This window comes from Pantherophis guttatus, chromosome 4 (genome assembly GCF_059756535.1).
Source record: "Pantherophis guttatus breed Tessera chromosome 4, ASM5975653v1, whole genome shotgun sequence".
In the NCBI taxonomy this organism is placed as follows: Eukaryota; Metazoa; Chordata; class Lepidosauria; order Squamata; family Colubridae; genus Pantherophis; species Pantherophis guttatus.
Window position 1 is genome coordinate 49,835,777 of NC_142066.1, and position 144,179 is coordinate 49,979,955.

The window sequence follows — 144,179 nt, forward strand, 5'->3', positions numbered from 1 at the left end:
TGCCTTCACCATCAGGATGCTGGCATCTTAAGGGGGGGAAATAGTATCTACCAATAAAAACACTGTTGCTGGTTTGCCTTTTTCTACTTGTAAAAAACTGCATAAAAAGCAATAAACGCTGTGAAGATAGAGAGACATCTTCTCACTTTGCAAATGACTGGACCCTGATTTCTACACACAGCCCTAGTACAAGCCCAAGAAAAAGTGTGACTTCTTTAAGGAATGCTGAGAGATAGAGCAAGCACACTCACACCAGATCTGAAACACCTTTTTCCATCAAAGATGTCTGCAGAGAAGTTAACTGTTTCAAAATGGTACGTAGAATTGGACAATTGAATCCTTGTCACTTTTTAATGTGTATCTCACATGTGGCACACACATAATGAGCAGGGTTTCAAGTGTGTCAATTATTTTGATGTCAGTGACTGCCTCTGTAAATGCCTATGTCTCATTTTGAATACTATACCCTTGGCTGATGCAAATTGGGGATGTTCTTACAGCTATCAGTCATTAAATGCACTAGTGATCTCTATTCCCAGAAGTATCTTTAATAGCTGGTTGATACTCCAACTGTGTCCTTTCAAAGACACAGGTGATAACCTAACTTTTGTGGTTCATACTGGTACAATGGTTTCTAGACTGGAATGCATTCTGTGTGGGGATAGTCACTCTGTGTAAAGATAGCCTGTTTAGGCTGGATACTGTTGGTGATGCTACATCAGGTAGCCTAGGTTACAGCAGAGCACCTGAACTTTTATATGTTCTGCCTTTGAGCAATGGTACTATCTCCAAATTAGTTATCAAGGCAGGTTCATGGTTCTGCTTAGGACATTTGTGTATGGGGGTATGAGTCAGTATTGACTCTTGGCAACTGCCTGAACATGTGCCTGCTGCAGTTTTCTTGGCAAGATTTCAGAAGTGGTTTGCCATTGCCTCCTCCCTAAAGTTGGAGGCGGGGGGAGAGGGAGGGAGAGACAGAGACTGAAACTGAGACTGACTTAGGCAAGACTATTGACTCTCCTGGTTTCTGGCCAGGGTCTTAACCATTATCCCACTACTCCAACCATTACACAAAACTGGCTCTCATTTAGGACATATAATTCTCTAGCAGTTAGCAAGGGTACTTGTGTAACCTGGTCAATCACTTGAGCTCATCGGAAGAGGACTTGTAAGAATAGCACAGTACAAATAGGATATAAGAAGCTTGAGATTGGATTGTGGAGTTCTTGGTGCCTCCTGAGTTTGTTTGTTTACAGACATTTTATTACCTGACCAGGTAGCTTCAGCAGCGCTGATGATAGCACAGTGCCATCTGGTGGTTACTGATACACAAACCCGCTCTATGGTAAGGTTAGAACTTTGTGATTGCTCTTCCCAATTTTTTTTCCTTCAGATTTTTCAGAAAGCTAGGTGAATAGATAATGTTTTTATTTTTGTTTTCCTTCACCTTTTTATTGAGTATACTTTTACATTGTTTTAACTTGCTGATTTTATTATTGCATTTTATACTTTAGAAATCAAGATGGGTTGTACAGGAAGTGGTATAACAATTTAAAATGATAAATTATTATTTATTCTCATGAACAACAACAAATGCATGTATGATAAAAAAATGTGCTCAAATGTTATCATAAAATGACCAAAAATGCAAATCTAGTATAGGCAAATATATGAGCCAATCGAAATGCCTGTCTGTATAAACAAATGCTGAAATAAGTATCTTAAGATCAGCAGCAATACATCAGGAGAATTAGGAGAAGAATACAGAAAGGGAATGCTACAATCAAAAAGCTTTCTCCTTTATTGCTACATAATCTTAAGACATTTAAAGAAGAAGCATCTTAAACCACGAGTCAGCTGATACTAAGTTATATGTAACATTACACAATTAAGTTTTTATATATATCTGCAGTGCAGTGGTGGGTTGACCCGGTTCGGACCGGTTCGCAAGAACTGGTAGTAAAACCGGCGGGAGGCTCTGCTCACCACCCCGGATGTCGTCATCGGCGATCTGCGCATGTGCAGAAGCTTCGTGCGATCCCGTTGCAAACCGGTAGTAAAGGTAAGTAGAACCCACCCCTGCCGCAGTGGTTCAGTAACTGGGCTGCACTATACTTTGGATTCAATTCCCCAAAGATGTATAGAGTTATATAGGACTGACAAACTGGCACCTATCAAGAACTTTTTTTAAAGGGCCATGTCCTTTCCTGAGAAATCCAGGAGCAGCTACATGAACTTGGGAAATGGTGGGGCTGCTTTAAGGAATTGCAGGAAAACGTTGCATCTGTATTTTCACATGCTCTGAAGCATGTTTGGGGAATACAAAAGGCCACACACACAAAAGGAAGGCTGTCATATCAAAGGAAACATGAATTTTAGTTAAAAGACTATGTTTTGGAAACAATTTATTTTATTTATTTATTTATTGGTTCGATTTATATGCTGCCCTTTCTCCAGAGACTCAGGGCAGGTTACAATGCGTTAAGCAATAACCTTCATACTTTTGTATATACCTCCTTTAAATTACCTTTAAAGGAAAATATTTGTAGCCCAGGGTTGAAATGAGGGGGTCCTTGGTACACTCTGAGGTTGGTTGTTTTCTTGCAGACATTTCATTACCCAAACTAGGCAACATCATCATCATCATCAGTACATTGATAATGTTACCAAAATGGGTAATGAAATATCTGCAAGAAGACAACCAACCTCAGAGAGCACCAAGGACCCCCTCATAGTTGTCTTTCATCATATGTAATATATAATATCCACATATAGTACCAAATCTGAGAGATCTAATTGCATATTTAATATACATTGCTTTGGGTATGGAATACATTTGATATCTTCCTAGTTATTCTCATGCTAATCTAATAGTCTCATGTTAGATATTTCATTACCATTTTGTATAAGATGATGATGATTGGTGGTGATGTGACTGGTGATTTTATTGTACTTCAGGATTTTTCCCTTCTTTGTTAACCTTTTATTAAAATCTCCTGAAAGTATTAACAAGTTAAAATTTACAGATTGAAAACTATTGAAATCTATGTTATGAAGGAAACATTCTACCCAATATACCGTAGTTTTATTTACAAGTAGTGTTCACTTAACAATTATAATTGAACCTGGAATTATAGTCATAAGTCGTTATGGTCATAAGATACATCATTTGACTGGAACCAGTTTGGATTTTTTTGCAGTGGTTGTTAATGTAACAGTCATTACGTGAATCCATTTTGTCCAATGTGGGTAGGAAAAAACCTTGAAACCTGCAATCACATGACTGTGGGATGCTACAAATGGCTGTAAAACTGAGCAGTTGGCAAGCACCCAAAATTCAGTCATGTGACCACAGGGTGGTGATGCATCCATTGCAACTTCTAAATCAAGTTGCTAAATTATGTAACAGGTAAATTAGCTTTGGGGGGAGATTTGTCATAACTTTGAACCATAGCTAAGCAACAATTTGAAAGTTGAGGATTATCTGTAATGCAAATGCAAGAGGTATATGCAGAGGGAATTGGAAAGAAGAAATTACCAATCTCTCAACTTCCCAAAGAAACATATCCAGATACAAATGCATAAAGGATAGGATTTGCATCATGACATCAATCACAATGCCCTATTTTGATGTAATCTGATTTTGCTGCAGACATCTATGAAAAGACCTCAGCTTTATCCTTGGCACTCCTGAAAAAGCTGACTGGGTGTGACACCAGAGCATTGTCAAGTTTTTGCCTTCTCTAAACTGTCATAATTGCAGTTACAGTGAGATGCAAAGGGATGAAAACACAGCTGCCAAAAAAGAATGGCTGTATTTCTACATGCGAATCCATAAACCATGGTTAACAAATCATAGTAGCTACAGTGGGGCAAAAAAGTATTTAGTCAGCCACCAATTGTGCAAGTTCTCCCACTTAAAAAGATGAGAGAGGCCTGTAATTGACATCATAGGTAGACCTCAACTATGAGAGACAAAATGAGAAAACAAATCCAGACAATCACATTGTCTGATTTGGAAAGAATTTATTTGCATATTATGGTGGAAAATAAGTATTTGGTCAATATCAAAAGTTCATCTCAATACTTTGTTATATATCCTTTGTTGGCAATGACAGAGGTCAAACATTTTCTGTAAGTCTTCACAAGGTTGGCACACACTGTTGCTGGTATGTTGGCCCATTCCTCCATGCAGATCTCCTCTAGAGCAGTGATGTTTTGGGGTTGTTGCTGGGCAACATGGACTTTCAACTCCCTCCAAAGGTTTTCTATGGGGTTGAGCTCTGGAGACTGGCTAGGCCACTCCAGGACCTTGAAATGCTTCTTACGAAGCCACTCCTTCGCTGCCTGGGCGGTGTGTTTGGGATCATTGTCATGCTGAAAGATCCAGCCACGTTTCATCTTCAATGCCCTTGCTGATGGAAGGAGGTTTGCACTCAAAATCTCATGATACATGGCCAAATACTTATTTTCTCAAAAATAATAAGACCTCCCTGAAAATAAGGCCAAGTGCTTATTTTGGGGGTCAAAAGAAAATAAGACCCTGAAACATGGTACTCATTAATTTTCATTAATTACTCATTAAGCTGTAAGTGTCGATTTATCAAGCCTGATCACATAGTTTCGTAGCGGAGCCCGGGTATTCAGCTAGTTCTATTTAACTAGAGTCCATTTAAGCTCACACCTACTGCTTCAGTGACTCCATCCAGCCACCTCGTTCTCTGTCGTCCCATTCTTCTTTTGCCCTCTGATCTTTCCCAGCATTAGGCTCTTCTCCATTCCTTCCTTCTCATTAGGTGGCCAAAGTATTTGAGTTTCACCTTCAGGATGTGCGTTGAGGGTAAAACTGCCCTCTGCAAAGTGGTGCAACGGACCAGACAGTGAATAGATACGTTACTTAGCAAAACTCACAGACTCTGAACATTTAAAGAAAAATAAACAGTCTTTACTTGTAGTAAAAAAAACAAACTTGGCTCCTCAAAACAAAGATAACACTTCTTCAAATAATCACGGTTCAACACAAAAACATAGTTTGCTTACAATTCCAGTTTTCTTCAGTAACATAGGCACAGTTCCTTTCAGCAGTTCAACCTTCTAATAGCAGGAGCAGAAGTGAATGAACTTCCTGCCTTCTTTTATGTCTGCTTAGCACAGCCAATTTGTCATCTTGTAGCAGTTAAAGTAACAGAACATAGTTTTCTATATATTGCCTAACCAACCGTAGGATAAGCATCCAGCAATGTGGCCTAAAGAGCAGTTGGGGTTGATCTCCTCTAGGACTGACCGGTTTGATCACTTTGCAGTCCAAGTGACTTGCAGGAGTCTTCAGCACCATAATTCAAAGGCCTCAATTCTTTGGCGCTCAGCCTTTCTTATGGTCCAACTTTCACAGCCATACATTGCAACTGGGAAAACCATAGCCTTGACTATACGCACTTTTGTTGGCAGGGTGATGTCTCTGCTTTTTAGTATGCTACCTAGATTTGCCATAGCTTTCCTCCCCAGGAGCAAGCGTCTTTTAATTTCTTGGCTGCAGTCCCCACCTGCAGTGATCTTGGAGGCCAGGAAAATAAAATCTGTCACTACCTCCATTTCTGAATCTGAATCTGAAATGTTATTTGTTTAATTTTCTTTAGTACAGGTAGTCCTCGACAGTTCACTTAGTGACCATTCAAAGTTACTGAAAAAAGTGACTTATGACCATTTTTCATACTTATGACCATCACAACATCCTCAAGGTCATGTGATCAAAATTCAGATTCTTGGCAATTGACTCATATTTATGACGGTTGCAATGGCCCAGGGTCATGCGAGCCCCTTTTGCAACCTTCTGATTAGCAAAGTTAATGGGAAAGCCAGATTCACTTAATAACCATTTTACTAACTTAACAACTGCAGTGATTCACTTAACAATTGTGACAAGAAATGTCGTAAAATTAGGCAAAACTCATATTTATGACGGTTGCAATGGCCCAGGGTCATGCGAGCCCCTTTTGCAACCTTCTGATTAGCAAAGTTAATGGGAAAGCCAGATTCACTTAACAACCATTTTACTAACTTAACAACTGCAGTGATTCACTTAACAATTGTGACAAGAAATGTCGTAAAATTAGGCAAAATTCACTTAACAACTGTCTCACTTAGCAACAGAAATTTTGGGCTCCATTGTGGTAGTAAATCGAGGACTACTGTATATTGAATAGATCTAATTCTTGTGTTCTAGAAAGCTAGAAAACTAAGGGGCAGTTTTTCTGGGCCAAGTGCTGCAGACGTACTATATTGCAATAGTCACATTCCGGAATATATTGCAAGAGGCTGAAGAAACAGTATACCAAATATAATTTCATTTACAACTAATTAATTATTAAATATAATTAATGTGATTCCTTTGTGGTCATCTCTTAATAATTTCCCTTGATTGTTAGTTCTATCCCCAGTTCAACTTTGCCAGAATCAAATTTATTTTGAGAAGCAGCCTACAAGACATACCTCAAAGATATTGCAGGTTTGATTCCGGACCACTACAGTGAAGCATATACAAGTAGCTTTCTGCTTATGACCACAATTGAGGCCAACATTTCTGTTGTTAAGTGAGACAGTTGTTAAGTGAATTTTGTCCCATTTTATGACCTTTCTTGTTAGAGTTGTTACATGAATCATTGGTTAAGTTAGTGACATGGTTATTAAGTAAATCCGGCTTCCCCGTTGACTTTGCTTGTCAGAAGATTGCAAAAGGTGATCACGTGACCCTGGGACACTGCAACGGTCATAAATATGAGTCAGCTGCCAAGCGTCTGAATGTTGATCATGTGACCATGGAGATGCTGCAGTGGCCATAAGCATAAAAATGGTGATACATCACTTTTTTCAGTGCCGCTGTAACTTTGAACAGTCACCAAATGAATGTTGTAAATTAAGAACTATCTGTAGGGCAAAAAAGTGAGACATACAAATCATTTGTTTTTGCAATGCATATAAAAGTTAGGTTTACACTCTACTGTAGTCTATTAAGTTTGCAATGGCTTTATGTCTAAAAAATGTAGACACCTCAATTAAAAGCATTTTATCGCTAAAAAGGTAATCATAATCTGAGCCGGAATAGAATTAGAATTAGAATTAGAATTAGAATAGAATAGAATAGAATAGAATAGAATAGAATAGAATAGAATAGAATAGAATAGAATAGAATAGAATAGAATAGAATTCTTGCTACTCTTTTTGCTGATGGAAGGTCTTGTGATGTAATGTTATATCTGCAAAGTGCAATAAAGCAAAGTTCAAAAAACAAAGTATGCCCGTAAACTTGTCTATATTGCTTCTAATCCCATTAACCTTTTTTTTTCTTTCAATTACACTACCTGGAAGAAAGTGAGGTAGCATAAATACTCCAGAGGAATATATATATATATATATATATATATGCCTCTGTGCAGGTTGTAGAACTACCACTCCCAGCATTCCTTACCATGTGTCTAGCTTGCTGCGACACTTGGTATTTGTAGTCTATATAACATCGGGGCTATCATAACCTTTTTAGTTTTCAGAAGCACAGAAGGGGAGCGAGGCTTAGAGAAGAAAGAAATCTATCAACCACAAGAGGGCCCTGCTTTGAGGCCGACCGCAAGAAAGGAAGGACTTCTCTCTTTTTTCTCTTTCCTTCTTTTCTCCAGCCAGGATGTGGAACTGAGCTTCCTGGATCTTGCAGCTGGTTTGCCTAAGCCCCCTCTCTTTTATCCTAGCTCCCTGCAAGGGAGAGAGGGGAGCTTTCAAACCATCCAACACCATTCCCGTGCAGGCGCCAGACACTATAGTATGTGCCTAACTGCAGGTAAACCTTGTGAAACAATGTAAGGGGTGAGAGAGAAGCATACAAAAAATCCGGGCTCTTTAGCCCCTACCCAGACTGCCTCCCCTTCCCAGCATAAGATCCGATGCACATGGAGGAAACAATGGAGGCTGTGTGGGATATAGATGGACTTTGGTTTGGAATTGATGTCCCATTTTCTTGCCCGGACTTTCAGATCTGCATGCAAATCTTGGGCTGGGGATGCCCAGAGGAAGGGACAATACTGTAGTACCACGTGAGGATGGGTTACTTTGACGGAGGAAGGGGATTTATATATATATATATATCCACTCCCACATGACAACTTCCATATAATTTAGATCTCCTTCTTGTGCCAAAACATTGTGATTCACCCAAGATCATCTTAAGTAAAGATGGACAGCTATGCAAATCTTTTAAATCAACAACTTAAAAATTCTTGGTGCCACCTGTGATATGCCTATTCATTAGTATACATGTATTATCCCATGCTGTGGAATAGTTTGTTTCCATGGGATGTGTAATAGACCCTGAAGCTTTGCTTTTGGGAGGTGTTTAGTATAGGTCCTTAAAGTAAACTCTGTATATTTGAAAAAGCAAATTTTAATCTGTGAGAGCTTTATGCCAGATAATTGCCTTGACTACAACAGACTAATTCTGTTGTGCCACTGGAATTTGCACAGCTTGCAATCTCTTTATTTTTTCATAAATGCCTACAGCATTATTTTTCTCTGGCAGAAAATTAAAATTTAGCCATTTAGATGTAATAAATGATAGAAATAGTATTAGACGTAAGAACATATTTTTAGTACAGAGAATTTAAGGACTGTCCCAGATCTGGGATAGCCATACCTATGTGATATCATAATTTATAAATATGTCTGCTGCAATTACAATTTGCATTAAAATGTATTTTTGAAAGCATTTATTCTAAAAGTATACATATTATGCTGCTATATTCATGTTTAGGGCTGTCAACTTATTTTCTATAGTTTATATTCAACCGTATCATATTGCTCCTTTTTTTCTTTTCTAAGAACAGGGTCCATAGTTCTCAGAGGACAGGAAAAAACCTTCCCCAAATTACTGTCCCCAAAATGTATTCAGATCACAACTCCAATTAATCCACTGACTAAGAACTTGGGTTTGTATATTCCAGTATAGATGAAGTTCACCAGAATCAAGATGGCTGTTTTAAGCCTAATATGATTGGGAGGAAATCCTTATTTGTGCAACATGTGAAACCAGCATCAGTAGAGTATGTAATATGTGGGCCTGCATATCTGGAGCATGGGTGTGCATCTGATCTCTGTACTCTCACACATGCATATAATTCATTCTTTCAATTTAAAAGGGGAATAGAACTACCTTCTGGGAGAATATAATTTTCAATTTTATGCAAAACCCTCAAGCAGTATTTTCTCTTAGTGTCGTGCTTTTTGCTTTCTATGCTTCCCATGTAAGTCTGCCTGTCTGTGTCTATCCGTCCATTCGTCCATCTTCTATTTATATGTTGCCCATCTCATTCTGAAAAGCAATTCTTGATGTAGGCTTCTAGATTAACGTAGTAATCTAAAATTACTATTGTACATCTGATTGCCAAGATCACTGAAGTGACACTCAAATGATTTCTGTGACAAACAGATTCTTCGATTACTTTTAATTTGATTTAAGTGCTCTCTGCAGCCTCTTGTGAGAGACAGAGGGAAAAGTCTTCAAGAACTTTAAAAAGGAAATTCTTCTGTGGAGCAACATGCAGGAGAGCTATGAAACAGTAATCTCGTTGGGTAAGGGATCATATTTCTTCAAATTTCAATGCTAGACTAGAACTTGACCCTCAGCTGCATGTTCTTATAACAAACTGGGAAAGTATTAATATCATTTCAGTTAATATCATTTCAGTTATAAGTAAAATTGAAGCCAAATAAGACCTATCCATGGAATGTTTCAGAGAATAAGTAGTTAAATCTTGAAAATAAGCATTGATTTGTCTGTGGATCTACCTAGCAATCTGACTAATGGATGCTATGTCTTGTAAGAGCAATTTAACAAATTTTGAAGACAGGCAAGTAAAAAATTGTGTGACGGTACCAAATTGTGGCATGTGACTGAGACTTGCACCCCTCCTGGTTATCCATTGGTTGGCAACTAACAGGAATTGTAGCCCCAGTGCTTATAGAAGGCACCAGACTGTTTACCTCTGTCTTTGAAGATATTCCCCAGATTTCCCAACAGCTGCTTGTTACATGGGGGAGGACAATTAATGAAGGGCAAAAAAGATAATAGGTACAAAGCACAGAGTTGCATTTCCAGCACTAACTTTCAGAGAATCTAAAAGCTTATCAATTAAACGCTAATTGTTCTTACTGAGAAAATCTACATAAGCTACCAGCGCACTTCAGATGTTCTCAGAATACAATATTAAGCCTGCTCAGTAAATGTGTTTTCTTTTTCTTTTTTTTAGCAGAAGAACTTGCCATAAGCTGGCCCCGGATAACTGCATTTACAGAGACTCGAGGACGCCAAGGTTTGGCCCCTGGTAAGACCTTTAAGAAAAGCCACGGGTGGTTTTTGCTGGGTGGATCCTAAAGAGTTCTCCATCTCCAAATTGTGAGGATTGTGACCACGAGTCCACATAAAACACTCAAAAGCCTTGCATGGAATCCTTCCAGAACTTATTGCAACATTATGTATGTTAATGTGGTAGGGAGGGAAGTCATTAAATAAGCTAGAGTAATCATTAAGAGCCATGGTGGCGTAGTGGTTAGAATGTAGCATTGCGGGCTAACTCTGCCTGCAGCCAGAAGTCCGATCCTGACCAACTCAAAGTTGATTTAGTTTTCCATCCTTCCAAAATCAGTAAAATGAGGAGCCAGATTGTTGGGAGCAATATGCTGACATTTGTAAACCACTCAGAAAATGCTATAAAGCACTATATATGTCTAAGTCCTATTGCTATTAATATAAATAGGTTCATGACTGAAATAAATATTTGCCTTCATTTTATATTACATGCAAAATTCCTTTTCAAAATGCTCCAGGGTGTTGATATATGGATTCCATCAATGAAAGGCTAAGGTTAACATTAATAATAGACTGAAGGTCACTGATATTCTCCATTTGTTAAGGATTGTGATCTGGATCATCCTGTATCATTGGCTACACTAGTAAGACTGATGGGAGCTGCAGTCCAGCAATTTGAAGTACTGTAATCAAATTGAGAACAAAAAGAAGAACTTTGCTCAACAACAGGTTATCCAGACTAAGAAGATAGCATATTTTGAGCTTTAGAACAATCAGTGACAAAGATTTAGGTAAATGGAATTTCATAATTCCAGGAACCAAGATGATTCTGATCTGTGATACTACTTTTCCAGCAGTTTACAGATTTTGCTTTTTTGAAGCAACATCCTTGATGGTGCAGCTAATGTCAGTCAGGTAACTGATCTGAATCTTGCTCTACCTAATACAGATATATTCTACAACACCAACTTTTTATCCTTATTTTCTGGAAGCTGGAAAAAATACAGATTAGATCAAAGTAACACACCCATCTCTTTTTCTCCCTCCCTCCTGATTGTTTGTTTTTATATTTTCTGTTGCACTCTGGTCTCCCCTTTTCTGCAGGATTTTTATAGAAATATTATATTGTTTTTCCTTTCCCTTCATAGGCTTAGAAATGGAACCTGAGCAAGGGCAGCTGGCTCCTTTACAGGGTGAGGCAGCAGCAACTACAGATGGATCAAACGGGGAAGGGATCTTTCCAGACTTCCGGAGGCAACTTGGGGTAATTCTGCAAACTATAGGGAAGGCTCAAGTGGAGAAGATGCTCAGGGAGTTGGTGAAGGAGCAGGAGCAGGAGCAGCAGAGAAGAGTCAGGCGGCGGAAAAGAGTGAACAGGAGTCCTCGGCATGGAGGTAGGTATTTTGCTGCAGCACGTGGGACACTGAGTGGCTTTAAAAAGAGGAAAAAAAAAATCCCCAGCAAATTGGATCTGATTTTCTCTCATTTAAATTGGCAATATTAGTGATATCACAGCCATCCTTCCTGCAGCCCTTTGAGGACATACTGTATTATATCTATCCAATGTATCCATCTAATTCTTGGATAAAAATATTGCCTATCCTATTTTAAATATTGAAAGTTTAAAAATAATTTTACATTCTTAAAATCACTGTTGTGTCAGGGTTCCAACTAACACCCCAAACTAATAAACTTTGTTTATGTCGTTTACATTTTTGTTTTCTCTGAGAAGATCTCCTCTAATTGAACCTCTACAGCAGCAAAAATGACCTTGATTAAAGGAGCATAGGGAGAGAGAGATGCCCCTGCCTACACCTGTACCCACACTCTTAGGATGTATAGTCAAGCTCATGTAGACTGGGGCAACAATAGTGTGTGGGGTTTTGGGTTTGTTTGTTTTTTTGCCATTTGGCCTCTGAACCAGGAGTGAAACGCTTCCGCTTGGACCAGATCGCCTGATCCGGTAGCTCTGGCGGTAGACGGTTCAGAGAACCGGTAGCAAAAAAACCTGCCCCCACCCGTGCCCAGCTGAGTCGCACAATCATCAGAGGCTTTTTTATTATTAGTTTTAAAAGCATTTTTTTGGCCAAAGAGGTTATAAAAAAAAGTAAAAAAAAAAGCCTCTGATGATCGCGCAGCTCAGCTGGGATCGTCAGAGGCTTTTAAAAGCATTTTTTCTACAATCTCTTCGACCGAAGAGGTTGTAGAAAAAATGTTTTTAAAAGTAAAAAAAAATCTCTGCCGATCAGGCAACTCAGCTGGGATCGTCAGAGGCTTTTAAAAGCATTTTTTTACAACCTCTTCGGCCGAAGAGGTTGTAGAAAAAATGGTTTTAAAAGTTAAAAAAAAAAGAAGTTGGCCACGCCCACCCAGTCACATTACTCCCCCCCACCAAGCCACGCCCACAGAACTGATAGTAACAAATTTTACATTTCACCACTGCTTTGAACACAACCACACTGAAATTGAAATGAAACACTCAAGATGCAAGCAAAGTGAAAACTTTCAGCTTTAATTCAAGGAGTTTGACAAAATTGTGGCATTAACTACTGAGAATGGTTAAGTGAGTTGGACCTGATTTTACAGCCCTTTTCGCTGTGGTTTTTAAGTGAATTGCTGCAGTTATTAAGTGAATGAGATGGTCATTAAGTGAATCCATTTTTTCTCATTGACTTTGCTTCTTGAAAGCCAACTGGGAAGGTTGAACATGGTGACCACATGACTTCAGGATGTATTGGTTGCAGAGTCTTCCCAAAATGGCATCCTGACTCAGCAGGACATTTTTTTCCCTGCGTACAGACAGCTGGTTTTGCTGCCAAAGCTGGCTCTTTTGGCAGCACACTTTCCGGATTTGAACAGGAGCTGCTAGGAATGACTCAGGATGACTGTGGACCTACCTGAGAAGAGGACCCATAAGGTTGCAGTTCTCATTGGGGAGCATTCGGAGGATGAATCACCATCTTTCCTTCCAGCTATCTGATGTTTTAAGAACATCTATGGTTTTAACGTCATGTTTTGATATTTTTTTTCTTTCTGATTTTTATCTTCAAATGTTAATCAACTGGTTGAATGCTGATTTCATATAACTCCCTGCTGGATTTTAAAGGTTTCTATTGTTTCATTAACTACTGTAAATCACTTTTCTTTTTTTAGCATGGAAGACACAGTAAGCTTTGGGTAGTGCAAGAGATCTGATTTGATTTATTACTTACCCAAATTTTTATTACGAGATTTTGTATTGTATAACCTTTTAAAAAAAACACACACACTAGTCTTAATTTTTTAATTTTTGATAAAAAAATCTTTTTGGAGGGGGGGAATCTTAATGTTTTTTTAGGCTAATCTGCTAAGATGTTTTTCTTGTCTGAGAGGAGTTGTTTATGACCTGCTATGAAAATTCCAGCTATAAAAAGTTTTAACTATTGAAGTATTTTGGACTATATCAAAGGATAGTCAAAATGCAAGCAATATATCAAGCTAAAGCTTATTGGAAAAGCTGGGCAGAAAAAATATTTTTCAATTTACAAGCTTGATAAAGTTTGTAAAATTTGAATAAAAAGCTTGATAAAGTTTTAAACCAATTCGAAGATGGTAACCAAATGCAAATAACAACAGTATAAGATTTACAATCTGATGGATTGGAATGTAATTTGCTGCTGGCATGCCTGTCGGATGAGCTGGACCTGAAAAATGCAAGCTGGCAAAAGGACTTCAAGAAAGATTTGGATTTTAAAGACTCAAAGTTGGTAGAATTGACTAGTTATGAACTCAATTTTTTCAAAAAGATTGAGGAAGATTGGGAAATGAATTTATCATACCCAACTGGAAAACAAATAATAAGAGATGTTAGGTAATTTACAGGAGACTTTTTTGTACAACAAATGCTGTGGAACTTATGATTTTGGGGAATAAAATCCAATTGTTAGGAAAGATCCCGATTAATAGCTTAAAGAAAAGCCTCATTAATAAGAGTCAGTCGAGGATATTTGATCCTGGATGGACCAGAGACAATGACTGTGGTGACTTACGGTAGATCAGAAGCAGTTGTGGACTTTCTGCATGTGAAATACAATAAATAGACTGTTAACAGACAGTTTTGACGTTTAATTTAGTTGTTGGTTTTACCTGTTAACCGCGAAAGAGCCAGGATCAGATCGCTGTGCTCAATAAAGAGAAAAGATCGGCAGTTTGGAAATTCATTTATTTTGAGATAGCATCGAAACCTGACATATATTTTTAGTGCTATTGTAACTTTGAATAAGCACTAATATATATGGTTATAAGTCAGGAACTACCTATACTTATGACGTTGATGATTTTTTAGTGATTTTGTTTTTCATTGAGTTACTGCATATGTTGTATAAGTTATTGTATTCTGTTTTTGTAAACCACTTAGATTTTTTAATGATAAAAGCACTTTTTTATAAATAAGTGGATCAATAAATTCCTGTGGAATAGGCTGATCTGAGAAAAATGGCTAACCTAAAATCACTTAGTGAACTGTATGGTCAAGCAATGACAGAACCCCCAAGTCCATATCTAACACTTTAAATTTTGGCAGTTTAAAAAGATAAAGATAAAAGTTCCCCTCGCAGATATGTGCTAGTTGTTCCCAACTCTAGGGGACGGTGCTCATCTCCATTTCAAAGCCGAAGAGCAGTGCTGTCCGAAGACATCTCTGTGGTCATGTGGCTGCCAATCTTTCGATCGACAAACTCAATGTCTTAGCCACTGTGTCCCTAATACTGTTGTATTATTACAACAATAAAAAAGAAGAAATGAAAAGAGTATAAACAAAATAGAAGTACAACAATAGTACAATAAAATAATGAAAAAGAACACAACGAGAATACATCAATATGATAACAAAAGATGGATGGGTGGAGAGTAGATAACGGGGGAAAGGGAGGAGAAGGAATCTGCCATCAACCCAGCAGCCACCTCTAGCATAGAACTTCCCCATTTGGACCACAGGCCAACAAGCAAAGCCAAGTCTTTAGGCTCCTCTGGAAAGATAGGAGGCAGACCTTACCTTACCAAAGGACGTGTATATGTGTATTCTAAATATATTCATATAAATATTTTTTATATACTCCAAACATATACAATGCTATCTATAATTTGGACCTATTTCTCAAGTCTTATTTTATCTAATCATCTTGGCTTCCATGGTTTGAAGCTTCTTACCCCTACCGTCAGCTATCATTTCTTCCTATTAATAGGAAAACAGGAAAAAAAGTCCACTGCTGATATATGTACTGCATTCTTTCTATCCTTTCTTCAGAGATTTGTTCCTTTAGCCTGCCTTCTGTTCCCTGATTCCTCAATCCCTTTCTTTGAGTAATATAAAATGATGGATATATTTAGATTTACTGGATCCTTGCCAGATACAGACTGCCATATCTTAAAGCAGAATTTATTTATTTATTTATTTATTTATTTATTTATTTATTTATTTATTTATTTAATATAACTTATATGCCGCCCTATCTCCATAGGACTCAGTGCGGCTCACAACAATTAAAACAAACCAATAAAAACATAAAATACATACATAAACAAATATTAAAACCCGTTAAAATAATCGAAAACCCCCTCAGTCCAGGCTAGGTGCCGCGAACAGCCATGTTTTTAATTCGCGGCGGAAGGTGCGGAGGTCAGGAGCCAGCCAGAGTCCCAGGGGGAGTTGATTCCAAAGGGTAGGCGCGCCCACAGAGAAAGCTCTACCCCTGGGGGCCGCCAGCCAACATTGTCTAGCTGACGGTACCTGGAGCAGGTCCTCCCTGTGGGAACGCATTGGGCAATGGGAAGCTGTTGCTGGTTGCAGATGGTCCGCCAAGTATCCTGGGCCTAAGCCATGTAGAGCTTTATAGGTCATTACCAGCACCTTGAATCTCACCTGGAGGGCAACCGGCAACCAATGCTAGCCGCGCAGGAGAGGTGTTACATGGGAGTATCGGGATTATCCCATCACAACCCACGCGACTACATTCTGTACCAGCTGAAGCCTCTGAGTGGTCCTCAAGGGAAGCCCCACGTAGAGAGCATTACAGTAGTCAATACGGGAGGTGACTAGCGCATGAGTAATTGTGTGTAGGGCATCTTGGTCCAAATAGGGGCGCAATTGGTGCAGCAGATGAATCTGGGCATATGCCCCCCTTGTCACGGTTTACTTTTTACTTAAAGCAAAGTCCTAATAATGATAGTAATATAATAATAATAAAAATTGCAATTGTCTGTTTCTGTGGTATGGCGAAGAAGAATGATGGAAAAATCATATAAAGTATCATGAAAATATAACATATATTTAGCAATACTCTATAGATTCGATTGGGCTGGTGAGGAATTCAGACTTCTGAGCTAAAACTGTGATTAAGAAATCTAATTTTTAACTTAAAAATCTTCACCAGTGAACTGAATCTTTTATTCTTAATAAACTATCAGATAGGCCAATTGTAGACTCATTAATGTTTGACAATTTCTGGGCTCTGAACTGAACGTATTTACTGCTTGAGTTATTTTGATTGAAATCTGAGGGATTGAATCTGAATCTTTTGTAATTGAATACAGCAAAATAACTAGTGATATTCTCCTAAAGATGTAAAAGAGGGAACCTCATAGATGGGGAACTATGATGCTCCAAACATTGTTGAACCTCTGCTCCAGTCCATCACAGCCAGAATGACCATTGATTGGGTTAATGAGAACTAATTTTCTACCAGTATCTTGGAGGTCACATGTTTCCACCCATGTTTATTCTCTAGGATGCTGAACTATAACTACATTTCTGTTTCAACAGGTGATGAAACAGTGGAACAAAATAACTTGGAGACTTCAAGGGAACTTCAGATTGGAACCGTGGAAGAACCAGCTGTTCTATCCAGAAAACCATTTGGGAATGAAGTGCAAGGTTTCCTCAAATGTCCGGGACTGGCAGAACCAAAGCAACCCAAGATGATTCGTGGTGATATGAGAGGGTGTAAGAATACTCTTGCCCAGAAAAATCCTCTAGGAACAAGATGGGGAGCAGAACCTAGAGAGAGTGTAAACCGCAGTCCATTCTCAAACGTGAGCCATGGCTCCCAGGAAGCTGGGAGAATCTGCCCATCATTCATTGAAAGACCCCAGTTCTTAGGATGGCAGAAGCCCCATTACACACAAAGGTGTCAGCGTTTACCTGCAGGGGAGAAGCCCCATCACTGTGCATCATGCAGGAGAACTGTTGCGATCCCACCATTAAGACCTAACTCCCCTCATAATTCTGCATTGATTCCTTTCTTGAATTCTGCCTCTGAATTTTCTTCTACCTTGACTCTGAATTCTGTAGGGCCGCTGAATACCCAAGCTCTGCCAGGTAACCCAGCTTCTACCCAGTCTCAAAAACCCCATGCTTGTGAGGAATGTGGCAAACGATTCCGAATCCTAGCAAACTTGGAACGGCATCAGCAGCGTCACGCAGCAGAAAAACCACACCAGTGCAGAGACTGTGGGCGCCGGTTCCGCTGGGGTTGCCACTTAGAGCGCCATAGGCGATCACGCCGCTGTGTGGAATGTGGTGGAGGCCTCGCAACGCCTCCTCCACCCCCAACTCCACCTCCAGAACCTGACCGACCCTATTCCTGTGGGGAGTGTGGGAGGCGGTTTACTCAACGCTCAGCGCTCAGCAAACATAGGCGTCTGCACTCAGGGGAGCGTCCCTATGGGTGTGGAGAGTGTGGGAAACGCTTCCTGCAACGCTCTGACCTCACTATTCACATCCGCTCACATTCTGGTGAGCAACCCTATGCCTGCACAGAGTGTGGACGCCGCTTCAGTGTCAGTTCAAACCTCAGCAAGCACAGACGCATGCATCGGGGGGAGCGTCCTCATGCATGTTCTGTCTGCTCTAAACGCTTCCTCCAGCGCTCAGAACTTCTTATCCACCAGCGTGCTCATACTGGGGAACGCCCTTATCCATGCACAGCTTGTGGAAAGCGCTTTGCTCGCCGGGCTCATCTCAAACGCCACCAGCGAACCCATGGGGGAATGCCTGCCACAACTACTGCATCTCGGCACCAGAATGCTCATCTTTTCACTGCTCCCTCCCCAGATGCTATGTCCTTCGTGAATATCAACAGCATGAATCTTGGGTGACTGATGTCCTTGAATCACATGCTTAAGCCAATGCAGTTGCCACAGGATTGTGTCCACTTGTAGTTGGGCCTCCTTTCTCAACAGCTCGGGATTCTGTGAATGCTCCTTCACTGGGTCTACTCTGGGCTGTGCCCTTTTTAGGATGTCTTCCCTTCTGCTCATAGCATTTTTGCCAGGGACAATCCGAGTTCTGATTAGCCCATGGAAATGGCATCGTATTAGCCCCTTATCCTTGTTTGTTTGGAGGCTTGGCAGGTTTTTTTGCTTGGGCATCCAAGCTTGCCCTTATATTATAGGGTACGGAGCCACTGAAATTATTCATGATCATCTGCTACATTCCCTGACTTGTTGATTTATCTTGCTACTACCACTAGTGTGTCAAGTTTGACAAGTCTGGAGAGGAAAGACACAATAACTTTACTATCCAAAGTTAACTGCAATTCATTGAGGCAAGTAATTATGTCTTGCAAACCACAGTCATAACAGGCATTTATTACAAATTCACAGATGTAGATCTTTTTTCTCTTGAAATGGTCCATTACATGATTCTCCTTGTCTTCCCTATTTTTGTAAATTTAACCAGTCCCCAACATTACCCTGGCCAAAAATCTCATTTTGAGCAGATTTGCCCTTGTTTCTTTTGATGGGAAAGAAATCCAAAGAAGCTTGTCTGAAGGGCTTTGAACTCATTACCTGTAGACAAAAATGACATACTTGTTGTTGAGTCTACAGTATATATTAGAATACACATATTGTAGCAGTCATTGTATAACTGATTGAGTTGGATGCATTTTATGTCTGTGGTCTATGCTTCTACAGCTCCAAAGGACAATCATGCCCAAGCATTGGATGGTCCAGAACTGTCCAGAAACAATGTGGTGTTGTGATTTGCGCCTCACAGCTGTTTGTGGAATTTGGGAAAAGATGAGCCATGCCTTCAAAAGTGTTTTTAGTACTCTTTCACCATCAGCTCCTGAGAGAGCGAAGTAGGGACTGCCTCTTGTTGAGAATTCTGAACTGGAGCATTTTAGAATGGAAAGAGTCTGCTTGCTACATCTGGTGATTCAGCCAGCTTTGAAGAGAATGGTAAAGCTGATGCTGTGTAAGGACAACAATCTTTTGGTACACACTACTGTGACAGGCAATTCCCAGGTATATTATTATTTACCAGGCCTGTGTTAAAGTTCCAGCTTGTATATTCTTGATATATGTAGGGCTGGCATTTTGTTTTCCATCATAAAGTTGGCCATGGCCTCTAGATTGGAGAAGCAATTAATATCTAATTTAAGACTAATGCAGTAGAACTTTATCAATTTTTTTAACCATGTATTTTCTTTTAAACCACATAGTTGAATCCCGGAACGTACATATATATGAACAAAATAGAATATTTTGCAACACTCTTCCGCAGGAGCTGTTTTGCATCTTTCCTATTATAACAAGTGTTTTGGGTTGAGGTCACAGCCACAAAATGGTTTGGAGCCTCCTCCATTTTATAACTCTGAACATCAAGAAGCTCACGACGATATGAAACATGAAAACTTTGCATATGCAGTTTTTTATCATAGTGCGCAATATATCTTACCCAGTGCAGATCTAGTCTTTTTCAGGCCTGCATATTGTTTTAAAACATGCCCGGAGAAATACAATGTTGGAATATACTGACCAAGTTGCATGTTGCAAGAAACAGTCAACAGGTCAGACAGACTAGCTGGGATGGGTGCTAGAATTGGATTCCATTGTCTCAAAAGTGGGCTAATCTGATTTACAAATGAGGGCAAATATACGGTACATGTCCCAGGATAATGATGCAAGATCGAAGTTGGGTCGCTCACCAGGATCAGAGATTTACTCTTCCAAGCTTTCAGACTCGTGTTAGAACCCATCTTCAAATTTAGTCAGACTTAAGACTGACTCTAGATTCTTTAGACTTTAATCTGATTTAGCAGTAGCTATTTTGATAAACATTTTATAAAGACGAGTGATTGATTGCTATTTTATTCAGTTTATTCAAAATGACCAGGAAATGGTTGCTGATTAGCTAGCTGGGCATTACAGAGTCTTAGGGAGAGAATATCAGTTAGATATTGATAGAGAAATAGAAAGGAGAGAATTGTTAATAACTCTTTGGCTCTGTAATTTTTTAATCACTCCTAGTGGGTCACTCTGTCAGTGGATATTGCCTTCCATGGTTATTTTTTGAAACATATTAGAGCATGTTTGATAGATTTTACCTGCTTCCAGGCTATTGAATCAGGCATATTACCAAAACGGCTTTTATATTCAGCTGGACAGTACTTGAAGAGCTCTGATAAGTAATTTAAATGTTCCAGATTTACATACCTTTTGATCTCTACACTACCAGTGGTTAAGTAGACATTTGCTTGGATCCACCATCTGAGCCTTTTCCCTTTCTCTCTTTTTGCATTAGGCATATCACAAAAATTGTTGGCTTAATAATCTTTGGTTTAGTAAATTAAAATTTATACTAGTCAACTTTAATCTTAAGAACTAGATAATATGAAACAAGAATTGGTTCCTCTGCAAAATTTCTATATTGCTAAAACTCGTTCTCATGACCTTTAACTGATCAAAACGGTGCATCATAGAGCAACATTTTTTGAGCCCAGATATCTCAAATGGGTTAATTTACAGAATGTGTCCAAAGTATGAGACCCATGACTTCTATGGGAATTACATTTGGGAAAATTGTGTTTGATTGAGTACTGCTGGGTTATTGCTATGGTCATGGAATGTTGAAAAAGGATATTTTGGCAATTTCTGATGCTCCCTGCCAGATTTCCACAAGGAAACTCAATGCAGAAGTCAGTAGGAAGTCAGAAGTTGTTTCTGTTCTCACTGCTTTTTTGCCTACCCTTGTTTAGGTAAAGAAATATCTCTGAAATGATGACCTAATGGGACATGGGTGGTAATGCAAAGTTTTTGGAATTCCCTGTTTGTAGTTCACTTCTGCTAGGATCTTCTCTAACCTCAAGCTATTAGCAAATGGCTCAATTACTCTCAGGGCCTGAACTTCATTGATGGGAGTATTCACACATGAATGCTCCAAATTACAAGAAAGAGACAGATCTTAATTTTTGAGCAGATTCTTGGATTTTTTATATATAAATTCCAACAAAATTGCTGATGATGCAGGAACTATTTTTATGGGAATTGTGACTCAAGATGCAGAAAATAAAACATTCAAGTGAAGACTTCTGAATGTTAACCCAAATTCTGCAGAAAGCTGTATTCCTGTATTTATAATGAAAATTATCCTATAAATTTCTAATCATAGGAAAAGGTAGTATTTTCTTTTGATTACACACACATACACACACACACACACACACACACATATATATATATATATATATATTCCTATAAAATTGCAAGCAAGGATAAAGGATAGTACTATTCTTTATTAAGAGATACCAAAAGGAATGCATTATTGTCCCACTCCATTTTGGGCTCAAATAGGCTGTCTATGGTGAAAATCAGGTAATATTATCTGGATCATGGAACAAGTAGGTTAGTCATCATCTTGAATGAGTGTCCACCAGGTTTCAGATCTTTGGCATCACCTGCAGCAGATTTAGATGAGGAAAAACATGGGAACAGCTCTACTTTCTCTTACTTACCACCTAAATCTTCATATAGAAGTCAAATAGCTGTCCTAAGGATATTCACTAAGGGAGTTTATATAACGGCAGTGTCCGGCAGTTCTATTTATTCCACAGAATCAGATACATGGTCCTGAATGTGAGATTTGTGCCTTTGCCTTGTATTGGACATTATCTTAATGAACTCATAAGTCGTTTTTAAAAAAGCCTTTTATGTGCACCATGTGAGACGGTATCCCAAGTTTAATCTTGATGTATTTGGTTTTGCTTATTGCTCACCAATTCCAATTGGGGATAATCTGCTAACATTCTTTCTGCAGCACTTGTGATAGATAAAACATCTTCCAAACCAGTAAGCAAATAGAGCAAAAGTCTTCAGGTGTATTAGAAAATGAAATAGGCCATAACATTTTTTTTTTAAATTTTTTGGATGGAACGTTGTGGTTGTAGGCCTTGGAGTTCCCCTTGTTTCAAAGCCACTTGGTTTGCCAAGACTTGCAGTTCCAATTTCACAAAGATTCCCTTCCAATGCAAACAGTTTCTACCATAAAATGTCTGCAAAATGCGGACAAAATCTCTTGGCCTTTCCTAAACCTTAATTTAGGAAAGGCAGTAAAAATTTTCTCCCTAAACTTTGGTTCTCAGAGAGCAGTTGATTGCTTGATGCTGTGGAAACTGACACGAGTTGGGGATGTAGGAATGGACATGGCCCTTGCTACTCGGGCACGGATGGAGTGTTTGTCCTGCCATCGGTGCCATCTCTTTCGTACTGCAGAACGGACCTAAAAAAAAAAAATAACAAAAAATAAACATTATTACTTCCTAATTTCTCCTTTGAAAGGAGTCCCAGATTCAATGAAGACTAAGGCCATTCTAGATGTATTAGATGCAGCCTTGGGTAGTCTCATGACTTTTGGAAGCATTTCAACCCAAAATACCATCACATTGATTGAAGATGATGAAATTTATTTTACGGTTAAATCCCCGAAGGCCAGGGTTTTTAGATCACAATCTGCTTTGTACAAAAATATTAAAGGGTGTGTTGTGAATCCTTACCATTCGTAAGTGCAAAACCACAGTCTATAACCTGTAATGAATGTGTTTATCAAAGAAAAATGTATGAAGTGTCCACATGTGAAAAACTCTTATTTTCTCAGGATACTTAACGCAAATAACTACAGAAATTTTGTTTAATTAATGTTGGCTGACGATTCTGAAAGAAAAAACAATCTTCCAGAGAAAAATTCACTCCCAGAAATCACATTCCTGAGGATACTCTGCAGCAATGGTAAGTTTACTCATTAATTCACCTAAAGTTGGTTATACAACAAGTGGGTACTTTGAGATAAAGTAGATATCATAGCAATATTTTCCAGCTGATGAAAAATGATGATAGAAGTAGGATCCAATTTGGGAGAAAAAAAAATTACTGTATCACAAACAGTGGCTGAAATTGATTTCTCGGTAACTAAGCTGTAGGGAGGCAAGATACAGAAGGAAGAAAAAGTTGTTGCCCTTTAATTTGGATACAGATATTCCTTGTTCAGACAAAAACTATCAGTGTACAGTTTGTCTTACTTGATTCTCTTTAAGCCAACTGTTCTCAAACCCATGTTTCGTACATATTTTAGGAATATAGGTAATCCTTGTCTTAACTTTCATAAACTTTGTATCTGTTCAAAATTAACACTGAAAAATGTGATTTATGACTATTTTTCACACAATTATTGCAGCATCTCCATGGTCACTAATCAGACTGTTCTGAAATCATGTGATCACCTTTTGACAAGCAGTCAGTGGAGAAGCTATTAACATTTAACAATTGTTTTACTAATTTAACAACTGCAGTAATTCACTTAACAATTGTGGCAAGAGGGGACGTTAAATGGGGCACTTAAACTCAACTATTTCATTTAGCAACAGAAATTTAAGATCCAATTGTCATAAGTCAAGGACTACCTGTAGAAAGGCTAGCATTCTGATTTTGCATGCCAATTTACCATTTTGATTGAGAATTCCTACATAAGATTGAGAAGGACTACTCTAGACATTACATCAATTCTCCTTAACAGCTGGAAAAAAATATTTGGAGAGGACCTAAGGAACTCTTCTCATCTTAAAATTGTTCTCAATTTTTTTAAAAGGTTTTCATTTGTAACTTCCCCTTGCAATTGTCTGAAACTGTTTAAAAGTATTAAAAATATACCTTAATGTAATAATGGTGTTATTATTTATCATATTTATACCAACCAGAATGACCTCAGAGATCATTGTCTTCAAGGGGTTACTCCAAAAGAACATTTAAATACTAAAAGACACTTGAATTCAAATTTCAAAAATTAAACCAACATTTGAAACTTCAAAAGCTTAATTTCTTCATACTACCTTTGCTATATTCTGAGTTTTATTGACCTAAAATAGTAGCTCTCAATTCTCCCAAAGAAAGCTTAGACTATTCCTTAGTGGCATGCAAGGTAATAACCAACCTCCTCTTTCCTTCATTTCCAACCCCAACTCACCTCACTGTTCAGGAAACAGTAGAAAACAGAGACAAAAAAGCCCTGGATGGAGAAGAAAAAAGATGATGGAATCAATTACCATTTAGAGAAGAGAAACAAATTGCCATGATCCCCCCACCCACCCAGGCTTTCTACAAAACAGATTAAATGATTAATGTCTTTCAACAGACACATACCCTGTTTCCCCCAAAATAAGACATCCCCTGATAATAAGACCAATCAAGCTTTTGAGTGCATGGCAATGAGGCCAAGCGCTTATTTCAGGGTTCAAAAGGGTATTGTTTTCAGGGAAACACGGTACTAGCATTCATGTCTCTAATCTAAAAATCAGCTCTACAACATGACTTGTCTTCTGTCTATTACAGTGGTGAAATCCAAATTGTTTTACTGCCGGTTCTGTGGGCATGGCTTGGTGGGCATGGCAGGGGAAGGATACTGCAAAATCCCCATTGCCTTCCCACTCCTGGGGGAAGGATATTGGAAAATCTCCATTCCCACCCCATTCTGGGACCAGCCAGAGGTGGTATTTGCCAGTTCTCCAAACTATTCAAAATTTCCGCTACCAGTTCTCCAGAACCTGTCAGAACCTGCTGGATTTAACCCCTGGACTATTATCTAACAGAATAGCAGTCTTTCAAGTGCTGGATTCTCCTTGCTTGCACATTGGCAATCTCTGAATTTTCTACATTTATCAGAAGATTTGGACTAGAGATACAACATATCCCTCCCAGTGTTGTACAAGAAAACGGACTGTGGTTAACTCAAAGAATGGGATTCATTCTTCCCATGTTTAATAACTGAATTTGTAACAAAAATACACACCTGAGGCCTCCAGTGCCTTGAACACAACCTGCAAAGTGGTTTCTCACCATTGAAAATTTCGCTGAATTGAAATTTTAATGTCATAAAGAATATCATTCAATTCTTGGAGAGTTTTCAACTATTCGCATTTTTTAAATGTAGTTACATTTAAATTAAATACAAATTCAAACACGTTTAGCTTTTGGCTCTGTCAACCTTTTAGCAAGTGGCCCTCCTTCAATTATGCTGATGTGCTTTCCCCCCATTTCTTGAAGCAGGAGGAAAGTGTGAAAAACACTGCTACACAACTAGGAAAGGTGGTGGAGCAGCATGTTAAATAACTACATAAAATATCTTTAATATAAGATATTCATATACCTTATATATAACATCACTGAAAAATCAGATCTATATTAATGCCATGTTTCCAACCTCAATTCTAACTCATTTCAGCTCTGAGTTTTGTGAGGTTCTGCCTACCTGGAAGGACTCCAAAAGGGAGTTGAAGTAAATGAAGACTATCCTGGATATTTCATCTTCTCCAGGGTTAACGAAGAAAAGCATGTAGGTTATTCCTAATAATGGAAGGAGCACAAGGGTGGCCTTCACCGCTTTCCTGAAGAAAGAGGATACGTATTACCATCCAGACTATAACGAATAGAATGGAATGGAATGGAATCAGTAGTGGGTTGCCCCCGGTTCACACCGGTTCTATAGAACTGGTAGTAAAACTGGTGCCCACTGACCCTGACATCATCAAAACAGTTCTGTGCCATGTGCAGAAGCTTCTGCGCTTGCGCAGAAGAGTGCACAAGCAAAGCAAGTGTGCACGCATGACCCCGTTGCGAACCTGTAGTAAAGATAAGTAGAACCCACCCCTGAATGGAATGGAATGGAATGGAATGGAATAGAATAGAATAGAATAGAATAGAATAGAATAGAATAGAATAGAATAGAATAGAATAGAATAGAATAGAATAGAATAGAATATTATCACTTTAAATGTACACTAATCAGCATACATTAAAATGAAATTTCATTACATTCAGCTCCCAAAAGATAATCGTTATGCATATACCCACATCAGGGGTGGGCTCTAATTGGCTTTACTACCGGTTCTCTTTGTGTGTGTGCTTCACCGCGCACATGCTCGGTTCGCTCGCAGGTACATCAAACTTGCGCTTTGTGCAAGCACATTGCGAATCTGCCCAGCTGAGGTGCGGCAATCCGCTCTGCCGCACTTCTCAGCTGGGCGAAAAAAGCAGACATATAAGGTCAGAATAAGGCGGGGGGGCGGGAGGGCCCAGCTCCCAAAGACAGAGAAATGGTTCGGTGATGTCATATCGTCACTGCTACCGGCTCTCGCAAACCGGGTCGAACCGGGAGGAACCCACCACTGACCCACATACATACACATATATGACACAGAAACATCAAGAGTCTAGTTCAAATGTATATATGGTGAAAAAAAGAATCCTGTGAGTTTACAAGAATGGCATGTTACAGAATCTGGTAGTCTTACTATAGATACTATATCGAAACCTCCTCTCAGAGAAGAGCAATAGGAAACAGACTGTGAAGTGGGTGTGTAGGGCCTCTAATAATGCTTAGAGCTCTAAGCACATAGCACTTATAAGATTCCCTGAATAACAGGAAGCGAGCTGTCTATAATCTTCTCGGCTGTCCTTACCACTCTCTGTATGGACCTTCTATCTGAGGCACTGCTGCCACAAAATCAAACAATGATGCAATTTGTTAAAACGCTTTCAATCGTGCCTCTGCAACAAGTGGCCAGAACATAAGGAGAAAGATGTGCTCTCCTCATCCGACGCAGGAAATGTAAACGCTGGTTGTATGCTTCACTAAAGATAACACATGAAGAGACCAAATCAGATTGTTATTTATCTGCACCCACAGATACGTGAGTTGGTTTCCACCCAATAAAACTTGAATTGACCTAGTACTGAATCCTACTTCAGTGCTGGCAATGAGCCATTATTCTCTATCCTCTCAGAACAGTAGATTAGTAAGGGTGTTGGTTTGGTATGTTTTCTCCCAAATAACGCTGTTGCCCTCCCATTTACTCTGCTGACTTTCCTCTCCTGCATCCCCTCTTGAAGCAGCTATTTTAGTCATCTTCTTGGTTTTCTTTTTAGGACAGGCCTTCTTACAACTCTCTCTCTACTTTTCCCTCTTGCACTGCTCCTTCCCATCTAGGTTAATACCTGTACTGGATGGTCTCTGAGGTAGTCGAAGCCCGAAGCTTGGTCATCAGGATTCTGACAATATTGAATAAAAAAATAAAATTGATCTGAAACAGAAACAGAAATCAATTTGAAACTGATAAAATAATCGGGGAGGGAGAGTTTTATATCAAGAAGTGTGTAGCATAAATTAAAGTTATCTCCTAAATGAATCCATTATAGAGGCTACAAGAGTTGGAATAGTATCGAAACATCATTATCCTGTTCTTACTTGTACTATATATCATTTTTATGTTGCTTATTAATCCTTGCATTTTTCCCCCAGCAAGCCATTTAGGATTAGGTACAAAATGCTAAAAAAAAAAAAAAAAAAAAAAAAAAGACAATCTCAACATCCCCGTTTTTCAAAATAGCAGCATGTTATTTATAGAAGATGTTCTGAAAATGGGAAGATTTAGAGAAGCTTAGAAAAGTTTTTTTCATTATTGCAGTGCAACCATTTCATCAGATTACATTACTTATTAGCCTCATATAATGGACTCAGATACATCTCAGATTCAAGGTGTAAAGTTCAGGAACAGTCAAATAATAAGTTACTGATTGAATTCTTATTTAAACCATGGGCTTTCTGAACATCTGATACCCAACAATACACATACACACACATCTTCAAGCTGTAATGGCTCCATATCAATCTGCATGGTAACCAATGAGTCTTCTCATAGTATATATTTAATATCCTATGGGGATCCTCACTTGAGCATTCCCATTTGCTCAGTTAATCCTTGTTCCATCCTGTTACTATCATATATTTATACCAGTATATAGATTTAAGAAATGCAGCCTAGTTTCCAACTCTCAGAGAATGTACACAGCATATCTTGAAAATACATTTTTATATATTGTTTTAAAGTTTCCAATGTAGTAGCAAAATGCACTTTTTAATTTTAATTTTTCAGGCTACTTCATTCTCTGCCACTGGGAGGAGCTATTTTCTCAACTATTTAAAGCAAGAAGGAGGTAGATTTTATTTGTCAGGAATTTATCAAAGGTATTCTTCCCTTGGGAGTGTTTTGATATAAAATTCGAAAATTCAGTTTGTTACTTACTGACCAACCAACTGTTACTAACCAATAGAAAACAAGAGGCATCTGTTCAATTCAACATTGCCTCCATTCCCTGGTTATATTGTTAGGCTGGTATTTGTGCTAACGTCAGACAGAATACTATTGTCTATTATTGTATTAACTGTTATTTACTTTCTAACATTATACTGATTTTCATTCATTTATTTTATTATACATCTGCCTTCTCTCCGTCAATGATTCTAGCTTACAACTAGATAAAAACAATATATAATATTAAAATGATAAATATTAACATTAAAATAGATAAGATAACTAAGGAAGGAACCAGTATATAACAGGGTGGAAGTGAAGTTTTTTTAAAAAAAGATCCATTAACCATCTCTGTATGGAATGCCCCCATATGGAGATGGGATATTAAAACTCCAAACCAATCTTAGACTTATCTATATTAATTCAATATTATGCAATAACATTCATATATTTCTTTCTTTTAAGTGCCCCCTCCCCCTGCCTGAGTCTTTAGCACATCATCATTACTGTACTTCTTTGTTGTGCATTTATGAGTATGCAATAGAACAAAAGGTGAACTGACTGTTTTTATTAGTATCAACTTGAGCATAGAACAAAAAGTTTATTGTGTGTGCCTTCAGTCCTTATATAAGAAAATTTTAACTATATCTTTTTAAGCTTTAAGAATTCAATATAAGCAGTAAATAACAAGGCAAGTTTTGGGGTATAGAAAGTTTTAAATAGATTAAGGGCTCAAAGAATGTTTGAATATTTTATTTTGAATATTAAGAGTTTGAAATTAATTTTAAAGAATAAATGCATAAATATTTTCAGTATTGGTGATATAACATAATAAGCAACTTATAACAGCATTCAGAAAATTTGTTGAGGAATGGCAACTGGACTTTGAATCAACATTTTTAGTTAGATTGTATTTTTAATGAACATCCTGTTCCTAGAAAAAGTTGTTACACCAGAAGAGGCTGATTTGGGGGGGGGGGAAAGGGGGGAAGGAAAACAATTATCTGACATGATTATGAAGAACAACATGAACAGGAATTTATCACTGGATATGTAAAAAAAATGGATCGCTAGAAATTAAGAAGAAAATAAAAATATTTTTATTAAAAATAATAAAGGTCCAGAGAATAATTGGAATAATTTGTTCCTGCTTGAATTTACAAAAAGATTTGTTACAGTTTTGAAGAAATTAGAGACAAGGGATAATGATCATTCAAATGGATTAAAGAACAAGATGATTTTATGTAAAAATAAGGTTTATAAAGTTGGCTTATTTGATTAGTGTTAAAATGGGATATGTTGTTACTTGGAGATGTTATTTCTGGAGTTGTTGACATCTGGACTGGAAAAGATGTCCATTCTGATTTTCTTACAGAATTTTATGCTTGTTAACTAATGTGATTACTTTAGAGATCTGTTTTGACTTCTTCTGATACCTGGATTTGCCTATAGTTAACAGCGGAGGTATGGGGTGAAGAGGTTTATATATCTGTTAACTAGGAGGAGATTGTGAAATTGTTTATATTTGTCATGATGAGGGTGGGAAGTTACTTTCTAAGATTCTTTTCTTTTTCTTTTCTGTCTATTTTTTTCTTTCTTGCACCTTTATTTTTCAATCTTTCTTTGTCTTTTTAGTTTGCATTATCTTTTATTATTGTACTTAGACCTCTTAATAAAAATATTATTTTAAAAGAAGCCAACATATTTTACAGAAAACACTCTTTCTCCATAACATGAGCAGTTTATTTTTTTTGTTAAATACCAGCTTCCTCAGAGCAGAAAGCTTATAACAACCAGTGCCAACTGGGGTGACAAAGAGTATCCATATGTTGCCCTATGAGTAATATGAACAACTCTGTGAGCAAGAAGCCAAGCAGACTAAGTGAAGAGTGTTGAATATTGCATGAATGGCACAAGAAGTGAACCATGAATAAATTATTTTATTTAGAAAGAGAGGGATATAAGAAAATTGGTATTTACCAAAGGTTGAACCTATACTCCCTTTTGGATAGTAATGGTACGTTGTTTGTAATATGTTCAATTCAGTGGTAGATGGCCCCCGGTTCGGACCAGTTCACAAGAACCGGTAGCCGGGAGGCTCCACCCACCACCCCAGATGTCATCATAGGTGATCTGCGCATATGCAGAAGCTTGGTGCGCGCACGAGCAAAGTGAGCATGCATGCGCAATCCCGTTGCGAACCAGTAGTAAAGGTAAGTAGAACCCACCCCTGGTTCAATTCCTAATAGAGTCAGAGAGTTAAACAAGTTGAATTTAATTGCACCTGTTCCCCTCTTGTGTTATTGATTTCTATAAACAACAACACATGTATCAGTTGTCGGGGTCTTTTGTCAGGGGTTTTATGCTACCCTGTTGCCCCTAAGGAAGTGGGTCATATCTTATTATTGATCTAACCTTGTTCTGTACAAGAACTGTCTTTTATTCTAGGCAGCAAAATGACATATCTGGTCATAAGTCTAAAAACTGTCAAACAGATTATGAAGATTAGAAAAAGATTACAATCTTATCCCCTATTTCAAACAGCTGACTAAACTTCAGACTAAACTGAGGAAAACCTAGTGATGAGAATGTCTAGTGTCTTTTATCCTCTGCATCATCTATGAATATGATACAAAATTCTTGGCACAGTTTTAGAACTGGTTCTTTATCATTTTGGTCATGTTAAAGAACAATATACAAGTAGCTCCTGGGTCTCTTCTTTATATTACATTGAATGACCTGACCGAAGCAGGATAAAATACCTGGGTCATATGTAGTGCTAAATTCTGGGTTAACGCCATGTATAAAAGCTGAATGGAGAATTGAAATCTTAGGCAATATTCTAACCTATTCCCTTTCTTCTTCCCATGAGAAAGTATTAAATCAGCATTCTCTTGTCTACATAGGAAGCAGAAGATCAGTGCCTAAAGCAATACATTCTCAATTGTTTAGTATATTTTAAACCATACCTTCTGCTTTATATAGAACACCAAACCATTGGGGATTATGGAAGCTATAGGCCCCTATTTAAATAGCTTTCATTTGAGGAAAGTTGCTTTGAAGAATGGAATTAAAACAACTTTGGACTGAAAGACCTTCCTGAGATAGATTGCTGTAATTTCTAGTTGAGGATCTTGTGTCCTCTTGCCTCTATCAATTCAAGTATAATTTAATACTCAGATTCGGAAACAATAATGACCACAGTTCACAGAGAGCACAAACAATTGCAATATCTCTGTATGCTTGGCATCAGCCTCTAACAATACAATCACTTCCCACTTTCTCCCCAGGACTCTGCATTGATCAAGGTTGCAACAGAGATATGGTTAGGTTAATAAGGCAGTGGCTATTATCCTCATCAAAGAACATTATTAGCAGGCTTGCTGGGAATGGGGAATGTGTGTGAAGTATGCTGCGTTCAATTGATACAATGGTGATAGGATGAGAGAAATTGGCAGGGAAGTACAGCAACAGGACAAAAATGGAGTGGAAAGAGGAGGAGTGGGAAGAAAGAAGGAGTAAAAGAAAACTGTAATTCAAGGGACATGTCACTCTTTTGTTGTTACTTTAAGATAGCAAAATGTGACACTGCTTTGGAGGAGTGTAACCCTTACTCCTGCAACCCTTGTCTTATGGAAATGATTACCCACAAGGAAAGAAATCCTTGGACTTTTTCAGTTCTCCTTTTTTCCATGACTGAAAAAATAGTTTGGTATTTTTAGTGAACAAGTGGCTTCCAATAAAAATTTTAGTGCTCACTTTGTTTCTCGCCCAACCTACTGACACTAATAAAATTAGGTCTCTCTGTCATGAGAGCAAAAAGGAAGGAAGAAAAGCAACCTGAGAATAACTCCTTAATGCAAAGCAAGTCAAAATATTATTTTTCCAGTATGAAAGTGTAAAGAATTACATTCAGGACAACCAGAGGCATAGCAGAACAGGGTTAAAACTTTTCAGAGCTGAACAAAAGAGAAAAATTAGTTTGCACATTTTTCTGCTACTAATAATTAATTGATCCTGCCAGATCTCTTTTTTTCATTCATAATTACTGCATTGGGAATGCTCTTCTCTTTTGCCTCTGGTCACCCTGGAAAATCTTGGCGTTATATAGGAGGGGGCTTCCATTCTTACCAGCAGCACCAGTATCATTGGACCTTGATAGATGTAATCAGTGAAAACTCCTGCACGCTTCCCAAACCAGCACCTGCAAGTTAAAACACAAACAGATAAATCAGTGTTTTTAAAACTTGGCACTTTTAAGATATGGGGACTCCAATGGGCAGTTGGTGGGCAGTTCTGGGAATTGAAGTCCACACATGTTAAAGTTGCCAAGTTTTAAAAACATTGAGATAAATAATGTTTGAGGGCTTGACTTTAAATATACATGAAGCAGAGCTAGAGTTCAAGACCCAAATCCATATTTTGTTTCAGCTATTTATTTTATTTATTTGTTTAAATTTCTATACCGCCCTTCTCCAAATAGGACTCAGGGCGGTGCACAGCCTAAGTAAAAACAAAGCATACAAAATTTAAAAAACAGTATTAAAATAATTAAATATTCTGGCCGTAAATTAAAACAACCCAATTTAAAATCAATTTAAAATTTAGCTCAAGCCAGCCCAGCTAGTTGAAATAAATAGGTTTTCAGGGCCCGACGAAAAATCCGGAGGTCTGTTATTATACGTAACTCTGGGGGAAGGTTATTCCAGAGGCTGGGCACCGTCACAGAGAAGGCTCTCCCCCTGGGGGTCGCCAGCCGACATTGTCTGGCGGACGGCACCCTGAGGAGGCCCACTCTGTGCGAGCGTACTGGCCGGTGGGAGGCTATTGGTGGCAGTAGGCGGTCTCGTAAGTACCCCGGCCCTAAGCCATGGAGCGCTTTAAAGGTGGTCACCAACACCTTGAAGCGCACCCGGAAGACCACCGGGAGCCAGTGCAGCTCGCGCAGGAGAGGTATCACATGGGAGCGCCTCGTCGCCCCCATAATCCCCCACGCGGCCACGTTCTGGACCAGCTGGAGCCTCCGGGTGCACCCCAGGGGGAGCCCCATGTAGAGAGCTATGTGAAATAATAATACTTACAACCTGTCCAATAGTATAAAAAGAAAAACTCTCTGTTTGGGGTGCCTTTTGATGTTCAACAATTAGCCCCTCTCCAGAGAAGCAAGGCAAAGAAAAATAACTTTTGATTAATTCATAGTTTACTGACAGCTCTACTCCAAAGTCATAGTTTGCCCTAGGAGAGAATTTCATTATAGTCCAGAATATTTTTTATTTTTAAATCAATAATTTTATTTTTGTAACAAAACAATATTCAATCTTCAAAAAAACTTTAGAAAAATTAAATACAGTCTATTCACCACCTTGATTTATTTATAAACAAGGTTAAAGTGAAAAAGAAATCAAGTAAAATATGAATTAAGGAGCAAAGTCTACCTTATATTTTATGTTTATTAGTAGACACTGGCTTACCAATAAATTCTTATGTGTGATAAAATATTTCTTTTCTTAGTTTATATTAAAAGCTAAGCACTTCCAACTGCTGAACCTTTCAAGCATGGCAACTTCTCCCCCACTAAATCTTTTTGAAATCACAGGAAAACATCCTGTATTGTTGTAAAGTACATGTTGTAAAGTACACAGCAAGAAAAATAATATCTGCTGAGAATAAAGTACATCATTAGCCAAAAAGGACATTTGGAATGCTGAGATGATGTGCTCAGGTAGAGATCAATTTCTGGTTGAAATCTTTTTTTCCTTCTAGTAGATGAGATGTAGCCAGTCAAAAAGCACTCATCTACCAAAAAGTAAACTAGAGAAGTAGTTTCCAAACAGACCTTTCATTCCCCAGGTCATCATTTCTTTTGAAGGTCCCAAAAACATTCGTATCACTTCTATTTTCTAAGAATGCTTTATGGGACCATCTGCTAAATAAAGATGTTTGTTTGGCCTGGATCCAGCAGCACCAAGATAACCTATGGAAATATATTTGCCTTTTTCAATGTATAATATTCTACACTGTCCCATTTTACTTTCACTGGGGGTAGGTTATTCCTACTGAAACGGTTAACGGAACTATCCATCCTATTTTGATAAGCAAAACTTCCAATAAATTCTGTAGAGGTCAAATCACATAATTAAATATGGGTTAAAATACTTTTAGCTGCCAATGCCTGTGTTTTTTCTTTGGACTGTATTATGGAGGAGGGGGAGCAATATTAACTCACCTTTTCCTGTGGCCTCCAATTCTTACATATTAATCAGATCCTTTACGCCTGCAGTTTCTCAAGCACTCACACAAATGAAGTTTGCTAGCCAATGTCTTCAAAGTGCCTATGTTTGCATTTGCTGTGCCTTTGCAGAGAAAGTTGCATACCTTTTATCCCAAAAGAGGACTGCTTTTTAAGAATCTTGCAGCTGATTACAAGACTGTAACCTGGTTTAGCCATGACCTCAGTTAGGACTTAGCATGGAAATGAAAACCAGGGCTGGCAATTAAGGTAAAAGGTGGCAGCCTGAAATCAATCCTGTTTGTCTGCTTGATTAATTATTATGGAATAGGCTTGCCAGGAGGCTGCTAAGTCTGCCATTATCAAATCCTTGGGAATGGAGGGCCAAGGGCACAGGGAAAACACCTTATCTGCTCTTGTTAAATTAGAATATTGTCTAAAATGAACGGAGTCTCCCCTTTTGAGTTTCATTAGAGGTACTTGGTCTGCCTGGTCTGTTATTCTCTTTCTGGATAAATTCTAGTTTGTGATTGAATGATATACTTTTTTTTTTCCAAAAGATTTGTTCAGTTTTCATTAACCATTCCACTTTTGCTAGCCACAGTCACAAAGAACCTCACAGCACCTTGAAACTTGACCAACTGTGCAAGCCCTAATAATAAAGGCTGAATTAGATTGGGATATTGAAGCTCCGGGCTTACATCCTTATAGGTTTTTTAAAAGCAGCAGCAGCAGGGTGTATAATTAACAGCGAAGGAGAAAAGAAGTTAGATTTACGCCATGATATTTGAAGTGAAGAAAAGATTGACCCTTCCTTGCCTGTATCATTTTTGCCCTTCAGGGAAAACACAATACAGTGTCTCAAGCTTATTTGTTTTAATGGGACCAGAATCTTGCTTTGCTACAATAAACGAAGATTTATAAGATTACGGTCCTGAATTTGGAAAGATAAGGAACTACATATTTGAGCTAAAACAACCCCAGAGGCAACAAATCAAGTATCTTTAGAAAATCTGAACTGCAATTTCTATAATCCCCTACTATTAGCAATGCAGGTTGAAGCTGATAAGTTGCAGTTCTAAAGAGTAGATTTCCTATTCCACCACATGGCTTATGCCATAGATCACAGGTGTCACGTTGCCTTTATGAGATATATTGCAACGTTTTTTCTTTTGTGGAGCTGGGTTGGGCATGGCATGTGGGTGACGCATCCGGCCTGTGGGCCGCCAGTTTGACACCCCTGCAAGATGTTGCTATTTCTCCTCTACTGCCATCTTAAAAGAGGCAAAGTACTAAAGAGTACTAGAATATACTAGATACTTATTTGTATCTAATATTTGTGATATATTTGTGATATTCACAGATAGGGTTACAGCTGTGTTATGTATCAGAAAGCTGAAGGAAGTGGAGAAAATATTAGTGGGTTAATATATGTTGTATATTATGATGCATAATTCTTTATTTATACAGCAAATTTGCAATATGGATTGGGGTGAGAAGTAGCAACTTGATTTATTATGTGCCATCAAATCAATATCAACTCAGAGCAACTACATCAAGAGTTTCTCTACAGGATAATCTGTCTGTAACATATTCCTTCAGGTCTTCCATTGATACACCTATTGTCTCTGTAAATTAGTCCATCCACCATGATATTCAACTTTTCCATGAGAGCTACTATAGATCTTTGCATAATGTGTCCAAATGTATAAGAAATTGAGCCTAAATCATGAGTGAAAATCCATTTGTTTGTTTTCTTGGCTGTCTATGGTATTCTCAAAAGTCTTCTTCAACATCAGAGTTCAAAAACATCAATACTTTTCATATTCTGTTTCTTCAATGTAGCAACTGAAAAGACCTATGAAATAGCTTTAATAGAGCAAAATATTTTTTTCAAATAGAGATTATACTCCCTGCTACACCTGAACATAATAATCATACAGTGGAAATTCCTCTTTCTACATAACTTGAAAAAGGAATTCCTTAAATGTTTTTGTATTTACTTTGCATTATTTTAATGTTCAGTTTGTTGTTTTATCTTGTATACTGTAAAATTTTATTGTATGCTGTAAAAATTTATTGTATTTTTAACTGATTAACTGTAAACCAATTATAATTCTTTTAAAAGAAGATGGTGTGGTATAATCGTTAGGACATTGCACTAGAACCAGGGCAATCAAGTTCAAATCCATTCTTATGAATGAAAATTCACTAGGTAAATTGCAGTATGTCCCTTACTGTCAGCTCAGCCTACCTCACAGGGTTGTTCCTATGTGGACAAAATGATGGGAGATCTCTATGTAAGCTACCTTCATCTCTTGGCTCTGCCCTCATTAACTAGAGTTCTATTTGGACATTGCAATCCAAGGCAATTTCTGATTTGCATGCAACCTGAAAATGGAAAAACCTACATTTTGCATAGATAAATTGCTTTGGTCAGATTCATGCATCGACAAAGAGGTGGGAGAAAAGAAGTAACCAGTATGAATAAGAGGAGGCCTGTTAGTAGGGCTACATTTCCCCTCCTACCTAACCTTCTGAAATAATTTCAGACCGTTCTTGATTGCAAAATGATTCATGCTTCTTGGATGCCAGCAGGGCACCCACCCACTGTATGGTAACACAAGCTTGATTTGGAAGTCATTACCATAGTAGCAGAAAAGTGGATGTGAGATTGACTTACTTCTCGTTGTCATAGTAGAGTTTTCCAATAGCCCAGGCAACAATGATGGGGAAAGGGATGCCTGTGAATGGAACAAGTAGTTTTAGTGGTGCCATCAACACACAGGTTGAACATGAAGGGATCCAGCTTCATCCACAAAACCAACCAAAAATCTCACTATTTCCTGAACTAGGACATTTTGCTCCCAGGACTGAAGCAGCATATGAAAACTCAATCCAACACAAGATGTGTTGTGCCAAAAGCCAGTAAAATTATTGTAGCAGTTATGATGGTATATCTCCCCCATCTGAGCAGTAAGCCTGTTTCCTTTTCATGGCATGAAAAGAGGCTTCTTCAAGACTTTCCCGAATGATAGGACTGATCTAGATGTTCTGGGGCAGTTTTCTGGGTGTTCTGAATACAATGAATCTGTGCAAATTGATTATATGCTATCAAGTCAGTGTTGACTCTTGGCGACCACCAAGATTAATTTATGATTCTGAGTTTACTCTCATATTTTGTTTCTAATACCAATGTAGAAAAGCAGTTCCTTGAACATTTAAAAAGCTGCTGTACTTCATCTCAATAGGGACTTATAATTTATTTATTGGTTTATTTATTTCTTCAATTTATAAACCTGTCAACTTGCCACTCTAAGTGGCTTTACAAAACTATTAAAAGCGTCCAAACAAAAACAAAACCCACAGCAATAAAACAACTGTACCCAGGAAACACAAGCTCCCATTACACAGTCTAGAAAATTCACATATCACCCTAGGGTCTGTGGGATAGAAGGGTCAAGACCATATGAATATCAATATCTTATCATGATTCAACCACAGAATCTCCTTTTATTTCTCAGTATCAGCAGTAAAAGTAACATGATAGATTATTTCTGAATTTTTGTAGTGGCAAAATTGGGTCCAGAATTTGTATGATAATAAAGATGAAGTGTTCCAGAGAGTGGGTAAAGCTCTACTAGGCAAACAGAAGCAACTATTTTGGATGGTGGATATTAAAAGGCAGCAGCAAATTGTTTCAGAAGAGTTGCTCTTCACTTCAGGCCACACAATATCTTGGGGCATCCCTTTGCATAAACTTAGAGTAATAAAGATTATAGTATCTTCCCCAACAGGTGCCTTCCAGAATTTTTATCCTCCCTCCTCCTGTTATCCAATTGTTATGCTAGTTCAGGTATGATTAAATTAAAAAAATAATAATATAGTGATGCCCTTGTATATTTCTTTGTTCTACCAGATATCACTTGATGGGTTGAGTTCTCTTCCTATCGGTGCCAATTGGATACATTGAGGGAATTCATTTCAGGAGAGATCTCCTATCCCTCTCCCACCCTTCTCCTTGCCACTCACACCAGCCGAGACAGATGAACATCCACTTCCGCAGCTTGTCTGTTGAATAGGTGAGAACAATAGCAGTGTGCAGATAGCATCCTTCACCAAACATCCAGAAGAAGTTAGTGACATGGAAATAGTTGTAAGCAGCTGTGACAAGGCGGCACCATAGCTACAGTGTGTAAGGACAAGCAGAATTAATGAGAGTTCTAGGAAGCTTCTGGTTAGGCAGCTGATTAAGAACCATTAAGGTGTGGTAAAGGATTAAGGAACTATTATGCTTAAGGTGTGATAAAAGATCAAGATGACCAGTAGCCATGGATGTCCATGGAACAACCAAGCCCATTGTTGTATCTCAGCTCAACCTACCTAGTAGAGTTGTTGTTATTGGGAAAATTAGAGGAGGGAGTGTTCCAGATTTTCTTTTAGTTAACAAATAAGGACAATTTAAGCAAAATCTATCCATAATCAAGTTGTTATACAGTTTCATATACCCTGCCAACATTTGAAATTCATTGAACGTTCTCCTTCTACTGAACTATCATTCTCATCACCATAGGTAGGCATTGCAGGATATGTTATCTAAAATGCACCAAATTAAGGAAGTTTATGTTGGGTATAAAAAGCCCTATCCACTTTGTTTCTAACTATAGCTCTTTCATAATGCTCCAGACTAGTAACAATTTGACTAAACAAACAGTTTTGGAAAGCATCTCTTACAGTATTTTGCCGATCAGACTAATAAAAAGATACCACGTTAGAACTGCCGGAATTTACAATAAAAATATTTCTTTCTCCTCTTCTTTGTTACTTTGAAACTAAGCACTAAAACACTAATAACACAACTTATTATTCTAGTTTTGTTATTATTATTATTCTATTTTTCTGTATAAAAGTTTGACAGGTTTATATTTGTCCTGTGCCAATCATTCTGCTTATATTCAGTAATATGGCTGGAATTTAAATGTGCTGGAGTTGCTTTTTTATAGTTTAAATCGTGCAACTTTCCTAAAATTTGTTTTGTAACAAGATTACTGTAAATCACAAAAACTGCTGAGTGGAATGTCATGTCTAGGAAACAGCAACCTCAGATGAATGAGCCAATCATTTAAAAGGAGTGCAGTGCTACATAAGAAGGAGTTATACTATCTGACCAAAAATTACAGGCCAAGAGGGAAGACAGGCCACAATTCAAATTGGAGATTTTAAGCATGGGGAAAACAGCACTAACACCTAACATAAAGTGTTGGCTTATCTTAGAAGGCAAAAGGCAGGAAAATTAAGTGGGTCTAAAAATAGAAAAGAATCTTCATATATTTTTCAGTCATTTGCAGGAAAAAGTAGGTAGATTCCTACAAAAAGCATGTTTTAAAATTTGTAAAATAAATAAATAAACCATGTTTCCTAGTTTTACTGCAGTGCAAACAGTTTTAAGAATTTGACAGCCAGCAGTGTTTACAGGGGAGCAGTCAAAATTGTCAAGAAGACTGTTGTGGCAGTGCAGCTGAAGTCCTGCCCCTCTGTATGTGTGATTGCTACCACAACTAGCATATTGGCTTTTTTGACTCTATTAGACACTGGTACATAGAGCTAAAGATTAGGTTGTTATTTCAGGTTGATATGTGATCCACAGATTCCTTACTGAGACATTCAGAACAGGAGTAGGGAATATGTAGTCCTCCATTTATTGTTGGACTTTATCTTCAGTTAGGCCAATGATTATGTACACAGGGAAGTGCAACCTATCAAATTTGGAAAAGCCATAGGTTCTTTACCCCCATACAGAGATATCTGATTCAACCATTTATGTTGTCACATTGCAATCCATCAAATTGTGCCTTTAAAAATAAAAATAGGCAGGCAGCCTGTAATGAATTAAGCCATTTGTGTATGGGCTCTACCAGGCTTTCTAAAGAATATCATGGTCCAGACTTTAAAACATAGGCAAAGCCAGAACCAGATTTTCCGTGGGAGATCAGGATCCTAAAGGGTAGAATGTCTATATTGAACTCCTGCAAGGTTAAGGCAGAAGTTTAACCTGATTAAGACCCTCCTCACATGCAAAACAGAAAGAAAGTAACCATAACTGGTAACCAGTTTGCCAAACTGCTCAGAAAGTTAACAACCGGTTCTCCCGAAGTGATGCAAACTGGCTGAATCCCACCACTGCATAGGCCATATTAGTAAACTGCTGGGCTAGCTATACTACACTGTTTCTGTCTCTCCAGAGTTTTTTCCCAGCTAATCCTAAGGATTCAAACTAGAGTTTTGGTATAAGAAATCTGTCCTTTGCCACCAAGCTAATTAGAAGCTTCACTATCAGTAGTATCTTTAAAGTCCATAGTGCTTCCCAGTATAGTATTATGATCTTTTAAAGGTTTGATTTTCACAACAGTCTAAGTAATCAAGACCTCAAAAAAAACCCTGAAGGTTCAGTTTCTCAAATTGTACCTTAAAGTAATTTTGTGCCAAACTCTGCTTGAACCTACCACATTGCTTTCATGCACTTCTGGATTCATGGTGAGTTGTACCACAAACCATGTTGCGTTCCGCAAGATGAAAGCAGTGATCAGGTTCCAGTGGATAATATTTCGTAAGCATCGTATACTCCTGCAGGGGAAAAGAAACCACTCAGTGTGTAGTGTAGGCACAGCGTAGCTAAGACACCAAAAATACACGCATTCCAACTGTCAAGTTTCAAAGGAGAATATTTTCATCTGATGATCCTATACCTTCGTGCATACTCACCGAAGTCGCATGAAGAGGACAAAAGCTGCCAGCAATGCCCCCAAAGAAATGCAGTGCCCAAGGTAATTAATCACAACAGCAATGTGATAATGCAGTTTGCTTCTCTTCTACAACAGGAAAGACACAAGAGGAGTCTATGAGATCAAGAGGATATGTAGGAAATAAGACAAGAATATGATTATAGAATATGGTGATTCTAGAATATGGCGATGACTATATGGTCACCAATCTTTACTTCAAAATTGTTGAGCCCCTGGTTCAGATCCCAAAAAAATGAGCCAGACCTAAAACTAGAACCCTTAAGAATAACTACTGGTAGTAAAGAATTTAGCATCAGTGGGAACAGAGTAGAAAAGATAAATCAAGGCCAACGAATCAGATTTTTATTGAGCTTTCTCTGACCCCCAACACTGATTGCTTGCCAAGGGCTGAGATCAGCAGTGTAATGATTTGGCTACCCAACTGATGATACAAATAATTTTACAGGCAATCTTTTATCAGGAGCAGCATTAGCAACTGCCCTCTAAGCATTATCTGCTTGCTAACTCATTCAATGGCAATTAATTCTATAGCTTAAGTATGCATCGTGGAAAGAAGGATGTTTTTCCTGGATCGTTTCTGGTGAAATTGATTAGCAGAAGCTTCAGGATTAACTATGTGCAATCATACCATTGAAAGAAAACAATGTTTTGCTGAAAGATGCATTGGGAAGTGACAGAAGAGGAGCCACAGACAACAAGAAGAAAGTGCTCAGCAGTCATTTAGAAATGCAGATTGCTGCATGGTGATATTCCATCCTTCTAAAAGGTGGCCTAAATAGACCTCCAAAAATGGAAAAGAAGGTGTGTGTGTGTGTGTGTGTGTGTGTGTGTGTGTAATGCTGGAAGACAGGATTACTTGCAGCAGACTTCTGTTTAAAATGCTAAAGTCTTTTTTGAAAGGGCCAGCTATTTTTCTCCACATTAATTGCTAATTCACACAGTGGATGCCAGTCTCACAACAGGGCAGTTGGCTAATTTAATTACTTAGTCCTCCTCTCCTGTGATTTCTATCCAAACCCCCAAGGACAGCTAAATTTAATTGCTACAGTGGATATATCATGTTTCCAGGAACCTTGGTTAAATTCTAATTAACTAACAGCCTTCTGGGATTTTCCAGATAATGGCCACACAACAAAAAGGCCTTGCATACTTCCTTCACCTCCTGCCCTCATGCAGAACCTGAAAAGGCAGGAAATGTTTGCACTCACCACTAGCTCTTATTCTAGTGAGTGACAAACCACCAAAGGCCAACTTCAGTGCAGGAAAGGCCTGAAATAAAAACCCCACGTCTGCCCAACCTCTCCTTAAAAAGCTACTCAGGTGGTTGCCAATAAGGCTATAACCTTTTGCAAAGTACTAAGTTACCCAAATGATACCTGCCATATCCTAAAGATTCTGCTGCCAGGATGGTCCCAACTATCTGTCCGTACCTTTATTTTTATATTAAGTAAATGGGCATACACTCAATAATGTCTACCATTATTATGCTTTAGGAAACATTATGGAGTATTTGGTTCTCAAAAGAATTTTTGGAAATAAGGAAACTATTGGAGACAGAATGCTTATTCTTTAAAATTATTATTTTTTAAAAATAACCCTAACCCAGTTTGAGATGGAAATGTTTGTGAACATTGCATATAAGCCCATACATTGGGGATCCCAGACCTCTACACTCAATGTTTAAAATCTCAAATTATTTCCATTCCACGTAAAAAGAATTCTGCAAATCCCATTACATTTTTATTTAAAAACACAAATTCTTAGAACCAAAAGATGTAGTTGAAAAGATATCTCCCTGCTCCCAGACTAGCATTGTAGCCGTTGGACTGCACTATCTCCCATTTGTAGCTGTATCAATATCTAATACTGCCTTCTTTGTTTAATTAAACAGAACAAGTTCATCCTTGATTGAACCTTTAGTGTAAAATTTTATGTCTGCATTTACATTTGAGATGTATTCAAGCACACACCCAAATACACATTTGTTGTTTTACCCCTTTTTTTTAGTTTTTTTTCTCTTCTGTTTAATTAAATGAACAGAAACCATGAATTACTCCAATCTGTTCATTGCTAAGACCTATGTACATTCTGAAAATGATTGAGATGAAGTGCTTTGGATCTTGAAAAAGCCCAGAAATCTCAATTGTTCATAGCCTGTCTTTTTCAGACTTCCATATGTAATAGAAAAACAATGCATCTACTTGAAAAGTGGCTTTTAAAACCTCAGTAAATGATCTGATTCATTAAAGCAGCATTTTTCCCCCCAAGTTCATCAAATGTAGCTGCTTTAATAAACAGCAAGATGCTGTGCTGGCATAAGGTGTAAAACAATTTTTCCAAATAACTTTTGAAATGTGCATAACTCCACTGTCCATATTTTTATTAATAAAAGAATATTATAACTCTGGCCCATTTGCTACATATAACAGCAAGAGCAATAGCACTTATACAGATAATCCTCAATTTACAACTGTTTGTTTTAGTGACCATTTGACGTTAACAACAGCACTGAAAAAAGTGATTTATAAGTTTTTCACACTTATGACCATTGTGGCGTCTTCATGGCCATGTGATCAAAATTCAGATGCTTTATGATGGTTACAGTGTCCCAGGTACTTTGTGACCTTCTGACAAGCAAAGTCAATGAGGAAGCCAGATTCACTTAACAACTATGTTGCTAAATTAATAACTGCAGTGATTCATTTAGCAACTGTGGCAAGAAAGGTTAAGGGCAAGACTCCCTTAACAACTCTCTTACTTAGCAACAGAAACTTTGGGCTCAATTGTGGTCGTAAATCAAGGAATATCTATACACCACTCTGTAGAACATTACAGCACCACCTTTATCTGGTTACCATACAGTAGTCCTTACCTCCTCATGGAGAATCTCTTGGCACTGAGAATAATTCACACGGGCTGCCCAGGTTCCATTTGCAAAACATTCTCTGTACACATTGTCTGAAAAAGAAAAACATAGTGGCAATTGAGTGGTACAAACTGCATGAAACAAATGATGAAAAGAATGTCTTATAAAATGAGATATTCTGACTAGGCAAGCAAAATAATCCCTGGCATTCTTAGCTGAATCAGCTGGTCTATAGAAAATAATTTTTTTAAAGTTTTGTTTATACATGGGTTTCTTTATATAAAAATAACAGGAGACCTTATAAGTTTGCAGAACTAGAGCATGTCATTTGTTGCTTTAATAACATATTATTTAATACTACACATGTAGTATTATGCATGAACAGAAAAAGATTTTTTAAATTATTGAGATTATAGGAAAAGTCTGGTCTTGGATTACTGCCAAATTATTCATATACTTTAGATGCAAATTCTTATTTGATATCTGCCAGAGGCTTGAATGCTTTCCCTCATTTAAGACATATGATTAGTTATGGTATGTTACTTGACAAACTTTGGTCACAGAAAAACATGGCTCAAGATCAATATTTGGTCTTTTCAAAAGTGATAAGAATTCACAAGCAAACAAAACTGGATTTAACAGAATGCGTTAACAGAATGAATTAATTTGAATGAGTCAAGCAAGGACTATTGGATCCATTCGTGACTCTTACTCACAGGTTTTCTTCTGACCTTTGAATGATCTCATAAAAGATGGGGTACTTGTGTATACCAATCTTCTGAATTTGATGAACTGCAAATGCATCGATTTATAAATCCCATAATTCATCCATAGCATGAAAGTCCAATAATAAAATGTGGCATAAAAGAAGCCACAAAGCGAATGAAGAGATTTTTTCAGGATGTAGAGACTATATTTAGTATGAAATTCCTGTGATACATAATTTTATTGCATTCTTTGACAAAATCAGTGCACCAGTGAAATGCTGTAAATATAATTTACTTGCACTTCAGTAAGGCATTTGATAAAGTTGACCACAACCTACTACTTGATAAGGTAAAAAAATGTGGATTAGACAACGTAACTACCAGATGATTTCATAACTGGCTGACCAATCACACTCAGTGTGTAATCCTTAATGGAACTGCATCTACATGGAGGGAAGTATGCAGTGAGGCACCCCAAAGTTCTATCTTAGACCCAAAGTTCTTTATCATTGATTTAGACAAGGGGATAGAAGGGGAATTCATCAAATTTGCAGATGACACCAAGCTGGCAGGAAGAACCAATATTCCAGAAGGCAGAGTTGGGCCCTATCTAACAAAATGAAATTCAGTGTAGAAAAAGGTAAGGCTTTACATTTAGGCAAGAAAAACCAAGTGCACAAGTATAGAGTAGGTGGTATCTGGCTGAATAGTAGTAACTACAAGATGGAGTTTGGAGTCCTAGTGGACAATTATTTAAATATGAACCAGCAGTGTCCTGCAGCTGCCAAAAACATGAATGCAGTCCTAGGCTGCATTAATAGAGGGCTAGAATCAAGGACATGTTAAGTTTTATAATATCACTTTATAATGCTTTGATAAGACCACACTTGGAATATTGCATCCAGTTTTGGTTGTCATGATATAAAAAAGATGTTGAGACTCTAGAAAGAGTGCAGAGAAGAGCACTTTGGATCAGATATGTAAATGACACCTTCACTATAATAAAAAAGAACCAATTAAGAGAATACCCACAGAATCATCAATAACATTTTTAAAGGAATTCCATTTACCAGAGGAAGAAGAAAACAACAACTTCCCTTCTTGGACATTCTGATCAGCAGAGATCACAATGGCAAAGTAGAAACATGACTCTACAGAAGCAAAGCAAAAACCCACTACCAAAGCAAAAACTCAACCTCCCACAAGAGAAGCTACGTAAGGACTTTATTTAGACAAGCCCAAACATACTGCAGCAACCTGGAACAGCAGAAAAAGGAAACAGAGCATCTGTACAACATACTGTATTCCAACAAAATAAAATGAATATCCACACAACTTCACAATCAAAAAGTCTCTGACCACTCAACTCAATACAGCACAACCAATACAAACCCTAAAAAGAATTACACTGCCATACATCAAGACTATCTCAGAAACCACCAACAGACTACTAGAACCAAATGGAATCAGCACAACACACAAATCAATAAAGCCTTTTCAAACATCCTGACCAGACCAAAAGACCCAACAACCACAGAAGAAAAAACAGGAGTCATCTACAACATACAATGTAAGGATTGCAACAATCACTATGTAGGATAAACAGGCAGAAGACTGGTAGTAAGCATCCATGAACACCAACTAACAACCAGAAGACATGATGAAAATTCTTTAATTTCACAATATATAGACAGATTTCACCATAGTTTCAATTTGGAAAATGTGACCATCCTAGACCAAACTAAGTCCCAAAATGCCAGGGAATTTCTAGAAGCCTGCCACTCTGACAAATCAGCCATCAATAGACACATAGACATTAACAACATCTATAGATGATGACCCAGCCCCAAAAGGAACAAAAAGACCCAAGCCCCTCTCCACCAGCAATCACCACCCAGATCAGCACAGATTAACTCCAAGGCTAACGTCAGACCAACAATCAAGTAAATAATACCCCAATCAAGAAACTGCTAATGAAGTCAACAGCAAACCGCCCAACCAAAGAATGTCTAAGACCACCTACACTAACTCTGGCAGGATAAACCTCTAGGGCAGGGCAGTGGCAGCAGCAGGAGGCTCCGCCCATCTACCCGGATGCTTCTGTGCATGCGCAGAAGCATTGCGTGCGGCGGGCAAGTGAGCGCCCATGAACAAACCGGTAGTGAAAGGTTTTGAAACCCACCCCTGGAGCAAGAGTGTTAAACTCAAGGCCCGGGGGCCAGATCCAGCCCACGGGGTGCTTATATCTGGCCCACGGAGCTACCTGTAAACAGCGAAGGACTGGCCTGCGGTGCCTCTGCCAGTGAAAATGGAGCTCGGGAGGGCTGTATGCGGCCCTCCCGAGCTCCGTTTTCACTGGCAGAGGGTTGCAGGAGGCAATTGCAGCCGAAAACTGAGTTTGAGAGCCCGTTTTCTCTGGTAGAGGCTTCAGGCCTCCACAGGCACCCCAGACACGAGTGACATTGATCTGGCCACGCCCAGCTGGCCACACCCAAGGTCAAACACAACCTTGATGTGACCCTCAATGAAATTGAGTTTTACACCCCTGCACTAGAGTATAAACTGAGAGCAAACAGCACTTCTGACAAGCAGTGATGATGTTATTTATTTTCAGTAATGAAACATCTGCAAGAAAACAAGCAAGACCAAGGACCCCTCATAGATTAAGATGAAAGGGTGGGGAAATAATATAGTGTCTTCTTTTTAGACGGTAGCACCTACCTGACCTTGATTGATCTTGAAAACTCCTCAGCAGGGTCAGACTAATTAATACATCAAAGGGAGACCACAAGAAACAAGCCAGGGCAGTCACCTTGTTTGAAAATCAGAAGCCTATCCCAGAAGAAAGAAATATCCAACCACTTCCATGTTATAATAAGTTGCTTTTTCACCCTTCAGCATTTTTCTTTTAGCATTAGAAATCTCTTCTGCAGAATAAATTCTTGGTTTACTGAACTTTCTCAAGCACTCCAAAAACAATAATGGCAGAGATGGGAGTGACCTGAAATGCTGAAGCCTAAAGCTGCTTTGTGTGTGTGGGGGGGGGGGAGTGGGACAGGATACCCACAATATAGCTTCATAATAAGAATAGATTCTACTCCCCCACATTTCAATCCAAAGCTGTCAGTCAGAAAGCTAAGTGGGTATAAGCTACAATCATTCCAGAAAAGACTGTTGAAAAGTGGCAAAAATACAGTAAGGCATGTTATGCAAGAGGGGATGTGGAAGTCAAATGTATAAGGGAGAGAGGGAGGGAGGAAGTGTTGGGCAGGGAGGGCTGAAATATATACGTGGATATGGAGTGAAAAGAAGAACATGTGTCTGGAGAGCTGTGGGTAGAGGGCATTAGGAATGGCCTTGAAGGATGGGAAGAATACAAAGAATACCAAGGCAGCGGTCAAATAAGAGGAGCCTGAGCTGACTCAAGAAAGTAACATGAGAATACATCTCATATTGGCCTCTCCCTCATTCACACAGAGATAAAGGGAGAGGAAAACGCTCAAGATTGGCAAGATTACTAAACTCCTACTATAATTATTACAATAAAAGTAGTCCTGACCCAGATGGAATTGATTTCTTAATCTGGTCTACTTTATAGACTGACAGAATGCCACCAATATACAGTAAACACAGCTAGGGCTCAAAGACAAAGCACAATACTCAATATACTTCCCTTCAACCTCATCAAATTGAGCTCCCAATGATCACATGGAAAGTGCGCCAGTGTTCCTAGCTAAATTCTGGCCAAACATCCTCTGGAAAGAAGGAGAGCATATTATTTGCTGGAAATCCATAACTCCCCAGTGCAAAAGCAGAACATGAGTCTAAAGGCTGTTTTTTAGTGTCAACAAGAGGACATGTGCACCTTGTAGTGATTCCTCTCCTCCAGCAAAAGGCATGGGATAGTTTCTGCCTTAACCACTCTCTACTTTCAAGCTTCTGCCTAAATAGGGAACGTAAGCAAAATCCTCCTAATCTTCCTAAACTGAGCAGCAAAGTCTGATTGGATTTCTATTGTGTTTGTTTACATTTATGTAGAATGCTATGCTGTACTTTAAACAGACCCTCAAAGTAAGTGGGGGCCCTGGAGATCTATCCAGAGTACATAATATAGTTTTTTTTTTTAAAAAAAATGTACATTTAAATATTTTGTTTTAGGTAAATATCAGAACATATTAATCTTCAAAATGAGAAGCACTCCGTGCTTCAGTTTGCAGGGATTGATGCTTGATTCAAGCTAGGTTTGCCTTTAGTATTTTCAGTCTAAGGGAGGGTATTCCACTATCATTATCCCTTCTTTTCCAACTGATGTCAGCATTGCTAAAGGTATTTGTTTTTTAGTGGACAGTTTTGTTTAGTTTCATTTTAAAGGGAGAATCTTCTTTGTATATGTGTGTTTTCCCCTTAAAATACTAGAATCCTTCATATATATCTGAACTTCTTGTTTCTCATTGACCCTGTTTCAATTTTATTACAGTGGGGAGTCATCACCAAAACAATGACTGTAACAAATGTGACTTCTCCTCAGATCCAAAACAATGATTGCAGAAGTGTCCTGTGAATAGATCTGTCTGCAAGGATTTCCTTTAATGATTGTTTTTAAGATATTTGGATTTCAGTACAATATTCCTGTTGGGGATAATGCGGGAGCAAAAATTGAAAACATTTATTTATGTTTTATGTTGCGAGCCAAAATTTATCTTGGCTCGCAGCAGTTCCAGGAAACACTCTCTGTAAGTAACATGATCACATAATAAAGAGCCAGGAATCTTCATAACTTTATGTTAAACCAAAAACATGTTACACATGCATCTTCTAATTCATCCCTACCCACTTCTACTCTACCACTGCCCAACTCACAAAAACCACGTTTTTAGATTACTGTGCTTCATTCAGTGACTTTAAATTTTAAATGACCAAGTCTAATCCATCTATAGCCGCATTGGCGAACCTATGGCACACGTGCTACAGGTGGCACGCAGCGCCCTCTCTGTGGGCACACGAACCGTCGCCCCAGTTCAGCTCAACCGCACATTTTTTTATTTTTTTATTTTATTCAATTTATATGCCGCCCCTCTCCAAAGACCCAGGGCGGCTCACAATACACTCATGCACGCGCCTCCCGCCAGCCAAGTCATTGGGTCTACCGTGCATCCGCAGGGAGCAGGGGCGTTCAGGGGGCTGCATGTGCATGCATGGGGGCGCATGCGGTAGGGCCGCATGTGCATTGCATTTTGGGGATTGGGGGCACGCACACACATTTGCGCTCTCATGCACACACACTTTGGGCACTCTGTCTGGAAAAGATTAGCCATTACTGATCTATAGTCTTTTGAGTAGGGTGAATAATAAAATAAAGAAAATGCATGGCATTCCTTTCTTTTTTTCAGAATTCAGGCACCCAGAGATGGAAATGTAAGATACTTCCAAGCCAATGGACACCTGCCAGTTCTCTGCCTTGCTTTGAACCAATAACCTGAGCTAGAAATTTTTGGAATGAGTGCCTTTTCTTGGACAGTCCAAAGATTCAGGATTTTCTTAGTACCATGTAGCACAGTCATATGCAAGAAACTACTGAAAAAAGTATGTCCCATTATAAGAGTAGCTTTGCTCTTCACTACTGAGAATTCATTGCTCTGGCAAGGTTGCAGTTCTTATTGACAAGCTGAGAATCAATCAACCGGAAAGCCAATATAGTCCACATGCAGGAAAGGTACTGATAGCAGAATCACTATGTTCAATCTATGCTATATAAGCCTTTTTGAACTGGTTGACCTGCAGGTATGTTGGATTATAATCTTCATTTTTTGCAGATTTAGCTTTTTACAGAGACACTGGGATTGTTTGGGTATTTAATAGGGCAGAAGGGTAGCTAAACCCACTCTGGAAATTCTGGGGTACATGCTGAAGCAGAATCAGAACAGAGCTGGAAGGGATCTTGGAGGTCTTCTAGTCCAATCCCCTGCTCAAACAGAAGGTCCTATACCATGCTAATGCTTATATGATAATAATTGCTTCATAAAAATACAACCAAACCTAATTCCACCTCAGAAGAAGGCTTTTAACACAGAAAAGGAGGAGGAGGTGGAGGTTATTATCTTTTTCTGAGTTATTGTATTTTAGTTTGTTCCCCTCTCCCCTTCTCCATGCAAGCAAATGCTCTGAATTTTGCTGTAAAATGGAGGAGCATTGTGGAGAACAATCTAAAGTGGAAAAGTAATGGGAGAAGAAGGATTAAGCCCTCTTCCTTCACCACTTCTCCAGAATGAATTTTTAAAGAGGTCATTCAGGCTAAAATTACAAGTATTCTCCCATAGCATGTAATTTAATTTGAGAAACAAATAAACATGGAAAGGATGGTCTTTTGTGCCAGTAAAATGACACAGGGCAAATAACCTTCTTTGTCATTAAATGAATCCTTTACTAGCAATCCTCTTAAGAAATAGTGTATCAAAGTTATAGCTAATTTGATGTCATTAGATAAAATCTTATATCAGAGAATTCAGGAAGAACATTACAAAGTTTCAAAACTTTGTTCTCTGGCTGAATTGTTCTTTGGGGGGAGTAATTCATTATTTGGACATATTTGGGGTCTTTATAAGTGACAACAAAAGATTCAGGTATAAAATTGAGGTCTTCTTTACCATTTATCTGTTCAGCATTGAGCAAAGGACCAGAAGTCTGGCATCTTTTTTTATCTGTTCGTTGTTAGTGACATTTTTCCTGTTCATTATTAGTGACATAAAAAATACTTCAGGAAATAGAAGATGGCATGGGTTTCAAAACCATGAAAGTTTATGCCACAACAAATAACCTCACAACCTTGTTATAACAACAGATACTTAATACAGTTTAAAGTTGTTGAATTCTTACTTTGGAAAGCACTGGATTTTTATAAGCACTAGTTTTTTAAATCTAAATTTAAATCTAGTTCATAAAAAAGGATTTTTAGCTAAAAAATTAGCAATGTTATAAGTGATACAATTCACAAAAGCTGAATCCTTGGGGAATCAATACTGTTTAAAGAGTGATAGAATCCCATTCTTTTTCACTAGTGTTCAAACTATTGTCCTTTCATGAGAACAAATTTTCTGACTCCCTCTCCCATCCCAGATTTGGTATGCTCTGCATAATTTCTAACGTATCCTGAATTTCAGAAATAAATATTTTCCAACATGTACATATTCTGGTTTATACAGAATCAGTTAAACGTATGCCCAAATTCAAACTGCACTATGGTTATTCAACTCAGAATCTCTTGGAACAGTTGGTGGAGCTGAAAATAGATTCAAAGCTTTACTTGCAGTTCCAAGTACAGTGAACAGAAGGGAAAAATTCCTAAATATCTAGCTATTTATCAAGTGTGTTTAATCTAGAAGCTTCATGCTACCTGCCAATCACAGGGTCTGTTGTCAAGGCATGTCATAAGCATCCCTAGATTATGCAAACTGCTGATTTCATTTCTTAATGCAAGTACTGTACACACATTGACATTTCTATGCTTCCTGATATTCTGGTTCCATCTTTCATTAACATTTGCTTCAGTCTTTGCTTCAGTGTGTCCAAGGGAAGAACCTCTCATCCTGCCGTATGCTTCTACTCAACCCATCTGCTGGCTTACTTGAGGTATTATATCGCACTCCAGAGAAATACTCAGGGCAGGGACGCGCTATCAGTTGTCCCACAGGGCTGCGTGGCCAACATGTCCCAATTAGATCCACTAAGGCATTGCACTGAGGACCTGCAGGGAAGGAAGAAGAGGATAATTTAAAAAAAAGAAAGAAAAATATTGACATCACATATTATATACTTGTTTAGAAGTTTGGGACAATTTAGTATAATCCTGCAGAAATAGAGCAAGGGAGGCATGATACAAATTGCTTGGCATACATGATCAAAAGCAGATGCTGTTGGTTTCAGAAAACCATATTCCATTTGTTTTTCAGAAGCATGTATATAAAGACAAGTTCAACAAGACTCTGGTTGAAACCAAATGAGATTATCGTATGATTTATGTTCCTTTGTACACCAAAATGCTTCCTGTGGACAAATATTTCTGGTTTATTGAGTTTCCTTCTTGATATAAGATTGACTGCCATACTTGGAGGAAAAGGTCTTTTAGAATAAGCTCCTGGTTAAATTGACTGGCAGTATCACTGTTGTTTTTCTCAATATATGTGATCTGGTTCTCCTGCTAGAGACATTGGAAGTTATTTGCCTGGAAGGCATCTGTTCTATAGAGCATTCACAAAATATTCTGACTGATTGCTGCAAACAGAAAAGAAGAATGTTAGCTAAAATCTATGCCAATGTTTATCAGCCTTGACTATTTTAAGAGGTATGTTCACTCCCAAAAATGCCCACACCTCTTAAAATGACCAAGATTGAGAAACACCGATCTAGATCATTTTTGTTCAGTTGCAGCTTTTGGTTTATTTTCATGGTTTTTCTATATAATTTCTGCACCTCACACATTTCGTCCTAATTTAATTTAATATCAGAAGCCATGTATTTTGCCAGGCCCAAAAGGCTAAGAAAGAAAGAACGTTAATTAACTTATGGGCTCTGATATTAAATGAGTCATTTCAGAAGATTTTTGGAATTAGCTCCTGCAAAAGATTTGAAACCAGGATGAAATCAACAGAATTTTTCTCCAGCATGGCCTAGAATTGTAATGAACATATACACACTTGCATGCACATGCACATAAATATGCATAATCAGAAAAAAATGTATCTTTTAACTTTACCACTCATAGAACCATTCATTCATCCATAATGGAAAGCAGAATATTACTACTACTACTACTTCTACTTCTACTACTACTACCTACTACTACTATTACTACTACTACTACTATCATGCCACCTCTGCAAAGAAACTAAAGAAACAGTAGCTGCAAGAAGAATGGAGCTCTGGTGGCGCAGCAGACTAAAGCACTGTTATTAGCTGTTATTAACATCAAGCTGCCTGCAATTACTGCAAGTTCAAATCTCACCAGGCTCAAGGTTGACTCAGCCTTCCATCCTTTCTAAGATAGGTAAAATGAGGACCCAGATTGTGGGGGCAATAAGCTGACTTTGTATAAAATATACAAAAGTATGAGGGCTATTGCTTAACGCATTGTAAGCTGCCCTGAGTCTCCGGAGAAGGGCGGCATATAAATCAAAAAATTTTTTTAAAAAATGCACAGACTGACTACAAACAATAGCATGACAAAGTAGCAACAATGGTGCATTTGAAGTTGTGCAAGAAATGCTACCTTCAAGTAAGAACCAGTTTTTAAGTGACTAGTTGTAAATTGAGAATTATTTGTATATTAAACACAAATTCCAATAGAAGAGAAAATATGTAGCACTGAGTTCAACTATGAAGTTCTTGATGCTCTCTGAGTTTGGCTGTATGATTGCAGATATTCATTACCTGATTAGTCCTAGTCAGTGGTGAAATGTAAAATTTGTTACTACCGGTTCTGTGGGCATGGCTTGGTGGGGGGATAATATGACTAGGTGGGCATGGCCAACTTTTTTTTTTTTTTTTACATGTAAAACCATTTTTTCTGCAACCTCTTCGGTCGAAGGCCACTCAGCTGGGATCATCAGAGGCTTTTAAAGGCATTTTTTCTACAACCTCTTCGACCAAATCGATAATCCCAGCTGAGCTGCGCGATCATCAGAGGCTTTTTAAAAAACTTTTAAAAGCATTTTTTTGGCCGAAGAGGTTGTAGAAAAAATACGTTTAAAAATAAAATAAAAAAAGCCTCTGATGATTGTACAGCTCAGCTGGGCATGGGGGGGTGGGGTTGGCAAGGATTTTTGCTACCGCTTCTCCGAACCACCCGCCACCATCACTACCGGATCGGGTGATCCGGTCCGAACCAGGAGCATTTCACCCCTGGTCCTAGTGAATATGGGCTTATTCCCCAGTGAATGTGTGGTTTGCTCCCTCCCTGACAGAGGAAGCTACTGTATATAAACAGGGAGCAAACCTCCTAATCATTAGCAATAATGATGTTATCTAATGAATTGTCTAGAAACACATAACCTGGGTCAGAGAGCACGAAAACGCTACAGTAAACAGAAATTGTCATGAATTCAGTAGACATAGATTCTATTTAAATTTACCTGAGCTCTAAATTGGACTAAGACACATCTATTTCAGGAAAGCCTGAACTAAAATCCTCTGCAATGCATATCAAGCATATTAAACCAAGGTCAATCCAAGTCATTTTGTGGATCTTAAGAACCATTTGGTTGTGATATCTGTCAAACTCTTGACAGCCAATGTTGAGAGTGCAGGCTGACTAGATAGATGTTTCATTCCATCCTTTCCTGTGCATGTTTATCTTTCAATATTTGGTAGTAGAGGGCACCGATCCCGAAAAGAAGAAATTCTGATGAAGCAAGTTATTTCATTACTGCAAAATCCCTATCAGCTGAATTGATTAAAGAGTGTATTGGTATGTGCTGTATTCCAAATACTCAAAGATTCTTTTGGCTCAATCCTTGATATTCAGATACTACTTGTCTCTGAAAAAGTCATGGATCAGTATCTTTTGAGACCTACCATGTAGACCATGCATTTAGAGTCAACTGGCATGATGATGTACAAGTTTCTCAGAAGGAATACCAAATGAAAATAATATGCAGGTGGAGCATATATATAAAAAGAGGGGATTTTTTACATTGTTTAAATTGTGCCTTTATTATTTTTTAACAAATAACTCAAGGCAGTGAATATATCTAATACTCTTTCCTCCTATTTTCCCCATAACTCTGTGATGTGAGTTGGGCTGAGTGAGTTGAGAAAGTGACTGGCCCAAAATCACCCATCCAGCTTTCATGCTTAAAATGGGACTAGCATTCACAACTGTCTTAACAACTTGACCTAACAAGCTCTAATTTGTATTTGTATAGTTATATTTTACAAATGCACACATCTGGTAAATATTTAAAGCTGCCTCATATTGAGATTATAAATCTGAGTAATTATTTAGTTTATGTGAGATCTCTCCCAGTTCTCCTACTTTAGATTAATTTTTTAAATCAAAGATGCTAGCTAGAGACTAAGTGTACTTCAGTGGAGAGTCACATCCTCATCCTTACAGGCAAAAGTAATCATGGCCCTCATTCCCTCATCCCAAAACATTGTCCATTAGCCAAATTATTACTATTCAGATCTTGATGCTCAGCTTCTAAATGAAAAATTACCTTTGACTCTCTCCATGGAAGGTAGATGAGAAGCATATTTGATTTATTTGAAATAGCTTATTGCCCATAATCCCTCATAAAGCCATCACTCTACACATTAAATGAACAAATAAATCTATTTTTTGCATAATGCAATAGTGCATGGCCAAATATGTACATACAGAGAGATACACAAATTCAAAATTCAATCCATATTTTTATACCTATTTCTATTTCTGATTCTATGCATATTTAACTAATTCAGTTGGGATGCTCCTTGATTTTGAGAAATAAATTATTTTTGAGATACATTATTTATAAGGGGGAAAAGAATACAATTATTATGTGATAACATATTTCCTTTTCATTATCATTCTACTGTATTTTCTTCCTTTTCAGAGAGATGGAAATTCCTGTTTCTGCTGTCCCTGATTTGCTTAGAGATAATCCCAGGTTCAGTTCTTTGCATTTCCAGTTAAAAGAAGCTGCTAATAATTGAAAAACCTTCAAAGGTTATGGTAGAATAAGTGGACAAAGTGCCTGATTATAAATAAAGCAGCCCCTTTATGAACACCAGCCTGCCAATTTTGCAGTCCCTTTATTTTATTTATTTACAATAAAACTAAAATGTTAAATGGAAAGAAAGGAAAGATGGCAGGGAGTAAAGGGCAGCAAAAAACAATGGACAATTAAAAGATAATATTATTATCTGATAAAATTTTCTGAATGAAGAAGCATCATTATATATTAGGCATAATCTGCAAACACTACATGTGCAGTTGTGGTTTAAATTGTAATGTGTCCTATCAGCTCACATAAATCATACAAGGCTCATATGGATGACAGAAAAATAGCTCAGATTGTCTCATCCTGTGGATAAATGACAGAGACAGAGTGCAGGTTGTGACATCTATGTGGCTGGCTTGTCATATTTTTTTAAAAGTGAAATTGCATATCAATATATATATGCACGACTTTTGAATAATGCTTCTGTTCTATACAAAGTTTGCTGATTTCATAAGAGGAAAAAAACCCCTTTCTCCTAGAATCTCCTAGTTCTATGCTTCTCTGTTGATTTAAGAATGCAAAAAGAGCAATTTGCAGGCTCAGAATGGATAAAATCCGTTCTTTCTATCCACCCCCCTCAGTGGTGAGTTGCTCCCGGTTCGCACGGTTCACAAGAAATGGTAGTAAAAATTTGTAGTAGTTCGGAGAACCGGTAATATCATTGGCTGGCCATGCCCTCAAACTGATCCCCGGCCCGGTCGCCGCTCGCTTACCCCGCTCATCTGATCAGAGGCTTTTTTTTTTTTTACTTTTAAAAGCATTTTTTCTACCATTTCTTCGGCTGAAAAAATGCTTTTAAAAGTAAAAAAAAAAGCCTCTGAGGATCGCACGGCTCAGCTGGGATTGTTAGAGGCTTTTAAAAGCATTTTTTTCTACAACCTGTTCGGCTGAAGAGGTTGTAGGGAAAAAATGCCTTTAAAAGCCTCTGGTGATCCCAGCTGAGTTGCCTGATTGGCAGAGGCTTTTAAAAGCATTTTTTTCTACAACCTGTTCGGCTGAAGAGGTTGTAGGGAAAAAATGCCTTTAAAAGCCTCTGGTGATCCCAGCTGAGTTGCCTGATTGGCAGAGGCTTTTAAAAGCATTTTTTTCTGCAACCCCTTCAGCTGAAGAGTGATCCCAGCTGAGTTGCCTGATCATCAGAGGCTTCTAAAAGCATTTTTTTCTGCAACCTCTTAAGGTTGTAGAAAAAACGCTTTTAAAAGTAAAAAAAAAAAAAGTTGGCCACACCCACCCAGTCACATTACTTCACCACCAAGCCATGCCCACAAAATAAGCCACGCCCACAGAACCGGTAGTAAAAATATTTAGAACCCACCCCTGACCCCTCTCCCCCATCTAATTTACCAGAATGTCCTTGTGATATGATCACTATGCATTTCTGGTGTCTGGAGATAGATAGATTAAAAGACTTCCTTTAGTAGGTAATTAGCCACTAAATCAACTACAATTGATCAACAACTGACAGTGCAGAAGACTGGAGGACCTCCCTCCTTGTTTTGCATGAAATAAATCCATACTCATTTAAAAAGTATATCTAAATAAAGCAAATAAAATATCTTCCCTCTTTCCTCCTTTCATTCTTTACTTCCCAAATGCATGCATTCACTCTTTATTAATTTATTCTCATTCTTTTGACAAGAATATTGAGGTAACAGGTGAGAATTATTCCATTTCAGTGCAATTCCCAATACACTGCAGGTTCCCACTTATATTGAAGGGAAGCGGGCCAAAGTATTACTATAACTACCCCAAATGAAATAGAATAGTAGATGCCAAGGGACTAAGGGACCAGCAGGATTTTATGTGGCATTAAAATCAACAAACTAGAGCAGTGGTCATTAACTGGTGGTCTGTGGACCACTGGTGGTCCGTGAGAAAATTTTGGTGGTCCGCAGAAAAATTATTTGCATTTTTTATATTGCACTAAATCAGGGGTGCTCAAACTACAGCCCCTGGGCCAGATACATGGAATGAATGTTTGTGTTGCTGCAGAGAGCAAAAGACCCTTGGGGTCTTTTTGTGTGGGTCAGAGGGAGGCAGAAATTCCATTTTAGGGTCTGCTTCAGACCCTAAGACGGGGCTTTGGACGAAGGCTGAGGGAAGTGCAGCTGGTGGCAAAGAACTGGAGAGCCTCATTCCAGTGGGAGTGCATCATGGCCTGGAACTGGTTGACCATCTCAGCCCGCTGAACCTCCAGGCACTGGTACCTGGCCTTGCACTCCCGTGGGTCTTCCCTCTGCTCATAGTCCTCAGTGAGATGCTTCTGCTGAGCCTCCTTCTTGGTCAGATCCAATTTGAAGTGAGCCAGCTGTTTTGCCAACTCTTTCTTGTGGTGGTTGCTTAGCTCCAACAACTGCTTCCTGTTGGGACCCTAAGGATCTGGGTGGGCAGTCAAGGAGTGGCTGGAAGGGGAGGGGCAAGTAGAGGCCAGCGAGGCACCCCTTGACACGAGTAACATCGAGTTGGCCACGCCCAGGAGTCACAAAACTACCTAGCCACACCCACCAGCCGGTCATTAGGGAGATCATATTAGTGGTCCGCGGGATTTAAAATTATGAATTTAGTGGTCCCTAGGTCCAAAAGGTTGGTGACCCCTGAACTAGAGTACCTTCCTTACTTGTATTGGTGTTATGGGTGGATGAGCAGCACTGAGGACTAGGTTAATAACTCCTTTTTCTAATATCATAAAACTATTATCCATAGAAAAAGGCCACATTCTCAATAATCAGCATGCCCCAATCTGGAGAATTAGAATTCCTAATCTACATAATAATGTTGTTTAAAGAATTATATAATCTTTGGGAATTCCAATATAGCCTCACCCAATTCAATAACAATAGAATAATGTACTAACTGGAATTTCAATGTCTGATATGGTGGTTTGTTTTTTTTTTAGTATGCATTTTGTGGGCCAAGAGCTGCATTAAATCATATTCAGAAATGGATTATTTTGAGATAAAATACCTTTAAAACGATTACTCTAAATAGTATTTAGATGTATGTTTCAAAGGCATTCTGTTTAAAAAAACATGGATTAATGTAAAAAAATAAATAGGGAGTGAATTTATGAGTGAAACAAATACAAATTTGTTTTTCATTATATCCGTAGCAGGCATTCTTATTTTTGTTTATCGATTTTATGTTATTTTATATTTTATATGTGTAAAAAACTTTCAAGAGTTTAATGGAAGACTCTTATATTTATACTTAGATGATTGTGGCTGTGTCCAGATAGTTCACTATTTGGCTACACTGCCTACAATGGCACTATAAATCGTGCTTGGAAAATATTTTGCTTTGTAATTTTAAGAATTTACTTGACACAAATGAATGTTGCTAATAAAAGCTAAGAAAGAATCTGAATGAAAATTGCTAGAGAATTTTCAATATATTACAAAAAAACAGTAGCTCTAGCTGAGATATGTTTTTATTTCCCAACTCGCTCTGTTATCAACTTGCTTTCTCCACACAGAATCAAATATTATTTTGACAGGGATGTCCACTCAGAGCTTTCCAAAGATGTATTTTCTTTTTCTCCACACAGCATCCATCATCCAATAAGCCCAGTGTACAATAGTAGTCTGACTTTGAAATCCCAAGGCTGTCTGTGAGCGAAAATACAGAGCCCCAAAAGTCAGCTTAATGGAAGCTGAGGAACAATGAAGTTAAAATGAATTCTTTAAATGTTACTGCATTCAACACCAAAGAGATCACTAGGTAGAGGAAAGCAGTTATCCTGAACAGCTGTTTTTGATTGCATAATCAACTTTAACAAATGATTGATTACTCAGTGCCTTATCATCATGCCTTTTCTGGCCATGTTTCTATGACATACTGAACCATAAACTTGTCAGTTACATTTTTCATGAGTAGTTAGTTGTGCTCTACACATATATTCAGAAAGGTGACATAGAGCTTGATTATGCTTTGGCTGGTCTGTCTTTCCCCGTTTTCCTCTTGCTGTTTTGCCATAGTTATCTCAGCCAGTATGTATCAAATAGCTGTCAAACAGCACATCATTGAAACAGACTTTAAGATATAATCGATGAGAAACCCAAGAAGCCAGTGGTGCTACAAGTTTGGGAAAAAATAAATAACAGAAATAGCACAACCATCCATCCTGGCTGGCACTCAAGGGCACATAGAAGCTGCAAAAACAAAGGAATAAAATCCTTGAAGGCAGAAAATAAATGTGACAAGCCAAGTTGAGGCCCTGCTAAAAAGGAAGCAAGTATTTCATCATATATTTATTGGGCAGAGGCCTCAGAGGTCCTCTTGGGAAACCTGATTCTTAATTCTAGGTATGGCAAAGGGCAGGTAGGATTTGGTTCTGTCTTTTACCAGAAACAGCTGGGTAGATGGCAGCATCGAGACAATGATGACTGGTCTTTAAAAAAGATAGGTAGGTTTGGATCAAGTTAGTGTTGAATGGAAGACTGCTGCAAAATCCCAGGGTGTAATCCAGACTGAGAAGTTGAAAGAAATCCCAGAAGTTGGCAGTGGCTATCCCATCCATCTGAGAAAACTGCATGGACAGGATCCCCACCCCCACTCCAAAATTGTCCATGGTTGAGCTCAACCCAAAGAACCTTTAGTAGAGAAATCCTGCCTTTATGTGGGACAAATAACAAATTCCCCACAGTAAAGAATAGTGCATCTTCTCTCACACAAGGAAAAGACTTTGTAAACAAAAGCACAGCCTGGAGATTCACTGATAACAACCAGACTAAAAAGTTAACAGGGTGCAGTGGTGCAGTTATAATGGTCTTACGCTTATCTTCTTTATCCCTTTTAGCTTGGATGCACTGACAGGGATGATTAAATGCATTGTATTCTTTTCTTCCTCAATGGATTTACACAATTTTGAAATAAAACATTTTATAGAAACTTATTCAAGCTAGGCCTCAGTTCCAGAAACTGATTTCATTACAGACCTCAAATTGTCCATTCTGCCTAATAATAATGTTATCTTTGCCTCAGATCTATTGTTTTTATGGAATGTAATTTATATTTCTTTCTGATTTCAGAAATAATATTTTTAAACTATTTTTTCTGAAATCAGAGTTTTCTGCTTGCTTCTAGATAGTCATAATAACATTGCTTGACTCAAATCATAGAATTCAATTGTATGGGTGTTTCCACAGCAGTTATATCCTAGTGAATTCAGTGGGATTTGTTCTTGGATAGATCTCAGCCCCAGAGTCTGGACCTTTTGAGAAATATAAATGGTCATTAGTAAATATTAATAGATTAATACATTAGTAAAACCACAAGACAGAGTTGAAAGCTATTGCCCAATTGCCCTTTGGAGCTCCTGCTGCAAACTTCTAGCAAGGTTAATTATAAACAGGTTAGGTCCTATAGTAGATGAGCATCTGCCCAAGGAACAAGCTGGCTTCCAACAAGACCAGAGCTGTGTAGACCAGGTGCTAAACCTAAAAGAAGGATTCCAATAAGACCTCAAAACCATGGTCATGTTTGTAGACCTAACTGCAACATATGACATAGATTGGAAGGATGGGGTGTTAAATCTCTGAAAATATCTACAGACATCTCACATCCTGGGCATAAAAATGACACTATAGGACATTGCACACTAAAACAATTAGACACAAAGATGATTCCCCCCATGCCATCACTCTGCTAAACAACTAGTTCTCACAATACTGTCTTATGCCCTAGGATATCAAATCATGTAGTAGGACTATATTACTATTATCCTTCTCATTTTTCCTATTACTTATTCCTTTAGCATCTTATGACTATCACTTTATTGTTTGTATCTTATAATTTATGTTAATTGCTTTTATTTAGTACTTTATGAATATCACTGAGTGCTGTATCATATGATTTATGATGATTGTATTTTTTGATCATGTTCATGATTTATCACTTGTTGCTTATATATGCACTGAGAGCTTATGCACCAGAGACAAATTCCTTGTGTGTCCAATCACACTTAGCCAATAAAAAATTCTATTCTATTCTATTCTATTCTATTCTATTCTATTCTATTCTATTCTATTCTATTCTATTCTATGTCTAGTCTAGTCTACACTCTACATTCTACACTCTACACTAACTCTGCTCTGCTCTACTCTCTGCTCCAGTCTAACTCTACTCTACTCTACAAACTGTGCCATATTATCCCCTGCAAAAACCTCTATCAACTATTGTTTATTTATTGATTAGCCTATAGGCCATATCTATCAACTAATTAATAATATGCTGAATTATAGGTTCTTTCAGATATTAATGGGGGACAACATAATTAAGGTACAAAGATTAAACAACAGCTTCCTGCAAGGCTCTGTAACGGCACCTAAACTATTCAATTTATACATATCAGATATGCCAGGTAACAAGGGGATACAAATTTGGATACGCTAATGATTTGGCCATAGAAGTACAAGAAAAACCCATGGAGTGGCAGACAGCCTCCTGCCCAAAGATCTTAAAATCTTGGGAATTTTTTTTCATAATTTAGGCTTACTCCTAGTACTAGCAAAAGGTAACTACATGTTCTACTTTAATAATAAACTAGCATATGGAGCTCCAAAGGTCTACTTAAACAAGTTACTCCCCTGTAATCCCATCCAAAGTACTTTGGAGTAATATTGGATCTCTCCTATACGATACACCTAGAGAATACAGCAGCAAAAATCAATACTAGGAACAACATGCTCCAGAAATTATGTGGAACTAAATGGGGAGTTTCCTCAGCAGAATGCTATGCCCCTGTATAATACATACATCCACTCATAATCCCCCATGAGGATTATAGATGAGATGTAGTAAAACTACTCCAACTTGCTGCCTTCCTGTTCTGAGCCATATAGCACCCCCAGCTTTCCATAGGCAAGATGCACTATTGATAAAATTCAGAAAAACTATGAACAACTTACTCCTACTGGTGCATGCTGACCTTCCTTATACATCAGCTAGAAGACTCAAATCCAGGAAATCCCCACCGGCATTTGCACAACATCTGCCCAGCAGGTTTAACATTGATTCCCAATGGAAAGCCAAATGACTCGCTGAACACCCAGTTACAGAAAGACATGTAAACGATCCCACAAAAAAGGTATCATGTTTTGAACTACCATGTCAACAATGGACAATCCGGAATTGGATTTGCAGCTCACAGGATGTCTGCTGGGACTCTCTGTATAAATGGAGCATAGTATCCTCCCTTCAGTGTGACTGCAGGGTACCATATCAAACTGTACATCACATTGTGAACAGCTGTGAACTGAGGGCATATATAGATCCAGTATCTGATTTTTTAAAAAAATATAAATGATGTGTGCTTCAGTGGTTAGATGGCCTAGACCCGTGATGGCGAACTATGGCACATGTGTCACAGGTGGCACGTGGAGCCATATTAGTGGGCACGTGAGCTCAACTCCACCAGCTGATTTTCAGGCCTTCTGGGCCCACTGGAAGTTGGGAAATGGGCCATTTCCAGCCTCCAGAGGGCCTCCGGGGAGGGTTGGGAAGGCCATTTTCGCCCTCCCCAGGCTCCTAGAAAGTCTCTGGAGCCTGGGGAGGGCAAAAAACGGGCCTACTGGGCTCACTGTTCCATCTCATGCCAAAAGCGGGGGGGTGTTGTTGGGCGCGCATGTGCGGGGGGCGCATAGAATTATGGGTGTGGGCACACGCGAGGGCAAACCCCCCCATGCTTCCCCCCGCTTTTGGCATGCAATGGCCAAAAGGTTAGCCATCACTGGCCTAGACATTGATATTTCAACATAGATCTTTTTAACATTTATATTTTATTGAGTTTTACTAATCTAGGTGAAAAGTTAATAATATACTGCTGATCCATGTATGATATGCCATATGCTAAATGAATAAATAGTAAATATATTATTGTATCACCTTGCTCTAATACAGTAGAAGACTCTACCTATGTAAGTTTGGTTTTTGTTGCTGATTTGGGCCATCACATCACTGTCAATTCTCAGTAACTGCATAGATAACTTTCTCCATGATGATATTTCTCTAACTTGGTTCTTTAGGTCTTCTTAATGGTGCATTCATTGCAGTGGTGGGTTGCTCCTGGTTCGGCCCAGTTTTGCCGAGCTGGTAGCAGTGACGATGTGACGTCACTGAACCGGTTCTCTGTGACTGGGAGCTGGGCCCTCTTGCCCACCCCCGCTTTATTCCTACCTTTATTTCTTCGTTTTTAGCCCAGCTGATAGGCGTAGCAGAGTGGATTGCCGCACCTCAGCTGGCCAGAAACCTAACGCGCTTGCGCGGAGCGGCGATCACACGCAAAGAGCGTGCACTAAGAAAACCAGTAGTAACACCGGTTGGAACCACCACTGATTCATTGCCACTGTAACTGAGTCCATCCACCTTAAAGTTATCTTCCATTGATTGAGTGCTTGCTACCATTACGGTGCAAACATTGCATGGCTCTTACAATGTGTGGAAGGAACCTAGGAAGCCAAACTTTCATATTTCAAACTTTCACTCTCCTAATGTGTTGGAACTACAGCAGCTCCCAGCATTCTAATTATCAGGCTGGGGAAATTACTTAATACCAAACTCTTGTAGGTTCAACCAGAGACTTCGCTAGTTTCAATAAGTAGAAGGGCTTGTGATTATAACATGGATTTCAATCGATACTTTGCCATAGTTAGAACAGTTTCTTTCTCGAACAAGATAGAATTGTTAATTGGTGGTTCTGACCATATATCACTTTAATCCACAGTGAATAGTAAGATATATAAGAAAGCAAAGGATTTGTAGCCTCATAAAAACAGTTCTCTCTTCCTATTAGAATATTTCTAAATATTTTAATGTAATTTCTTAGGATGTCATCATTTAAAAAATGTTTTTATATTTTCCCTAGAGGGCAAAAATCTTCATTATTCTTAGTAATGATGCAAATCTATCTTATGTTGCCTTTGGACGGAGAAGAGCAAATACATTTTTACTTGCTCCAAATAAATCAAACTAGCCATGGCTATAAAAAAGGAGTCCGGATTTCCAAGTAGTGGGAAGATGAAATGATTTGTTAAAATGGATTAAAGAGTGCCCAAATTGATCCAACTCTATGTGATGTGCTCTGTTTTATGGTGTTACTATTTTTTCATAAGACATATATTCACAGATGAAATTACAATATAGTAGAAACAGATGCTTGCCCACATGCACATACATCCATGCTCCCATGATAAGAATTGTTTTAACAGAGACCTGCTTAAGCAATGCTGAAGACATTATTACAGACTACAATAAACTGTATCAATTAATCTACAGTCTTTTAGTTTGACCTGCATGGATTCAAGAATTAGAAGGTCCTTGTCCTTTTGGTTAAAGCATAATCCACCTCTAACAGTTTATTCACTGTTCAAGTCCTTGCTCATTTTAGCATGTCAGACACAAGGCCTAGGGTATCTGCGCTAATCCTTTTGAGCAAATATTTCCACAGCCCAGGGGCAAAAAGAAGCTGCACCTCTTGGGGTGATAAGAAGTACAAAGGGAAAGAAAGAATCCATGGCAGAGGAAGGGCTGTAGTATAACCTACCAGCTTGCTTCAATCAGCATGCAAATTGAGGAGAGTTTTTTTTTTAAAAAACAACTCTTCTTCACAGTTAGGCATTTATTTATTTGTTTAAGCTCTCAGAGACACTGACTAGAGGGAAAAATGTGCATACTTCTGGCTTGACCTCTTTTCTGGCTCAAATCCAAGGAAAAGAGGCACTTAGGTCAGATCAGAGCTTCTATGATATGAGAGATGGCAGAGGCCATCAATATCTAAACAACTCTAATAGCTGCTTGCCAGCTTCAGGAATCTAGAAGAAGCGTGGAAATGGAGACTTGGTCTTTGAAGGGGTAAATCCAAGAAAATTAGGAGTTGGAGTATTCTTGGAAAGAACATTACGCCATAAGTAAAAGGAGAGGTCCAGCCTTGCTGGTAAAGGCAATTAACCCTTTCCCATTTGTAAATAGGAATAGCTTTGCAGGTTAACTTTTTGATTAGATAATTACATTACATTTAAATGAGTAACCAACATCAGAGTTTTAAACAGAAATAAATTCTTGGAGGGCAGCTTTTCTTATTATGAGAGCTGTACATTAACTCCAATATCTGAGGAAGAATGCCTCTAAATGCCAGCTCCATTTAAGGATATGTGGGGTATGTGAAGAGATGTGTGAAGAGACGGATGGTATTTCCCTTGAGGACTTCTAGCAGTCTTCCTAAATGCTTCTGATTGTTCCCATGGAAAACAAGATGGGCTGGATAGCACATTTTTTATAATTAACTGGAAATTCACATTCAGTCAATAGATCCATTGACAATAATTTGAGATACACCTATTTCAGAAGGTTTATTCTAAGTATGGCTTAGAATCTGGACCCAACAAGATTTCCTTCAGTGTAAAAACAAAAATCTGTCAGGAAGAAGAGAGAGCTATTGGCAGATGAGGAAGAAGTGACTTAGTTTCAGATACAGCTTGGTTCCCCCCCCCCACCACCACCAGAGGCTGACTTCTCACAGTCCATGCCAAATCTTAAGAGCTAAAGCTTTCACTTCTATAAAGCTTCTGTTCAAGCAGATGAAACCTTTTCAATGGTAATTGGCTCTTATCATTTTTTCCTACCCAGAGGTGTTTACTAAAGCCATCCCCTCTGAATGGAATTTACTGGGATTAGTTGAAAGTGCCTTGGCAAACAAATGCCATATTTTTTCCAAGCTTTCTTAAGGTTTTCCTGGTTGATGATCTGGTGTCACAGTAAATGAATATGGCAAGGATATTCAGTTGACAGATGGAATGAGAGCTTACTGTAAAGATCTCACAAGACCATTTCAATTGCCAGCTGGACAGTCAATCTATTCTTTAAAGCTTCTTTTCTATAGGCTATCACTACAATTTGTTTCTTCAAGATTTGACAGAACCTATGCAGCAGACCAGCTAAAGTCGAGGCCTTCATGGCTAATGCCACTCTGCACAGCATTTCATTTTCAGCTAGGATTGTCACTTTAGATGTTGCTATTAAAGGCAAATCTGCTGGCAATCTGCTGGAAGAAATGAAATATAGATTCAAAATAAATTTCTATTTTATATTTTTGGTTCTGCAGAGCGCAAAAATATCTTAGTGTTTTTTCTGGATAAATTCTAAGATTTTTCTGTCTTAAAACAAAGTTTTGGTTTTATCTTCCAAGAAAACAGACGAAGAGAAAATAGTGTCTACACATCTTTACTTTATTGGTCATTACAAATAATTTAACAGACTTTGACTTCAGAGTTTTATCGTGATTCTCTGGGGATCTCTGAACATGTTGGAAACAGACCGCAGTGCTGGAGCTGAGGCAAAATCAGAGCCTTATTGTCTTAATATTTGTTAATGCTAAAAGTTTTACATTTTGGGTGGTGTTTTTTTTTTTCAATTTAAGAGATGCTTTTAGGTTTGGGTGCAATTTTATAAATAGAAAACGTCATATCATGTTGTATGTTGAGTGATTACTTTTAACATTCTCCTGTAGCTGTTTCAATTTGCTTCTGTTTCAACAACAACAACAAAATATTTCATTCCTGGAACTCAGGAAGAATTTAGAAACATGGTGAATTATTGCACATATTATTTTTATTGCCACAAAAAATACAACATTACTTTATCAAGAAGAAAAACTAACAAAATGTGGCACTCCCAGGCAGCTAGTTTGGTACTCAGTTTCCCATTTCAGTGTTACTTTGCTAGAACCATGATAAATTCATTATCCTTGAAATGTTATTGTAACTTGCCAACAACAAAAGATGAATTTACTTGCCAAACTTTACTAGCCAAGTGGTTCACATGCATTTGGGTTCACAGAGGGCAGATTCAGTTTGATCAAATATTGTGTCTGGGATGAAAGCTTTGCTATTTTGCAGACAATAGCTTTGAACCAGGACTGTAAGTATTAATGCTTAGTTTCAACCAACGGTTGCACAAAGCTTGTAAATGAGCAGATTGGCAGATGCTTTGTTTGCAGAATCTGCAGAATGCATCCATTACACAGACAGGCAGACAGATACTCACACACAGCACAGCACAGCCCTAAATAAGCAGTCCAGCATTTCTCATCCAAGTAGAATATTCTATCAGCATTGTGCCATGTTTTCTTTAGCACCGAAGTACACAATTCTTAGTCCCACTTTTTGCAGTCTCACAGCCTTCCTCTTTTATAGGCAGGGCTAAAAATTATCAGTCACTCTGAGCTTTTTAAAGGAGGAAAATGCTTAAGACACCTTTAAAAATTCCAAAAGTTCAGCATTTAAAAATTTATTTCTGAGACTTAAAAAACAAAATGTGTTCTCAGCTTCTGGAGATTTAAGGTACTCATTCAGTCCCTTCAAAATCTTTAAAATAAAGCAAAAGTGTTGGTCCCATTCAATCCAGCCACAGTGATCAGCCATATCTTCCCTGTCTCTCAGACATTGCTTTTTTTTTTTTTAAGTCACAATAGAGTGTTATTCTCCTGTTGTAGAATTTGAGCTTCCAATTGATCAGGGCCAAGTATGTTAAATTCAATATTATCTTTTAAATAAAACTACAGATTTGGGGCAAAAGATATACAAGGGGCAATGGGTGTAAGAGGCTGGAATAACTCAGAAAATGATCTATGGCTGCATTTTCAGCTCTTATAATTTTCAGCAAAACACCTTTAGAGAGCCCCTTTGCTTGGCAATGCTGTAGAGAGCATGTGGGTTAATATAACTGGAGGAGAAAATAAATGTAATATTGGTGGTGGTGCAGCCTCCCAAGGAGAAAATGTGAACCACATTTTATAAAAGCAAACTGCAGATCTTTCAATGAGGCATGAAGTCATGATGAGGAGAGGTTTTAATTGCTTCAACATCTATTGGGAGACAATATCTACAAAACATGGCCCTTTCAGGAAATTTCTTCCTTGTCTTGTTGACAACTTTCTCCCTCAGAGAGTAGAGGAAGGCATAAGAAAGTGAGCTATCCTTGACATGATACTAATCAATAGGGAAGACTTTGTTAAGGAGATAAAAATAGCAGGAACTTTCAGGGAAAGTGACTGAGTAATGATGGAATCTTAATTTTAAAGGAAAGTAAAGCTGAATGTAGTCAAACACATACTTCTGAATGCCCCCAAAATGGGATTTTAATAGACTCAAAGGAAGCCACTGTGGTTGCATAGAAAGCTTAATAAATATCTGAAAGAGGGGGAAAAAAGAAACACATACAGGAAATGGAAAGAGTACCAAATGAGCTACCAAACAGATAGCTCAAAACTATAGAACAGGTGTCAGGAAAGCTGAGATTAGCAAAGAATTTTGACAATAATAAAAAGGACTTGTTGTTCAAAAATAAAAGAAAAGCTCAATAAAAAATAATCAAGGCAAAATGCTAACAGGCAACAGAAAAAAAGGCAGATTGACAACTCCTATTTAGGTTGTCTTTTCCAGCAAAGAACTATATGCTCTACCAGGAAATTATGAAGGCAGAATAAAGAGGCAAAATTGAAGTTTGAGAATAAACAAAAATGGTCAAGGAGCACCTTTTTACTTTGAATTAATTTAAAATTTTAGGATCTGATGAATTTATTCCTAATGACAGGAACTACTGATAGCCTGGCTGAACCCTAATAATTATTTTTGAAAAATCCTGGAGGATTGGATTTCAGATGCCTGGAGGAGAGCAAATGTTGCCCCTACTTTCAAAAACAGAAAAAGGAGGATCTAGCAAATTATCAATCACTTTGATATTGGCACCTGGAAAGATTGTAAGGCAGCGGATCACAAAAATCAATATGTAAGCTTTTTGAAGGCAGTGGTAATTAACACAAATCAGCATGCATGTGTCAAAATTAAATCTGGCCAGATTAATTTGATTTTACTTTTGAAATCAAATAGAGTCTGGGAATGTTACCAACCTATGTAATATACTTTGCCCAATGAAGCTTTTGACAAGTACATCATGCCTAGCTTATTAGAAAGTTGGATAGGTACATAACTGGCTCAAGAAGCCTACTCAAGGACTAGTCCATCAATGGTTCCTCATCCAATTTGACAGAAGTATTGAGTGGAGTGCTATAAGTATTAGTTCTATGTGTTTTATTCATTAATATTTTCATTTAATGATTTGGATGAACTCATGAAGTCATCTGATCAGCTTTGCTAATGACATAAAATTGGATAATGGGTAGTACCTTAAAAGATAAATTATCTACAAAACCAATATTGGGCTGTAATTGATTGCAAATTAAATGAGAAAGCTATAGATAAAGATGCTGGAGTATAAGACATTCCAAGAGGATGATTGCGCACCAGGTTTATTTTGGTATTATGTTTTATAGTTTTATTAGTTTTGGATTGTATTGTTACTGATGTGAGCCATCAGGAGTGGTGTTCTAAAATTGGTGGCCATACAATCTTTAAATATTGTAAGTCATAATAAATAAAATAAGATGTGATGCAGCTGTAAAGAAGGTCATCATGCATTACAAATCACAGAAAGTAATCATTCCATTCTATTCTCTTTTGATGAGACATCAGACATAAGTATTACATCCAGTTCTGAGTATCACATATTACAAAGGTTTCTGAGAAATTGAAATAGATTCAGAAAAGGTCAGCAAAGATAATCAGAGACTATGAAGAAAGACTGAAGGAACTGAGTAAGCCTAGTTTTGAGAGAAGACTGCCATGAAAGCACTCTTTTAACTGCCTGAATGCTGTCATACAGAAGAATATCCTGTTCTCTCTCATTCCATATATTGGGAAATGGATGAAAGGATTTAAGTTATAGGAACATGGGTTCTGATTGAATGATAGATAAAAACTTCCTGCCAGTAAAAGTTTCACAATAAAACCAATTATCAGAGATGTGGTAGACTCTCCTCAATGGATGTTATCAGACAAAGATTATATAGCCATCTGCCTGGTATGTTTTAATCTGAATTCCTTCACTAGGTGAATTCCTACTTAATTCCATGATTTCATAGTAGTAGATCGGGGAACGCTATATTTGTTCTAGTTAGGTTTCTTTCCCCCACCTCACTTTATTCCTGATTCCAGGAGATGGAAAGGTTATCTGATTTACTTGTGGAAGCTCAGCAAGGTTATATTTATTTATTTATTTATTATTTATTACATGTATTTATATGCTGCCATTCTTCCGAAGGACTCAGGGCAGCGAACACAAGTTAAGAAACATGTACAATAAAATCCATACAATAAAATATATCTACCATATTCTAATGACTTTTTATTCTCCAGCACACATGGTAATAATAATAATGGCATCTATGTTTACCTTTTTCAGAGAGCTCAGAGTATATAACTTATATTGGGGTTTCCCTTATTTTATCCTCAAATCCTGTAAGTTATATTGGGTGAGAAGAGAATAAATAACCTTAGGTCTTCTATGAACCCTGAGGATAGGTAGGATATTTCTCCTTTTGTCAATAACTGTGCCTCTCAGGTGGGCCTGCCCTTAGTAGTCCAATTGCCTGTGGAGCCTGCACAGTTCCTAGACTGAACGATTTCCAAATTCAAGAATGGGGGAACTGAGCAGCCTTTGTGGCACACAGTAGATCATGCTGGCAAAGGTAGGACCAGCTGTGATTTACTTGAAAGGGACATACTGATGTTGTTGGTCCATAGGGCCCTCTGCCATTAAATCCCAAAAAATACATGAGTTCCCTCCTCTCTTGAAAACCACATCACATAGAGAGACTGAACACTTCCTCCAAAAATGGGATGTACAAGCTATTAGTCTCAGAATTTTAGCAGATGCTGGCAAAGGAAGCTAATTTTTCTCAAACGAAAAAAAAAATCCCGCCTTTCCGTTACATGCTAACAGGAGCTTCATCTGCTGCCAGATAAGGAAGTGGAACTAAGTGTTAAGCACTCATGCAAAAATAATTTTTAGCATCCATTCATTCCAGTCTAAAGATTTGTATATCTGCAGTGTGACTTGGCTGCATGCTATAGTGAGGATGAATGTTAGCATGCAAACTTGCCAAACAGATGGTTGGCACAGGGCATCTTGGAAGGCAGAGGCTATTGAAAAGTCACCTGAGTTTAAAAAGAAAGTCAATGAAGAAATACTTTATTTAAGATTAAACAAGATAGGGAGCCCAGTTTGCAGTTTGAGGTTAAAGACAAGTTCTAAGCTTACAAAAGGTAAAATAAATGAGGGTTCTGTGTCTTCCTACATTCAACATCTGTCTCCTCATATTAGTTAAGGCTGATGGAAGGTAAGTTAATGTATGGTAGACATATTTAGGCCGCTCCTAAATTATGTGACAGGAAAGAAATCATCCTGGTATATCTTTATTCCAACAACAATGTTTTTTTAAAAGCTTGCAGCTACACAATAATATTCTGATCCATCATCTCTGGTCAGATATTAATATACTTCTGATCTAAAACAACATACCTCAACTGTGCATCCCAAATGTATGTAGTTACAATTCTCATCATGGCTGTGTTGGCTGGGAAAGATGATACAACAATATATCTGGAGGATCCTTGGTTCAAAAAGATGCTTCTTCTATTTTTTATGAATCAAGCTTTCTTTTATTCTAATGATAGGTTTAATTAGTAGTTAGGATAAAAATTATTGGCTGTGTTCATGCCACAGATTAATTTGATTGCCTCTTTTTCAGATTTGAATAATCAGCTAAATAGCACATAGCACTATATACCATTTCACAGTGCTTTACAGCCCTCTGTAAGCGGTTTACGGAGTCAGCATATTGCCTCCAACAATCTGGCTCCTTACTTTACCCACCTCGGAAGGATGGAAGGCTGAGTCAACTTTGAGCCAGTGAGAATCGAACTGCTGACAGTAGGCAGAATTAGCCTGCAATATCGCATTCTAGCCATTGCGCCACCATGGTTCCTGTCCATCCTGTAATGGGCAGGATTCACACAATATACTAAACCACACAAAAGAAAATATTAAAAATCAACCCATTTAGCATGTTGCGTAAACACAACAATTTGATTTATAAATAGCATTTTAAATGCATAAATATGTTGCTGATTTCAGTTGTTGAAGATCTCTCCAACTGCTAATCTAGCACTGATCATTCAATCACTCTACTGACCAATTTCCATCTACTTCTTACTTCCAAGAAGAAGGAAAAAACAGCAGATGCTGGAATGTCCTGGCTAGTCCCGTTTCCCCCCTCCTCCTGGGAAAATAGTATCTTGTTTTAAAAATGCAAAGTAACAAATTGGTTAAGGAATTTAAGGAAACATAAAGCTTACAGAATAATGCAATAAATTGGTTAAAAAAATGTTGGAACTCAACATCAGTCTTCTGAATGTCTATTTTTGGAATTCTGAAATTTGAATGTTGGAATAAAATATTTTTGTGGACTTCGGCCCAACAAGGAAACTAACTGTTAATTACTTTCTTTAAAAGTTCTATTAAGTATAAACCTTGATCAATCCAGTTTTCCACCATATCTTCAGGTCCTTGAAATGTTAATAAAGTTAGGATTTATTCTGTATTTTTAATTTTGACTAGACAAGCCTCTGTGAAATTAAAATAATTTGCTGGATAATGTTTCTTGTCAGGCTCTCTTAGTCACATTTGACAGAAATGACCCAGATATTTGACACAGTACAGTTACTTAGGGACATTTTTTTTCAACAAAGACAACTTAAGGCAATCGATTGTTCTCTGCCAACATGGCTTATATTCAGTTGACTGCTCTTTAAATCCAATGCTTATTTTTCCTGACTTTCCCACTATTTAATGGACCCCTTGCTTTATACGATTCTTGCATGGTGCTAATAGCAGTTTATAAATGGCATAACTGGTCATTCCTGCCCTGAGAAATTATATTGTTCAATGTATTTTCCAGAATATCCCTTTCTATTTCCCCTTCATGTGTCTTATCACTCCCTTCAGATTCAGAATGGTAGGAAAGAGATGCATTTCTCTTCCCTCTTCATCTCCATAGCAAAAGATTCCTCTTTTTCCAAATATATAGGACAGGAATGAGTGATATGCTCTCCATTTCTTTGTGTGGGGCCAGCAAAATACTTGCAGTTTCAGTTCTTTCTTTGGGTGACTCAGTCTCTTTCAGTCTATGAGCCTGTGAGGCAATGGCAGATTTTGTCCTACACCTCACTTCTCAGTCACCCAAACTTTTGCTCACCAAATCTTTCTTTATCCTAAAGTCAGAAGCACAGGCAACTAAAGATACTTCTTCATATAGCCATTCGGGTATGATGGTATGGAAAATGGAAAAGGCAACCTCCCCCACCCTCTCCAAATATAGACGCACATTAATGAAGGTTTCCCAGGAATATTTTATGTTTACATAGCTTTTCCAGGAAAGAAATATTCAAGAGAGCCTTTCCTGTGCCAGAGATTAGGAATACACTCCCTATAAACTCACTGTCCAATTTTCCCAAAGCAGCAGAAATGGAGGAACTAAGGTACGTAAGGGTCAGGGGAAATGAAAGGCCATTAGATTAGATCCATACACTCTCCTACAGAAATGGAAAGGCCTTCTTGTAGGCAGACTTGGCAAGGGCTAGCTGGATTGCATGATGCTCCTGAAGGAGCTGGAAAACTACTGGGATGGGCAAAGACAGGGAGCTTTTCAGAAAAAGTTAGGTTGGTAGCCATAGTTGGCCTCAAAAGGTCACAATAAAAATATGGGCAGAGTTGTAAAAAGCAAACTCTGCCATTGGAAAATAACTGGCCAATTATTTTGTTGGAAGGTAACACAGTAACAAAGCTATTATTTTGAAGTGGCATTTGTGCACTTTATATTCTCATATATCTGTGGATAATAGGTCACAAACAGATGAAGCTTCACATTGATACAGTGGTGGGATTCAATTTTTTTAACAACCAGTTCTGTGGGCGTGGCTTAGTTGGGGGTGTGGCTTGGTGGTCATGCAACTGGCTGGTCATGTGACCGGGTGGGCGTGGCTATCTGCATAGGGACTACTCAGAGGGCTGAAAAAAGTCATTTCTGACTGGTCCTCGTACTTTTGACCGGTCCTCGCACTTATGACCATCCTCACATTTATGCCTGTTGCGGCATTCTTAACAACTGTGTCACTTATTTCTCTTCATCATAGTGACAAGCTAGAGCAAAAACGTAAAATGTGAGGACAGTCGTAAGTTTGAGGACTGGTCAAAAGTGCAAGGACCAATCAAAAATAACTTTTTCAGCCCTCTGAGTAGTCCATATGCACAAAAGGACTACCCAGAGGGCTGAAAAATGTGATTTCTGACAGGTTCTCACACTTTTGACCAGTCTTCGCACTTATGACTGGTCATCATTTATGCCCATTGTAGCATTCTTAACAACCGTGTCACTCATTTCACAACTGCTTCTCTTCATCATGGTGACAAGATAGGGCAAAAACATAAAATGTTAGGACAGTCGTAAGTTCGAGGACTGGTCAAAAGTGCGAGGACCAGTCAAAAATAACTTTTTCAGCCCTCTGAGTAGTCCATATGCATAAAAGGATACAGCAATAGAGAGGGATGAAGGAAGGGAAATTAGAGTAGGAGTGAGGGTAAGAGAGGGAGGAAGAGAGGAGGAGAAGGAGAAAGGAAGAGGAAGTAGGGAGGAGAAGAAGAGGGGGGGAAGAGAAAATAAGAAGGAAAGAAAAGAGAGAGGTGGTAGGTTTGAGGAGAAAGATTGCTGTACAATAAAAAAGATGAAAGGGAAGAAAGCCAACCCCAAACAAATATAAAGATATTAAGATAAAGAATGAATTGTTAAACTTTAAAGAATAAAAGAGAACAAATATGAATAAATAGCAATAATTAGAAACACACATACAAACATATAATGTATTTTCTTTGAACAGAATATTTGGCTGGTTCACAAATTTAAACAGTGTTTAGTCATTTCAATTAAATTTACAATTTCTATATTTCCTTTTTGCCATATTTATTCCTCATCTATTTTTTTAAAAAACCAATATTACCCTTCATCCTCATCTCTAATCTTAATCAAATTCAATTTTTCCCTTCTATTCTATATTATACCCCTTCCCATTGTCATCTATTTTTATATCCATCCTCACATTGGTTAATTATGTAATTATGTAAAATAGTTGTTTAATACAAATTCAACATTTTGATATAAATCAATTAGTTATATAACTATCTTTTTTGTATATTAATCAATATGAACATGAATATTCCAATTATTTTCATGCAATCCAATTTCTTACAAATCAATTAATTATATTTACCAATAATAATAAACCAAATAATTTCCCGTATATATTCCTCCAAACCACAACTTAACCATTTCTGCTTTCAACACAATATACAATTAATAGTATCTCAATTATTACAATTCCCTAGTTAAATAGAACTTTTTTTCTTTTGTCTTTTAAAATCTTGAACTCTCCTCTTTTGCCCTAAATTTCCCATTGTTTGCACCTACCTTTTTTGGTGAGGAGAAAGAAAAAGAAATCTCTCTCCCTGCCTCATTTTGTCATGTTGCAGCAGAGCCTGCTTTACTTTCATTTTCCTTTTAGCTAGGGGGAAAAAAATCTGCTCCAGCACTCTTTGCAGCAAGCAAAGAGCTTGCAAACGAGCTTGCAAAACAGCTGAGAGCGAATCAGCTGAGAGTTGGAGGCCGATCTAATCATGCTAATTAACCTATGCTGAAACTGAAAGAGGCTGTTTTTTTCTTGCTGTTTGCTTGCAAGGAGGTAAGTGCTGCGAGGCACAGGTCAAAGGGGAGGCACCCTCCTTGCCACTTAGCCCCCCTGTCGCCCCCCTTTGCCTCTAGCGTCCCTCTTGCCGCCCGCCTTGCCGTTTACCACCCCCCTAAGGCATCCCACCGCCCCCCAGGGGGCGGTACCACCCACTTTGGCAACCATTGGCTTAACTTAACAACTGGTTCTACCAAAGTAGAATCCCACCACTGGGTCTACCCATTTATATTTGCAGGCGTCGGTCTACTCATTTCTTTTTCTTTCAACACTGATCAGCTGTAAGGTGGCTCTTTAAAGCCCGCGGCAGCTGCGAGGCCAATAAAATTATAAAAAAACACCGAACCGTTTGTTAAATTACTGGCTCGCCCACCCCTCGCCCAGTGGTGTGGAGGGGAGGGGCAAGGGGCGGGGCGAGCCAGCAATTTAACAAACGGTTCGGCCGAATCCCCTAGAACTGGCAGAATCCCACCACTGCATTGATACCAAAATAGGGCCTGCTTATTTCAGAAGTATGCCATGAATTTTGACAAGAAACTGGTCAATTATAAAGGATAAAAGGAAGGGTGGGGGGAAAGGTTTCCTAAGGCTATTTCAGGATGTAGAGGCATTGTTCAAATTGAATGATTTTCAAGGCTGCCATGTCATCAGGTTTGGCAGCATGAGATGTAACTCTTCACATCTTCAACACGAGGCCATCAAAAATAAGAAAATGAATATGGTTCTTTTTAAAGGTTCCCCAGCTTAGAGGAGGTATATCAACATTTATATATGGAAGATTGGGGGAAATTATATTTTCCAGCTTCCATGGTAACTCATCACGCTGTTCGTTGTCATGAGATTGGAATAGAAGACATTCAAATGGTTTTTTTTTGTGATGTCCTCTCTTGACATGACACAGGCTTGTAAGAAATCGAAAACTGTTTCATGTTCTTTTGGTCCATCTCTACTTCTGCAGAGTAGTGTGCTCTATCCAACAAATGTCTCCAGGGTATTTGCCATATTTCAAAGTCTGAAAGGCATCCTTGATGGCCCAAACTCCTTGTTAAATATATTACTCAGCTCTGGAATCTCTGGAGCAGATTCGAGGATCAGAGTTCTCAAAATAAAATCAGATACCTCAGCGTATACAACAAATGAAAGATGAAACTGGGATGCTGGAAGATGGGTTAAGAAAACATATTTGAACCTATTTGGCTTGTTGGTTTTTGTATCTCAGAGAATCAAAGCAATTCAGAGCATTCAGTGATGATGAATGAACATAGCTGTCATGTCTATGGAGAGTCTCAGTCATCCAGGTCATGGTTGTCCCAAAGGTGCTTTTTCAAGAGGCAACTGGACTTTCTTTGAAGATATTTCACTTCTCATCCAAGAAGCTTCTCTAAAAACTGAAGAAAAACAAGAAAGTCCAGTTGCCTCTTGAAAAAGCACCTTTGGGAGAACATAGCTGTCAATCATCCATTGTTTCAACTATAATAGGAAGATAGACAGATTAAATAGGAAGAGTATATTTGTGTGCAATGGAAGACTCAGTGAAATTGTCTCTGACATCAGAGTCTATTAGAGCTCGTAGCCACATTTGTAGTTAATTATATTTGCAAGGTAACTTGAATAGCTAGAAGTCATTAAGTAGCTCCACAAAAAATCTGAAAGAGTTATAAAAAAGAATATTTTTAATTATTTTTAATTTAATAATTTTTAAGATAAACTAATTGTATTACTATTTTGCGATTATTACTGATATGTTTATTATGATTATTATAATTAATGTTGATTAATATGGCATTTCTACTTAAAATTGTGTCCAGACAACACACTGTTCAGATAGATATGGAATTTTTATGTGATATAAAAAATATAATAATAAAACATATATTAACATTAATTTTTAAAAAATATGGACTCTACTTAATTTCTTCTGGCCCCCAGCTTGTGGCTAGGATAACATTATTTTCTGATATGCCTGCGGAGGTAAAGTATTAGGTGGCAAAATGCCATATACCCCAACATCAGTTTGCTGATATTTGAATGGGGTTGATGTAGCCAGATTTTCATGAGAAATGGTCAACCTCTCCACCATATAAGCATAATCTTTGTGTGTGAGAGTGCAACTTCTGGACAGTGAGATCACTTCTTGTGTTCCTAAGTGCATAGATTCAACCTATGAAGTCTCCAATGTGCAGATAGATATAGAAGGAGAAGGGAATAGAAATGAATAGTGGCATCTTCCTCTCCCATTTGCAGTTGTCCACTTGTCCTTGATCTTCCCATCTATGCTCAGATAGACTTGCATTAAAATAGTTGCCATATTAAGGCCCCTTGAAGTATTAGTTCATCTGAGATTTCATTAGACAGGCCTCCTTTAATTGATCAGTTAAGCCTCTTTCATTCCAGTTCACATTCTGTACTCATGAATGAATCTCTGGGCCTACACCAGAAGGAATGGATCTGATTGGCAATCACGTGCCTGACAGAATCCCAAAGATTTATCTCAGATATGTCACAGGTTAGCATAGTCCAGATTACTTTAGATCAATAAGTGGATTGCCTATTTTGAATGTGCATTCAAAATAGGCAATGCATGTCATTGAGACTTATTAAGAAACCTACTTTTGCTTGATCAGCAAGAAACTTATGTGACCTTAGAGACATATACAGTTTGATTTGAACAAAGAAAGCAGTAACCTGACTTGGGTTTCTGTCCCATTTGTCTGGCAAAAAAGCAGGCATCTGTCATAAAAATGCTACTGCAGTGCTGCTACAATTTGTGGCAGAATCTGCTGGGGTAGCTATTGGGAGGGGATTCTTTCCCACCTGCTGGGCTAACAGTTCCATGGTTAGGACTAGCCAATATATCTGGGTAGCTGTCTAGTGTAGATATATAAGGAAGGGGTTGGCCAAGTGATTGATGGTTAGCAGAATCACCTGGAGTTTGTAACTGGAAGGAGGCTGGAAGGATTAGGGTTAGGATTATCTAAACTGAATGTCCTTCCCTATAATTTCAACCCTTGGGGGCTGGTTCTACCCTCTGGGAAAGAGAGAATAAGTCCATTCCTGGATGTGATCACTCTTTAGGTGTCTGAACAGGTTTCTTTTCTACTGAGTAAATACTGTATATCTCATTCCTGATAGAACTGAATTCCAATCTCTTCAAAATCTTGCTTCAGTTTGCCAGTTCTTTTTAGATTTTGGTGTCCAGAATTAAATAAAGCTTTTGATGTGGAGTCTGACCACTCCAAAATAGAGTGAGAATTACTTTCTATGCTCCTATTAATACATCCCCAAGTAGTATTTGCCTTTTTAATAACTGCATTATAGTATTAGTTTATGTTGAATTTGTGAACTACTAAAACACCTGGATCCTTTCCATATATACAACTGCCAAGCCATGCACACACACAGAGAGAGGGGGGGGGAGGGAGGGAGAGAGAGAGAGAGAGAGAGAGGGAGGGAGAGAGAGAGGGAGAGGGAGCTCCTCACCATATCTTACATAAATCCCCTTTATTATTTTTTTCTCCCTAGGCTTTACATTTCTCTCTGTTAAATTACTTCAGCTCACAGATCAAGCCTGTCTAAATCTTTTTATATTCTTCCTTTTCACTTCTAAATTTTTTCCTAGTTTTGTATCATCTCTGCTTTTGATAATCATCCCCACAATCTTATTCTAAAGCATTAATAAAATCCTGACCAAAATTTGGACAAAGACAGATATATTTAGCATTGTACTCTGTATTATTTTCCAAGTTGATGTGGAGACATTTATAGGGATCTTACATGGTCATTCACAAATTTTAAATCTATCTAGTGGTTGTATAATCTAGCCCACATTTTATCATTATCTGTTTATCATGACAGATTTTGTCAATAAGGATGGAGGATGTCATTTTGAATCTGATCCCTGACCAGATATGTAATGACTTCTTCCCAATGTTGTGAATTGTGGGAGATCAATCAAGATGGAGTCTGCTGGTAGTTAGTAGAACCAACCTGGAGTCTCAGCATAGCATTCATACCCTGAGAAACTCTGGCTCTTAATAATTTCCCACTTCTCCCACTTTTAGTTTCTGCTGCTCCTGTTTATTTTCACAAGCAACAGAGAAAGATTAGCCCTTTGTGGCAAAAACAAACATAAACTTTCTCAGTTTGCTCAATGCGTAAAATATTGTTTCAAAGCCCTCATGATATTGATGATCCCATTATCTTAGTCTGGTCAGAATTAGTATTTCAGAAATCATTGAAGGTTCTAAAATCTTTCCAATGTAGATGCAGGCCAAATATTGGATGAATTGTTTATTCATGTTCTTAATTCAGATGTTTCTGCAAGTTCTAGCACATTAGAGCAGCTGACACCACTAGTTACCAGAAGGAATCACATTTGGATGGCTGACTCAGTGGCATAACAAATAAAGACCTCCCATGGCAACCTGTCTCAAAATGGTATCCTCAATTTATTTATTTTATTTTATTAATTTAATTTGTATACCGCCCTTCTCCCAGAGGAGAAGTGAACAGCCAAAATTAAAAAACATACAAATACAAAAGTTAAGATAATTAAAAAAGAATTAAATCATTAGCTTCCCAATTTAAAACCCCCATTGTAGCTCAATGCTGAGCTACATCTCCATTCTGTGGATAGTAGGATTGGTTATCCAGCACTCTAAAGCTACTAAGATGTCGGAAACTACCCTTTCTCTAGCACTAAATGGATTATGGCAGTGGTTCTCAACCTTCCTAATGCCGCGACCCTTTAATACAGTTCCTCATGTTGTGGTGACCCCCAACCAGGGGTGGGTTCTAAATTTTTTTTACTGCCGGTTCTGTGGGCGTGGCTTATTTTGTGGGTGTGGCTTGGAGGTCATGTGACTGGGTGGGCATGGCTAGCTGGTCATGTGACCGGGTGGCCATGGCTATGTGTATAAGGACTACTCAGAGGGCTGAAAAAAGTCATTTCTGACAGGTCCTCGCACTTTTGACTGGTCCTCACACTTAGGACCATTCTCACATTTATGCCTGTGCAGCATTGTTAACAACCATGTCACTCATTTCACAACTGCTTCTCTTCAACATGGTATAAGATAGGGCAAAAAACGTAAAATGTGAGGACAGTCGTAAATTCAAGGACTGGTCAAAAGTGCGAGGACCAGTCAAAAATAACTTTTTCAGCCCTCTGAGTAGTCCCTGTGCACAAAAGGACTACCCAGAGGGCTGAAAAATGTGATTTCTGACAGGTTCTCGCACTTTTGACCGGTCTTCGCACTTATGACTGGTCATCATTTATGCCCATTGTAGCATTCTTAACAACCATGTCACTCATTTCACAACTGCTTCTCTTCACCATGGTGACAAGATAGGGCAAAAACGTAAAATGTGAGGACAGTCAAAAGTGCAAGGACCAGTCAGAAATAACTTTTTCAGCCCTCTGAGTAGTCCATATGCATAAAAGGATACAGCAATAGAGAGGGATGAAGGAAGGGAAGGGAAATTAGAGTAGGAGTGAGGGTAAGAGAGGGAGGAAGAGAGGAGGAGAAGGAGAAAGGAAGAGGAAGTAGGGAGGAGAAGAAGAGGGGGAGGAAGAGAAAGTAAGAAGGAAAGAAAAGAAAGAGGTGGTAGGTTTGAGGAGAAAGATTGCTGTACAATAAAAAAGATGAAAGGGAAGAAAGCCAACCCCAAACAAATATAAAGATATTAAGATAAAGAATGAATTGTTAAACTTTAAAGAATAAAAGAGAACAAATAGGAATAAATAGCAATAATTAGAAACAGAGATACAAACAAAGAACGTATTTTCTTTGAACAGAGTATTTGGCCGGTCCACAAATTTAAACAGTTGTAGGAGGTTAGCACCCACCCCTTTCCTAGAAGAATGAAATATTTTGGGAAATATTAAAAAGGCAGAATATTATATTTCCCTGGATGAGAAATGGAGAAGCATATTTTACAGACAAAGCAGCTCCCACCTTCCTGCCCTCCACCCTTTGTTAATGGGCCAGAGGCAGAAAGTCAATCCTTTGTCAAAGGACATTTGCAACACAATAGCAACAGAAACTAACACAATGGGCCCCATCAAGCCATGTGATCCTGTCCACCATTAAAACATCTTTCCAAGTAGTCTCCATGTTTCCAGTGTCTTTTTCACCACTTGGAGCAGAACCCAGAAGGATATTTCTTCCAACACAGTATTTAGTCGTTTCAATTAAATTTACAATTTCTATATTTCCTTTTTACCATATTTATTCCTCATCTATTTTTTTAAAAAAAACAATATTACCCTTCATCCTCATCTCTAATCTTAATCAAATTCAATTTTTCCCTTCTATTCTATATTATACCCCTTCCCATTGTCATCTATTTTTATATCCATCCTCACATTGGTTAATTATGTAATACAGTTGTTTAATACAAATTCAACATTTTAATATAAATCAATTAGTTATATAACTTTTTTTGTATATTAATCAATATGAACTTGAATATTCCAATTATTTCCATGCAATCCAATTTCTTACAAATCAATTAATTATATTTACCAATAATAATAAACCAAATAATTTCCCCCATATATTCCTCCAAACCACAACTTAACCATTTCTGCTTTCAACACAATATACAATTAATAATATCTCAATTATTACAATTCCCTAGTTAAATAGAGCTTTTTTTCTTTTGTCTTTTAAAATCTTGAACCTCCTCTTGCCCTCAATTTCCCATTGTTTGCAGTTTTGTACCTACCTTTTTTGGTGAGGAAAAAGAAATCTCTCTGCCTCATTTTGTCACTTTGCAACAAAGACCCTGCTTTCGCTTTCGCTTTTCAGCATAGCTAGGGGGAAAAAAATTTGCTCCAGAAATTTACCTCTTTGCAGCTAGCTCTTTGAAGCCCCGCGGCAAGAATTTAAAGTTTTTTTTCCCTCTAGCCATCAGCTGGGACTCCGGAGGCAGCAATAGATTGGGAGTGGGCGGGGTAAGCGAACGGCGAACGGAACAGAAGCAGAGGGTGAGGGTGAGTGAAGGCATGGGGGGGGCGGCGAGAGAAGGCTTTGGTGACCCCTGTGAAATGGCCGTTCGACCCCCAAAGGGGTCATGACCCCCAAGTTGAGAACCGCTGGATTATGGCAAGTTTCAAATGAATTTTAAAAATGGCTATATTGGTTTTGGGTTAGAAGCATAGCAGAGCTGGCAGGAGAGATGAAAAACTATAGTAATGCAGGGTTTTAAAATCAGTAACAATGATATTTTGTATACTTAAAGCAGTGGTGGGTTGCCCCCAGTTAGTACCGGTTTATAGAACCGGTAGTAAAACTGGTGGGAGGCTCCGCCCACCGACCCTGACATCATCAAAACATTTCTGCGCATGTGCAGAAGCACACCTGCACAAGCAAAGCAAGTGCGCACCTGCAGCCCCACTGCGAACTGGTAGTAAAGGTAAATAGAACCCACCCCTGACTTAAAGGTATCTACCTGTTAAATCTCATGTTATTAGGACTAGAATTCACAGTCTCCCAGTTCCTTGACTGGCACTTTAAACCACTTTAAAGCAGAAAACCTGATTCTTATCATTACAGAACCATTACATCCCCAAAACCTGTCTTTCCCTTTCTTCTTCTTTCTCACTCACAAACTTACTCAAGTCTGGATCAAGATGTGATTTGCTTAAGCAACTACTGGCACCCTGTCAAAGACTGTACTAGTATCTTGAGCCTTCTTTTTCAACGCTCCAGTGAGCAGCTGCCTGTTTAATGTCTCAAAGTGCCATTTTGGGTGAGTGCCTGTGATTTATGAGAAAAGTTTATGATCGGGAAAGAGGTGACACGATTAGTTAAAATTGATTATGGTCATCCTAAAATAAGTAAACTGTCCAAAATGCAAATATAAAATATGCTTAGAAATATTAAATAAATAATAATTAATACAATAATGTATTTTAGAAAAATATTTATATGTTTGATAAGTATATGCAATACACATATGAAATAAAATAGACAAAGGATAACAAGTTCTAAATATATAAAGATAAATGCTAAATAATCAAGCTTTTCCCTGATTGCAAAACTCTATAGGACAGCTCTACACATTTTCTCTGCAACTTCATGTGTATCTATTTTTCAACAAATAATTAATCTGATTCAGGAAATGCTGGTAGCAAATGCACTAACAATGAACATGATCTTTAGGTTGAAATATAAAACTCAGTTGGATTTGGCACAGAATTTAAGAAACTGGGGTGACAAGGCTGAGCAACCGCCCTGTTCTCACTTCTTAGCTGGCCAAACTCCAGCTGTTCTCCTCAAGTTCTCCATTTCTCTTACAATGACTTAAATCAGAATTCCTTCGTGCTCACATGCTGACAAAATTGCTCCTCATGATTTAATGGATTAGCAAAGATAATTCAAGCCAAGGGGTAAGAATGGTGAAGAGTGCTTGTTAATTAGGCAGGAAATTTACTTACGAATGAACTAATATAAATTAACAGGTGCCATTTATGCACTATGCATATAAGCTTGGTAAAAAAGAGATTTTAACCAGCATTGCCCAGAGCTATCAAACATATGTTCAGCAATAATGGTGATTAAGTGAGTGCTAATACAGGTCTTTTCTGCATTTCATGTCCTTTGTGATTGCCAAAACTTTGCGTGATCAGGTGTGTGGTTGACATGTACCCCAAAACTATGTCCTCTTCTATATTTCATTCAAATTACACCCATACACATCAAATCTTGTAGAAAGAAGGGAAATTCCTATGAATATTGAAAGAAACCTGTAGCAGATAGAAGAGACCTGAACCTCAGAGATATTTTGACCAAAGCAACATAAACAAGGTTTCTTGTTTTAAGAGAAAGAAAGCAATGGCACGTGAAAAGATAGTTCAGATTCAGGTGCTAATTGCAGATACATGGGGAGGCCTGAAGAGGGACGTAATCAAGAATTTTTGGCAGGCAAAATGAAGAAAAACTGGCACTAGGGACTGGATCTTCAGTGCATTGTATTCAGGCACGGTGAATAATTGGTCCTATCTCCTTAATAACAATGCAGTCACCAGATTCCATATGCCTGCACGTGCCTTTATTATTAGAGCAAACCGGCTGCAGGCCTCTGTTAGGAACTCGGCCAGCATGCTGGATGGAACATTAATCAGGAGAGCCCTTCTGCACACCTTACTGCAAACAGGCAACAACAAAAATAGCAAAATTTATTTCTGGTTAGACTGCAGCGTAAATTGTTAGTTCCAAATTGTAAATTGTCAGAACCTGAATTTAGCACCCAAATCTCAACAGAGTACAGACAGAGGAATGGTCATCCACAGTTTCCCCCCAGCTTCTTCTATCAGAGACATTTTCCTCGTCAAAATGTTAGTTGTGGCTTTCAGTTCCTGCTGAGTAGAAAAATTATCCTCTCCTTCACCCCTCTTGAACAAACAGTTCTTTCATCAGAAAAGATTGTTCCCTGACCAACATCCATGATCCTTAATTTATTATCTCTGCTCACCTCTCAAATATTGAGAATTATGGACAGGCCCGTTAGAGATTGTTACAGGTTAAGGCCTCTATGTGTGAGCCACTGAGAAAATGCTTAAACCAAGCTTGCTCAATCTGGGGCTAATGGGCATTGCATCTGAGGATTATGAGAGTTTTAATCCTAAATTTATGGAGAATGCCAACTTTGATTTCTGATTGTAATCTGCAAGTGTGAAAAGGGGATTGGGAAAACTCACATTACACAATGTGATGTAAAATATATCTTTGGAATTTTTTTTAAAAATGGATGACAAATTGACACCTACTAAAACCAGGCTAACAGGCATGGTTCCAGATACCAAGGCTGCAAAGTTAGCCAGATACCTTAGTCTCCATTCCAGAAAGCTGTGGACATCATATCCTTTCATAGTCCCTAGTTTCAGATTCTAGTCAGCCAGTCCATGGTGATTACTTGAACTGTTCTCAGGAAATGATCATCCATCAAGTGGGACAATGTGTCGGTCTGATAGAGAGCAAGTCAAATAATTGAAACTTACTTACCAGTAATATTGTTGGCAGAAGAAATATTTCTACACTGTTCATCACCAATAGAAGCAGCAGCTAGGTTGAACCAGAAGAGAATAACCTGGGTAAGAAGAAAAGACAGATGGCATTAGTGGCTGCAGGGGAGTAGAGTCAACTCTCAATAGTCAATTGAGATCAACTTTTTGCATCTTATTGGGTTCCAAATTGGCTGAAAATTCAAAAAGCTGTTGTTGCAACAGATCTGGAGGACACCAAGCTAGAGAAGCTTAGCTGAAGTGTGAGGCATGGACAGCTCATCCATAAAAGTGAAGTGATGCTTAGAAATAACAGGACTAATATAGAGAAGCAGAACTGCACAGAATAGAAGATAATAGTCACAACTTTTTCACACTTTTGGAACTGAGGTGCTCAGTATTGTAAATATGAAAGGGAACATTGCCAGATTTACTTTTAAATTTATGAAGGTGACAGTTTGCAAAAAACAAACAAACAAACCCAATAAGAATGTTTTAGCTTTCTTGGCATATCTTGATTGCTTTGGCAAACAATCGAGAACTTGTCATTCATCAAATATTGTCAAGTACTAAGAATGTCTTTACATGGCATATATCAACTATTGTCAAATATCAGCTCATCACATACAAAAATACCATGCAGAGACAGCTGTATCTTATGTTGAGGGACAATGAATTCTCTGTCCTATTTAGGTTGCAATCTTATATAAATTTATTTGGGCATAATCTTAATGGAACTTGGTGAAATTTATTTCTGAGTAAATATGTACAAGATTACTAAATTACAGCATTGATTTTCCCTGCCTAACAAGTCTTCAAAAGGGAGAAAGAACTTTTTTTTTACAAAAAAATGGGAGCTTGTTTCTACAATTGTCATATTTCTACTTTTGCTATCATCATTATCAAAATCATTGTTTATAAATTCAAGAGTCGCCTTATTAGTTTATACTAGAAAAATACTGTGTGCAGCATCTTCTTTTCTCCAATCATTAAGCAGATGCCTCAAGAAACCTATGAATCCTTTGAACTAGATAAGTGGTCCAGTTTCATCCAATAGATATACCTTTTGCTGACTCAAGACACATTCTGGCTCATATGGGATTTTTTTGCAGTCCATTCCCTTTTTCTATGCTTTGCTTTCAGCTACTGCAATATAGCTGTGAACATGGCAGAAAAAAAGATGGCAAAAGGATGCTGAGACAGAATCCCATCAGTGGATGGGCATAACTGTAGCTCACAAATAGGGCCAATCCTTCCAATAAATCCTATGTTTGAACATGGCTAATTTGGATAAGATTGGGAAAGATGTTTTTCAGAAGAACTGTCTCCCGAATATCAGCAAAATAACTTTGAAGGGACTAGTGGTTTAAGTTAGTAGGATACAAAACAGTCTTCTGTGTAATTGCAAACATCTTTATTTAAGGGAAATGTTCACCAGTGTTTTCATTGTATGTAAGCGAAAGCTGGTTTTGTTCCATCTTTCAAGGCAGGGAGTGATACCTTGTAGATCTATCACAGTAGTGAAAAGCACAGATGTCAAGTATTTAAAAGGTGAGAACATATTTGAGTGTTCAGAAAATGCAAGCTTTCAATACTGTTAAATATAATTTTAGAGGGAGGACTAGAGGAGGAAAATGCCAAGTTATTATGGAGAATTAATTTGGAGAAAGATAATAAAGAAGAATTTACAATAACGTTCCAAATATTTCAGAGGGTGAAATGACTGAAAATGGCTGCATGCATCCACAAAAAAAAAATTGATTAAAATATTAGGGAAAATTAGGCTAACATCATATTGAAATTTTAAGGCGTATTTAAGATTTTAAAAGAGCCGAGGTGGTGCAGTGGTTAGAGTGCAGTACTGCAGCTACTTCAGCTGACTGCTAGTTCAGCAGATCAGTGGATCAAATCTCACCGGCTCAAGGTTGACTCAGCCTTCCATCCTTCAGAGGTGGGTAAAATGAGGATCCAGATTGTTGGGGGAAATATGCTATTTAGTATACTGTCTATGGTGTAAGCCGCCCAGAGTACTCGGAGAGTAGGCGGCATAATAATAATAATAATAATAATAATAATAATAATAATAATAATAATAATAACAACAACAACAACAACAACAACAATAATAATAATAATAATAATAATAATAATAAATAAGATTTAGAAGGGATACATAAATGTTAGTGTTAAAAGATGGAAAGCAATTCATTCAACCTTTTATTTTTTTAGATTTATAGCCCAAATTTCCCCAAGAAACCCAAGGTACTATGCATACATTTGCTCCTCTAATTTTTCCTTTACAATAACCCTATGACATAAAAATTGATTGAAAAATCATGAAAAATTATCTAGTGAACTGCAACCTTCTTGGGGCTATTCCAGTACCAGTGAGATAAAGGGTGAAGAGGGAAAAAAACCCTATACTGTACTTGTGATGTGTTATGAGGCTAGATTATGTTCAAAAATAATAAATTATGATTTATTATCTGGAAGAGATGGTGGTAAGTAAAAATCAGGAATCTCTTCAGAATTTAGCTTGAGCTGAAAAAATTAATAGCCATTAAAGGGAGGAGTTGATGAAAAGAGCCTTGGTAGTACAGTGGTCTAAGGCACCCTGTTATTAAGCTGGTTTTTAAGACCAGCTGCCTGCAATTACTGCAGGTTCGAATCTCGCCAAGGCTCAAGGTTGACTCAGCCTTCCATCCTTTCTAAGGTAGGTAAATTGAGGACCCAGTTGTGGGGGCAATAAGCTGACTTTGTATAAATATACAAAAGGATGAAAGCTATTGCTGAGCACATTGTAAGCCGCCCTGAGTCTCCAGAGAAGGGCAGCATATAAATCAAATTTTAAAAAAAATCTTCTATATAGAGCCAGCAAAAAAAGGTAAAATTAACCAAACATTTACAAAAGAAACAGAAGGTTTTTTTTCCCCCTAATAGAAGTGATGTCATCGGTTATCAAGTTGGTATCGACTCTAAGTCACCACATAGACCTACCTTTTTCGGAATGATCTGTTTCCAACCTATCCTCAGATCTTCTAAGGATGTACCCATTACTACTGTAATTCAATAATTCCATCCCCCTTACTGCTTATTGTCCTCTTTCCCCCCTCCCTTTCCTTCCACCTTTCATGGCATTCCTAAGAGAGGTGGGCTTTTGCCTAAGGTATCCAAAAAAAATTTGAGGCTGTCACTTGTCCCTCAGGTGAGAACCAAGATTTGATTTATTCTATGACTCATTTGTTTGTTTTTCTGAGTAACCATGGGATTTTAAGCAGTCTTTTCCTACATGAAAGTTCAAGAACATTTAAACTTTTTCTATCCTGCTTTTATAAAGTCTAATTCTTTCGTTTCATATAGTGTCATGGGAAAAACCATGCACAGTGCCTGTGCAATTCTCAACTGTATCAGTAGAGACACATTACATCTCTTTTCCAAGGCCTTCATTGCTACTCTGCCAAGCAGTAATTTCCAATGTATTTCTTGGCTGCTGCTTTCTTTATGACAGTCCTAAAAGACAAAAATTCTCCATCATCCTGTCAGTTTTAACAATGGTTGCTATCTTGTTGTTAGTTTGGTCTTAGTCTCTTCCATTGATTTTCATCACTACAGCCTACAAATCATACATATATATGTTTTCTTTTCTTTTCGTAGGCCTTTATGTGTATTTCTCTTTAGCCAGGTTCTTCCTACGTAAACCAAGATTTTTATGCAGCCCTAGTTCAGTGAAATCACAATCCACTAGTTTCTAGGCTTTTTTTCAGGCAGCCAGCAAGCACCCTGCTGCCCATTGGGAGACTAAGGAGACTAAGATAGATCTATTTCGGACTTATTAGTCTGAAATTATTATTATAATAATAATTATACACATAAAGGCCTACAAAAAGAAAAGAAAACAAATACTGTACCTTTACAGGGAGGATACATGGGATGAGGATGTGGCTAACTGATGAGGACTAATAAGTCCGAAATAGATCTATCTTAGTCTCCTTAGTCTCCCAATGGGCAGCAGGGTGCTTGCTGGCTGCCTGAAAAAAAGCCTAGAAACTAGTGGATTGTGATTTCACTGAACTAGGGCTGCATAAAAATCTTGGTTTACGTAGGAAGAACCTGGCTAAAGAGAAATACATATACACAAGAAGAGCATATGACGGCCGTAGCCAGGAGGACTTTTTATCAGGTTCGCCTGATTCGCCAGTTGCATCCCTTTCTGAATCGGGACTCGTTACGCACGGTCACTCACGCCCTTGTCACCTCACGCCTGGATTATTGTAATGCTCTCTACATGGGGCTCCCCTTGAAAGGCACCCGAAGGCTCCAACTGGTCCAGAATGCAGCCGCGCGGGTGGTAATGGGAGCAATGTGGCGCTCTCATGTAACCCCCCTCCTGTGCGAGCTGCACTGGCTCCCAGTGGTCTTCCGGGTGCGCTTCAAGGTTTTGGTTACTATCTTTAGAGCGCTCCATGGCTCAGGACCAGGGTACTTACGAGACCGCCTCCTGCCACCAATAGCCTCTCACCGACCAGTTCGGTCCCATAGAGAGGGACTCCTCAGGGTGCCGTCGGCCAAACAATGTCGACTGACGGCCCCCAGGGGGAGAGCCTTTTCTGTGGGGGCACCTACCATCTGGAACGGGCTTCCCCCGGAGTTACGAAACATCCAAGACTTACGCATATTCCGCCGTGCCCTGAAAACATTTCTATTCCAACAAGCTGGTCTGGCCTAACTCTCCCTTTTTAATTGGCTTTTAAACTGGCTTTTAAATTGGGTTTTAAACCTCTTTAGATAAATTTGGATGTTTTTTAATCTTTGAGCCTAAATTACTTAATCTGTTTCTTAATAGTTTTTAACTTCTATATGTATTTGTATTTATTATGGCTGTTCACCGCCCTGAGTCCTTCGGGAGTAGGGTGGTATGCAAATATGAAATATATATATATATATATATATATATATATATATATATATATATATATATATATGTATGTATGTATGTATGTATGTATGTATGTATATATATATACACACACACACACACACACACATATATGCATATATATACTAGTCTCCCTTTATTTTTTTATAAATTTATATATTTGCTTTATAAAGCAAATATAAATTTGGTATAAAAATGGTTTGCCGTGAATGTGACTGCTTGAGGGCTCCTGGATTGGAGCTGAAAAGCAAAAGGGAAGCAGGATGCTCCCTCCCATATTGGGGTAGACCAGGTGCTTCGACAGAAACACACACACACACACACACACACACACACACACACACACACACATATATTCAGTTATCAGAAATGTGTCATTGGTATAGCATAGATTACTGATCCTCCTGTTTTAAAACTGTGCAACTTTTTCCAATCCAGTTTCTTATTTGGCATATAGATTGAATAAATAAGGGGAGAATATATAGCTTTGTCTCACTCCTTGCCAGCCAAAAGCCAGTCTGTTTTGCTATGATCCAACCTGAACTGCCTACATAGGTTTCTCGTGAGACCAATGAGGTGTTCTGTGATGACCATTTTCCTAAGCAGAATCCACAGTTTGACATGGTTGGCATAAACAATGAAAAACATATTGATTCCTTTTTGGTATTCTTTGGCTCATGCAATTATCCAGTGGGCATCAGAAATAATGTCTCATGTTCCTTGGCCTTTTCTGAAATCAGCTTGAACATCTAGCATTTCCATTTCCAAGTAGTGCTCTAATCTCTGTTGGATGATCCTAAGCATTATTTAAATACTGGGAAATAAAAATAAACTCAGGAAGTTTATGATTAAAGGTTGGATACATTGCAAAAGATAATTATTTTTGTGTTAATAGTAGCTATAATATTTCAAAAGCCATAGCTGTATAAATTGTCTAAATAGAGCATATTGTAAGAGCATGAATTTGGAACCCTAATTAACCATCCTGACATTTATATCATTATGAACACATTAGACACTATGATTGCCATAGTACTCCCTGCATTATGTAAAAGTGACAGTGTTTAATCTCATGGAATTATTTTATTAAATGTTGTATAAAATATATGAAAGCTATTGTAGTTATATTACATTTTTAATCATTGAAAATAAGGCTATTGAGGAGCATGATTAAGTAGTTGGGATTTCTACTCTAATGATATTTTTTTACAAGGTTTCAATATAAAACAGCTCATGATGTTTTAAATTAGTGATTGAGATCCATGGAATACATAGGGGCAATATTATTTGCACTCGATATGTAAACACTTGGGGATTAAAATAAGAAATATAGTGAAGACAATTAACATTAAATAATGATTTGCATAATACATATTGAACTGTTGGGATTCCTTGCCCTGGGCTGTTGCAGTGAATCCTCATGATTTATTGATTTATTAATTTAGACATGTTAAAAATGATGGCATAGAGCTATCAAGTGCATTTCTTCCAACACATCAATCATATACAGGTAGTTTTTAGCTTACATCTATTCATTCAGTGACCATTTGAACTTGCAAAGTGCTGAATGAAGAGGACTTATGACTAATCCTTGGAGTTCTGACCATCGCAGCATCCTCATGGTATTCTAATTGAAGTTTAGGTACTTGTGCCTGTTTGCAATTGAAATTGAAATTTTGCCGCAAGTCTCAGTCATGTTATTGTGATTTCCAATAATTCCTGCTGGCTTTCCAAGCCAATGGGAAAACTGGCAGGAAGTTGGAAATTGTAGTCATGCAGAAGTCATGCAGTCCTCAATAAATGATGACAGCCTGGATTGACAGAACTGTTGTCGATCAGTGATGCAATCAGATGACATTGTACTTTATGACCACATCACTTAGCGACAATAGTTCCAGTCTCAATTGCTATCATAAACCAAGGGTTACTTGTACTGGTCTTGCTTTTATAGACTTCTAAGCAGGTTGTAAAATGGAGGGCTTCAGTAACATACCCAGTAGATATATAGTAGATATATTTAATATCCTGTATCTCATCTATTGCTAAGAAGAATCAATTGCATCCTTTGGAGAACATTTCATTGTATCCACATCAGCCTTTAAGGTAAGAGAAAATAAGGCAGCCAGATATTTCTAGCTCAAGAGTTTTCGCCTCCAACACCCTATGCCATCTAGGTACCTTCCAGAAATATTGGATTTCAATTAGTATCCAGCCAGGCTGATGAAATATCATCCTTCCATTGGGTGGCTCTGCACCAGATTGGAGAAGATGCTTTTAGCCATTGTCCAATGTTTTCACCTAAGGTGAAGCATATGCCTTTCAGTGTTTATTATGGATGATATCCAAAACAGAAACATTCCTATATAAATTACCAGCTACTGAAGAAAAACAGAAGGAGGAGGGAGGTGGAGTTTAGGTTCACTGCAATTAATGTAATTTTTGAACACAATTTCAAAATGACTTTACATTTTGTAAAACAAATTACATCATAAAAGATTTTTTAAAAGCTGTTCCTCTGCCTTATGTTTTCTCTCTTGACACCCTTTCCCCATCATATTATGCTTTCAGCCTGTCATTTATGACTCCCCCAAATGTTGCATCAGTTCTTTTCTTAAAAGTAGAGAATTTTCTACAACCACAGCTTTGAAGTCTCAAGCCCTGGGAAGCTGCTGCACAACCAACCACCTGAGTTCAGAGGATTGTGTTGCGCTGTGTAGGAACTTTATTGCAATATCTGACCAACAGCTGAAGAGAGCAAGCTTGAGTTCTGGCTGCTTTGGTGTATCACATATTGCATCCGCAACCAAGGCACAGATTGTGGATGTCACTCTTTGTGCAGTAATCTGGCACATACCCCTCAGGTTATGCATTTAGGACCTGCAACATCTGGAAGCCTGGAAAGAAAGGTCTGTATTCCATTTTTAAAAGACCCAGACATAAGGATACAGAGATTCACTGCTGACCCAGAGACTTCAAGATCTGCAACAAGATCAAGTTTCTGTTCCAGGAAAAAACTCTGGTGGCTCTAAAGGTTCCTAGAACTGAAACCTTGATCAGTTGAATTTGACACTGAAGCCATCCTGAAAGGCTTCATTTTGAAATTATTGCTATTGCTGTTTTCAGCTTAGAGAAACAACAGCTGTCCCTCTTTGTGAGAGAATGTGTTTATGTGTGTGAGAGAAATACCCTCTAATTAGAAAAGCAAGATTTTATCTCTAGAAAGAAAGCTGGGCAACATTCCTTAGGCCTTTCTGAAATCCTTAGTGCCTTGTAGTGCTGCCAGCAGAAAAAAAAAAGACTTTAGGGTAGAAGTCAGCAGCATCAAAAAATCAAGAAGCAGCCCTACCTTTTTTTTTAAATGAATGTTGTGCATGCACCATAATGAGCTTTTTGCTCCTTTATTGATGCACCTGGCAGAAGTCCAATATCCCATTCAGCAAAATGAACAGGAGGGAACTTAACAAAAGCAGGACTACCTTGCAACATTTTGTAATAAGATGTACTCTATCTCAGGAGCATCCTCCCCAGCCTAGCCTCAAATCCTGCAACTAAACCATTCTGTGTTTCTGGCCTTCGTTCAGGAACATTTTCTATCATCTCTGATGTATGGAAATGCATTGTAGCTGTTTCAGTGTTAAGGGATGCACTCTAGAATCAGTTTTACACATGTAGGTTTTGGCTTAATGCAATATGTGAACATAGCCATTGTGGGTTATTCAATAGAAACCTTGACTTAATGATATGGTTGGTACAGTGGCCAAGCCAACTGTAGCTTTAAACTTTAAAATGCAATGTATGAACCCACCATTTGATGCTTAAGAAACTGTGGTTAAAATAAAAATATGGCACAGGATAGAAGATAGATTACACAGAATGTACTCAGTATCCTGCTTTTCTTCATTTGTATTTTATATGCCCCAGACGAGCTCTGGCACTATTTGGAGTTGAACCTTAGTTCAATAAACTTTGAGATAATGGTTGCATACTATCCATAGTCATCTGAAGCATGGTTTACTAATTAACCCTTTTGCCTGGATTTGCACAACACACTGAACCATAAAGTAATCATAGTGGCCATGTTCACCAGTTCCCTGAGCCAAAGACAAACCAACTTGACATTTTAGTTTTGCAGAGCTATTCAAATCCAACCAATGCCTTACGTCCAACATTTTAAAAATTCACCGAAGAAGAAAAGCTGCTAATAGATTAAATTGCCTCAGTCACTGACCTCTATTTATATTCCTGATACCTTTTTCACCTGATTACAGCAATTAAGGGCAATAATGAGATCAGACTGAACCATACAAATAACCATCAGCTCATATCTTTGGAGTCACATGCATTGTGTGGGAAATCACTAACTAATTAGAGTAATTTGGAACAAAAAAAACAGGCTCTCTTCTTGAGTGTGAAACCACTTCGCTGACCCACTGCTTAATTAATTCTTGCACATAACGATGCTTTGTTGCACCATCCACACTTTTAGACTAGAGTTGGCATTTTTATTCACTTATCAAATCCTTCCCAAGGATCTGGGAGGAGTGGATATTCTTTAATTTAGATACTGAGTCAAAGAAATCATCACCGGATATAAGATGCTCTGGATATAAAACTGTTCCAACTAAAGCTGCCTTTTGCAATTGACTGATGATTTTATCAATGCTGATAGAGTTCAAGTGGTACTCCAGATGTTTTGGGATTGCACCCAAAACACCTATTACTATTGGCACTATTTTTGCTTTCTTTTGCCATGGTCTTTCCACTTCTACTTGAGCTATTTGTATTTTGTGATTTTCTCCAGTTCTTTCTTTTCTATTTTACTGTTTTCAGACATTATGATGTACACTAATCAGACTCTTTCTTTTTGTCTTTATTAACAATTGTTAAGCCTGAGGTATTATGTGGCAGATCCTTGTCTGTTTGAATTCTAAAGTCCCTATTATTATATCCCTGTCTTTTAAGGTAACTATGTTCTGTTCTGCTTTGGCATTTTTATTAAAAATAAAATGATATTGGATGCTAGGAAATGCTTAAAAGGAAACATCTTTAGTTTGAAAGAGAACCCAACATTTTAATTTATATTCTACTTTTTTTGTGGCTAGGGGTGGTAATTTTCTAAGTTATGTGTGCTTTTTGACTAAATCTAAAAATCCTAACATACTCATACTTTCGTGAGTATATAAATATATTTACATATATTTAGTGTATAAATATACAGACAATAAATTTGATATTTTTTTTTGGGCCTCAACTGTAGAGAAGTGGAACAATTGCAGACTCTGTCAATATATGTAGTAATCTCAACGTACCTGGGATTTGTAAGAAGAGCTTCTACAACAGACTCTCAAGTCCAATAACCTCCAAATGTGTTAGATTTCAAATCCCACCTTTTTAGGTCAACATGGATAGTTCTATGCTTAAAAAATTCTGAAGGACAAACCACCTCATCATAAGAGAATTGCTTTGTGCTCCATGTAGCCTGATGCAATATTCTAGAGAATTCAAAGATTTATACATCGGCTGAAATTTGGTTGATTAACAAAAACATTATTTTAGAAATGTGTGTGATAAAATCCTGTGGTGGAGTCTGATTTTGAAAAATTAAACAAGGTCAGACCTTTTTGTGTTTGAATGGGGAGCACTAGACAATCCCAGGACTGAAGGTTGGATTGAGAAGTTGAGAAAAACATTCTAGAAAAAGACAATGGCAAACTATTTCTACCACTTTGCCAAGAAATGCATTTTAAAAATTTGACCCACTTTATCTTTATTCTTAAGCATAGTGTGAAGTTTCCAAAATATGCCCTAATTAATTCATGAACCATGATCCAAACTTCATAAGAAATACAGTCATTTATTAGGAGCACCATTTCGGCAATATTTGGATGCAGTTAGAACTAATCCCACGTAGATTTATGTTCCCCTATGACCCTGTCTCTCCCCTCCTTTCTGGCCAATCACATTCTCCAATTAACCACTTTGGCTGGCTGTGAAATCCAACACCCTCCTTCTGATTGCGGTCAGGAAGAATGTATGGAATGCACTTCAGTTAGGGAAATCAATCAGCTCTATCAGTTCTCCCTCCCTCCTGCTCATGGCAACTTGAAAGCTTTGCAAGTTGACACATAGCTTATAGTACTCTTATTTTAACACAACTGATATATCTGTATTGTAGTGTGTGTGTGTGTGTGTGTGTATAGTACACACACACACACACACACACACAAAAATTGGTTTATTTGATTCAATATATGATTGCCAAGATTTCGTGTTTGATAAATTATATCTATTTGTTAGCTAGCCATATTTGTTAAAAGGTCCAACATGGGATATCTTTAATGACCTTAGCACAAGAAGCATTTTATAAAAAAGAGACAACAGATAGAGAGAAATGGTTAATATATCAAGATCTATTAGTACAGGAAGTTGAAGAATCTAAGATCAACTCAAGAGAACAAATTACTGTAGAAAGACAGGGTTTTCAATGGATTTTTATGCTCAGTTAAAATAAAGATTTAATATGGATTAAAAAGACAACTAAGATTGAGATGCACAAAATGGAATTTGAAATTGAATTATGTACAAATGATGAACGTACAATAGAAAAAATATATATTTTTGTAAAGATTTGAAACCCAAGATGAAAAATAAAAATTGATACATGACACTGGAGAAAGTATCAAAAATGTACAAAGATATTTCAAACCAGTATTAAAAATGTGAAGTTTATGAAGGAACACTTTACCATGCATGGCGGACTTGTGAGAAACAAATCCACACAATGATGGAAATGATTTTAAAATGAAATATTGTGAAGAAACCAGAACTAGAAAAGATCATGGCACAATGACTTTGTGTATGGTAACTTCAGCAAAATGCAGGGCTATTGTATGCTCAAACTTCTGAAAGACAGAACAACTGTGGACTTTCTGTTGAAAGAAGAAAAATAATGATTTATGGGTTTGAGGATTGAAAAAAAATGTGGATTTAAGGGAAGGGTTGAAGAGTATTATATAAAAACTAAGAGGAAGGAAGGGTTATAAGATTGTAGGCTGTTGAAGACGTCAGAAGTCATACATTTTATATCTTTATTTTCTCTTTTTCTTGCATCTTTTTCTTTTTTCTTTCCATTTTTTTAGAATTGACTTTTACCATATTTAAAATTCACAACCAATATAAATAAAAAAACAATGGTATTTAATATACATTTTGTAAGATTTCCTATTTCAAAATAATGAAGAGATCATTCATCCATCCATCCATTCATCCATCCATCCATCCATTCATTCATTCAAGTATTTCTGTAATGTTCTACTCAAAGGTTGCTCTGATGCTGCCAACAAGTTTAAAGTCCTTTAACTTTATGAAATGTCACATACAAATCTGGAATTTCCATCTGATAATTTGTGTTTGAATTTTAAATTTTATTTTCCAAAACTAAGTCTAGAAAACAATCATTCTGATTGTTTCCTATACTATATCTGTGGACATAAAACCAGACCAGATTTTACATCACATATACAATCTACTAGTGAAAATATCAGATATATGCCTGCCTAGCTTTCTGTACAATATTTGCCATTTTTGGCATAGCTGGATATTTATTCCAGCATTTATGTTGGATTGTCATTTCATATGAGAATGGAGTCCAAATGCTTATTTGCTTAATTACCAGTTTAAAATGACAGTCTAGGTGATAGTTCCAAGTGATTTAAGAAAAACAAGAGTTTCTCTTGGCTAAATGGCACAGACAAATAATGTTGTGTGGGAAATTACCTTGCTTCATCTAAACCAGGGATGTCAAATTCGATTTCATTGAGGGTCGCATCAAGGTTGTGTTTGACCTTGGGGGGGGGGGTGGCCAGGATGGGCATGGCCAGCTCAACATCACTCGTGTCGGGTGCACCTGTGATGGCCCGAGCACTCTGCCAATGAAAATGGGCTCCCAAGCTCCATTTTCGGCTGTGATGGCCTCCTGCAATCCTCAGCCAGCAAAAACAGAGCTCAGGAGTGCCACACGCAGCCCTCCCAAACTCCACTTTTGCTGGCAGAGGCACTGTGGGCCGGTCCTTCACTGTTTCCAGGGTAGCCCCACGGGCCAGATCTAAGCACCCTATGTGTTGGATCCGCCCCCTGGGCCTTGAGTTTGACACCCCTATCTAAACTATGCACAGAGCTTGTTTAGCAACAATGCATTAATTCTCCCCCCCTCCTCCCAAGGAATACAAATGGGTTCAACAGTCCACACTTTAAATCTGCAATTAATCACAACAATTAAGGTTTTTAGTCTTATGGGCTTTTAAAAAAAAAACATACTATGGGTTAGAAAAGATTAGTGTTTACTGGAAAGAAGTGCTTACAAATGAAGGGGGTATAACCAGAGGTGAGAGGCATATACTGTAACCGGTTCACCCGGAACCGAAAATGTAAGTGCTTGCGGCATCGAAAAATCATCAATTATATAGGATGTGATACGCCAGGGCAGGTGGCCGGGCCCAGCCGCTGGTCAGAAGTACCGGTTCGCTCGAACCGGTCTGGACCAGCAGCAGCCCACCACTGGGTATAACAGTATTGTACTTCTTCATAAAACTGCAAGAAAATACTTGAATATTCTACAATTACAGATGCGCGCGCGCACACACACACTCACACACACACACGTTTATATTTGTTTCTTGAACTTTGCAACAAGCACGGCAGGAGAGAAAGTTTACATCTTTCATATGCGCTGTCTCCAATGAATTCTTGGCATCACTTGGCAGGACAAAGTTCCAAATAGCGCAGTCTTGGAACGTGCTGGAATTTCTAGCATGTATACACTATTGAAACAGCGACGTCTACACTGGCTGGGGCATGTCGTGATAATGGCTGATGGTTGGATTCCGAAAGATCTCCTATATGGAGAATTAGTGCAGGGAAAGTGTCTCAGAGGGAGACCACAGCTGCGATATAAGGATATCTGCAAGAGGGACCTAAAGGCCCTGGAAATGGACATTAACAACTGGGAAACCTTGACCTCCGATCGTTCAGCTTGGAGGCTAAAGACGCAGCATGGCCTTCTCCAATTCGAAGAGACACTTGTTTGGCAGGCTGAGGCAAAGAGGCAGTCCTGGAACCAGCGAAATCTGGGCAGGGGACAGAATGTATTTGCCCTCAGCATGGAAGGGATTGCTACTCTCAAACTGGTCTTTTTAGTCACACTAGATGCTGTTTTAGGACCTCTTGCCAGAGCATGATACCATAGTTTCTTGAGACTGAAGGATGCCAATGCAACAAGACAAGAAATATGAGTCTTAGAAGGAAGCATAATATATATAATCAAAGTCCTGCCCTTTTTTTCCCCGCACCTCACCCTCAAACGCCCTGGGCCTATGGCATGCTCCCAAAGCTAATTACAAGCTTTGGCTACCTCCAAAAGTGACTCACACCTACTCTACAAAACTATAATATAGGCTTGCTTGAATGTAAACCTGCCTGAGTGATATAATTAGATCCATAGAAGAAGAGAAGCATTAAATTAATCACGACTCTCTTGGTTAAACTCAGCTCCAAGATTTCATTCAAACGAATCTGTGATTTGTAACAAATCAGAGTTGAGAAATATCTGTTTTGATGAAGCTTTATGTTATGCATGTAAATATACTTAAATGCAATTAATTTTTAAAGATGTAAATAGCAAATGGATTCTAGCGGTAGCAAAAACTGGGATGAGGATGTATTTTATTCTCTAGTTCATGATCACAATGATAAAGTTTCTCCACAAATTCCTTAGCCCTCTGGAAAAACCACTCATCCCAGAAACTGGACCAGTTTAGGAAAACTGCTAAGATTTTGTTTTTTCAGGCAAGCTTCTAGAAATTATTTTGTACTTTCTGGTTGCTTTAATTTTGCTTTTCATGTATATTTTAATCTTAATTTGCTGTATCTGGAATCTGGATTATGCTATTTCACTATGTTATAAACCACCCTGAGCTTTTATAACAGGCAATACATAAATACTGAGAATAAATCAACCAATTCTCCCCCTTTCCCATTATTTGCACCCTATTCAACCCCAAAAAGCAGATGTAGGAAAGTCATTCAGATTGTATTTACAAAGGGGAAAAGGTTAAACCTGACTTCTCCATCCCCTGCAATCTGCAGCTGATCTGCAGCTGAGATAGATCCCTTCTCAACCATCACTCCCCCCTTTCCTTACTGTTTTAAATTTACAATCATGCAGCAGGCGACTCAGCTGTTTTACAAATAAGCTTGCTCAAAAAACATAAAGATAATACTCTCATTAGTAAAATATGGAAATGTCTAGAGAAAGAAGAGGCATGGCTCTTCCAAAGCCATGAAAAAATAGCATTCGGAAGCAAGATGTTACATCTTTGATGGCAGAGTGGATGTTTTGTGTGTCTCTGATTACTTGTAAGCAGGCTGCAAGCATGTAGATGCCACCAGGAAAAATGAGGCTGAGACAAATCACTTGTTTTGTCCAGTTACTCATTCCCCTTCTCTGTTTCTATCAAATAAGCGGCCAGTGTTTCTGCTAAAATGCACTTGCCACCTGCAGCTGAAAAGGGGAGAGGCAAGTTTAGACTGCTACTTCCTGTCTCTCTATCAATAAGGTGGATCAGAAGGTTGTAAAAAAGATGCCCCGGTGACCCCCAAATCTTGAAAATAGTAAGCCTCCTTTTGCACAGACTCTAAAAAAAAAAAAAAATCTCTGAGGATTTTACTCCACTAGTCGTCGCTGACTATAGAGGATAGTGCTCATCTCCATTTCAAGGTCATTGAGCCAATGCTGCCTGAAGACATTTCTGCGGCCAACACAACATCATGGGGCACTGTCACCTTCCCACCACAGTGGTACCTATTTATCTAGTTGTATTTGCATGCTTTCGAATGGCTAGGTTGGCAGATCTGGGATGAAGATGGGAGCTCACCTTGTTGCTCAGGTCTCAAATCTGGGTGGCCAACTTTCCAGCCAACAACAAACCCAATGTCTTAAGCTCTGAACCACCATGCACAGGCTGTAAGGACAGCAGAAAGCCAATGGATAAAGCTTCACCTCCTCATTCTTGCCATTGTTGGCCTGTTCCAAAAGGATAGTTGAATGAACGGTTCCAACATTCTGGTGGAACATCAATATGAGGGACCTTAGGGATCTAAACTGAAATTTTTTACGCAGTGACTTCAAGATGATGTTGCCCCTGAGTCTATTTTTTCTGATATTATCTATTCCAGTAGGGATACCAGCCATTGTTTTCCCCTTCTGGAAATCTCTCTCCCCAAATTAGACTTCACAGCAGCCGTTTATCTTATTCACACAAAAAAGGGGGTACATGAGTGAGAGGAGCTAAGTCTTCCCTTCCTGGGAAAATTCTCAAATGTAGCCCCTGAGAGATGTGTTAATTGCAGCAGCTAGGTAAATCAGCAGTGTGGTTTGGTGAAAATCTGTTCCTTAAGAGTCCCCATCATCAGAAGCAATCAGAAGCAAGGAGTTAAGGGACTAAATTAGAAACGAGTCTTTTCCAACCTAACATATTCCACACAGGAAAGGTATTACAAGGTGACTTTTGTTAAAGACATCCATTTTTTAAAACTTAAAAATATACCATGAGCTGTCAAAACAGACTCTGCCGTGGTAGTAAAGACCAGAATAAACTGCTACCTATTGGTCTAGGCTAGAAAAATTAATAAAAATGAACAACCATTTGGAAAAGTTTCCTTGAGACATTTAAGCAAAAGAACGTATTGTATTGTGAATTGCATACAAGGTGAATTGTATTTAAACAAAACATTAACAACATCAAATATGTGGGAGAGAAATTGGATGTTTATAGAAAAAAGTCTTGTCTTCAACTTACCACAGTTCACTTAGTGACCATTCAAAGTTACAACAGTACTGGAAAAAGTGTCTTATGGCCATTTTTCACAAGTTACAACCTTTGCAGCATCCCCATGATCATGTGATCAAAATTCAGATGCTTGGCAACCAGTTCATAGTTATGATCGTTGTTGTGTCCCAAAAGGTCACGTGATCTCCTTTTGTGATCTTCTGACCAGCAAAGTCAATGGGGAAGGCAGATTCATTTAACAACTGTGTGACTAATTTAACAACAGCAGTGATTCACTTAACAACTATGGCAAGAAAGGTCATAAAATGGGGCAAAACTCACTTAACAAATGTCTCACATAATGACATAAATTTTGGGCTCCATTGTGATCAAAAGTTGAGGATTACCTGTATTCTTTCATCTTCAGTTTATCACTGAAGGATCAAAAGTTCAATCCACCTTCCAAGGGCAGACAAATAAAAAGTGCAGTGTAGCATCCTTCTTTGGGTAAATTAGTTCAGTGTTTCTCAAATTTGACAACTTTTAAGATGTGTGGATTTCAACATCGACTTTTCCCATGCTGGCTAGGGAATTCTGGGAGTTGAAGTTCATACATCTTAAAGTTGCCAAGGTTGAAAAACACCAATTTAATTAGCTATGTTAGTAAGCATTCAGTGGTGTTTTGTTAATTATTCCTTAAACAATTTAGAATACATTAACGTTAACTATGTTATGAAAAATCCTTTAATACACCTGAAAAGGAAGAAAGAGAGTAAGCAGACATTTGTGTGTTGTCTGTGAGTGGAAACTGGTATATATGGCAGGGTGTAACAGTCTTTCTCAGAGTAGGTCACACTACAAATCCATTGGCTGAGCTTGCAAACTCAATTTAATCAGCATCCTTGGATTCCAGTGAATGGGATTCAATCACATCTTCCTACTGGGGCAGTTTAGCAAGATGAAACCCCAGAATGGGAGGAAGGTGCTCTGGCTGTACCTCTGGGAATGCTAATCATCAGAAGACCATTCTGAAAATATGCCACTTCTAGAAGGTGAAGAACTGTATGAATGAATACTACCTTATCCCACCCCTCCACTTGGAACAGGGAAAAAAAATATCCAATCTATTGTATTACAATGTTCATAATTCCCAACCATCACTAACATTGAACAGACTGCTAGGAACGGTGGATGTTGTAATTTAATGCATCTGGAGGGCATCAACTTTTTTAAAAAGGTTGGTTCTAAATTGATAGCATTAATAATTACACCTATGCAAAATCTTCAACCAATGTGCCTTACAACATGTAAGGAAGCAGGTAAAGCATAGAAAGACTGATTCTGAATTAGTAAAGCAGCCACATCATTTGCAAAACATGCTCTATCTCCATATCTGTGTACATGCACAGCCGTTTCTCATCACTTGCAAAGGCAGCCAAAAGCAGTTTCCAAAGCAGCTATGAATCTTACAAACTACACAGCAGCTTTCACAATTTGAAAAGAGGTTCTTCATACATGCTTGCTTCTTTGTTTTCTTTTGTTTAGTAAAGTTATTAACAAGAAAAGAACATCACCCACCTACTACACTGACCAACAAATCTGTATTTTGTCCTTCTCTATGTAGATGATGTCACCATCATTTTTATTTTCCAAGTGAGTATAGGATGATCTCTTCAAGGTCTTCCATTTCATTGCAGAGATTGGATAAGCTTACCAACTTTAAAGAAACTAAATTTATGGAATGCTTCTTTATAATATCAGCATCCAACAAACCATTGCATCTAGGAAAGTTATTGCTAGCTTAAGTGGCCTGGATTAAATGAATGAGATCTTCTTCCCTGAAAGTTCAGCATATGACAAGCACTATTCTTTTGTTACCTACTGTGATAAGAAATCTGGCTCATCATTTTACTGACCTTGGAGGGATAGAAAACTGAGTCAACCTTGAGCTGGTTAGGAAAATCAAGGGTTCTCTGCTCTAGGGCACATAAATCTGCAGTTATTAGAGCATTACCTCTTTAAAAGCAGTGCTAAGGACTCTGATTTGTGTTCCAAGATGTGTACCTAAGTCTTTATTAAGACCAGAAATAGGCTTTACAGACTGGAATCCAATTTTGTCATCTTTTAGTTCAATCTAGTCTTTTCTGAAGGTCCTTTAGCAGCACTAGCCCTATGAGATAGCTATTCACTTCATACCTACCTGGAATAAAGTATAACCTCTGGATTTTCCATGCAATTTCCATTGATTTCATAAGGCTATGAGAAAGTTGTATTGGGAGAAAAACTGAGTGGCTTCTCAACTCAAGTTTATAAAAGGACCTAAACTTTACTCCAAAAATTTGTTACATGGACATTCATATTGGCCAAATATCTTACTACTATGTGCCCAACATAGAAGAGCTTTTAAATGAGGCAGAAACAATGTTTTACATTCAACTATTCTGGAAGAAAGATTCTAAGGCATGCTGATACAAGACTGTATATTCATGTCCCTTGAAGGAATCAATAAGACATGTTTCTTTGCTGCCCCTTTTATTCAAATTGGCATAAAAACTTAATTATACTTCTTTTAACATTCGGTCACAGCAAAACAGATGCCAGTCTTATTTTCCTCGTCTTTGTAGACCTTTCCAGGATGACCTTCAAGAGAGTGATCAAATTTTGCTTAATCACTATTGCTATTCATCAAAAGATAGTTCAGGGTTTTTTTTCTATTTAAAATCTTACCATTTCTCTGGGGAGTATTTTAGAAATTCTGCCTTAGAATTTTTTCAGTGTCAGTAACAGTACATAATAGCTAATAAATTTATATCCATTCATTTATATCTGTTTACCAGAGCAACACATTTTAATTCAGTTGTAACTATAATTTTAAGTATTTACCCCTTTTATTTTAATAAGTGATGAAGATACAAAAATATTTAATGTTTCTAGTAATTTAGCATGTGCATTTTAGATTATTAAATATTATCAACGCACTTATTGTATTGGCTATCTCAGGGGTCTGCAACCTTAAACACTCAAAGAGCCATTTGGACCCATTTCCCACAGAAAAAAAAACACCGGGAGCCACAAAACCCTTCCCGTGCCTGATTATTTCTTGAGAAGCCACAAAACTAGCATATGTAGTTGAAGTAAATGTTCTGTTTTCTTCTGAAACTTTTCTTTTCTTGGATTTATCCATGGTTGGCCAGGGGTTTAAAAGCTCAATAAATTACATGCTGGCAGGTGTTGCACATTGGTGGTTGTGACACATTTTGAGTGACAGGTAGCCGCAGCAGAGGGCTGAAAGAGCCACATGCTGCTCCAGAGCCACAGGTTGCTGACCTCTGGGCTATCTCTTTTTATCCCAAGATCAACCTTTTTTAGAGTCCTCAGGATATCTGCACATTCTGGAGCTACAGTTTCCCTTAAAGGATAATGTTAAATTATGCTTTTGTGGTTGGATTGATAACATAAAAAGTCCTTAACAGTCTGTGGCCAACCAGTTTTCTTCTACTTTACTGAAAAAGTAGTGGGCCATAACAGAAGTGCATTTACAAGTGTCGTTTCAAAGAACCAAAGAACCCTTCATTTTGCAGCTGGTGTGGAGAAGTGATTGGATAAATTGGCACATTGATAACATTCTTTTTTTTAGCTATGTCAAGAAAAACCTCGTTTGTCCCTCCGTTATGTTATGGTTTCCAAAAGAACCACCCATCCCACCCCCACCTCAAATAGGTCCTTTGCAATCAGCTTCCACTGAGATTAGATACAGTTTGGACTAGTAGTTTGGGAAGGGAGACAGATATAATAACCCTTTGGCAAAATTCATTCATAAATTCATTCTTTCCAGTAAGGCATCTACAAAGAATTTCTGCAGTGAAATATGTCCAATGTTCATGTTGAGATATGTTTATGCAGATTCTCAGGTCATGGTTGTCCCAGTGGTGCTTTTTCAAGAGGCAACTTGAAAAACTTGCCTCTTAAAAAAACATCTTTGGGACTTTCATATTGATAGGTGTATATAGTCCTCTTATACACCTTCAGATTTTGTCTTCTGCCTTATTTGTGCTAATTCCAAATCTCAGAAATAAGAAAAGTGCAGTTCAAGGTTGTCATTTGAAATCTATAGCTTTGTCTCTGCAACAGCTCAGTTTCATGGAATTTGGCAATGAAAAGAGCTGATACATCTGTCCTTCACTCTGTTTCCTGTCTCCGGTTAACCTTAAGGAGTACAACAGATGTATGTGTATGAATGAATCAATATTTCACTAAAGACCTTGGTAATGAATCTAGTCACTGGATACAAACAAGCTATTCTGATAACTTCAATTTCTTCGTCGCCCTTATGAGAAAATATTGATCTGCCTTTCCAAGATGTGTAAGAATTTCTGAAATAATGCATATAATGTGTTTTAATATTGAAAAATGCTACATAGCAACAGCAGCAGCAATTTTATAATGAAATCCCTGTTGTAGCCCACTGTTGGCCCCTTTTAACAGTCTAAACATAGGTTTTAAAGCTGTTAATCCTATCCCACTCCCAACAAGGTAAAGATGAGTGAGATGGGATATCAGCACGTCAAGATGCATTTATCCTAGTGCTGACATAAGAAGGAGAACGCAAGTGTCTGCAACGGGACGGTTGCCTTTCACCTACTTATTTTAGCTGGAGATAATGTCCCCTAGGAGATGGATGGAAGGGGGGAAATTCTTTGCATTGGAGCAGTAGATTAGGGGTGAATGATTGGGAAGATGGCCAATGAATGCAGAGGAGTGGGGGAAGGAAGAGGAGGGATTTTGGGTCAGCGCGTCAGTGCTGGCTGCATGGAGTCAGTGTAAAAGTTGCCGTGCTAAATAAAATGAAAGTTTGTTTCAAAAAAGACTTTTTTGAGACGCAATTTATTTGAAGATGGACTGAAAACCTGACATGGAGGCTATGATGGTGAATTGTAGGTTAATTTCTGGTGTACCATGCAGTACTTAGGTTTTTTTTTTTTTATCATTGTCATTATCACCACCGCTATCATCATCTTACTAATACAAATCAGTTAAGCAGATGCATTGGGGGATCACTAAGAATTATGTTTTTCCTTTCAAATTATCACATCCTTCCATCTTTGCATTGGACACATATCTGGCTGCTTTCTTTGCCAAGAGATGTTCAAAAGCTTCTGTGGACACCTTTGTGCAATCTTCGGAACATGGAATTCTCTACAAAAAGGAAGTCTTTTGCAGGTGATAAAAATAATGCCATTATTAATTAGCATATATTAATGCCTGTCTCAGTTCAGAAGGAATTCATGTAGGGAAATGCTGCAGTCTGTATTTGCACAAAGGATAATTGATGTATGCGGATTATGCAAAATACATTAATTCAAGTGTGCAAATGGGAAATTGTCATTTGAAACAGTTTTGAAGATGAGAGATGCTGAAGCTTAAATCTGCCTGATTTGGATATTATTCCCACCATACCTCAGAAGTTCTGGAGCAGACTGTAATTAATCAGCACAGCATTATGCAAATGTTCAGGACATGCTCATAGATACTGGTTAGTTCACAATTCCAGAATTGATCTTTTAAAAGAGAAATTGTGTTAGAGATTATCCCTAGCAGAAATGAAATCTTGGAACTCACTCATAAAGTGGGGAGGCTACTGCCTTAGGTCTCTTCCCACCATAATAATGCTTAAAAGCTCTGTTCATGTCCATGAGGCTTATTATATTCACTCTTCCCTATTATCATTGAAAAAGAACAGTTCCCAGTACTGTATCCTAAACCTATTTAAGTATGAGAGCCATTTAGGTAACTATTGGAATCCTGGGACATGGATTCATTTTTCATAGTTGCCTATCAACCGAAATGCAGCCACAGATCCAGAAGAAAAAATGCAATCGGTCCTGTCCAAATTGCTCCACCTTCTAATAGTTACTATAATGGTGTGGGGAGAAGCCAACAGCATTTCCTCCAAATCCTGGAGATCTCATTTTCAGAGAAGATGCATTCTTTAACATTGCAATGGAAGCTAGAGCAGAGTGGGAAACCTGGAAGAAAGCAATAGTTCATCTCACTTGTGGTTCCCAATCCATATTTAGGGATCACTTCCCTATGACAAATTTTACCATCCACCAGTATGTTTGTTACCGTGCTAATTTGAATTAACTGAATGAAATATGTGTGATCAGCCTTTTTATAGAAATATGAATTCTAATCTACAACAAGAGTGAAATCCTATTTTCAAACCACTCAGCACTGTGCTGATATCAATGTCACAAGATATGAGATGTCTTATATTAAACTAGACCAGTGATCATTCTAGCTTAGCAATTTGGTGCCGGCAGATAATTCCTTTTGTGTGCATCAGGTTCTCTGTTCCACTGATTTTTAAAGATTATTTTGATTTAAAAAAAAATAGGAAGCCAGCATACTACAAAGGAAAGTACAGCCTCTGATATCATATGTACTTATAGCAATGGTTTTGGGGGTCACAAAAGTCCCATGGAGACAGTAGAGAGCATCTTGAGGTTCAATAGTCTTGGCCCAAAGTAGATTGCCCATTCCTCTTCTTTACTTACTGGTAGTGAGTCTCTCCCCATATACTTGAATATGATACAGACTTCTGCATGCAAGGTTAATCTACCCCTATTCTGCTATGTCCCTTCTTCTCTAAAACTTGTTGAAGTTTGACTGTATTGTACTTTGGTGCTTAACATTTTAACATACCTTATAGGATGCTGAAGAGAAAACCAAATGTCATAAAATGCACATTGTAGCCAGCAAGATTCATAACCAATCATTCTTTTGATTTCTGATTTTTCTTTCCAAAAAGACAACTTACCTGTGTCCAGATATCATAGCATTCTAGATTTCCCCTCTGTGGCTAATCAGGTGAAGGGAAGAATTCAGAACATTACAGTGTTACAGTATGTGCAAGTTGCAATATATGGAAGAGATTAAACTCATGGATTTTTCCTTCAGCAATTATCAAATCATATTTAATATAACTGTTAATGTTGCTCTGTGATTATACAGTATCATTTTCTGTTCAGAGTGAAATACAGAAATCTCCAGTCCTCACTGGGCAGATAATAGGTCCCACTGATTTAGAGGGGAATTTTTGTGAGCATAAATAGAACACCCAATAACAAGCAAAAGCCAGTTATGGAACCTTGGAAATGAAGTTTTTATTATAAGCAAAATATGCTGATCCTTTTAGTAATCCAGCTGAATAGAACTTTGGATGTTGCCAGTCTTGCACCAGCAACCTTCTAAGTTATGGGGAAGACCACCTGCATGTAGCAAGTTCTCATGTGCAGGTTTTTTTCCCCAATGCATGTGGACACCAAGAAATGAAGGGCTAACAAATGAACTCTTGTTCTTCTTTCAAACAATTCTCATTGTATGAACTGTTCCCTGGAGGTTTACTATGAATTTTTCAATGAAAAGGACACCAGAGATGACAGAATTTGGATACCAAGTTAGCTGACTCACTAACATATTTTCTTCCTTTCAAGACTTAACTGTGGGTCAGAGTTCTAGAGCAAGGTTCTCTCAATGTATCATGGCTAATGTAAACTTTCTGCCTATTGTCCTATCTTGACAGAATCACATTCATCTAGAAATATCCCAATTTGCAAGTTGGAATGCTTGAACCTCTGAAATCCCAACCCAAGTGGGAAGCACCATTTAAGGAGGAAGGAATTTAAACGTGCACAGTATCTCTAGCAGTGCCCTTTAGGTATTTAAACAAACTTGTAGTACCACACTGCACCTGTTTCTCCATAACTTCTCCAAGCACTTTTTTTTTTTAACAAGGTGGCCTAGCCACCTTTAACTTTCCCAAAATACTTTCTCATTGTTGGAAGAATTATCATGGGAAATAATAATAGTAAGCAAATGCAGCCACCTAATATTATTCCAAGTCCTGGTGTCATCCACCTTATTTGTCCTTCAGTCAAGGAAACATAATCTAAGGAGCTCTTCCCATGACAGTGGGCTGCCCATGGATCATTCCCACTTGGAGCTGACTTTCAGATTCACAAGCGTCCATATTCAAGTGCAATGCATTCCTTGAAGGTCACATATCTGGAAACCATTAGAAGAAAGGACTCTTTTGGATTTCTCTGCATCCCTGCTATGTTTTAATGCTCAGTTGGCCCTGGATCTTGTGCACTAAGAAAGGGCTTACTGCTGAGCCTCCACAGCTAAAGACAACTTTATCAACAACACACTGGAAGAAGGCAGAGATTTCTGCCTTGCAGAATGGAGCATCCAAATAGTTGACTGCAGATCCATAGCTTCCTAACAGCTTTAGCCACACTTCTGTATTCAATATCAGAAGCCTCATATATCTAGCCAGGCAGAAAGTCTAATCTCTGCTGGCGATGATTAAGTGTGGAATGGCAGGGAGTAGTTATCCCAGATTAATTTTCCTTAATTCAAGATTTTGTCATGAATACTATTTTGAATTTCCTCCCTTGGCTAACTCTTTCAGTCAGAGGTAGGGCTTAGTACTTATCCAAAACTCAGGTATCAAAAGCTGGGCTGGCATTTTTTAAGGGACTCCCTACAGAAGGGATGAAAGATAGAAAGAGAAGGGAGGGAAGGAAGGAGAGGTGGAACTGACCCTGGTTTATAACTATGCACAATTGCTTTGTTTCCTCTCTCTTCACCCCATCCCCAGGAAAAGGCAAAAGACAAGAAGAAAGGCAAGGAGAAGGGTGGACGGCAGGGTTAAAAGGCTATCGGAGAAGGGGCCCCGTCTCCTTCCATAACTGCCCCGCGGTTTCCCTGCCACCCCTTCTGGCAGGAAGGAGGAGAAGAATCTCTCTCATCCCTGGCATCCCAGGTGAACCCCCCCCCCCTCCTCCGCTTTTCTCTTTTTTCCTCTCACCGGCTTCTCCTTCTGCGCAGCACTCTCCCTGGACCCTAAGGCTGGAAAGTTGACTGAGATGGCATGCCCGAAGCCCAAGCGTGGGTTGTGGGGTGCTCGAGCATCTGTCCCTCACTTTCACTCTCTCTCTCTCTGCTCCGGCCAGGTTCTCTGAGCACGATCCGCCTCTTACCTGCAGCATCCCCCGCGGTTCCATGGCTCTGCAGATCCTTTCCCCCCTCGCTTCTTCTCCTCCGTCCGGCCACCGGGAATCTCCCGCAGCATTAGCAGGCTAAACTAGAAGCAAAGAAACGTCGCGGCGGCAGCCTCCGCCCCCACCTGCTTCCACTCGCCGCTTCTTGGGGAGGGTCGATCTAAGGACAGCCTCCGGTGCCCCCCCCCATCCCCATCCCGCCCTATCTAATAACCGAGATTGGGCGGTTGCAGCCATTTGAATGGCAGAACATGACCCCCCCCCTTCCCCAAGTACGGGCTGAGGGTACTAGGAGAAGATGGAGACTCCCACATTTGACTTTGCTTCCCCAGACTTGGATCTCCTTGGATAAACTCTCCTCCCCCACCCCACATTCTCTCCTCTCCCCCCTCCCCTATTTAAACTCGGTGTGGATTTTCTCTTATTGTGGAAGTGCTGGCTGCAGGTGAGAGCTGCTTCCCTAACATTCCTTGTGCCCTATGTCTTCTGCACTTTTCATCTGCTGTGGGTGATGGGCTAGATATGCAGCACATCTAGAAGCCACTGATTTGAGGAAGATATTTGGTGGATTTGGAGATCAGGAGTTCCCTTTGAGCAGAAGGGATGCCTGAAGGTGGAGGTCTCTGGAGGAGTTAGGATAAGAATGGAAGGGCTAGATTCAAATCTAAGGTCATCAGTCACCAATGAGACATCAACTTATATATCTAGAAGCAAACCATTAATTTTCACTGTACCTAGTAGATCTTAGATTGAAAAGTAGGATGGACAATCTTTTGGTGAGTTTAAGGGCCACAGTTAGCAGGACAATATTGCAAAGTAGATAGAAGCATTTTTTTTTCTTGGTGAGAAAGTTCTGTTGCTTGATACTATATTAATGCTATTATCAGCCATATTTCCCTGCCTCCAAATGGTGAGAAAAAGTTCTTCCAGTGTTTAGTAGTCAAAAAGAAGTTTTGCCATTACAAAAAGGGGACGTAACTCTGTCTCTTAATTTTTTTAAAAAAAATCAGTTTATTTATGATTACCTGCTCCCAAAACATCTTGGATTTTAAGGTTGTCTAACAACATTGCATAAAACTGCATCATTCCCCACTTAATAGCAGAAAGATTGTTGAGCAAAAGGATGTTTTGCATCTTGAACCTAATATATTTTTGAGTAATTCTGCATTTGTATCATTTAAATCTCTTTCTCTTTGTGATTCTCTTCAAAAATTAGTAAGAGATGAACCAATCTTTCCCGTTCTGCATTTGAACAGTCTTTAGAGCTGCATTAATATTAGTATTCTGCATTAGTATTAGTAATCTCTCACCCATTCTGTTTCCCAGTTTTTTGAAATGTATTTGTATATCTCACTTTAAGGAACAACTTTAGACCTGGAAGAATAAAATAGGAATGCAGAGTTTGTAGCGATCTAGAAGTAGAACTATGGCCATTTCCCTGCTACAGCATCTTCATAGCATCATTGCTGAAGTGATATAAAACCTATTCTCATCCCTGTTGTTTTGGCACAATGATGACTGATGACTTTAAAAAACACAGGAGAACACATGTAAATACAGGAGAAATTATAATCCCAGCATCCCTTATTCTTGACCAGGCTGGCAGGATAACTAGAAGTTGTAGTTCAACAACATCTGGTATGCTACAAGTCAGATAAGAGTAAACATTCTCCTGTTCATGTTTCTTATTGGAAGAAAACAATCTCTGACCATGTTTTCACACAACTACTATAGGGACTTCTCCTTTGACCTAGTTTGGTTCCCCAAATATGCTAAAACGGCATAGGACCCCACAAGACTTTGTGAAACATGCTAAAGGCCAGGGTCCTAAATGGATACGGTTGGGGCCAGTGTTGGGAATTTTCAAGGAATAAATGGATACATAAGTGCCTGCAAGATTTAATGCATTTTGCTTCTTGCCCACAAAGACCACAACATGCAAAAAGCGAAAATGTTTATAGCCCCATTTACTCTAGGTGGGTTGCTGGCAAGAAAAGGGGTGTTGGCAGGCTTCATTCATTGTTTTTGCTAGTTCTGTATTAAATCCAAAATCTGGATTAGTAAACTTCAATTCTTGTGTTCACATAATAGGTTAGAGGTAGAGGTAGGTTTGTCCCAATAAATATTATATTTATTTAGCTCACCAACCAACCCTGTGAGGTGTCTAAGAGAGAACAACAGGCCCAAATTCCCCCTGCTGGTTTTCATGACTATGGGAGACCTAGACTCACAATGTCCTGGTTTCTACATCAGCACTTCAATTATTAGACCAATTTGATTCTCAAATGAAATTAAACAAGGGTTTGGAACAGAGGTGGGTTTCAGCAGGTTCTGACCAGTTCTGGAGAACCGGTAGCAGAAAATTTGAGTAGTTCGGAGAACCGCTAGTAAAAATTCTGACTGGCCCCACCCCCATCTATTCTCTGCCTCCCAAGTCCCAGCTGATCAGGAGGAAATGGGGATTTTGCAGTAACCTTCCCCTGGAGTGGGGAGGGAATGGAGATTTTACAGTATCCTTCCCCTGCCACGCCCACCAAGCCACGTCCACAGAACCGGTAGTAAAAAAGTTTGAAACCCACCACTGGCTTGGAAGAAGAATAAACTATGTGAAAGAAGAAGGAAAGAAAAATAAACCATGTTGTGAACTGACATGACGATCTCGTCTTCAGAAGACAGGAGTTGGGTTCCTACAACACAACTACTACATATTACTTAGCTATATGTTGGCATGTGTGAATACGGTTTGTGATTATGATTATATAGCAAAATTAACACATATAGATTTGCCCAGTATTACGAAATTTATATCATGTTTAAATTTTAATCAGGTTTTGTGACTTAGACAGGGACAGCCCCTGAGTTAAGTATTAGCCTGAACCCAGATCGTAACCTTGATAAGTCTACCAGATAATTTTTGGTTTTAAACAAATGAGTAATCTTGCAGCCTGTGACTTTTGTGCCTAACCTTTCAGAAAAAGGGAGGTTAATTTCAAGTTTCAGATTTAATCATCCTTGTAATGGATTCCCTTTCAAATGCTCCCAATTTTATCAACATTAGATTCAACTTGCAGGAGTCCAAGCCTAAAAAGGAATCCAGGTGGAGTTGTTACCTACTTCTATACACAAGACTTAAAGCATGTCCTGCATCATTTCATTTATAATGTAAAAGGAAATAAAATGCCTAGTTGCACTGATTAGCAAATATCTGATTTCTGTTTTCTCTTCTGCATTCACTCAATCTAAATATTCCCATAAATAGGAAAAGCTCAAGGCCAAATTTAAATTTCATGGACGCTCTTAGAAGTTGATGAGAATGGAGCTTCAATTACATCTCTGGTGTTGGATTTTTTTTTCCCCCCTTGCAAATCTAGCTAATAAATCCAAACAGCCACAGCATCGCTTTGCCAGATTATGTGCAGTTTGCCCTCTACTGCACCTACTTCATTTTCTCTGCAGCCCTTCTGCCTAGCCAGTTATCTCCTCATTTTCCTTGTGCCATTGTATGCCCTTTCCTTGAACACTTGTCCTTCTTTGATTTTATCCTATTATTGTCAGTCCAACTCTCTTGGCGTGAGATTTTTAACCTGTTCTCTAAAGTGTCTGCAATTCCTTCCAAGTTATTATCATTGCAAATATGAGTATCATTGCAGATATGCTGCAGATTCCTTCTACTAAAGAAATGTCTGTCTGTCTGTCTGTTTGTCTGTCTGTATATCTATCTATCTATCTATCTATCTATCTATCTATCTATCTATCTCTCTATCTCTCTATCTATCTAATTTATATAATAAATTTCTTAACCATCCATCTCTCTCATTAAGAACCTATGAACTTTCAGACTATTAAATATATTATATTGCCTGCTATATAATCTTTCCCCCAACATTTTTATTTTATTTTTAATATAAAATATGGACATGGCATATAAGCACTGCTTGACCACAGTCCTCAGTATAGTCTGGGATGCCTCTCCATGACCAGTTTTCTTTCTTATCTTCTGGCAGGAGGCTTAGTGGTATCTGAAGCAGAACAACTAGATTCTGTAATGGCTTTGTACTATGTAGTATCAACCTTTCAAGACTCTTTTTTCCACACACATACACACATATATACACTACATACATATATATGTATGCATATGCCTTTATATTCTTTTGAGAGTGAACATCAGAATTTCATTTTCAGTGTGTGCCAGTGTGTGCACATTAAAAGTGACATAAACATTATTTATTAAGAATTTTAATTACAATTGTAAAAATTGTAAAAAAAAAAACAGTACTTAGAAGAGAATAGAAAGAAAGAATTAAAATGCAAGGAAAAAGCAAAAATAAGAAAGAAATCTAATTTAAAAAGAAAAAAATATAAAGAACATACTTCCTTGATCACAACAAAGTGTAAACAAATTTAAGAACTCTTCACCCCATGTCTCATTTCTTATTTACAAGCAAATGCATAAAACACCAACTTTTCAATTGTGAGGTCAACAGAAAGGCTATAAAGAGTTTCCAGAAATGTTGCAAAAAATAACTTCTTTAACATTGATCATATAAACCAGCTTTTTATGTGTATCTTTTACTTCTAACAGTCTTAATATTTAATTCAATCAAATATTGCTGTAGAATTTGATTTCAATTCTTTATCTCACATGAATTCTTCAAAGCTTTAACAAACTTATTTTGTGGATCCAATAAGAAAAAAGTTTCCAAGTTATTCTGGCTCATCATTTGTATCTCCCTGTTAATTTTTAAAATTTTAGCCAGTTTTTATTTGTTTTTGCATATCCAGTAAAATACTTTTTCCCAAATCATTCTCTTGGTCTGTAATTTGTAATTCCACATTCTGTACTTCCTCTACTGCATCTTGTCAAATAAAATTTGTTCCAAGACTGCCATTCCTTCAGTAACATATTTCAAATATAGTCTTATGCATAGAGGCAGGCATCATTACTGATAGTCTTGATATGGTAGTTACTACAGAAGTTATTCAAAAATCTCCTTTAATATTTCTGATGGTGTAATGTTTTGTAATTATCCGTAATAACTGACATCAGGCTTGCATTTTTTTCTTCTGCTTAAAATATTTAGTCCCCTCTAGTGTCCAGTTTCTAAAATCATCATTTTTTGTTATTTGTTACTTGCAATTGCCATGATAGTCAAAATAAGTCTGTTTCCCATGAGGTTGTTTGTTTTTTCTAGTTAATTCCAAAGTCTTATAGTAAAAATCAATATTCCAAATTTATCTGGACTCTTACTCCATTTATAACGTTCTTAGATAAAAATCTTATTTAGCTTTCTTGCTGTTTATTTATTTATTTATTTATTGGTTCAATTTATATGCCGCCCTTCTCCGGAGACTCAGGGTGGCTTACAATGCGTTAAGCAATAGCCTTCATACTTTTGTGTATACCTGCTTAGTAGGGCCTAAGCGGTGTTCTTTTTTTTATACAAAGTCAGCTTATTGCCCCCACAATCCGGGTCCTCATTTTATCTACCTCGGAAGGATGGAAGGCTGAGTCAACCTTGAGCCTGGTGAGATTTGAACTCGCAGTAATTGCAGGCAGCTGACAGCTAAGTGCTACTTAAGTGCTACTTAACAGCACTTTAGTCCGCTGCTCCACCAAGGCTCTTTAACTTCTTTAACTTTAGCTCTTTAAATTGTTTAACTTTTTAAGCTTGTAATTCATTTTCTTTTGTTCACAGTTGAAGTTAAACACATCCAACTTTTCAAACTTGTGAAGGTCTCTAATAGCTTTAAGATGGCTAATAGGAAATTTCTGAAAGCAATGAGAAAGTGAAGTTTGCAAACACAATGTTTTTTAAAAGACTATATCGCAATTGTGGACAAGATGCTGATCCGATGTCGATGTTCAAACTTGCAGAAAACTGAAGTACTGCAATCTCATTGCAAGGAGCAGCTGTCCAGAAGACATGTGGGTGATCCCTTGTGCTCTCCTTATCAGGAGAAATTCCTTGATCTTTGCTGCAGTCACCAACTCTGCTTATACAGAGCCATCTTCAATTTGTCATATCTTATTTATTATTAATCTTATTTTATTTCTATACCACCCTTCTCCCAAAGAACTCAGGGCGGTGTACAGCCTGATTAAAAGCACAAAGACAGACAAAATTTAAAAATAATTAAAATTATTAAATAATTGGCTCAATTATAAAACCCCCAAATTTAAAATCCCACATTTAAAACCAATTAAAATCTTTACATTGATAGCCCGGCCTGGCGGAACAACAAGGTTTTGAGGGCACAGCGAAATACACGGAGATCAGAGATCTTACGCATTTCTGGGGGCAGTTCATTCCAAAGGGCAGGGGCTCCCACAGAGAAGGCCCTCCCCCTGGGTGTCACCAGCTGACATAATTTGGCCGATGGCACCCTGAGGAGACCCTCTCTGTGGGAGCAGACTGGCCAGTGGGAGGCTACTGGTGGCAGAAGACGGTCTCAAAGGTACCCAGGAGCGCTTTAAAGGTGGTAACCAACACCTTGAATCGCACCCGGAAGACCACTGGGAGCCAGTGCAGCTCACGCAGGAGGGGTGTATCTCCCCTGGAAACCCTCTCCAAATATTTTTTTCTAATCAACAGAGTTAGCATGGGTTGCAATACTTAAAATAGCAGCAGATCTCTTGGACTTGACCAAAGTCAATAAGGAAACAAAAGAAATTAGTGACATGGTACCATATGCAATGGTGCTTTATTATGACCTTTTTAACCCTTCTTGGAAAATGTGGTATAGCCTCAGTTTTTATATTTTACCAAAGAATCAAATTTAAAGATTGGTGGATTTGAAAGTACTTTTATTCTCCAACTATTATGTCTGTTTGATATAGGCCTTTTTTTAATTCTTATCAGCATATATGGCCCATTTCATCACTAAAGGCTCTTTTTTCAGTCTCTGAAAATTCTCATGACTTCTGGAAGTAAAGGATTAGAGAGAGAGTATGTATACATCTTAAAGTTCCATTTGCCAAGATTGAGAAATACTGATCAAGTAGTATTGCACCATGTTCATAGGCTTTGAGATGGAGTTTTTCTTTTTCTTTTTTAAATATTTTTTTTATTTTTACTATATAAAGAAAGAGCAACAGTTTCAATGTCTTTGAGATGTAGTTTTTCTTGAAAGCCTAAGAATTTAATCTCTGTGTTCAAAGTATATTCTGCCTTTTCTCTAAGAGAAAAACAAATAGAAAAAAAATAGGAGGGATTACAAATGCAAGGCAACAATGTTGGAAATCTCTACAAAATACAATTTTATTTATTTGTTTGTTTATTGAGCTTTCAAGTCAATGTTAATACAGTTCCTGCAATTTTTAGCAAGATTTCAGAAGTGGTTGCCATTGCCTCCTTCCTAGGGCTAAGAGAAAGTGACTGGCAATTGAATGATGCAAATCACAACCTAAACATTATCCTGAGCACATTTTTAGACATTAACTTTCTTTCCTTACTATCAGTCTGGAAGGTCTGCAACATAATATTGTGAATTTTCCACTGGTCCAGTAAGTAATATATTTGAGGGGAGTGGAACATTAGGATGATTGCAGATGTTTTTGCTTTATTTGCATTAGGAAAAAATAGGAAGCAGCTCTGTTTTCTTCAACCCCAAACTACTCAAATGAATTCATATTGACCAGAATTTATTCAAAAAAATGTCGAGCTATTACTGGTAACCCCACTGGTGCAATAGACATTTTGTATGTCATTTGCATCTTTTTTATGAGCAGAGGCTGATCCTCCTAATAGGGAGGCAGTAAATAAGTCTGTCCCTAAAGACTTGCTCATAAATACATGGCAAATAATTTCGTGTCAGGCATTGCTTCTTAATCATGATCGAATGGGATAATAGCATGGGCTTTAGTGGACATACAGATGTGGCTACAACAAAATCTATTCTTCAGAATATTCCATTTCATCCATAGAATTCCAACTTTCCAATTGTTTTTTTCTTCTGTAGTCAGTAAGCAAGTTCTGCCCTTTTTTAATACTTCTACAATTTTCCCAAAACTATTAAATGTGAATACTCTCTTTGAGCAAAGTATGCAAGTCTGAACTTCAAGAATACGAGAGAGATAATTCAAGAATTGGATACTGGCAGCTTCAGGTATCCAAGCAGGCAAGCAGAGCTAGACATCCACTGCTTATATTTTATCTTTAGAATGATATTTTGACAATGATATTTTGACAATAACTGATAATTGCCCTATGATGTACCATGCTGAAATTAGTCAGAGTCCACGGTGAGATTACCTACACATTCATTTTAAATATAACGAAATCCAAGTTGCTTTTTATGGTGTTAATAGGGCCTTTTTTATTTATCTTTTTGGCAGATACTGAACTAATCGCCATCGAACTAAATATGATCATGCCTACTCGTAGAAGGATGGAGACTAGGAATAATGTGTAGCTAGAAAGCAACAGTTTTGAAGGTGGAAATTTGCCAGTAAAAAAAGACAGAAGACAGACTTTACAGCTTGCTTTGCAGATATGTACATTCAGCCTGGTGCTCTCCAGTTTACCAGATTTGCCACCAGAACAGCCTTGGGGATACGGAGAGTTTCAGGCTCAACAGATTTCAGGGGTTGTATGCAGCTTTTGGGAAGTCAGTATTGGCTTAATGTTTAGTGTATCGGATTTGCATCAGAAAGATTCAGGTTGAATACTCGCCACGAATTTTGCTGCATGACTTTGTGAGTCACAGTCTCTCAGCTTATCTTACCACAACAAGACTGTTGTGATGATTAAATGGCAGGAAAAAGAAGGAGAAACATTGATTTGAGCTGCTAGAGAAAACAAATGCAGTTTTGGGAAAAGCATATATAGTTGAGACTCTAGAAAGAATGCAGAGAAGAGCAACAAAAATGAGTAGGGGACTGGAGGCTAAAAATATGAAGAGTAGTTTAATGAAAAGAAGGACTAGGGAGACATGAAGACTAGGGTAGTCTTCTAACATCTAAGGGGCTGCCATAAAGAAGAGGGGGTCAACCTATTTTCCAAAGCACCTGAAAGCAGGACAAGAAGCAATGGATGGAAACTAATCAAGGAGAGAACCAACCTAGAAATAAGGGGGGAAAAATTGACAGTTAGAACAATTAATTAGCAGAACACTTGCCTCCAGCAGTTGTAGGTGGTCCAACGTTGGACTTTTTAAGAAGAGATTGGACAACAATTTGTCTGAAATAATATAGGGTTTCCTGTTTGAGCAGGGGGTTGGATTACAAGACTTCCAAGGTCCCTTCTAACTGATATTCTGTTATGCTGGGGAGGAAACATGATGGCAGGCATGCCTTGTATGTATTGAGCTTTCATTGGGTCCTTTCTTTTCCCAAAGTTTGCTTTGTCTAATAGCAATGGGAGTCACAGGGCTCAAAAGCTGCTGAACAGAAGCAATGACAGAGTCATAAACCCAGTTGGTTTTCATTCAATCAACTCTAGGACTGTAACAGCAAAGGGTTTTCATTATTGCCCCAACTATCTGTTTTATTGTTTTCTTCTTGCATTTATGACTAGGGCCTTGGTGCAGTTACTTCCCAGGCTGCAAATCTCTCCTACCTTGGCCTTCTCCTTCAGTATGGTATCTCACATAACTCAGCAGTTTATCCCAGTTTCTCAAAGGATTAAGTGGCCTTCTATGGCATGTTTCTTATGAAATGCTAGGGGGGAGCCAAAAGCTTGAGAGAAAAGGTTGAGGAGGGGGATAGAAAACATTCAGGAACTATTTTTAGTCCAAGAATCGGTTGCCAGGGACATTAAGCTAATTTCATCGTCATATATCAGGGAAATGACTGCAGATCGGTTTTGGAGGCATAATTGAAAGGATTTATAGCAAAATGCAACTTGTCAGAAATGGCAGAGGCAAAATATAACACTCCCAAAGAGGAGGAAAATCAGTCCATTTGTCATGCTTAGTGTTAGATTCCATGACATAGCATGCAGTGGGATGAAGGAGGGAGGTCTTGACTCCCTCATGATCCTGGATCTTTGGAGAAATACATGCATTTGTATTAAACAGGTACAGAAAAGGCAGAATTCTTAGAAAAATGCCACTCATTTATTTCCTCTCTTCATTTTGAATATAAAATTCTAGGCCTAATATTAAATGTTTTTGGAGTTGTGTCATACATCCCCTTCCACAAATCAACATTGGCTTTCTCAATCAGAGAAAGGATTCAGATTCTTTAACTTTTATCCTGGCTCCATTCCAGTACTTAAATTATTTCTATCCTCAAATGAGTGGCATTTGTTAGACATAAGAGCAATCAACCATTATAGAAACTTGTTCCATCTCCTTATTAATTAACTCAGTCTTTGTTACTATGGATTTCCTCCAGATTTAATTGAACTTCAGGTCCCATTATTCCCAACCAATGCATCTGAAGGCCATCAAGCTGAGCTAAGGGATTAAAGGAAAGGTAATCAATTCCCTTAGTGGCTATGACATTAAATTTGAAAATATGCTGGCAATATCTGATGAAATTTATGGAGTCAAGGAAGAAGCCAAAATGTTTTGCCTCCCATCAATTAACAGTAGCAGAATATATTATGCAAAAAATGAACACGTAATGACTATGGGTTGCAAAATTCAACTTCTCTTGAGGTGAAATCTAGCGTATGCTGGTGCATATATTTTAACCTAGGATATATATAGAGCTGCTTTATATAAACTGAAACAGGAATGCTTAAGGAGTTGCCTTTGGTTATTTTGTTTCTTGTCTGTCTTGATAGCTCAATGTGACACGTAAAATAATTTTCAGGTGACTGGCATGATGTGTGGGCTTTGGGTGCATATGTGGGATTATATGACTAGGAAATGCAGATTTTAATAGGTGATCTCAAAGTACTTAGCAGTCCTATGATTCATAGTACATTTTGAGACACAAAATTGTCACCAACAAAACATTCTAATTCAAAATATCCAGGAGAATGGGGTCTCTTTTCTGCATTCTGAGTCGTCCCTGGCATGCTGGCTTGATAATTAACTGAATTCATTAGCATCAGTGGAATAACAACTCAATACATCATCAATTCTATGTACCAATATTAGCTGTATTTAGGAGAAACTCATTCACTGTGGATTCTTTTGCACTAACTGCAGTCACAACCAAGATTTTCAGACCAATAAACTGCAACTTCAGTCCAGTACCTATAATAAATGAAAGTAATTGCATGAACTGCTGTGCTGACTGGGGATAATGGGGCATGTTTAGGGAACTTTTTTGTGGCTCAAGGCTTCAGTTCTTTTTAAAAACTTATATTTTTGCCTGCTCCAAGCACCATAAATTAGGCACTATCTTACATTATGTATCGTGGATTTTATTTATTTTTCTTTCTTTCTTTCTTTCTTTTTTGAAAGGTGTATCCATTCTGCTGAAGGCTCATTGCCTACTTTCATTAATTTCCCACAAATACTCAAGTGGGAGACTTGATGGGAAACTGCACAATTTTTATACAGCTGTTTACTATTGAATTGGTGGCACAATTTTAAAGGGCTTGTAGACTGCATTAAAAAAAGAGAAGTGGTTCATTTGGAACCCCTACAGTTCAATTTGCCCATCTGTGCCTTAGTGCACAATTTATAGTAACTTTTAAATTAAATTTTAAGAACAGTCCAGTTCCCAAAAACTTCCTTAGATAATGGAACTGTTTGTTTTAAAAAGGGATGCTCTCTTTTATTTCCTTCCTTGTTTTTTGTTAGCATAACATTTTAGGGGTTTTTTTTTTCTTCTTCTTAAAGTGCCTGATATCCAATAGGCTGGGCAGCAGTTTGATTTAAGAAGTTAAAAGGCTACGGAGTTTCTGGTGGTTCTTAGTACCTTAAAACAATCTCATCTTGATCTGGAAATACAATCCTGAGCAAAGGTGTCTTTGATTTAATGAATTATAGATAGCTACACACCTTTTTCTCCTTCAGATTTAAAGTGCTGCACAGCTCTGTTAGAATAAAGGAGACATGTACTCATGCTATAATTTTCTTTGAATTGTTTGATTAAAGTACAGGATAGAAGAGGAAAATAGGTCAGCCAAATCTTCACATTCCTCCCCAAAGAAGGCTCAGCTGATGCTTTTCCTTTTGCATTCAGATGATAGCAGATATCAAGTAATCACACAAAAACTGAAAGTTACTAATAAACAATGACAATAACAGAATGTTCTATGCTCTAAATGTTCTTTAGAATGTTCTAAAGGGTTTTTAATGGGATTTTTAAAATTTTATAGACTTGGGGTTTTAAAATGGGAGTCCGATTGATTTAATCTTTTTTAATTATCTTAAGTTTTGTATTGTATGTATTTTAATTTTGGCTGTTCACTGCCCTGAGTCCCCTTGGGAGAAGGGCGGTATACAAATTAAATTAATAAATTAATAATAAAAATGCAGGCAAACTGTTAGGGGGTTGGATTGTGTCTTTCTTTCTCAGAAATGATAGCCATGGCTGTTGACATTTTCTTTCCATTCCAAAATATACAAATGGAGTTGTCAAATATCAGGTTCTTCTGAAGTTTCATGTTACCTAATTTCAGGAAACTTGCAGCTGTTACTTAATGGTGGAGACATTGCAGTGGGACAGTGCTGAAAAAGTCAAGAAAATACCTGCAACTATGCTGTCAAAGCCCCAACATGCACTGCGAGATTTCCATCATGGCCATGCCTTGACTTTTTTGATACTTCCCAATGAATGTCCCATTCATGTATTCACAATTTATTTTAACCAGGTCACCTGTAAACCAAATATCTGCTTTCACAGAATATCCAAAACCAGCTAGTTTTAACTTCAGTTGGAAGTTTTGATGGCAAGAGTAGCATAGTTGTGGCGCAGCAGACTAAAGCACTGTTAAGTAGCACCAGCTGCCTGCAATTACTGCAAGTTCAAATCTCACCAGGCTCAAGGTTGATTCAGCCTTCCATCCTTTCAAGGTAGGTAAAATGAGGACCCGGATTGTGGGGGCAATAAGCTGACTTTGTATAAAAAAGAACACCACTTGGGGGGGCCAAAAAGTCCTACTAAGCAGGTATATACAAAAGTATGAAGGCTATTGCTTAACGCATTGTAAGTCACCCTGAGTCTCCGGAGAAGGGCGGCATATAAATCGAACCAATAAATAAATAAATAAATAAATAAATAAATAAATAAATAAATAAATAAATAAATAAATCCAGTTGAGCCATTTGACTCAATTTATGGCTCAATGTCTTGTACGCATTAGAACATGACATGTGAAACCAGCTAGTAGTGAATGGAGGCCAAATATAAATGATTTTCATTACTCCTAGATCAAAAGGACTAAGAGTAACTATGTGTTTTAAGGCCAAAGCTTATGTTATGTAAAGTTCCAGCACAGTTTGCTAAATATCATTATTTTTCCTTTGGTTATTTAAATAGTTTTAATTATTTTTATCTCATAGATCTAATTGAGTGCATAGTTGGATCTGCATTTCAATGATGAGGCTTGTTTCCTTCTTCCTTGGAATCACTGAAAAAGTGGCACAGTTACAACTACAGTTTGTGAATTATTCTTGGAACAGCATGAAATCTCTGCAACCTTCTTCATGATAACAATTTGAGCTTTTGGATGTAGAATGCAGACTGCAGGAAAACAGCTGCTGAAGGGCCTCTCTAGCACAGGGGTCCCCAACTCCCCCGATCAGCAGCCCAGTGCTAAACTGCAGCCCATTGGAAGTCATGTGTGAGCATGCATGCTCGCAAACCATCCCCTCTTCCCATTTCCTGTCACCACTGGTCTGCCAAGCTGGAAAGGTTGGAGACCACTGCTCTACCTTTTTGCCTTTTATGATCTTCTATCAATAATTAATTTACAGAGCACACCTGCATGATAGAGTTGAAAGTGTTTTGCATGTAGATTCCCACATTATCCCTACTGAGTCGCAGATAAATTATCACAAAGTTTCAGTCCATTCTTTTTGCTTTTCTGACGCCTAGAGTGGTTTTTTTATTAGTTCACTCTGTCATTAAATGTTGCAAAACAATTTAATTCATAGGCTTGTTTTTAAACAATTTAGGTATTTGAGGAGAAAAAGCCATGACTGCTTCCTCTCTTTGTTCATGTGCATATTTAATGACTGCCTTTCTGTTCTTCAGATCCAGATAACACCAGATTACATTCTTACCAGCAGTGGCAACTTTAGACAGTTCAGACATTAGGGGGAAAAAAACTTGCACGAGGTCATTTCTTTTCTGATTCGTTTAATGTAGTTTAGGTCTAATAAGCAAGAATTTATTAGATTGGAATGTATTTACAACAATTAAATTTCTCGCACAGAAGGAATCTAGGTCAGGAATTTTTCTGTGCTGTTTTTTTCACCTTGAGTTAAGTTCAGAATGATAAACCTATTTTAAATGGGAGTGATCCAATCACCCCATGGACCCTGTCCCCTTTCAAACAGACCTTTTACAATTAAAATAGTTTTTCCACTGGGCATTCCAGAGTTTATGTCATCCTGCAGATGGCATGGTGTGGCGCCAAGATGCAAAAATGGGTGTTGGAACATTGTTCATTCCAATTACTTCTGATTATTTAGTTGACTTAAGACTGTAGAAGAGGGAAGGAAGATGCCTTGTAAATACAAAGAGAGAAGGAAGCCACATACAGGTAGGCCTTGATTTACACCTGTTTACAACCATTCATTTAATGACTGTTTGAAGTTACAACGGCATTGAAAAGAGTAATTTACAATGGATTATCACTTTTATAACTGTTGCAGCATCCCTGTGGAGAGGTGATTTTAAATTTCAGCACTTGGCAACCAGCATATGCATCTGTGATGGTTGAACCATCCTGGGGCAATGGGATTACCATTTGCAATCTTCCCAGATGGCTTCTGAGAAGCAAAATAATGTGGAAACTGGATTTGCTTAACAATTGTATGTTTCTCTTAATAGCTGCAGTGATTTGCTGAATAAATCACAAAAAGCAAAAAAAAAAAAAAGGTAATAAAATCAGACATGACTCACTTAACACCTCCCTTGATTAGCAATTTTGGTCCCAAATGTGGTTGTAAGTCAAGGACTACCCCTATGGCCTGAAATAATGGTACTTGAGATGGAGAAATGGAGGATACCAGTGCTGGTATTTCAGCTGGCTCTAATTCTTGGATCTCATGGAAGAACACTGTAAATGCATGTCTACACGTAGGATGCTTTGTCTTCACATAGGCAGAAAAGCATCCTGGGATACAGAGGGTTACTGTTTACCTACATGTCAATAATAGCAAACTCAAGCTATGAAGTCACCTTTATTGTCAAATGTGAGGCTTGCTCCAAGAAGCACAACTATTCTCAAGCATTGTACACTGAGGAAAGTGGTTTTAATAATATTTGTACTGGCTTGATTGTTTGATAGTGCATATTACAAGTGCCACTTTTCTGTGTCATTTTGCTTTTCTTTCCTGCTGATTTGAAACTGCTTTCTGAATTCTCTGCTTTTATTTTTTTTAACGGCATATTCTGTGAACATTTATGTCACATACTGTATATATTTCAAGATTCTCCCTCAAAAGGCTTTTTCTGTTCTTCTATAAGAAAATAGAGACATCACATTGGTTGCTATGGCTAACACTATCGCCACATTAAACCATTCCTATAACAGAAAATGTTTATTTAAAAAATACTTTTTATACAGTATTTCATTTTGCAAAATGAAGCTGACACATTTTACTACACAAAAACAGCCCTATAAGATGGGCTTGACTGAGGTAGTGTTTAGTTCACAGTCATCTAAAGTGCTCTATGATTGAATCGAGATCTGAACTTGGGTTCCACTACTAGTTATCTAATATTCGTATCACTAGAAGAAAATATTTGCAGCTCATGGTTGAACTGTGGGGTCCTTGGTATTGAGCTTAGTTGCTTTCTTCAAAACAAAAGAGAATGGGGTTTGTTCTCATATTACAATATATACTAGTGGCTTGCTCTCTGGGTGTTGGTGGGAGTGGTTTTGGTGGTTCCTTGATTAGATTGTTGTACTGTCTGAGCTGGTTGCTCCTTGATTGGCAAATCCCATCTCATGTCAGCACTGATGAAGTTACCTAACTTGCTAATGAAACATGTGCAAGAAAACAACCAAACTCAGAGTACCAAGGACCCTACATTCATAACACAGGTTCTTGCTTTCCAGTTTTTTCCAGTTTTGTTGTCACCATAGATACTAGGTTAGTTCCCATCATTTGAGTGAGCATGAGCATTGGTAATGCTGACATTTCCAGTAGCTGCAGGTTTCACTGAGGCTTAAAAAAATAGAATACTGTACACAATACGGGTTGCTCTCCGGGGTCCTGAACTGGACCAACTGATATAGATATAGGGCAGAATTTAAAGTAGAAAAAAATGAGAAATTGTTTGCATATCAGAAATGTGTCAAAAATAGGAAAGTGCTCATAAATCCCTGGATATTTTCTTCAAGGGTCATAAATATGAACAGATTATTCTATGCAAAAACCACAAGGGAATAGTTTTTGTTATGGGAAAAGAGAAGACATGGCACCAACTTCTGCCATCCTTATGGAAAATTCGGGCTCTGGAGACTCAGTCAGATATAGAGCTTGCCTTATATGTTTGCTTGCCTTATGTCTATTTTTTGCTGATGAAAAAATATATATAATGGAATCACTATTTTAATTTTGTTTTATTTGAACCTAAGGTGTCTTGACATGTCAATTCCTTGAGAGTATTATAGAAAATTTAAATGACAATTCTTGGAAGTGTCATTAATAGATACAAGCCATTTTATGATTTATTAGAAATGGTTCTATTCAGTAATCAACATTATTTCATACCTACCTACATACCCACCATGTTATTTCCTTTGCGATTAAGCATTAATATGCAAAGTACAAAAGAGGAATAAGAAATAGTAAATCTAAGAAATTAAAGGCATAAGAGAAATAAAAAGAAGTTGAGCTAAATCTATAGGTATCAATACCATTTGTTTTACCTCTCCCTACCTTTTTTTAATCTTTGCAAACTCTCTTTGCTTCCACAACATCCATAAACCACTTCATACATTGTCTTGTTTTTAACCACAACTCTCTGGATTTAAGATTTCCTCAAACCCATCCATTGATCTCTCAGTCTCCTCTCAATCCATTCATTCTTCTTTCACATGTTTATTTGGTTTGTGTCCCATTCTGTGACTAAAAACTTCAACATATTTCTTTTGTATTGATCATTCACTTCTCATTTAAATATGCTTTCATTCAGTGCCCATTTATGCTTGACTCTATCTCACCTCATTTTACTACTTGCACTTCTTGCTGTAGTAAAGATACTTTTATATCCAACTCTACCTTCCATCAAATCAAACGGGAAGAAATGTGCTTTTAGACATAGCCATTTTAACTTCTTTCTATTTTTATTCACTGCAAGAAATCATGTGCAACCTACTATCTATTTCTAGAATTTATGTGTCTTAATATTACTTGCCATGTACTGTACTCGCCTTACATTCCAAGTGCCATAATCAGCCACAGATGGGCCCATAGATATTGATCTTGTTACCTATCATAGCTTTGGTCAATTCAAAACACTTTTTATAATATATAGAAGGTTTAGATTAGTCATTACCTTTAGTTATACCTCTGCCACATACAGAATTCCCTGCTAACAGTAAAGACACTACTAGTTAGTTCTGGCACATTTTGACCAATATGTCACAAGTGCAATCAAATTCTAATATTTCCCCAAGAAGGCTTATGCTATTCTATGCCAGCTAGTATTTCTAAACTAGAGATTAATCTGCAAGCCAATATATAGTCAAGGAGACACATCCCTACTAGCATGTAGCCCAAGTCATGATCACATGAAGTCTACTTGATGTTTCACTTATGCGCTTTGTCACTTAGGAATGAAGATGCCAGTCCTAATTTTAGTAATCAAGTGAGAACTATCTTTATTATATAGGTAAGTGATATTTAAGCCAAGAAATGAGTGATTACTAAAAGATTTGGCCATAGTATTTTTTTAGTAATTTTTTAATATTCAGATTTAATTTATTTAAACATTCAAATTTACTTCTCATTGTCCAAATATGGGAGGATGAGCTATATTGCAAATTTTCTATAAATATACCCATGTAATCTAAAACTACCTTTTTCCCCGGAACTAATCCACCAGTCACAACTACGCTGAGTTGAACAGATTTACTAAAGGCAAAACAAAAACTGTAGGCAAATAGAAATATCCATTTTTGAGCAAAAGAAAAACAAACAAACAAACAAAAAGGAGCCTTACACCATATGAAAAAAAGAAGAAGCGAATGTTAGGCTTTCCATAAGCAGTGCGGACTAAAGCTTCTGTCATCAGATGCAAGATGATTCCAGTGGTGTTTCCCAAGAGATGCGGTAGGCATTGTTTCATTGAAATGTTTTACAAGATGTTTCTAAATCTAAAATCTGTAAGGTGAGTGGGCGAAGAATACAATTGAAAATAATTTTATGTAAGTATGCATGTTCGGGGGTTGTCACCAAACTTTTGTTTTGCTGCAGAGAAGGAGGCATTTTACATATCACATTGTCTCAGCGTGTTGCCAAAAGGTTATTGTTCTTTTTTGCCAGGGCAGGTCCTATAAAGTTGATATCATGCTATCATAACCCAACTGGCTAAAATAAAACAAAACAAAGCAAAATTATTCCATATATTCCTTAAAACAAACTGCTTGCTTTTCAAAAAAGCTAATTCTTCAAATAATGTTCTTGCTTGTCATAAAGGTTTCTAATGCAATGGAACTTCACCCCCCCTGTTAAAAATGAGGTGGGCTCGTGGATGGGGATTAAAAATTGCATCTTAAAACAGAGTCTTCATTTTATTATCTCTGGGAAGTTTGTACATCAACTGTCAAGTCTATTTTCCTAATCCTACTGATTAATAGAATCTTATCTTCCCTCTCACTCCTCTTCTCACTAGGACAAGATGCGCAGCCCCCAGAGTAATGTGTAATTATCAAGCCAAGAAGCTTTTGTCACAGTGTAGTTGCAACAGAGAAAGATTATGCAACCACAATGTCAACAAGCTTGAGGTTAATATATCCTTGTCCAAGAACATTAAAACCTATAGAAAGAGGTTCCTAATGGTCTGAAGCCAAGCAGTATATATTAAGAGATGAATTAAGAGAGGAGCCTAAGAGTTAATTCTTGTTATAACCCTCATTAGTACTCTATTGATTAAATAGAATTTATCTTGGATATGAATACCATTTCTCTTATGAAATCACAGGATTGCAATTATATTCAGTTACTTAGGAATAATTTGGCCTCTAAAGTATAATATTACAATATTGTACTATTGTACAATAAAGTACAATAAAGAGAACATGCTACCAAATGATATTTCAAAGTTGTTGCAAGAACAATATGATAATAAGTTGGCTGATTTAATCATACTTGGATAAAAGCACCAGGACGTAACTTGGGCCAGATACAAACTAGTTATTTCACTCATTAGTTTACCATTCCTTTTCTTGAAGAGCTCAAAGCACTATTCATAACACTCCCTCTTCCAATTTTTCCCCATGGCAAAACTTGTGACATAGGTTAAGAATGAGGATCTCAAATCTCCTTGTCACTGAGGATAGATTTGAATCTGGTTCTGTTCAGCCCTAGTCCAACACCTTAACTATTAAATGAACCCCCTGTAGTTTTACTCTATCAGCTACCCACATATCTAAATTCAGATCCAACCAGTGTGTGAAATGCTTTTCAAATACATTAAAATTCTATATGAAGGTGAAGAATGCAATCTTGTAGTTATTGAAATGTGACCTAGGAGCTTCTGAAATCTTTGGTGCTCCCATGAGATCAGAGAAAAAGCTTTGATTTGGGACATAAAATTTCATCTTGCCAAACCCTAAACATCTAGCTGAGAGTGAAAGAGATCTAATGAGTGTTGAAAACTGGAAAGAAAACAGAAAGAACAGAGAAGAAGTAAATGTCAGAGGTGCAGTTGGAGAACAGAGCAAACACCATGGAATAACACTTTTTTATTAGTAGCTTGACCCACAGGTTGTGACCAAGTTTGAAGTCCATATCTATTGAGAGCTTTATCTACTAATAAGGCATTCCTTTCCTATATTGAAAATAAAGTGTAAAAAAAAACCCTATTTCTCCAGAGATTCTTTTTCTTAGCATTATACTGCAAAGTAACTTATAAAAAAAAAGATGTCAAGCACTCTGACAGTGAGCTAAATTATATAAATCACTCAAGATTTAGTAACAAACCTACAAAATACCATTTTGACAGGTATACACTTGAATGTATTTAGAAATAAATGAATAATTTGTAGAGCAATGTAACTTATAGCAATCATAATTAAGATAATTAAGTTAATTGCTAACATTACTGCTTATGCTTTGTAAACAGTCACTTCAGCTTACCTCCCTGTGATCTCACATAAAAAGATTAAGTCCTTCTACTTCAAAACCTGGCGTTCAACCTTTTCTAATCTTATTTTAATTTAAACCCTTTGGCCAGTTGATGGCTGATTTTTTTTTTCACAAGGAACATCCCAATCTTCTGCCTTAATAATATATCAGTAGAGGGAGAAAAGTACTACAAATCAAAAACTTACAGTACAATAGCTAATTGACAGTAAGGGTAAAAATATTGTCACAAGGCCAACATTACACTAGAAAATCTACTGGCACAAAACTAATTGAACTTCCGATGCATTCCTAAGGGAAGCCTTTTTTTTTTTTTTTTAGCATTCACTCCCTGTCACACTACAAAATGAACAAGTCAAAACATGTTTAAATATTTATTTAACCTTCCACTATGACCTCATCATGAATCCAGAAACAGATCTAATTAAACACACTGCTTATTCTGATTTTGTTACTGAAGTCCATCAACGGATGCTGTGCTTTGGAATTCAGTCCTACCATTCCTGAGAAGACACTGCTAAGATCATGGCACTGAGCTTCAGAGGTCAAAGAGGAATCTCTGATAGTAGAAATCCAATGTCAGGAAAACTTTCCTTCCTGCTGTATTTCCAAGATCAGTTTTTAGCCTTCAAACCAGTGGTGGGTTGCTACCGGTTCACCCCGGATCAGGCGAACTGGTAGCTGTGGCGGGAGGCTCCGCCCACCCACCCAGAAGTCTCTGCGCATGCACAGAAGTGTCGCACACATACACGTCCATGAGCTAACCGATAGCGATGGGATTTGAAACCCACTACTGCTTCAAACTTTTCCCCTATTTTTTCCCTCCATCCTGGAGACTGTTTAAAGATTCCTCTCTCCCAAAAAGGAAGTGCAGAATAGATCAGCAGTGAGGTCCTTCATGCTGACAAAGATTTCTTGGAGACTCCAAAGTCAAGACTTTCTGAAAGGGCAGGTGGGAGTTGTTCTGTCAGGCCTAAACTTTACCCGCCATCCACATTGCTCCTTTTGCTTCTTTTCCTCTTCAAGTCTTCCTGCTAAGTAGATTCTCCTACAACATTTGTCTTTCTGCTTTGTAAAATTGTCCTTTGGATTGCTTCTCTTGCTTCTTACTGTTTAGGAATCCAAGCATGGATTGTGATCCTGGGAAACAATGTACCTTTTCATTAGAGGCACAGATACTGTGTTTTCATCTCCCCAACCCTCAAAAGTGATTATACAAGTGAGTGTGTTTGTTTGATTTCAAAGACAGACATCAACACTATTTATAAACTTTAATAATCTAAGCATCCAGGCTTCATCAAATTCTTAAATACAAGTAGCTTTGCTTTGTTCTTGCTTTCAGCTGCAGAGTTGAACAGCTGTTGTCTCAAGAAAAAAAAAAGTGCTGTGCTGTTAAACACCACACATGCTGAGGATAAGAAAGAGAGAGGGCAGGGCCGGAAAATAATGTTACTCGGTGAAGAAATGACAGTGGGCTGTTTCAATAAAGTCACATCCTCCCCGAGGATGTGTAAAGTATTTCAGTTCAAAAGCTCTAAGTCCTGAACCCTCCCTGCAACCTTGCAAACAGAAATGGCTGCAATGCAGCATTCTTCCTGCAAGTTGCAGAAAATGCTACTGCAGCATTTGTCCCATTAGCAATCAAATAACTGTTCCTGCCCTGGGACCAGCTCTTCCTTCCAAATTGAACATAAATTGATTTATCATTGAACCACTTCTATACCACAAGTTCTGGGGGTGGGGGATCCCTACCCTAAAATATTCACGTATGTCCCAAGAAATGGAAGAAATTATATCAGCTAGAAGAAGCAGTTAGGTTCTTTCTAAAAACTGTGGAGAGATGCCTTTCTTTTGTGTTGGCCTTGCTTCTTTCTTCTGCAGGGAGAAAGGATTCCTGTTGTTGGGAATTGTTTCTTCATTTTCTATGCATAGAAAAATATGGTCCTAGTGCCTGGGATTTGTCTTGCTGCTGGGGGCAGGGATGGGGTGGGGGGCTTGGCAGAATGGAAGAGCACAATGCCTTATTCCTGATATTACTTGGGCTCCTGACTGGGTACACTGGCAGCAAAAGCAATCTGGCTTTTGAACTGGATTTATTCTCTCACCTTGGGCTGCAGAAAATATGGGAAAGGGTGTAATGAGATGAAATGAATAATGAGGGCAAGCTTTTCCCGTCCCTTACGTGTCCTCATCAGCAATTCTCCCTGGGTCTCCCACAGGTTAATTATGAGGTTGGTATATGTCAGAATGCCACCCCTCCCCTCTACACACAAAAAGATTGATGGGAGGGCTTTGTGCTGTGCAAGAATCAAAGGGAATTGAGTATTTGCAAAGGCCATTCCACAAGCTTTGAGCTTTATTTCTCCCTCAGTTTCCTTCCCCCTCTCCTTCCCTCTATTTCTTTATTTTCTTTATTTCGTCAGCTATTAACTAGGAGCACAGTAAAACATTCACATCCCACAAGGAACAGACCATTTTACAAATAATACATTTTTATCTATAAAAAGGATAGAAAATGAGGAAAGAGGCAATGCTTTGATTTTCAGATGAAATGCCAAAGCACATTCATGGGAAAACTAACAGAAACCAACTTGGGATAAGATAGCTACTTCAAAACCCTCAGGGAAAAAAGCAAAAGTTATGACCATCTTTCTTTGAAAAAAACCTGACTGAGTTGGCTGGGAGAGAGATTCTTCCTTATCTACCAGCCAGCATCATTCTGACTGCAAGGGTACCCCCTTGCACATCCTTACCTGTAGAGGTAATTATAATTATTCACCAGTAATGATTTTTCTGCTTGAGTATAGTGTTGCCCATCACTCAATTTCATGCAAAATCCTCTCGAATAGCATAAAACTGAATTAAAGACTTTGTTGTCTTGGATATTTAGAATGTTTGTTATGCCTGTTCTTATTGACATCCTTGGCCAACCGAACCATCTAATTATTGAATGAAAGGCTGAATGAATATAGTGCAATGGGAGAAGCTACTCAGTATCAAAATTTAGTTAAAGCATTATTATTATTATCTCTTTTATTCATTAAACCTGAAACTCAAGTCAACTGAATATTCAAAAATGTATCACAAATATCATTAACTGGTGCTGATTGTTGATATGGGTTGCTGCCAGCATCCTAGGTATCGACTAAGTATCTTCTTAAAATGTATAATGTTCCAGGTAGTGCAGTTTTTTGTAGTTCCACTGGTGTTATTGCAGGAAGCTGCAATTTCTTGATGTATTTTGTAAAATTTTTGGACATGGTACCAAGTGCCCCAATGACAATGGGTATCACTGTTACATGTATCATCCATAATTGCATAGTTTCAATGGCCAGGTCGCGATATTTCCTGATTTTTTCTAGTTCTTTTTCTTCGACTCTGGCATCTCCTGATACATCGATATCAATAAATTGTATGCTTCAGTTTTGATATCTGGTGTGCTGTGTTCCAAATGATGATCCATCTGTATTCAAAAGTCCCACAAGATCTTCTCATTTTTGACAACTTTTTCCACTTTATGTTCCCATGATTTTTCGGATACAGGTAAGTCATATTTTTTACATAATGACCAGTGGATTAGTTTAGCAACTCAGTCATGTCTAGCTTTGTAATCAGTTTGCACAATTTTGCTGCACTCACATATAAAATGTGAAACAGTTTCAACTTTGTCATTGCAAAGTCAGCAGTCTGGATTGTCAGTGGATTTTTATATCTTCTCTTTCATGGCATTAGTTAGTAGTGCTTGTTCTTGAGCAGCCAGTATTAAACCTTCTGTTTCTTTCTTGATGGTTCCCCTCTTAAGCCATGTCAAGTTGTTATCACATTTTCCTTCAATGTTTTTCAAGTGCTGTCCATGCAAAGCTTTGGTTTTCCATTCATTTAATCTGTCATCCAGCTGTCTTTCCTTATATCCTTCCTTTGTTTCTGTTGTTTTTATAATGTTCTCCATTTTCACCACCTGCAGCAATTTTTCTGTACTTTAGTTCACATAATCATTCAAACTTTGTTTTTCTTCTTCTACAGTTTGATGGATTTGCAATAGCCCTCTGCCTCCTATTCTTCTTGGCAGGTACAACCTGTCAATGTCACTTCATGTATGTAAAGTGTGGTACAAAAGTTTTTGTTGTTGTAGTTGTTGTAGTTGTTGCTGTTGTAGTTGTTGTTGTAGTAGTAGTTGTAGTAGTAGTAGTAGTAGTAGTAGTTGTTGTTGTTGTTGTTATGATTATGATTATAATTATATGTTCTGACCTAAGCTCCCTAAGAAAGCTTAAATCACATGTTTAGTCGCCAAAAACCCTCTTTTATTTAAATGGCTGTGAATTATGGTCATTCGCAGTCCATAATAATTCACAAATATCTGTGAAGAGTCTGACTGATATCTGCCACAGTCTTTCAAAGTAATGCTGATAAGCACCCACCTTTATCTTCCTTGAAACACTGCCAGAGACCTAATTGCCAATTAGTTTTGCAAGGCCAAATGGAGCACAGAGTCAAACAGAGCGTCTCAGAGTTTGAACCGACCAGAAAGAACAAATTGCTTCCTGCAAAGGCTCATGTCCATTTGCTCCTCTCTTATGTCTTATGGGAGGGACCAATCATCTCCAAGCCTTACTCCTGAGTCACCCCATTTGTCTTAACTGTTCTTGCCTCCTGGCAGCTCTGCACATGCGCGCACTGGAAATAGCCCCCCCCCTGTTGTTCTGCTTCACTGATGTCAGATTCTGGAGGCTTCGGAGGCAGCACATAACTACCAGATGGCTCTGGCCCCCTCTCTGCTTCTGACGCAGAGCCCTCATCTGAGCCTTCCCCAGACTCCAGGACTGGCCCACATTCCTCCCCAACCTCATCACTGTCTGAATCTGCTGCCAGCTCTGATGGCTACTGGCAGAGCACAATTATATTCCTCATTCATTAAACATGAAACTCAGTCAACTGAACATTCAAAAATGCATCACAAATACCAATGACTGGTGCTAATGGTTGATACAGGTTGCTGCCAGCATCCTAGGTATCAACCAAGTACCTTTTTAAGATGTACAATGTTCCAAGTAGCACAGTTTTTTGCAGTTCTGCTGGTGTTATTGCAGGAAGCTGCAATTTCTTGATGTAAGTTATGAAATTCTTGGACATGGTACCAAGTGCCCCGATGACAATGGATATCACTGTTACATGTTTCATCCATAATCGCATAGTTTCGATGGCCAGATCCAGTTCTTTTTCTTTGACTCTGGCACCTCCTGGTACTGTGATGTCAATAAATTGTACGTTTTGGTTTTTGACAACTATGATATCTGGCCTGTTGTATTCCAAATGATGATCCGTCTGTATTCAAAAGTCCCACAAGATCTTCACCTTCTCATTTTCTGTAACTTTTTCCACTTTATGTTCCCATAACTTTTTGAATACAGGTAAATTGTATTTTTTACATAATGATCAGTGGAATAATAATAATAACAATAACAACAACAACAACAACAACAACAACAACAATAATAGTTGTTGTTGTTGTTGTTGTTGTTGTTGTTGTTGTTGTTATTATTATTATTATTATTATTATTATTATTATTATTAGTTAAACTTTAGTGAGATTCACAGCCTTTGAGGCTGGTTAATAGCTCAGCAACTGGAGTCCTAACCAAGGACCTAGGAACTGTTAAGGTATAGTCGGGGAATGTAAGCTGATCCAAGTAAGGTGGTTTTTTGTAGAGTCAAAATGTTCAAGTCCGGCAAATTTAGAATTTCTAAATAGCAGGGTAGCCCTTTGGGTATTGCTCCAAGGGCTCCAATTACAATCGGGACAACACACGATTTCTTTTTCCACAGTCGCTCAACTTCAATTTGCAAGTCCTTTGTGATTTTTTTCTTGCTGCTTATCTTCAATCCGTGCATCACCAGGTATTGCAATGACAATGAACCATACTTTTTTCTTTTCAACTATTGTTATGTCAGGTGTGTTGTGGACCAACTGACTGTCAGTCTGAATCCTAAAGTCCCACAAGATCTTGAGTTTCTCATTCTCTAAAACTTTCTCAACCCGATGTTCCCAGTGGTTTTTGCTGTACTCAAATCCAAACTTCTGGCACAATTTCCAGTGAATGATCTTAGCAACACGGTCATGGGGTTGTAGGTAGTCAGTTTGTGAAATTTTGCTGCACCCACTGATCAGGTGGTTGACTGTCTCATCTTTCTCATTTCAGAGGCGGCATTTGCTGTTGGTGGTAACGTGTTGAATTTTTGCCTTCATGCAGTTTGTGGCTAGGGCTTGTTCTTGAGCTGCCAAAATAAAGCTTTCTGTTTCTTTTTTCAGTACTCCTGATCTTAACCAGTTCCAAGTTAGTTTCTGGTCAGCTTTGCCTTCAATACTTTTCAAGTATTGGCCATGTAGAGCTTTGTGTTTCCAATTTTCAGCTCGCTGCTCAATTACTTCTTTCTTATATTCTGCTTTTGTTTTAGTTGTCTTTAAAAGACCTCCTTTATTTACTTCCTTAATCATTGGTTCTTCACTTTTCTGGATGTAATCATTCAAGCTGCATTTTTCTTCTTTCACAGCCTGCTTTACTTGTAGGAGTCCTCGACCACCCTCTGCTCTTGGTAAATATAATCAGTCAACATCACTTTTAGGGTGCAAGGCATGATTCATTGTCATAAGCTTCCTTGTTTTTCTGTCCAAATTGTCTAACTCCATCTGGGTCCAGTCAATTATTCCTGCAGAGTATCTAATCACAGGTATAGCCCAGGTATTTATGGCTTTTATGATGTTTCCTCCACTCAATTTGGACATTAATATCTTATGAATTCGCTGAATGTACTTGGCTGAAGTTAATTCCTTGACTTTATTATGCATTAAGTCAGAGGCATCTAAAATCCCCAAGTACTTGTAGCCTTCTTCTGATTTTACTGCCTTTATCATTTCTTCATTCTCTAGTTCTATTCCATCCTCTTCTATGATCTTGCCTGCTTTGGTTGCTATTGTTGCACATTTGTCAATTCCAAACTGCATACCGATGTCTTGGCTGAATTCTTTTGGCTGTTTTGGCTGGATGATGATGATGATGATGATGATGATGATGATGATGATGATGATGATGCAGCATTTATTGTTAGCCCTACAAGGTAGTCCAAACAAGTAGCTCCATTTTTTTGTAACAGTCTTGCAAGACTGAATGTATTTCTTCCCTCCTTTATCCAGAAAACTAGGATTTCTGAAATGTTTCCCACGCCTTCACTTGTTCTGGTTGTCAATCTGCAGCTCTCTCTCCTGTCTCCCAAGGTCATTCGTAATTACTACTATACATACATGAATTTGTGTTCCTCATTACATTTTCCTTCTTTTTTTATTTTCAAATTTTTATTTGGCTGAATCTTTTGGATTTCTGTGCACTTTGAAGAGATTGCCCTTCCCATTTGCATGAACTGCTTGGAAACGTTTCATGTTTAGTAGTTAACTTTAGCTAGCTGTGCCAAACAGGAGGTGGGTGGAAATACTTTTAAATACTCCCATTCTAAGATTAGAGGAAAACATTAATATTCCATGACTGCTCACTTTTATTGCAAAGAAGTCAGGGGACAACAGAAAGAGTAAACTCTCTCCCTCTGAGCCCCTCCCCTTTTTTGTTATAAATGTCACAAGGATTTTCATGAATGAGTTTTCAAATCTATCTGGTTTGAAGGTTCTTAAAATGTTTGTAAGGGAAGTGAATCTTGGGGGGGGAGAGAAGTGTAACATAATGATTCAGAGACTGTAATGTGAAATTGGAGGAGAAGGGATTTATTTTCAGGTTTTTTTATATTTGCTATGATAGGTAGTTTTAGACAAGCTGTCAGACACCACCTCCATCTGCTCTGTGAGGGAACAATAATATTATTAATATACATGTTTGTTGAAAGTTTTACAAAATGACACAAAAAAACAAGAACAACAACAAACCCAAAAGCAGATATGTTGACTCTGTAGAAGGGAAAAGAAATCCATGTTTTTATAGTTGTACAACATTTTTATCAAGGCAAATTGTTAAAACTGCAGGAAAGCATAAAGAGAGTGGAAGGGTAATATGCAGGTTACTTAAGCCCTAGTTGCTTCTGGCCTAAGCCTGGTGTAGTGGTGAAGGCATCAGACTCGAAACCAGGAGACTATGAGTTCTAATCCCACCCTATGCACAAAATCAGATGAATGATCGTGGGCCAGTTATTCCCTTTCAGCCCTAGGAAGGAGGTAATGGCAACCACTTCTGAAAACCTTGCCAAGAAAACTGCAGGGATTTGTTCAGGCAATTTCTGAAAATCGGACATGATAGAATGGAAATAAAAACAATCTTATGGTTGATCCATGCTTCTTTCTTGCCCTGGTGCAGAGCAGGCCACCAAACCATTTCAGAAGCACAGGAATGGATGATACAGACAACCCTCAACTTGCAAGCCCAATTGAGCCCAAAATTTCTGCTGCTAAGTGAGATACTTGTTAAATGAGTTTTGCCCCATTTTATGACTTTTCTTGCCATGGTTACTAAGCAAATCACTACGGTTGTTAAGTTAGTTTAGTAAATGGCTTCCCCACTGACTTTGCTTGTCAGAAGGTCACAAAAGATGATCATCAGTGGTGGGTTGCCCCCAGTTCGCACCGGTTCTATAGAACCGGTAGTAAAACTGGCGGGAGGCTCCACCCACTGATCCTGACATCATCAAAATGCTTCTGCACATGCGTGCGTGGCCCCGTTGTGGACCGGTAGTAAAGGTAAGTAGAACCCACCCCTGGTTACATGACCACAGGGACGCTGTAACAATCGTAAGCATGAAAAATGGTCATGAGTCACTTTTTTCATTTTCATTGTAACTTCAAACAGCCACTAAATGAACTGTTGTAAGTTGAGAACTACCGGTATTGTCCTCAGCTTGCCCCTATGCTTCTGGAAATATGAACTTTATTTGAGTAGTCAAAGTATGTTTTTTCCTTCTCATAGAACAAGCCACGCAGCCTAGTTTACCTGCTGTGTTTAATTCCATTTTTACACAATGGCTCCATCTTAATTGCCTAATGTGTGCTCTGGCAGGCACACATACAAACACAAGCTCACACACACACACACACACACCTGGTTTCTCTGATGGCCAATTCACAATAGCTACTGGGCTGCCTTCCATGAAAGGGTAAAAACATGGTTTAATTTAGTTGAACGGGCTTTCCAGTTATTTCCACAGGAATATCTTCTCTTGGAATCCTGGGCCATTCTTTGTTTTCTTCTTTGAAATGTATGAAATTGGCAAGAGTTCTCCATTTCTTCCTAGCCCAAAAGTCAGGAGGAGCAATAAAAAAAATCACCAGTACTTAAAAGGAGAAGAAAGGAGAAGGCAAACAAAGCATCTGATGCAGGATGGTCTGCAGGAACTGCTCAAAAAGATCAGTGTTATGAAAGCCTCACCCATTTTATACAGTGCACCTTAAAAAAACCCAGCTTTGACCACATTCATGTCCACTATCCTGACTTTTCCTGAGGGCACTCCTAAACTTTCCTGGGTCAGATGAGGGGGAAGGGGGGGAAGAGACATTTGCCTCGATGAAATTGATGACATAGCAGTTTAATAACATTTTTTTAAAAAATCTATCCATGATATCCACTGAAGGGACAGTGCTCTAAGATATCACTATGCAGGAAGAGCAGAAAGGATTGGTTTATTTTCATTAATTTCTTTTACTTTAGTTAATGAATTTAATTTCTTAAAGTGGCTTCATTTCCAGTTAGTTTAACATGGAGGAACAAGCAGCTGAAGGGTTCAGTCCGCTGCAAGTGTGCAAATTGGAACTAAACATTACCTCTGTACCTGATCCAATTGTTATAATTGCAGGCTATTTTATGGCTGCAATCAACGTATTAAATATTTTAGTCTCCACTCAGTCTCATCATCATCACTGTTAGAACCAGCTATTTAACCAAGCCATTTTTGTGGCTCATTCCAAACAAAATTACTCTGGATTTTGTCCAAAGACATGATACCAAATTCAGATTTTACAATAGCCTCCATGAGTAATTCTCTCTGAATAACCTGGAAATTAAAGCTTCTGTGTTTCTCCTTTCCTGGAACAAGTAATTATAAATGATTTTTTGCTTCCTCTATTCTTCATATCTGACAAGGCAGTCCCACCAGAAGTTTTGGAAGGCTG

At 38.0% G+C, this 144,179-nt stretch overlaps 2 protein-coding genes across 10 annotated transcripts; one reads left to right on the forward strand and one right to left on the reverse strand.

The window, feature by feature from the left end:
• Window positions 1-1,954: 1,954 nt before the first annotated feature.
• On the forward strand, window positions 1,955-24,323 carry LOC117664610 (uncharacterized). 9 transcript variants are annotated; one of them, XM_087892126.1, is made up of 5 exons: window positions 1,955-2,062; window positions 9,500-9,612; window positions 10,290-10,364; window positions 11,497-11,742; window positions 17,148-19,884. In XM_087892126.1, the coding sequence occupies exons 2-5, from the start codon at window positions 9,579-9,581 to the stop codon at window positions 18,479-18,481; spliced, it is 1,689 nt and encodes a 562-aa protein (XP_087748252.1). In that variant the 5' UTR covers window positions 1,955-2,062; window positions 9,500-9,578; the 3' UTR covers window positions 18,482-19,884. The 9 variants fall into 9 exon arrangements, 8 of the variants coding, with proteins under 8 accessions (XP_087748252.1, XP_034271597.2, XP_087748251.1 ...); XM_034415706.3 differs by lacking the exon at window positions 1,955-2,062 and adding an exon at window positions 7,677-7,828; XM_087892125.1 differs by lacking the exon at window positions 1,955-2,062 and adding an exon at window positions 7,678-7,810.
• LOC117664611 (corticotropin-releasing hormone receptor 1) lies at window positions 21,884-113,726 on the reverse strand. Its single transcript, XM_034415711.2, has 13 exons — window positions 113,609-113,726; window positions 87,802-87,886; window positions 52,973-53,092; window positions 44,651-44,736; window positions 41,738-41,844; window positions 41,479-41,599; window positions 39,008-39,161; window positions 37,659-37,719; window positions 32,878-32,950; window positions 27,650-27,735; window positions 25,905-26,040; window positions 24,624-24,665; window positions 21,884-22,886 (listed from the first exon to the last, which is right to left on the reverse strand). Exons 1-13 carry the CDS (start codon window positions 113,630-113,632, stop codon window positions 22,746-22,748), a joined length of 1,236 nt encoding a protein of 411 aa, XP_034271602.1. The 5' UTR covers window positions 113,633-113,726; the 3' UTR covers window positions 21,884-22,745.
• Window positions 113,727-144,179: the final 30,453 nt, after the last annotated feature.

Bases quoted from the DNA above. Each gene is read 5' to 3' on its own strand.
- LOC117664610 (XM_087892126.1), top strand. From the start codon at position 9,579: ATGCAGGAGAGCTATGAAACAGTAATCTCGTTGG. The intron at 9,613-10,289 runs GTAAGGGATCAT...TCTTTTTTTTAG, and splicing joins TGAAACAGTAATCTCGTTGG to CAGAAGAACTTGCCATAAGC. The intron at 10,365-11,496 runs GTAAGACCTTTA...TTCCCTTCATAG, and splicing joins ACGCCAAGGTTTGGCCCCTG to GCTTAGAAATGGAACCTGAG.
- LOC117664611 (XM_034415711.2), bottom strand. From the start codon at position 113,632: ATGGAACCGCGGGGGATGCTGCAG. The intron at 87,887-113,608 runs GTAAGAGGCGGA...CTTCTTACCCAG, and splicing joins AACCGCGGGGGATGCTGCAG to GTTATTCTCTTCTGGTTCAA. The intron at 53,093-87,801 runs GTAAGTAAGTTT...CCTTCCCTGCAG, and splicing joins TTCTGCCAACAATATTACTG to GTCCTCAGTGCAATGCCTTA.